Raw genomic sequence first — 144,179 nt, forward strand, 5'->3', positions numbered from 1 at the left:
TAATATGGCTAAATTTCAAGATAATTTCCCAAACTCATTCTACTCGCTAAGTTTGTCATAGTTGATCAAATTCTGATGTTGATATACCATATTTATATCTAAAAGAAATGACAAGGTATTATCAAACTGAGGTTGTTCTAACTATAATTTAATACTAAATATCTCAAACATCATCCAAGTGTCTTGTAAGACATTTTCTTAACTGTTAGCCTTGCATCCTGGTTCTAATATTGCATCATCTATTCACACAAAGGAAATGTCAATCACGTATATTTATCCACAAGATTTAGTTTCACTAATAGGAAAACACACACTAAAGATTTCAAAGAAGAATGTAACTCATTACAGGCAATAGCTGAGAAGTGCGCCATGGTTAGCATTCTACAAATATGTAATCTTGTTATATTGTGAAATGCTATAATACTATGCCCTTTTCTAAAATACAGTTTACTAGAGCATGACAGGAGGAAGACAGGAGGCCAAAAACTGGAACAGGCAATTATATAATGTAAGTTATTTTTCTCATTTTTAAAATAAAAATTTCTTTGACTTCTAATCCAATCTTTATCATAATATGTCATGCCTAACACCCCTATGGACATAGAAAATTTAATAGTCATGCTTTACTGCATCCATCTATTTAATTGTTTTTCCCTGAATGGTTTTAAAAATTTAATTTATATGATTCTTCTAACTTAAATGAAATGAATTGAAGTTTATTTCCTATATTTTTATTTTCTAACTTCTTAAACCTTTCTGTGTACAGTAGCTTTAGTAAATGTTATGTAGTTGAAATTATTTCCATGTTTACTATAACTATTATATGTCATTCTAATTTGTTTGGAATTTGCAGGCAGGATTTGTGGGAATTTTTGTCTGATTTTATGAAAATATGTTGTATATAGATATAGGATTTCCTTCTTCTACTTTAATATGAAATTTATTGTCAAATTGGTTTCCATACAACTCCCAGTGCTCATCCCAACAGGTGCTCTCCTCAATACCCATCACCCGCTTTCCCCTCTCTCCCACCCCCCCCATCAGCCCTCAGTTTATTCTCAGTTTTTTTTTTTTTTAACGTTTATTTATTTTTGAGATAGAGAGAGACAGAGCATGAACGGAGGAGGGTCAGAGAGAGAGGAAGACACAGAATCCGAAGCAGGCTCCAGGCTCTGAGCTGTCAGCACAGAGCCCGACGTGGGGCTCGAACTCACAGACTGCGAGATCATGACCTGAGCTGAAGTCGGACGCTTAACCGACTGAGCCACCCAGGCGCCCCATATTCTCAGTTTTTTAGAGTCTCTTATGGTTTGGCTCCCTCCTTCTCTAACTTTTTTTTCCCTTCCCTCCCCCATGGACTTCTGTTAAGTTTCTCACTCTTCATCAGGGAAATACAAATCAAAACCACACTGAGATATCACCTCACACCAGTCAGAGTGGCTAAAATGAACAAATCAGGAGACTATAGATGGTGGCAAGGATGTAGAGAAACAGGAACCCTCTTGCACTGTTGGTGGGAATGCAAACTGGTGCAACCGCTCTGGAAAACAGTGTGGAGGTTCCTCAAAAAATTAAAAATAGATCTACCCTATGACTCAGCAATAGCACTGCTAGGAATTTACCATTTTTCAAATTGAAATACTTGGGCACTGCAAACTCTAAAATGTCTTTGTAAAATTAGGCTTTTAAATATCCTATTATACTATATCAGTCATATCTGGAGATCAATTAATTCAGAAAGCAAGTTTTATTGAAACTATTTCGGTTTGGGGGCACCTGGGTGGCTAAGTGTCTGACTTGATTTCAGCTCACATCATGATCTCACAATTCCTGACATAGAGCCCTGCATCTGGCTGTGTGCTGACAGTGTGGAGCCTGCCTGGGATTCTCTCTCTCTGCTCTTGCCCCACTCATGCACGTGCTCTCTCTCTCAAATAAAAGAAACATTAAAAAAAAGAAACTAACTCTGATTTATTAAATTTTGTGAAGTTTTTTCCCAGTTTCAAATGTGATATTTTTCTTATTTACTTATTTTAATATGTGAATTATATTGTTTAATTTTCTCATACTTTAGATCAATTTCTATTTCATTCCAGAAAAAAAAAAACCTATACACTATTCTGTAAAAGGCAATAGTTGAATATATTATGATAGCATTGGTATCCATGTCGTTAACAGACTAAATTATTCCTAATTAATGAATTTTTTGGAAATAAAATTAGGTTCTAGCTATTTCTTAGATGTTGATCTACACATTCAATCATTGATCAGTATAATCAACCAATATTTATAGAACTATATATTATGTATTAATAAGTAAATATTGTAAAAAGAATTGAGGGTTGGAAAATACACACTGAAATTTATTCATTTGTTCTTTCATTAATAAAATACATATTAAACATCCATTATATACCCATCAACAAGCCATATAATAAGAATATCCAACTGAAAAGTCCTGGGCCTATTCTCAAGGACCTGGAAAAGGCCCCTGGAGAAATATCAAAAAGTCACAAGAAACAAAGATCAGAAAAGTAAAAAGTAAAAGCAAAAGCAAAAACAAAATAAAGTTGTTAGAAACACTTTAGTTAAGCTAAGTATTAAAAGACCATATAGATTCATCCTACATAATCCAAGAATACCTAAAAAAGGTAAGGGAAACCACAGCATTTTTCCCTCATTTTTATTATGCTCACAACTTTTTTCTTCAAGTGTGTGTAAAATTTTATTGTAAGGTTTCTTCCTATGAATATATAATACAGCACGCTAAGCAACAGTTCCCATCAGGCTGTTTTTTCTTTGTTTGTTTGACTGTTTCCTTGTTTTTGCAACTATTAACAGAAGTGTTATCTTCATTTCTTCTAGTTTGCTTACGTTTTTGAACACTTTCCCTGAACTCTGTTTATTATCATGGTGAAGGGCTGTTCTATTATTAATTTGGTTACACAAAACTACATTTCCCATAATCTCTTTCCTTGTATGATTCCAGGTCTGAGATGGATGAAAAGTAAAGTTTCAAGCAACTTGAAAAGCAGAAATAAAGCATCAGCTACCATGTTCTTTTTTTTTTTTTTAATTTTTTTTTTCAACGTTTATTCATTTTTGGGACAGAGAGAGACAGAGCATGAACGGGGGAGGGGCAGAGAGAGAGGGAGATGCAGAATCGGAAACAGGCTCCAGGCTCTGAGCCATCAGCCCAGAGCCTGATGCGGGGCTCGAACCCACGGACCGCGAGATCGTGACCTGGCTGAAGTCGGACGCCTAACCGACTGCGCCACCCAGGCACCCCCAGCTACCATGTTCTGAAGGTTGGTGCTGGTTAGGGGCAAGGAGACACAAAAGTAGCAGCAGACACTAGTATATCCTCGGTGTTTCCTGCTCTACACCCAGTTCTCCTCAAATGTGGTCTTCACTGACCAAGAGCAAACAGAGGCTCACTATTCCCAGAGCTTGGTTGTGAACTCAAGGAGCTGGTAGCCAGGAAGGCCAGCAACCTTCCCTAGACTGGCTGGAGTCTTTTCCAATTCTATTGTGCTTTGTGAAGAAACAAAGTAAACGCTGATAAAAGGACACGGAAAATAGCTAAATTCCTGCAGGGCCTTATTAAAACTGGGAAGAAAAATCCTTCATAAGATTATTAACCAAAATTTTAGGGTAAGTAGCTAAGACATGCAAACCAGAATGTAGGGGCTATTTGAATTAGAAACTGCCTGCATGATTAGACCAGATTTGAGTTTATTATGAGCCTGAAGCCAAGGAGTCGCAGTGCAATCCTACAAAAGGAGAGAATACACCAAAGGATTAGTTAGATTCAGCTCACTAAGATCGGCCTTTACTTTTCAAGGGAATAAACACCTTATTTTTAATGGAGCAAAGTTATTAATTAAAAACATAAGATTTAAGAATCTGAGAGTTCTGTCTTAATTATGGGTAAGTTATCAACTATAGCCCACAGCAACAACAGAAGAAAAATAGTGCACTCAGTCAGAGAGAATGCCTAGTGATGACTGGACATTTTTTTTAACATCAATTCTGTATCTCTTGACAGGCAAGGAGTGAGTTTAGAAAAAGTGACTAAAAACAATCCCTCGATTTTGTGCGTAAGTCTTCCTAATGCTTAAAAACCCAATGTTCTAAGTACAACAAGCAAAAGCACATAAAAGATGACAGCAACAAGGGAGGAGAACTTGGAGTAGAGAATTCTGTATTTTGCATGGTTTGCATTTAATTTACCATGTACATATATAATTTTAACATTGAAAGTAAAATAATGAAAAATCCCTGGAATTGATTTAATGTTTTCATTAACTGAAAACAAGTATTACATAACATTTAAAGAATAAAGTTAATTGGGGTGCCTGAGTGTGAGTTCAAGAGGTTAAGCATCCAACTCTAGGTTTTGGCTCAAGTCATGATCTCACAGTTTGTGAATTCAAGCCCCGCATCAGGCTGTGTGTGCTGGCAGCATGGAGCCTGCTTGTGATTCTCTGTCTCCTCTCTCTGCCTCCCACCCCCACCTCTCTCCCTGTCTCTCCTTCTCTCTCAAAATAAATAAATAAACTTAAAAAAATGGGGTGCCTGGGTGGCTCAGTCGGTTGAGCATCCGACTTCAACTCAGGTCATGATCTCACAGTTCATGCGTTCAAGCCGCACGTCGAGCTCTGTGCTGACAGCTCAGAGCCTGGAACCTGCTTTGGATTCTGTGTCTCCCTCTCTCTCTGCCCTTTCCCTGCTCATGCTCTGTCTCTCTCTGTCTCTCAAAAATGAATAAATGTTAAAAAAAAATTTTAAATACTTTTAAGAAAAGACTCAAGTTAATAAATCCTTCATAACTGTGAACTATGTTCTATGTACTACTTTACATCTCAGGAATTTTGTAAAATTAAAAAATCAAAATATTTATTTTCTTAAAAATGATCATTTTTATATCTGTATGTTGTGACCTTATTTTACCATATGAGATATCAGTTTTACTATTGTATATTCCATAGTTCATACTTTCTAAAATAAATATTCAAGATTTATAGAAGTAATTTATGTTATAAAGAACAGTCAAACATATAAGAGTTACTGGTTGCCATATCTACTTCATCAACCTTGGGACTATTGATAAAATCTCACTATGGAAAATTAAATATTGGCCATAATTTTTCAGTCTCCTATAGTAATGCTATGCATTTATACCCTTGGCATGGTTCCATGATGGGTGAAGTATTTCTACCTGTCTATAAACTCTGGGCATGGCCAGATGAATTTATATGGCCAATGGGCTAATAACAGACATACAATAGATGCCTCTATGATTGACCATGTCTTCTTGACCTCCTATCATTACAGTAGAAGACTCCCCAGCTTGCTTGTACATCCAGGGAAGATGAGAGATGTGGACACAATCTGTAGCTAAAGCCAACTCCGGGTAATTATAGCCTGGATCAGCCAGCTCACAGCCATTCCAAACATGTTTGAGAAAGTATGTCACTGAATGCTGGGCTGTTTAGTTAAAAAGCATCATTGTGGAAATGTTTGAATGATGAAAATTCCTGCACAGACACACACAGACACATGCACACACACACACACACACCCCATAAAATAGATGGCACTGGTTTTGAAAACAAGCATAAAGTGACCAGCAACTATTATAAAAGATTAGGGAATTGGTTTAAAAAAATTACTGTAGAAATGATCCATTAATTCATCAAAGTCTCAGAGTATAAAATCAATGCACAGAAATCAGTTGAATTTCTGCACACCAATAATGAAGCAACAGAAAGAGAAATCTAGGAATGATCCCATTTACAATTGCACCAAAAACCATAAAATATGTAGGAGTAAACTGAACCAAAGAGGTGAAAAATCTATACACTGAAAACTATAGAAAGCTTACAAAAGAAATTTGAAGAAGATACAAAAAAAAAAAAAAAAAAAAAAAAAGGAAAGATATTCCATGCTCCTGGATAGGAAGAACAAATATTGTTAAAATGTTAACACTACCCAAAGCAATCTACATATTCAATGCAACCCCTATCAAAATAACACCAGCATTCTTCACAGAGCTAGAACAAACAATGCTAAAATTTGTATGGAACCAGAAAATACGCTGAATAGCCAAAGCAATCTTGAAAATGAAAACCAAAGCTGGAGGCATCATTATCCTGGACTTCAAGCTGTATTACAAAGCTGTAATCATCAAGACAGTATGGTACTGGCATAAGAACAGACACTCAGATCAATGGAACAGAATGGAGAACCCAGAAATGGACCCACAAACATATAGCCAACTAATCTTTGACAAATCAGGAAAGACTATCCAATGGAATAAATACAGACTCTTCAGCAAAGTGTGCTAGGAAAACTAGACAGCGACATGCAGAAAAATGAGCCTGGACCAGTTTCTTACACCATACACAAAAATAAACTCAAAATGGATGAAAGACCTAAATGTAAGACAGGAAGCCATCAAAATCCTTGAGGAGAAAGCAGGCAAAACACTTTTTGACCTCAGCTGCAGCCAACTTCCTAGTCACACATCTCCAGATGCAAGGGAAACAAAAGCAAAAATGAACTATTGGGACCTCATCAAAATAAAAAGCTTCTGCTCTTTACAGTGAAGGAAACAGTCAGCAAAACTAAAAGGCAACTGACAGAAAGGGTTAGTATCCAAAATCTATACAGAACTTATTATCAAACTGAATACCCAAAAAAAGAAATAATCCAGTGAAGAAATGGGCAGGAGACACGGATAGACACTTCTCCAAAGAAGACATCCAGATGGCCAAACAACACATGAAAAAATGCTCAACATGACTCATCATTGGGGAAATACAAGTCAAAACTACAATGAGATGCCATCTCACACATGTCAGAATGGCTAACATTAACAACTCAGGCAAGAACAAATGTTGGCTAGGATGCGGAGACAGAGGATCTCTTTTGCACTGATGGTGGGAATGCAAAGGTACAGCCACTCTGCAAAACAGTATGGAGGGTCCTCAAAAAATTAAAAATAGAACTACCCTACAATCCAGCAATTACACTACTAGGTATTTATCCAAGGGATACAGGTATGCTGTTTAGAAGGGGCACATGTACCCCAATGCTTATAGCAGTGCTGTTGACAATAACCAAAGTATGGAAAGAGTACAAATGTCCACTGATAGATGAATGGATAAAGAAGATGTGGTATATATACACAATGGACTATTACTCGGCAATCAAAAAGAATGAAATCTTGCCATTTGCGACAATGTGGATGGAACCAGAGGGTATTATGCTAAGTGAAATCAGTCAGAGAAAGACAAATATCATATGACTTCACTCATAGGAGGACTTTAAGATACAAAACAGATGAACGTAAGGGAAAGGAACATAAATAATATAAAAACAGGGAGGGGGACAAAACAGAAGACACTCATAAATATGGAAAACAAACAGAGGGTTTATGGAGGGGCTGTGAGAGGGGGGATGGGCTAAATGGTTAAGGGGCATGAAGGAATCTACTCCTGAAATCACTGTTGCACCATACGCTAACTAAATTAAAAAATAAATTATTTTAAAAAATCCTGTAGAAGGATGGACAAACAGTGACACATATTGCATAGTGGCAAAATATCACCTGAGATGAATGGGAAGAAAGAAAGTTTATCCAATGAAGTAGAGTGGAGGGAGAATTCAAAACTAGTTGCATTTGAGAAGGTAGTATAAGAAAAAGATAAAATTAGAAAAAAACTGATTGGTGTGCAAAAAAATTCATCCAGTAACTTGTAGCACTGGGTAATGAAAGAGTTTCTCACCAAAGTAAAAGTGTATTCATTGTCCAAACAATCCAAAATCTTTATCAGCTTCAGGGTGTGGTGGTAGTGTGTGTGTGTGTGTGATCTGATAATGAAATGTGATACATCATCTGTGCTCATCCATTTCTGACCGACCTTAGAAAAGTTATTTTATCTATACCTGCTTTCTCATTTCTAAGCTGAGGATACACAGGGTTGTTTTGAATATATCAAATGAAACAATGTAAATTTTTTTAAAGCGCCCATCACATAATAAGCACTAGATAATTTTTTAATATAATAACTATTATTATTAGCCATAGGATATTAAAAATTTGAATATTGAGAGACAGATTCTTTTGTAATGTATTCACTATTTAGACTTCATCCACCTAGATTCTGATAATACATTAAAAAACTAATTACCCTGAGATATTTAGGTAGATACCTAAAACACTGGAAAAAGACATTAGCTATACAATCACATTTGTTCCAATAAACATCATCCATATTACAAGTGAAAACATCTGTATACTAAGTGCTTAATATAAACCCAACACATTGCTCAGCATTGTAAGCTCTATAAACAGCATTTGACTTAGGTGGTCCTTAGCCTTGGGAACATAGTTGTAAGTACAAAACAAAACTAAAAATGTTCTGAGTTCTTTTACTTTTTAAAGAATCATATTATTAAAAAAATCATATTGTATATGAATCGATAACAATTATTGATTCTTTGCCTTCTGGTCTTTTGAGTTTTTCACATCAACTTGCATCCTTGTAAACCCAAACACTTCTTTTTTCTCATTTGAATGTTGCAACAGAAAATTGTATTCCTTGTCTGTATGAATTTACTCCAAATTTATAATACCCAACCTTACCTATAGCTTACTCCTGCTAAGACTGTTCCAGATATAGTAACTTTTTCCAACTTAGTCATCCAACCACCTTCACTGCCAACAGATGGTATCAATTAATTTTCTATTAAATTCACTGTTTCCCATTGACTTACAAATTTACAAATCTAAGGAGCAGTTTTTAGCCATTATTTAACACAGTTAGTTGTCAGTCATTTTCTCCTTAAAACTCTCCTCCCTAACATCTTTTGAAGCTACGCTCTTTAATTTTGTCTCCAGGATCTCAATGTTCCTTCTGTGCATGCTGCCTTCCTTTTCTCCTCCGCTCTGGTTCTTCATTCTTTCAACTTTTACCCATTACATATTTTTCTGAGGTTTGTTTTGGATTCTTATACCTCGTTTACTCTCTACTGATTCCTAAAGAGTTTTAACTCAGTTCTGTACAGTGACAACTTCCATATCTGTATCTCCCACTCTGACCTCTTAGGCTACAAACTAGATTTCCTGTTGCTCAAAAAGTTTTATCTTAAAACTCGTTTTTGTCCCCAATTCTAATTGTTTCCCTTGAAACTTAGTCTTTTTGTCTATAGTATCACTGGTAACTTTTATTATTTTCCTTTGGATTTTCAAACCTAGAAGTGTGGATATTACCTATTTTCTGACCATCTATATCTAAAGAGTAGTAAGGGCTCACTGATAAAATAAACTTTAAGCAGAGATTTGACTGAAAATGAAAGGAAGCAATGCTGATATCTGGGGTGAAGTATTTTAGCCAGAGAGAGAGAGAGAGAAGAAGAACAAAGGATCTGAGGCATTGGTGAACTTGGTGTGCTTAAGGAATACCAAGGAAGTTAGTGTGTCCAGAGAAGTGGTGATAGATACATTCTCAGAAAAGAAAATCCACAGAAAACTTCCAATTTTTCACACCTGTCCATTTTCTGCCTGAGGCTGAGAAACAGAATGGCTGCAAATGGGCATGTATTTGCATAATCACTTCTCTTTCATTTGTGCCTTTCTTCCCAGGTAACTTAGAATGCCTTTGTTAAAAACAACAACAAAAATTTCAGTATAATGTCTCTATTACACCAACATTGTAAACAGTAGTATGTTAATAGTGAAGAGTTATTTTTTTCCAGTTTTCAGATGCAAACTAAGTGTAGAATTGGGAATATCTGAAGTTGAGTATGGCAGTGCTAAAGTGTGTGATATGATCTACACGGAACATTAATAGATGAGGTAAGATTATTCCTCATGAACTTGCATTTCTCCTTTTGAAACTGTATGAAGGAAACCTCATTTAAAATGGGGTCAGGAGACCAGAGGGCAAGTTCTCACTCCCTAGCAACTCATCACCAGTTGCAGAACCCAACTAGAAGAGATAATACTTGCACTCTGAACAGGAAGAAATCTACTTTGCTCCTTCAGCAGGAAGAATTTTTCCATGGCCAGTAACAAGTCAGCCAATAAGAAAACACCACAAAGAAGCCAGCAAACAACTCACCACTCTGAGTTCTCTCTTTCCTCCAATGGACTTCTGTTCAAAGTAGCCCCTTCCAACTTCTTTATATCTATAAATTAATATTCCTATTTGATATCTGAACTTTCCTATGCTTTGCTGTAGCTTGTATGGCCCAAATTGCAATTTCTCTGCTGTTCCTGAATAAACCTATTTTCTGGTAAAATAATTGGCTGTTTTATTCTTCAGGTTAAGTAACACTTGGTGTCAAAGAATTCGGATCCAGGGAAGACACTCAACAACTCTGAGGCTGGTGAACAAATAGGTACCAGTACCCACTGAACCTACTGAGTTCACTGTTTTCTTATTGATCCTGGAGTTTGAGGATAAATTTTATCCTGGATTTGAGCTCCACTACCTTTGCATTTTGAGTTTTGTCTTTATTTAGGATCCGTTTAAAGATTTTGTCCTTTCTGTTTTTGTGAAGGCTCAGTCCTTTCTGGTGAGTACTCATTTGTTTTTCGGAACCTCCAATTTTGAGTAATGGGAACCCAAGCTTCTAAATTCTCTGAGTAGAGCCCCATTTCAGGGACTCTGGCTGATTTTATGTTTGAAAACTCTGGTTCCTCCTCATGCACATTTTTAATTGAGTAAACCATCTTGGTTAAAGAAAATTTATAACTTCAAGAGCCATTATGGGAAACTTGCAACCTCCAAAACTTGTTTTCCTTCAGACTAGATTACAAAGCTCCATCTCCAAAATTAAAACAAACAAACAAATAAACCAGAATAGGTTTAATTGGCATGGAGAAGCATCCAAAAGGTTTCAAAATTCCAAAATAGTTTCACTGAAAGATTCCTTGCAAAAGGCTAATGAAAAATTAAAGGGATAAAAGGTACCTAACACTAAAGACTATAAGACTGATGGGTATGACTGCAGTAACTCCTACTCTTCCCCTCCATCTTCCTTTATTTGAGTACTCATTCTAGTAATCCTTTGTCTGAATTGCCTTTCCACTCAAAAGAGTCTATTAAACAGTTACCTTTTAAAGTAACTCAACCTGAAGCTTCAGGCAATCCTCAGGTACCTTTTCTCTTTGTCAAAGGCCAAACTAATGGTCACACTTAAAGAATCTCTTTAACCCAGGGAGGATCCTCAAAAGTTTTGGTAAACAGATTATCTCCTGAGCCCAGTCAAGAGAGGGACAATTTCATATTGTCCCTAACCAAATCCAGACCAATTGGCTATTGATCCTTTCTCTTTCAGGGATAGCTATTGCCTTCTTGTTTGTTGCATTTTACAAATTTTGCTTGCTTTCTGCCTGACTGGGACTTGCAGGTTATTGATTCTTGCGGCTATCTTAGGGAGTGACTCTAGGTCTTAGGAAGCTCATTTTTTGCACCCTCTTAAGGAAGTCTTTTGGATCCATGGTGTTGTTTAAGGCTGCCAAAAATATTAACAGTTTCTCTTGACTGAAACCTGACAAGATATGTATTTATTTATTTATTTATTTATTTAAACATTTATTCATTTTTGAGAGTGAGAGAGACAGAGCATGAGCAGAGGAGGGGCAGAGAGAGAGGAAGACACAGAATCCGAAGCAGGCTCCAGCCTCTGAGCTGTCAGCACAGGGCCTGATGCGGGGCTTGAACTCATGGACTGTGAGATCATGACCTGAGCTGAAGTCGGACACTTAAGTGACTGAACCATGCAGGCACCCCTGAGATATTTAAAATTATTTAGCAACATTATGACCAGAAATTTGGTCAGATTGTAATATGATATTCAGCACCTCATAGGAATGTTTTTAAGGCCTTCTCCTCTAAATGTACCCAGAGGGAAAGAAAAACATTCTAACATCAGTGGATGAGTGTGTCAGTCCTTTGATATTAGTTAGATGGCAACCCGTTTTTGAGCAATTAAAAATAGATGTCTTTGTTTTCCAAATGAAGTATTTTCAAGATCACTGGTGTGGCTCCTCAAACAATTCAAAGTCCACCAATCTTTCTTACCAATCCCAAACTTCCTCTATTCATCTCAAAATATTGTCCTTAGGGAACCCAAATCTTAAAGAAACTTGCATTTTTTTCCCCCTGTGCCTTTAAGATGTAAAAGGTATACCTGGGGTCCCCTCCAGAATGCTTATTCAGACCATCTCTTTGATATGCAAATTGCAGGGAGGTAATTCTTATCAGAAGCAGAAATAAAGAAGGATAGGTCACTTTAATAGATCCAACTTGTCCTATAACTAATGAGTTGTGTGTTAGTATACCTAATTCATTGCAGTAATTTAAAATGGAAGCTACAAATTCTCTACATCTGTATATATGTTCACTTGTGAGTGTGCATGTGTGTGCACACACCAGTGTGTATGTGTGTGTTTTGTAGATGTGTGACATTGTCCACTTCTGGATAGTAATGCCAAAATTAAATTGTAAAAGAGCTCTATTTAATTGGCTTGAAGAAAAAATGCTTATATAAATTAAATTCTGAGGCATATGATAGAAACTTAATCCATGTGAATTTCAGGTTTCCAAGATCTGGGAAAATATTTGATATTAAAACTGGTTTGTGTTTGTGGGTTTTAATTAAAACCGACATGTCTTTAGAGTTATTGGCATTAAATATAATACTGTGATTCTACCTAGGCTAATTAAAGGTCAAGTGAGTTCATGTCATATCTTATAGAATTTGTCAGCCAAAAGATAAGATAATGGTTAGCTGTTTGGTATGTCATGAAATTCACAGGACTAATCTAGACATAATTACTATGCACAAGAGAATTAAACAGACACAAGATAAAAGTTTATAAATAAACTTTTCAACAATAACTATGTCTATTTAAATCATTTCCCTAAATATTTTTGTTAACTTAAAACCATTTATTTACTAAGTAAGTTAGATGATGGATAGTCATTAAATATCCAGTTCATTTCCAAATAAGATATAACATTAATTACTGAACATGGGTTTATCTACTTTGAGCTGCTTATTACAGAGAAACTCAAAGATACTTAGATTTCTTAATACTACAATGAAAAATGAAAAAAAAAAAAAAACAAGTTATAAATTTGCCAATCTAAAGAATTTTGGTAAAACAGATAGTTGTTAATTATGAGTTTTCACTAGAAATTAAGGTATCTAGTATGTAAAAAATTCTAATAAATGGGATTGGGACGAGGAAGATGGCAGAGTAGAAGGATTCTAAGCTCATCTTGCCCATGGACAACCCAGATAACAACTTGCATCAGTGAAACTAAGAAAGCAACCCAAAGACTGACAGAACAGACTTTCCACAGTTAACTGTAGAGAGGGAGCCATACCAGAAAGGGTAGGAGAGGCACAAATGTGATCTGGAACCAAACCCCCAGAAAGATTAACCAGAAAAGGGAGGGAGCACAGAAGAGGGAGTGAAACAAACCCCACCGTAGGCACCTTAGGCATGGGGGACCTACACTGAGAAGACAAGTCCCAATGACATTTGGATTTGAAAACCATGGGGTGCCTGTGTGGCTCAGTCGGTTAAGCGTCTGACTTTGGCTCAGGTCATGATCTCGCAGTCCATGAGTTCGAGCCCTGTGTCGGGCTCTGTGCTGACAGCTCAGAGCCTGGAGCCTGTTTTGGTCTGTGTCTCCCTCTCTCTGTGCCCCTCCCCCGTTCATGCTCTGTCTCTCTGTGTCTCAAAAATAAATAAATGTTAAAAAAATTTGAAAATCAGTGGGATTTAACTTTACATATTTTTACAAACAGTGAAACTTACCTCTGGGTACTTTAAAAATCAGTGGGCTTAGCTCAGAGAGCTAGAGAGTTATAGTCCTTGCCCTGATTGAGCCAGCATAATAAACAACACCAGTGAGATACAGCATAGAACCAACAGTATGAAAAGCACCTGGGGTACAGGTGATGGAGGTTTATTTACTAATCTCAGAATGTGTGTTGAAGAGATAGGTATCTTTAGAAAACTTCTCCAAGAACGAAGAGCTGGGGAGCACTGTTTATCTAGTCCCCCCCTCCCTCCAATAACCTAACATTTTCAGGAAGGAGCACACCCTCCACCTATCTTGCTAACAGTGTGTACTCTATCCCAATGGTCTGAAAATCTGCCCCATCCAACCTCCCCCACTGAACAAACATCCCTCCAAAGCAGCTCTTACCTTGACACATCCTGCAAGCAGCTCTGGCAAGGACCAGCACCATTCTAAAGTGACCTATGCCCTGACAAGAGGGAAAGATAACCACCCACACCAGTATGACTGCAGCCCCGGCAGATAGATTTAAGGCAGGCATCTGGTCTAACTGCCAGCCTTGCCCACCAACAAAAGCCTCTCAGAAGACAGGCAAGGAGGGCACACTGCAGTTTAGAGTCTGCATACCAGCAGACAAGCTGAAGGCAGGTATCTGGTCTGACACTCATACCACCCAACTACAAGCCTACAATAGCCCCCATATTGGCTCCTTTACAACATAGGAACCAAACCCTGGACAGTGCATCTTCAGTAGCCAAAGGGGGCCAACACAGTCAACTGGATGGAAAGCAAATGAGGCTTGGCCACAGCAGTAAGGTGCAAGCAACAAATACAGGAGATACCCTTGAAGAACCTGATTCTGGTAAACAGGGGACATTGTGCTACAGGGCATCAGGGGATCTCTTCTTCATAAGGCCAACACTTTCAAGAGAATGAGAGGTTGAGAATTCTTTGGGCCAAAAGAAAAGACCATAATCCCATAATCAGGAGTAAGAAAATTATTAAAGGGAAAAAAATCACAGGTAGATGCAAACATAATAAAGAAATATTAATTACTTACAAAACCAGTATGAAGGTTAAAGCACAAAAGCAGTAAAATCAATTATACCTATAAAAATCACTCAAGAGATTAACAAAATAAAAGGATGTAAAGTATGACATCATATATATATAAAATGTGTGGTGGGAGGAGTAAAACTTTAGTGTTGTTAGAATGGGTTCAAACTTAAGCAACCACCGGCTTAAAATAGAATGCTATATGCATAAGATATTGTGTATGAACATAATGATAACCATGAATAAATAATCTGTAACAGATACACAAAAAAACAAAGAAAAAGGAATCCAAGCATATCCCTAAAGAAAGCCATCAAACCACAAAGGAAAAGAGTAAGAGAAGATAAAGGAACAGAGAAGAACTATGAAAACTGAAAAACAAATAACACAAGACAATAGCTACATACCTATCAATAATTATATTAAATGCAAATGGACTAAATGCTCTAATCAAAAGACATAAGGTGACTGAATGCATAAAAAAACAAGACCACTCTATATGCTACCTATAATAGATTCACTACAGACCTAAAGACACATGCAGATTTGAAGTGAAGGGACAGAAAAACAGTTATCATGCAAATGAAGGTGAAAGAAAGCAAGAGTAGCAATACTTACATCAGACAAAATACACTTTAAATCAAAGACTAAAAAGAGACAAAGAAGGAAACTATACAATAATAAAAGGACCAATCCAAAAAGAGGATATAACAATTGTAGATATTTAAGCACCAAACATACAGAACCTAATACATAAAGAAACTATTAACAAATATAAAGAAGAAACTGAGTGTAATATGATAATAATTGGGGACTTTAACATCTCACATCAATGAATAGATCATCTATATAGAAAATCAACAAGAAAACAGTGGCTTTGAATGACGTACTGGACCAAATGACCCTAAGAGAGATGTTCAGAATATTCCACCCTAAAACAGGAGAACACACATTCTTTTCAAGAGCACATGGAACATTCTCCAGAAAAGATCAATGTGAGGCCACAAAACAAGTCTCAAAAAGACTGAAATCCTATCATGCATCTTTTCTAATCAGAATGGTATGAAACTAGAAATCAATCACAAGAAAAAGTCTCAAAATAATACAAATACATAGAGGCTAAATAACATGCTACTAAAATGAATGGGCCGGGGCACCTGTATGGCTCAGTCAGTTGAGTGACCGGCTCCGGCTCAGGTCATGATCTCACAGTCTGTGAGTTTGAGCCCCACGTCGGGCTCTGTGCTGACAGCTCAGAGCCTGGAAACTGCTTCGGATTCTGTGTCTCCCTCTCTCTCTGCTCCTCCCCTGCTCACGCTGTGTCTCTCTCTCTCTATGTCAAAAATAAATAAACATTAAAAAATATTTTTTAATGAATGGGCCAACCTAAAAATAAAAAAGGAAATTAAAAAAAATATATATGCAGACAAATAAAAATGAAAACACAATGATCCAAATCTTTGGGATGCAGCAAAAGTTGTTCTTAGAAGGAGGTTTATAGCAATACAGGCCTACCTCAAGAGACAAGAAAAAAGAGAGGGAGAGGACTCAAATAAAAAAAATAGAAAATGAAGGAGGAGAAATAGTAACTCACAACACAGAAAAACAAGAGTATGAGAAAATATTTTGAAAAATTATATACTAACAAATTGGAACAACCCTAAGGAAATGGATAAATTCCTAGAAACACATAACCTTCCAAAACTGAACCAGGAAGAAATAGAAAATTTGAACAGACTAACTACTAGCAATGAAATTGAATCAGTAATAAAAAAAACTCCCAACAAACAAAAGTCCAGGATTAGATGGCTTCACAGGTGAATTCTACCAAATATTTAAAGAAGGGTTAATACCTATGATTCTCAAATTATTCCAAAAAATAGAAGAGAAAGGAAGCTTCCAAATTCATACTACAAAGCCATCATTACCCTGATACTAAAACCAGGTAAAGACATTACGAGAGAGAGAGCGAGAGCGAGAGAGAGAGAGAGAGAGAGAGAGAGGGAGAGAACAAACGAACTTGGGGCACCTGGGTGGTTCAGCTGGTTAAGCATCTGACTTCGACTCATGATCTCACAGTTTGTGAGTTTAAGCCCCATATCAGTCTCTCTGCTGTCAATACAGAGCCTGTTTGGGATCCTCTATCTCCCTCTCTTCTCTGCCCCTCCCTGCCTGTGCTCTCTCCCTCTCAAAAACAAATAAATATTAAAAAAGAGAGAGATAACTACAGACCAATATCTGTGATGAACATACACGCAAAAATCCTCAGGAAAATATTAGCAAAGTAAATCCAACAGTACATTAAAAAGTCATTTCCCACAATCAAGTGGGATTTATTCCAGGATTGCAAGGGTGGTTCAATCAATCAATGTGATACATCACATCAACATAAGGATAAAAACAACATGATCATTTCAATATATGCAGAAAAAGTATCTGATGAAGTACAGTGTACATACATGATGAAAACCTTCAAAAAAGTAGGTTTAAAGGGAACATACGTTAACATAATAAAAACCTTTCATGAAAAACATACAGCTGACTTCATACTCCATGGGGAAAAACAGAGAATTTCCTCTAAGACCAGGAGCAAGACAAACATGTTTTCTCTCACCACTTTTATATAACATAGCACTGGAAGTCCTATATGCAACAATGAGACAAGAACAAGAAATAAGGGGTATTTCTACTGATAAATGAAAAGTTAAATTGTCACAATTTGCAGATGGCATAATACTATACATGTAAAACCCTAAAATCTCCACCAAAAAACTACTAGAACTGATAAATGAATTTTAAAGTCAAAGGATACAAAATTAATATATAGATATCTGATGCATATCTGTACACTAATAATGAAATAGCAGAAAGAAAAATAAAGAAAACAATCCCATTTATAACTATATCAAAAATAATGACATACCTAGAAATAAACTTAACTAAAGATGTGCAAGACCTGTACTCTGGAAACTATAAAACACTGATGAAAGATTAAAGATTACACAAACAAATGGAAAGATAGTCCATTCCCACATATTGGAAAAACCAATATTGTTAAAATATCCTTCCACCCAAGCCAATCTACAAATTTAATGCAATCACTGTTAAAATGCCAACAACATATTTCCCAGAACTTGAACAAATTTTCCTAAGTTTGTAAGAAACCACAAAGATCCCAAATAACCAAAGTAATGTTGAAAAAGAACAAAGGTAGAGGTATCATAATCCCAAGTTTCAAGATATACTACAAAGATGTAGTAATCAAAACAGTATGGTACTGGCACACACAAATGGACACATAGACATAGAAACATAGAATAGAGAATCTAGAAATAAATCCATGCTTAAATCATCAATTAATCTATGACAAAGGAGGCAAGAATACACAATGAGGGAAAACAGCCTCTGCAACAGAGGATACTGGTAAAACAGAATAGCTACATACAAAAGAATGAAACTAGACTATCTTCTTATAGATACACAAAAATAAACTCAAAGTGGATTAAAAGCTTAAATGTAAAATGTGAAACCATAAAACTCCTAAAAGAACACATGGGCAGTAATTTCTTTGACATCAACTGTAGGAATATTTTTCTAAATACGTCTCCTCAGATGGTGGAGGGGGGAACAAAATTAAACTATTAGGACTATAGCAAAATACAAAGCTTTTGTACAGCAAACAAAACCATCAACAAAACAAAAAGGCTACCTACTGAATGGTGGAAGATATTTATAAATGATATATTGGATAAGGGGTTAAAATCCAAAATATATAAATAGCTCATACAGCTGAACACCAAAACAAATAGTCCTATTTAAAAAATGGGCAGAGGACATGAATAGCCATTTTTCCAAAGAAGATATACAGATGGACAACAGACATATGAAAAGATGCTCAACACCACTAATCATCAGAGAAATGCAAATTAAAACCATAATGAGATATCACTTTATACTTGTCAGAATGGCTAAGATGAAAAACTTAAGAAATAACAAGTATTGGTGAGGATATGGAGTAAAAGGAACCTTTATGCACTGTTGATGAAAATGCAAATTGGCATAGCCACTATGGAAAACAGTACGAAAGTTCTTCAAAAAATTATGACTCACTGATTCCACTACTGGGTATTTACCCATAGAAAATGAAAACACTAATCCAAAAAGATAAATGCACCTCTATGTTTATTGCAACATTATTTACAACACCTAAGATATGAAAGCAACCCAATGTCCATTGAAATAAGAATAGAGATGGGTTTTTTTTTGCGGAGGGAAAATGTCATTTTGTTCTAAAGTGAGACTGGTTGTTTAAAAAGAAAAAAATAGGACAAAATCTAAACGTAATAAAGAAGTTGTAACAAGTTTGTGCAAAGGCAACTTAGGAAAGGAATTTTATGCATATTAAAGGTAAATGAATGTGAAGTTTTCTTTTTAAATAAGCTTTAATATCAATGCTGTACTTATGTAAAACTAAATCTGAATTTTCTTTCATCTGCTGAAATGACAAGTTTTTATAGATGATTCATCTGATCAAAAGAAAACAAAAAAAACAAAAAAGAAAGGTTTTCTTTAGCTTTTATGTGATATTTTAATCAGAATAATTTCCTGTGTTTGCTGTCTTTATCAGGTGTTTGATTATTTATAAACCTAGTACTCTTCATATTAAAAGAGCTACATTTTGCTCAGAACCATGCAACCTTCTATATTTTCCTGTGAAGTCTTTAGTTGTCACTACAGTTAAATGAGTAACTACATATTGTTTCACAGTTAACCAGGCTCCTATTTGACCAAGGGTTTTAAAATCTTTTGATATTTATGACAAACTTCCCCAAATGAAATTCTAAATGAAGCCTTCTTTCACCTTGAACTAGCTTTGAGATTTCCAAAGAGTCCCTGGGACATCCCCAAAAATAGATATTCTCTTCTTACAAAAAGGGTGATGTTAAATTAATTGGGCTAATTTGATGTTAAATTACATGAGAAACACCATAAAATAAAAATACTAAGCCCTCCTTTTGTTGCATTTCTGTAGATATGTGGTATAAGGGCTCTAAAAATTCTTCTGTGAAATTCTCACAGATCTGATATGTCCCAGCATAATGTTGTCAGTCATAATTCTCATTATTATCTTAAAGTGTTGCATGTTACAGAAATAACCAAATTTCCTTGTCAATTTCATTATAATGAACTCTCATCAGATCTTTAACAATGAGCATCTTTAAGTCTTTTCATAGATCATTATTGTTTTATTCTGATGCTTTTACAACAGTGTTCTTGCAAAAATGATTCATTTTAAGGAAATTCATGGAAAAGACATTCAGCAAGCTCACGTTTCTGATAACTTTAATATCATAAAACTTAACTGTATAAGAATTTCCAGAACTAGTGGAAAAAGTGTATTCAAGCAAATAAAATATCACATGGGACTGAATGAACTAAGGAGGCTGATTATAATTTTTATGACTCTTAGTTTGAACACTGCAGGTTCCTTGATGCTTTGGTTTGAGGGGTTTTGTTTTTGTTTTTGTTTTTGTTTTCAGATTGAAGGAAACCCTTTCCTTAAGCTATCTAGGATTTACAGCAATTTGATAAAGTATATTCTTGTAAACAAAGATGAAAACATTTCCTCTTTCTCTCTGAACCCTCCAGAATACTTTTGAGTATTCTTTTCTTGGCAATACAGTTAGTTATTTGCATAAGTTCAATAATAGCTCGCCTTGTAGAAGGACAGAAGTGGAAACATTGGCTGCATTACCAAGGCTTTGACAGAAATGGTAATGCAGGTAAATCTGATGACCAATCTTTGGCTTGGTTTTCTGGCCTCAGAGGCTTCAAGCGTTCATCCTGAGACTCCTTATGAAAAGTTCCAGCAAAGTAGTCTTAGAAAGAGTTAACAGGGTCAGTAACTATGTTTGCTATACTTATGTGAATAATCAGGCCAAATTTAATGCAAACAAATTAGTTTTATTGTGACTATATTTGGTAAAAAATGAATATATGTGGAGAGAGAAAAACTATGTTTGCACTTTGGTTCATGCTAGATTTTAATCCTATGAATTTTCTTTGATGTTGTGTTACAATACCTGTAAACCAGACTGGATCTGTACTCCAGTTTCCTTAACTATCTATGATTTTCTAAACTAACATTTCCAATTTTCTCCCACCCTTTGGATTTGGAAGCACTAAGAACAAAGACTGCCCTTGAATCTCCCTGGAAGGTACTATACCAGGTCCTCCTCAATACCCAGACGGCAGCCAGACTTTAAGGACTTGAGCCTTGAGTACTTATCTCACAGCTGAAGGAAGCTGTGCCTGACATATGGTCCTGTGCAGATCTTGGTGACTTCCAAATCAAATTTATAAAGAAGAAAAGTAGCTAATTTTGAGGTAGACTGCCTCCTCCCAAAACAGTGGATCAAGACATCCTAATTTAGGGGCATGTGGGTGGCTTAGTCAGGTTAAGCATCCAACTTCAGCTCAGGTCACAATCTCAACAGCTCGTGAGTTAGAGCCACATGTTGGCCTTTGTGCTGACAGCTCAGAACTTGGATCCTACTTTGGATTCTGTGTCTTCATCCCTTTCTGCCCCTCCCCTGATTGCTCTCTCTCTCTCTTTCAAAAATAAACATGAAAAAAAAAAGTTTTAAGGCTTCCTACTTTAACTAAACATGAAACACTTTTCTTCTTTTTTTTTACTCTAGTATTGGCTTAGAACAATAATGCTATGATCTGAATCTCCCAGGCTATTGCTAACAGGGGTAACTTTTCTGACTGTTTTATCTACCACCAGAAACCCCAATCTCTTCATGATGTTACAGATACCTTAGTCTTACCCATAACCAATTTCTCTTATGATCTATTTCCCTGCACTCAAGCAAGAGAAATACAAACAGACTAATTCTTCATTCCAAGGCTTTTGGAAAAGGCCACTTTAAGATGAGATAGTACCTCACAGAATGTCATCCCAATTCCTCTGATCCCTGTTTTGAAAAGGCCAATCAAGAAATTCCAAATAATGGATCTATCAATAACCAGATCTTAGCTGGAGTCTCTGTGCTTCACCTGGTTTCATTTTTATCCACAGTGAATTGTATTTTCAAAAGGCATGTGAAAGTTTAGATAGCTGTTTAGATAGAAGGAATGAGTCTAACACAAATCGTGCATGTGTGAATCACACATATTTGTGAAAATCTCTATTGTTGGGTCAGACATGATGTTAAATATTGATTTTATTTCCATAGGATGAAGTAATGTCATGAGGATAATCAATCACACTTTCTAAATTTCTAAACAAATTGATATTTATCTCTTATATTCCTCCAGACACCTAGGGACTATAGTTACGGAACAATGGAGGTTTGGAGAGGGAGTCTCCCCAGTGAATGGGGTTAAATTCATTAAACAAGGAAGCCATTAGACCAGTAGCTCTAATGCTGTGATGGCTTTAAAAAATAAGTAAGTAAGTAAGTAAGTAAGTAAGCAAATAAATAAATAAAAATCTAAGCCTATAAATGCCTCCAGGTCATAAAATTTAAACCTAAAGACAACCAATTACAGTCAACTTGGCTTTAAGCTATAGTCAATCAATAATTTCCTTACTTTACTTCCATCTTCTCTCCATAGCAATCTCTCCCAGAGCAGCTGCCCATGGAGAGCTGTTAATCACTTCCAGTTTGGCACAGCCCTTTTCAAATAGATTTTGCTTTAAAAATGTATTTTAAAAATGTAACGTATCTTAGTTTATCTTTTTAAAAAGATATTTATTTATTTTGAGAGAGAGAGAGGGAGAGAGAGAGAGAGAGAGAGAATGCAAGTGGGAGGTGGGGGAAGGATCCCAAGCAGGCTCTGTGCTCACTATAGTGTAGACACCAGGAGCCATCTCACAAACCATGAGATCAAGAACTCAGCTGAAATCAAGAGTCAGACACTTAACTAACGGAGCCATCCAGGCATCTCATGCTTTAGTTTATTTTTAACAGTGGTAAATCTTTCATGTAAGCTTTCAAAGTGGGTATAAGCTAAGAGGGCTAAACTTTGATTCATCATATAATCACACTTAAGAATTATAGTTGCAAGAGAGTTAGAAATATAGAAAGAAAGAGAAGTATCGATGTAAAATAACAACAAAACAAAAAAGCAGAGAAAGACAAATACTGTATGATCTCTTATAAGCCAAAGTGTAAAAAAACAAAAATTTAAAAATTAAAAAAAAACAAAACCCACACAAGTTAATAGATAAAGAGGGCAGGTTGGTACTTCACAGAGTTGAGGGAGCAGGGTAAAGAGAAATGAATGAACTGATGTGTTTTTAAGTCTAAATAAACTGAATTATATCTATCTATATCTATATCTATATCTATACAAACACACATTATACATATACATACATACATATACATACACATTATACATACATTATACAGATACATAAATTATATATACATATACATACATATTTACACACACATATACATATATAGAACACATAAAATATATAATATATATTATATTTATAATATAGTATGTTATATAGTATATATTATATTTATAATATAGTATATCATATATATAAGTTAATTATAGTTGCATGAGAATAAGGTATATGGTAAAAGAGAAAGAATCTGAGGTAAAAGGAAATATCCCTTGATATTTCCAAGGATATTCCTTCTGCCATGTCCTAAGCCACATCAATTTGACAATACTTTCTCTAGATGATAATATAGCAGAAGCCTAAGCAAAGCCATCATTGAAAATTTCTTCATTTATATTGTTCAGCTGTCTTCATGCGCTGTTCCTTGATGGCTATGAATGGAAAACAATCCTTGCTATGTTAGATCACAACAAATTCCTAGTTGTTATAGGGAATGAGTTCAGCCTTTTAGCCCCCTACTATAACCTGAATAACTTCATCAGAAAATGTTCTCTGTTGACTACAGAGGCAGTAACAAATGTCATTTCATTATTTGATAGCAAAACCCATAGTTATTTGCCCATAGTGTTTTACATCCTCACAATAACACAATACTTTTCATACCATAAACAATCCACTGTTTAGTGTGTAATACACAAGAGGATAAGCTATAGCAATATGCATGTCCATGTATATACACATTTCATTTCTAGAGCTAGCGTGTCCCCAAGAGTTGCTCAAGGTAGAGATGAGGACAGACCCAAACTTTTAAACTTCCCATTTGTGTAATGCAATAAGATGATCTTAAAATTGCTAACACCCTGCCCAGGGATGTTCCATCACTGCTAACCTGCCTACAACTTAGTAAATTATGAATCTGAAGAGATTACAACTGTCATCTTCATCTCTTACACTGGCAAAAGATTCATATTTCAAATCCGGGCTATCTTTGCATATGATTTGGTGTTATATTGTCCTGCCACCAACTAATCATGATTTGGAAAGATGATGAGTTGTCCAAACGCAAACATGCATTTTCCTCTTATCACAGCAGCACAGTTCCCTGTAACAGAGTTAAAGGAGCATCAGCATTGCCATTATAAACTCGCGACTTCAAGAGGTTATGTGTGTTGTGAAAGTTCACGGTAAGAAGAAATTTGTCAATGCAGTGTGTTCTGGAATACTTAATAATAAAACTATACTAAAAATCTTAAACCTGAAATTGTGTCTTTTAAATATATTTTTGACTTAAAATTCAGTAAATGATTATTTCCATCTTACAAATGGTGTTGCTTTCCCTCATCACAAAACATTAAATCATGTATGAAAAGAGGCTTTGGGATAAACTAGCATTGGGCAACAAATGAAAGTTAAACATTCTACTTTCTTATTTTACATGGCCCAGATGTGAACAAAGCACTGTACCCTCCTGACGACAGTAGATATTCTGGGAGGAGTCCATGATCTATGGTGGCCAATCAGAATAAAGCCCATGAATTTGGGAATGAGTCCAGCAAGGTATCCATTTTTACTGCTAGACATGAACTTTAGACAAATTGATGCTGGGGCTTCTTTAGACACCTTTCCACCAAGAGAGTAGAGTATGGAACTGACAGATGTGACTATGTGCAGCTGTTGAGGTAGGCAGCACAGGTGGAATATATACCAGAGAAAATTCAGCTCTAATGACATTATCTGAGCCCCTAACACAGTTGTTTTCTGAATTCAGCCTTATCCATGGATGTTTTAGTTACATGATCTGATAAATTCTTTCTCTCTCTCTTTCTCTTCCATTTAGCCACCGCAGTTAGGCTTTTCCGTGACTTAAAGCTAAATGCCCCTAAATTGATACAGCCTCCTAATCCATCTATTCCATCTGGGCTCTAGGCTCTTTAATCAATCCAGTGCTTTCTTACCAGACTGATCTTCCTTGAAGCACATTTCATCATGTTATTGTTTAAAAACAAGTGGGGGGAAATGTGCCACTCCTAGCGATGCCCATCACATCAAGTCCAACACCAGAATCTGAAATCTGAAGGCTTCCTTTGTATATCACAAAATACACAAGTTCATCCACAATATATATATTCCAATGAAACTAGTTAAACCCTGCTTCTTCCACTCCTGTCGTGTTTTAACTCCATGTCTCTATTCATGATATTTCCCATTCCTGGGATGACTTTCTTTATCCTCCCAACATAGGGAAATCTTTCTTAAATTTCAAGGATCTTAGTATCTTCAAAACCTTTCTTAGATACTGTCTACTTTCAATTGTCTACCTATAGTCTGGCACTATCTTGGCACTATCTCCGTACCTTTCCAGATAATGGTTTTCCTGAATTCAGTGAAAGTTGTAATAATTAATTTAAATCCCTATACTCGGGAGGACTCACTGGCTATGGGTAATAGGATTGACCTTAAACAAGAGAGGAAAACATTGTATGAGGGTTTCAGGATGTTTCAAGGAAACCAGGGAAGGTGTGACAATCAAGATGAAGGCACTCCTCAAACCTTGTATTCTCTTTGTGCAACTACTTGATACTCTAATCTTTAGACTCTTTGTCCCTCCTTCTTCCCTCTCCTTCCTTTTTTTGTCCTCTGTTCTATTCCATTATACTCTCTCACTTCTCTCCCCTCTCTCTCACATCCATCTTTCTCTCTCCCCACTGACATTCTGACCTTTTTTGGTTGCCTGCTGGACTACAGTCCACCCATAAGAATAACTGACTACTAGTAAACCCCAAATGCCAAATTCCTGATATACAATTAATGTTGTTGTTTTTGAGTCAAACACCATTGGTTCAGTCAGACATAGACATAGGAGGAGATTTTGTAAAAACAGCTACAATCTTTCAAGTTACAGAAGTGACTTTGGAGGAAAAAAACCAGTGAAGTAGACACTCCCATATATGTCCACTATAATTTTACACAAAATTAGCGTATTATTTTAATGCATACTATTGATAGGAGTTTCACAAACGATATAGGGGGTGATTTAAACCCTAAAGAATTAGAGTCATAAAACTAGATAGAAAAGTCTAGACAAATGGATGGGAAATGGATGGTCAGAATGGCATACACAGTTAAAGACGGCACGCTTTCCATGTTTGTAAATTTAAAAATGTTCTGAGGCCTTTCAATAAAGATGGAGTAACAGAAACTGGACAGGGACTCTCCATCCTGAAACAAACAACAACGTTAGACAAAATGTATTTTAAGATTGTCTTGAAGATACTGGACAGCAGGAAACAGAGCACAGTAATCCTTGAGACCAAAGAGTAAAAGAACTTAGCCATACAATTGTACCAGCATGTACTACTTGAAGTTCTCAGGCCATGACATCGGGATGGGTAAAGAAGTTGAATCACTAGAGCTGTTCAATGATCTTCTGTTGTTTCTAATTCTGACTGTCTACATACAATACAAGACATGAAGTTGAGAGTTTGGGAAGACCAAGGTAGCTAGAGTTTACAAGGGAGAGTACAGGAATTACATAAGAGAGAACTCTGGAAATTTCACAGGTTAGGAAGAATACCTTTCCAGCCATAGTGGAAAACCTCATAATTAATGAGGCACTGAGCAGAGTATCAGAAGTCTTGCCTCAGTCCTGGATAATAAATTTAAAAGGATTTGAATAAGACAAAGTATGTTCATTGACTACTACAGAATTCAATTAGAAATTGACAATTAAAAACATATTTACACAATCCCCAAATATGTCAAAACTAAATAATACATTTCCATAAAAGAAGAAATCCATCAAAGAAGAACTCAGAAGAGAAACTGGAAAATAATTTGAATAAAAATAAAAGCACAGCATATTAAAATATATGGAATGCAGTTAAAAACAGTTCTTAGAGGGAAGATGATAAGACTACCCACCTGTGTTAGGAAAAAAAAGGTCTCAAATAACACTGATTTCAAACTTAAGAAACAAAACAAAACAAAACAAAACAAAACAAAAAAAAAAAGGAAGAAGAAAAATTACCTCCCCAAAAAGAAATTAATGAAGATTAAAGGAGAAAACAATAAAATAGAAATCAGAAAAGTATAAGGGTGCCTGCTGGGTGGCTCAGTGGGTTAGGTGTCCAACTCTTGGTTTCGGCTCATGTCATGATCTCATGGTTTGTGAGTTAGAGCCCTGCATCGGGCTCTGTGCTGACAGCATCGAGCCTGCTTGACATTCTCTCTCTCTCCCCCCCACCTCTCTCTCTCTCTCTGCCTCTTCCCTACTCACTCTCTTTCCCAAAAATAAATAAAGTGGAAAAAAAAAAGAAATCAGAATAGCATAGAGAAAAATCAATAAAACCAAAAGCCAGTTCTTTGAAAGATCAGTAAAATTAATAAATCTTTAGAGTAATCAAGAAAAAAAGGGAGATGATACTAATTAGTGGTATCAGCAATAAGAAGAATGGCATCACCACAGATTCTACAGTTTTAAAGGAATAAGGGAATATAATTAATTTCTCAATGCCAATAAATTCAACAATTTAGATAGGGGACCAGTTAACTTTCCCTGCTCCCCCAGGACCAAGGCTGACACAGCAGAATCACCACAGTCAGCCACAAGCCCATTCTAGGCACATCTTCTTGCCACTTGAGCAAAGGACACAAGGAAATACCATACCAGACATAAGGCAGAGTCAATAAGCAAGTGGAAATGAGCTAGGAGAAGTTAGTTTCTCTGTGACAATGAAGGTACTGAAACTTCAAACATGGGGTAGGGAGGATGAAGACTGGAGAAGGATCTCTTTCAGTTATATTAAACCATTAATAGCCAAGTGAGAAGTTTTGAAAGTTCAAAGCCTTGACATGGTATGAAAGGGTCAAACATTTATAAATTTTGAAGAAAATTAATAGCCATGCTGGGTTTTCTTAAGTAAATGGTAAGCTTCAGAGGGAGAAAATCAATAGTTATTTTTTTTTAAGTCTGCTTTGAAAATATCAGACCAGTATTTTTTTCTAATGATTGAACAATTTCATTGTAACATTATTAGTGTCTGGTACTGATGAGAAAAAAAGACACTGGAGAGCAGAATGTATCTGAAGTAGGAGAAACATTATAGCTACATAGTAGCAACAAAGTATCAGTAGTACCCAGGTAAGTTCATCATACACCTCTTCCTCATTGGGGAGTTTTGTTCACAGTGGATACTTGGCCATGGCTGGAGATGTTTGTGGTTGCCATGTACCAGGGATGTACGGGCATCTAGGGATGCTATTAAACGTCCTACAGTGTACAGGATACCACCACCACCAAAAGAATGATCTGGCCCAAATTGTCAATATTGCCAAAGTTGAGAATCCCTGTTTTTTGTTTGTTTGTTTGTTTTGTTGTTGTTGCTGGCTTTTTTGTTTGTTTGTTTTTTTAGTATGTATTTCCTCAACCTCCATATACCGGGTACCATTCCAGCTGGGGGAAGAAACAAAAAAAAAACAAATAAACAAATAAACTCATTGTTGGGAAAGGTCATTTAAAGACATCCCTGCCAGTTGACCCAAGAGCTGGCCCTGGGCACTCAGAGACATCTCACCCCCACCCAGTCCTTTGGATGTGGGTTCCATTTGCCTTTCCTACTCCCAGAGGCTTCACCAGGGATAAAGCCTTGAGATACTGATGTGGTGCTAAGAACACCTGCATGGTATACAAGAATGAACTCTGGTGAATATGTGCATGCATCCACTCACCTTGCCCAAGATAAGCAGCATTGTATGGAGCATTTGTGTTTATTTGGGAAATATAACCATCCTCAAGATAACCATTCCATCCATTGGAAACTTATGTAACATATTTTATCCTTAACTTAATATTACCCTCTGCCAACATTTTCTCATTATCTATGATGTATATTCATGCTATTGTGTACCATACAGCTTGCACACCTGGTCAGGGGGCCCTGAAGACGAACGGTGGGGATCTAGATTAGAGTGTCAAAACCGAAAGATCTAGTCAAACTATTGTTTTTCTGATGGTGACAGTGCAATTCCATGGAGCCAAGAGCTACTCACGTGACAGATGTGTACTTAGCACATATGCTCACTGCTTATGCATATTGTTTTCTACGTAGCCCTATAGATTTGTAGAGAATGAAAAATGAAAGGAAATATGGAGATAAGCTTTAAGAAAATGAAATTTTATATTTTGATTAATTATCATCAGAGTCAATAATAATGAGGGAAAATGGCTTATTTGACCTGAGCAGATGAATGAGATAGATTAGGAATGAGATCACTGGACTGCTGTTAAGAAAAGAGAAAATGCTTATCTGTCTTGAAATAAAGACTATACATTTGAATAGTACATAAGTATATATGTTAAAGTTATTAATAAAAGCACTGTTATAGAGACATAGCTCAGAAAAGAATGAGCAGAATGATTAAAAGTGCTAGAGGTAATAATATCTAGAGTTAAGCTTGTATTGCATTTCTGAGAAACGAAAAATGAAACTAACCATAATCTAAGTAAACATATATAAACATATTAATTAGGTTATATGATATAGAGACAAATGAAAAAAGAAAATGACTTAGGAAGAATACAGAAAGTTCCCTTTTTGCCAAAAACTTCAGTCTTTTCCATATTTACAAAATAAATATGGTTGTAAATGGCTGAGGGCAGATGAGTTACAAACATTAAACACGAACAAGTAAACAAACAACAATAAAATTAACCCATTAGAAAAAAGAAAAAGAGGATAAAGCCTAAGATTACTTGCAGTCCTTTTTCTGAGGAAATAACCTAGCAAGTTTTAGGGAAATATTTATTTAGGGAATGAACCAGGAGTGTAAGAAAAGCCCAGAAAGTAGAAGACGAGAAAGGTTGTCTGAAAACTAGCAGCAGTAAAGGGCTATGCAGAGTGTAGACATCTGTAAAACACACAATAAAGAAAACAGACAAAGTACAAGATAATGTAGTGAAATACTGAAGGTGGAAAAACAAAGAAAGAATCTCAGAGATTAAAAAAGGGAAGTTCATAAAATAAGCACATCACTGTAATAAATAGTAATAATTCATCTTTGAGGGATATTTGCCATATTCATGAAAAAGGAGGGAGGGAGGGAGGGAGGAAGGGAGGGAAGGAAGGAAGGAAGGAAGGAAGGAAGGAAGGAAGGAAGGAAGGAAGGAAGGAAGAGAGGGAAGAGAGGGAAGGGGGGAGAGGGAGTATGGAGAAGCAGATCAAAACACCAGTCCTGAAAAATGACCTCACTAGAGAATATGTCCCCATCTCCTCCCTCTGTGAAGAAGGCCTCTTGGCCAAAGCAAATCTTACAATTCAATAGTATGTTGGTAATTAGTTGAAATGTTTAATTTAACGGTTTAGTAAATTCAGCTAATAGTTTATCTCAAGTGTGTGATTAAGTTATTCTTGAGGAAATTCCTTTTTTTCTGTTGTTCCAAATCTCAATTAAGATTGCTAACATGGTATTCTTTGTTTCAAAAATATCCTAATGCAAAAGAGAAATAAGATGGGTCTACATCTTAATCCTCGTTTGAAAATGTCCCAAAGATGAATCAAAATCTAACTGCACAAAAATACAAAGCAGGTAAGAACACAGAGCAGCAAAAAATTGTTATAAAATCTTTGACTAAGAAAGGTCTAATATTACATAAATCCAGGAGCCCTAAAAAAGGATAAATTTGTATACTTAAAATATTTTAAAATTTCCATTCATAAGAAATGAAGTAATCTTAAAGTAAGTTACCTTAAAGTAAACAGATAAATGACAATTGGAGGGAAATATATATAATGAGTGTGATACACAGTAGCCTAATCTCTTAATATTTAAAGAGGTTTAAATAATCAGTTAAAAATTAGAAAAAAACAGGAAGATAAAAATAGACAATTTCATGGAAAAGTATATATAAACAGCTATTAAGTACCTGGATTAATATTTAGACTCCTTCATTGTGAAACACAAATACACTAAGATATTAAAATTCAAATTAAAAATACACTGATATTGAAATTAAAATTAAAAATACACTAACATAGCATTTTCGTTTAGCAAACTGGCAAATATCAAAAGATGGGTAACAATTTGTCAGTGAGATTAGAGAAAGAAACAAGTACTCTCATATATGTTAATGTTAATATAATTATTAAAATGTATTTATAGTCCATGTAAACTTTGGCACCACAATTCCAATAGGAAATTATTCTACAGATTATCATGAACTATGAAGAGTCTGAGGCTTTCTCCTACTTTTGAATTAACAATTAACCTGTCACAGTTTCACAGATGTTGGCAGAAGATTGGAGACTCCTGAGCCAGAAATGAACTTTATCACTTATGGGAAAGGAAGCATCCTGAGCTATATGTTCTTATTGGTTCCCTTTGCCCTTTCAAGTCCCACAAAGATAAAAGGGAAGGGGCAAGATGGATGTTGCCTGCATTAAGGGTTTGCATCACAGCTGAGGAACCATGAGCTTAGGAATCTTAATCTTTATGCTGACAAATAACTAAACATGCTCTCCTTCCACAAAGAGACACCATCTCTCTCTTCCATGGTTATTCGCCACACAAGCCTCTTTGATGAGACAGTCCCAAATAAAATAGCAGTTAGTGCCTTTGTTCACAAGATACACACAGAAGTAATCGACCCATGGAACATAGCTTCCTAACACAGATATTTCATGCAAAGTTTGGAGTTGGAGTATTTTCACTGTAGCTCTGTAAAATAGCAAACTGTTAGAAATATATAAAATACCCATTAACTACTAAACCTACTAGTAAGCTTACATATATGCTGATACATGAATGTATAATAAGGGCAGGAAAGTAGTATATCTATTTTTCAAGTTGTACTTCCTAGAACCTAAATTTACTCATATAATGAATGAAAAAAATTGGTAACAGCATTGCATCTAGGGGGAAAAAACTGCATAGTTGGGGGTATGTGGAAAAGAAAATTAATTTTTATGATATGTTTTTGTGCCTTTTGAATTTTGTCACATTTATCTATTCAGAAAATTTATTATTTTTGTAGAAATATATTCAAATTTACTAGTCCATTCTTGACCCTGAACTCATGCCCAGGTAGGGCTCCACTGTGCCATATTTTTATTCCTAACTGATAGAGAGTAAAATGAAAGAGGTTCCTAAACCACTCAGTATAAATTAGAGTCCCTACCAACATTATTTTCAATATCAGTACCCCAGTTTTATTCCTATAAAACATCATAAATGTAAATAATCTATCTGGGTGCTATATTTATTTTGCTCCATAATAAATAACACTGTAATCTCTACTCTGTAGCCTATGGTAAAAGCCCTTTATAAAAATTATCTAGCCCATAGTAAAAGTCCACTATAAAAATTAGAGGAACTTAATTAATTATGACAACACACTAAACATTAAAGTCTAACATACGACTACTATTTTCTTGGACAATTTTAAGAAGAGATTGATAAGATTAATGGAGGGGGTTAAAGAGCTTAATACTTTGGGGTGCCTGGGTGGCTCAGTTGGTTAAATGTCCAACTTCAGTTCAGGTCATCATCGCGCAGTTTGTGGGTTCGCGCCCTGTGTTGGGCTCTGTGCTGATAGCTCAGAACCTGGAGCCTGCTTCGGATTCTGTGTCTCCTCCTGTCTCTGTCTCTCAATAATAAATAAACATTATTTTTTTTTTAAATAACAGGAATTACCATTAAAATATTTTCAAAAAGTGTACTTTGGTACAAATTTCATTAGGAATTACCCCAATCCCAAGGAGTGATAACGATATCTTATATTAATGTACTGATGTGAATTAGAACAATAGATTCCCATTACTTAGATGCCTCTTGCTATGGAGCAGAAATCAGCTGACTATAGCCTAGAGGTCAAATATGGCCCATTATCTCTTCTGTAAATAAAGTTTTACTGGAACACAGCCACGCTCACTCATTTACATATTGTCTATGACTGCTGTCACACTACACTGCAAAAGCAGAGTTGAGTGATTGCAACAGAGATTACAAAGCCTAAAATATTTACTATCTGGCTGTTTACAGAAAAAAAAAAATGCTGACTGCTGTTCTAGAGGTCTTCGTGGAGCTCCAAATAATGGTGAGAGCGGATGCTGTCACCAATATTACAAAGAAATTGAATAACCATCAGCACTGGGACAAAAATTATTCAAAGTCTTTTGTCTGGATAGGAAAAGAATACAATCTTTATATGAAAATTCTTTTAAAAGATTCCTTGAAAAGAATAACTGCTTATTATCAGGAAAAGACAGGGCAAGAAGCATGGGCAATGAGAAACTTCCATTATCTTTCAGACAAGTCTCCTGAGGTAATGCCATTCTAATTGTTTATTCAAGAGGTCATTTTGTGTTCAGATACAAATCGGACTCTAAAAATGGAAGGTGAGTGCCATTTCCATGTTCTCAATTACTCTGTCAGAGCTTAACAGTCATACGCATTTCCCCTATTGAATTATTGGTGATAGACAAGTGGTGTAAACCAACAGGACAGCCTATATATTCCAAGTAGCATGGCTGTTCCTTCCACACTCCCCAGGCTCCCTTTTGTTTAAGGTGAACTTAGGCTCTAAAATAGATATATCTATTCAGTATCAACAAAGGTGCTACTTTGGTAATGTGTTACGAGTATGTACATGTCCACCAACTAAAATCAGAACTCAGATTTTCAGCCCATTATTTGGGTTATCCTGGAAGAACTGGTAAAGAAAACTCTTAATAACAAATTAAATATAAATATAAATATGAATATAAATATAAATATAAATAAATATATACATACACATGTATATAATATATATAATATATTATATATAATTTAATATATAATATATAATTTATATATATACATATATATATATATATATATATATATATATATATATATATAATATGACCCAGAGGAAAAAGAATTATTTTGAAATATATATTATTTAAGACATATATCTCCTCAGCCTGACTATAACTCACACATTTACTGTTTATGTTTTATAAAATAATAATGTTCCAGACAGTAGCTAAGAAATGATTATTTGCCCATGGGTCACACATCAGAGCTTATATGCACATTGATGGATAGGGGAGGAAGCTTCAATTTGCTTTTAAAAAATGAGATAAAAAGAGATCAAGGAAGGAAAAGAGCAGTCGCAGTTGATCAGTTTGATCACTTCTATAGATTGCTTGTCAGAGGGAGAAAAACATCACAGATATCACTTCAAGTTTTCAAAAGATTAGCACTGGACTAAGTTCTTCCCTAAACCCCTTCTTACCATAATGCCTCAATTATTTGACTTTTCTGTTAGCAAATGCCAATCACTCCCAGGTGTCCTTCATTATCAAGTCAAAGCATCTTCCTTCCCAAAACTCAGATTGCAGCATTTCCCAAGGCTTACTGATGGAACCAAACTTTCCAGATAAGATATTTTATACTTTGCAAATCCTTTTAAGAACAGCATGCTGTAAGTGTGTGAGGCTAATTCTTTCTCCATCACATGCAGATAGAGTTGGGTTGGTTTTTCTACAATAATCAGGAGAAATTTCTCTTACAGTAACCCTTTCTGATAATGATCCAACATCTGCATGTTTGCAAAGTAAAGGAAAAAAATAAGTGATCCTCAAAGCTGCAAGTCAAAACTATTGTATAGGTTAAAAAATGTAATGATTTTTTACCAATGATGGTATCTGAGGTGATCATGTTAAATTAATGTATCCATCAAATTAACTAAATTTGCTCTTTTCAGATGGACATCAACACCGATGATGTTTTTTTCATTCAGTGTATATGTTTAGTTCCCCATATACGCAACTCAAAATTCAAAAACCATAAAACAGACAGAAAGAGCTAGCGTTAGAGCATTTCTATTTAGAAATGACCAAATTCAAGGTAAATATTTGCACATCAATGCAAGCTAATCAGGCATCCTTATCAAGAGGTAAAGCTGGTGCTTTACTCAAAGTTTAACATGGAATAGTTAAAGGCAAGGACAACTTCCAGGTGCCCTTATCAACATATTAGCCCCAATTGCATTTTCCAAATATGTTATCAAAATGGTAATTCTGTGCTTTCCTTTCTGTAGCTAGACTAGTTTTCATAAAGGTAGAATTATTACTATAAATATATTGGGGGGAAACTATTTCAATTACCGGGAGAATATGTAACTCCAAGTCTATTTATTTCAATTTATTCAACTGTCTTGATATATTCGCGCACAGAACTTTATAAAGAATGAATAAATTCACCTTGAAATTGTACCAATTGACTTTGGCTGGGCTAGGCTGTGAGAGGAATCAGAGTCCTTTTTTGAAATAAGCCTTGACAATGCTGATCAAAACAAAGAGGCTATTCATTTATTAAACTGACAGCTCAACCCCGGCTTCAAGCTTGTGGGATGATGGGGCCTGGGGTGTTAGTCATGGCCTGAGGTGCTGGCCTCTACCACATACATTTTTGCTACTCACACACTCAGAGCCTATATCTGATGGTGTGACATTTCCTAGGGCATTGGCAGCTGTTCAGATGTCAAGCAGCTGGTGTGAGAACTGTCATCCACTCCAGGTTGTTATTCCATGAGTTACATGTTAGCCCAGAGAATTTTTTCATAAAACCACCTTGGTTTCCCTTTAGTTACTTATAATCTTTCAAAAATTTCAGCAAAGAGATGTGTCGGGGATAACAACTCTATTAAAGCAAAATTGGGCACCAGATAATAGTGGTTATTATTACAAACTTGTGAATATGTGTTGAGGAGTTTGTTACTAATATAGTCATTGTACCAAATTTTGTAAACTGATTATTTATTTTATGAGTGATACTGAATTCAACTTTCTATTTACTTATTCAACAGGTAAAGCACTGTAATGCTATTCTGAAAACTCTCAGAATGCTACATAAACTAAAATTATCTTGGGTATGGCAGTGGGAGTGTATTAGGTACACACGAACATCACCATCACGTGTGACCATCCAAAAGCTACACAATCACATGGAATAGAGCAAACCATGATCAACAGAGCACATTTAAATTTTCACTCATCCACAGTATTATCTTGGCTTCTGAAGCACACTCAGCAACATTCAGAATGTGAAAGCATTCTTTCTTAGAACACAAATTGCTACATGTTAAAACAAAGGGTTCCTTCTAAGAATATTCTGTTGCAAAATACAAAGTAAAGACAAGTTCTTGAACCAGTATGAGATGGTGTTAAAATCTGATCATCATTTGTAGAAAGAGGAATATGTCCTTAAAAAAAAAAAAAAAAAAAAAAAAAAAAGGCTCAAAGGAATATGGCTGAGTAGGAGAAAGCTTGTATGAAACCTTTGAGTGAAGAGAGCAAAGCATGATACTAGTCACAGCTAGAGGCTGGATATTCCCAAAGCCTCTAAGAAATTTTGGCTTTCCTCAAAAGACATGTTTACTCAGGTTTACTTAGGATGGAAAAACAAATCTATGAATTTTAAAGTCATTTCAGTAAAATGAGAGCAACATGGCCTGACAAAAATGATGCTGGCAATACTGCTAATTTTTCGTTCTTTAATTTCCTACTGATCACTTTGCACATGCTTTTTCTACACATAAGTATGAAGTGTTGAGTTTTAAGAGTTTATTTTTTATCATTTCTTTCTTGCTTCCTTTCCAAATTTTTGTAACATTGTTACAAATTTCTCTTAGAGCATCCTCTCCCACCCCCCACCACCACCATTAGCCCACATAAAGGAGGTAGAGCTGAATAATCCCCAATGTCAAGGTAGCAGGCATAGGACATGGGCCTAGACCAGGTCACTGCCTTATATACACTTTAAGTAGCAAATGACTCCAACTGGGCCAATAAAATTCGGTTCCCAAATTCCAATCTGAATTGATGAAGAAAAGTTTTGAAGCAGTAAGTTAGCTACCTTACTGCACCATTGACAGAGCTTCTCTGAAAACTGAATCATCACAGAAGAAAAAAAAGGAACATATCTATGCAAAGAGCCTAGTGACATCCATTGAGACCCTGAATTTATCCTTATCTGAAAACACAACCCACATAAATTTCAGTTACACAAGCAAATAAAATCCCTGTCATTAAGCCAATTTGCAATGATTTTGTTATTGTACCTGGACAAATGTTAATCTAACTATGCTCAAATTTTTATTAAGTCCTCTTTTGTAAATTCTTGTACAAACTTGTGTTTGGAAAGGAAATAATATAATTAAAATAGATTTCTGTGAATTTTTGACAGATAGCCTTCACCTACATTTTTGGCCTATGCTTTAATGGACTAACATACTTAACAAATGATCTGGAACAAACCGGCCATCCAAAGGAGAAAAAGAAAAGTAAAAAATCTATACATACATCTGATACCATTCACAAAACTTACCTCAAGATAAATTGAAATCTTAAAAGCAGGGAGGGACAAATGATAGGGTATTTTCAAAGGACTGAAACAGACTAAAATTGACTTATCGATAGAAAACAAAACAAAACAAAAAAAAAAAACAATGGAATGTTCATCTTCAAAATTCTAAAAAATAAAGATAAACAAAATCCTGCTTATCTAGAATGCTACACCCAGTAAAAGTATCTATGGAGAATGAAGGTGAAATAAAGATATTTCAGACAAAAAAAAAAAGTAAGTAAACAATAATGATAACATAAATAAATGAAAACCTGGCAGAATTTATCACCTTCAGCCTTGTACTAAGGACACTGTGAACAGAGTTGCTCGGGCAAAAGAACAATAATCACAGAAGGAAAATAAAACAAAGGAAAATAGGAAAAGTAATGATGAGTAAGTATACAAAGAAATTAATTCATAATGGATCACAGACCTAAATATAAAATAAAAAATATAAAACTTCTAGAAGATAATATAGGAGAAAATCTAGATGATCATGGGGATGGTAATAACTTTTTAGACACAACACGAAACATGTGATCCATGAAATAAATAATTGATAAGCTGGACTTCATTAAAATTAAAAGTTCTGGGGCGCCTGGGTGGTTCAGTCGGTTAAGCATCTGACTTTGGCTCAGGTCATGATCTCACGGTTGTGAGTTGGAGCCCCGCGTCGGGCTCTGTGCTGACAGCTCAGAGCCTGGAGCCTGCTTTGAATAATGTGTCTCCTTCTCTCTCTGTCCCTCTCCAACTTGTGCTCCATCTCTCTGTCTCTCAAAAAATAAATAAATGTAAAAAAGTTAAAAGTTCTGCTCTGCAAAAGATAATGTAAAGAGAATGAGAAGACAAGCCACAGACTAGGAGAAAATATTTACAAAAGATACATCTGATAAGGACTGTTATCCAAAATATACAAAGAACTCTTAAAATTCAACAATAAGAAAACAACCTGGTTAGAAAATGGGCCAAAGACCTGAAGAGACACCTCACTAAAGCCGTACAGATGCATAAAGTGTATGAAAAAGTATTTCACGTGATTTGTCACAAGGAAATCACAAATTAAAAAACAATTACATGCTACTAGGGGTCTATTAGAATAGCTAAAATCTGAAACACTGACAACACTGAATGCCAGTGAGAAAGTTGAGCAACAAGAGCTCTGATTTACTGCTGGTGAAGATGCAAAATGGTACAGCCACTTTGGAAGATAGTTTCCTAAAAGACTCAAGAAGGTGGTTTCTTAAAAGACTAAACATATTCTTACCCTATGATCCAGCATTCATACTCCTTGATATTTGCCCAAAGGAGGTGAAAACTTATGCTGAAGATTTATTCCCTGCACATGGGTGTTTATGGTAGCTTTATTCATAATTGCCAAAACTTTGAAGCAACCAAAATGTCCCTTATCTGGTGAATGGATCAACTATGATACATCCAAATAATGAAATATTATTCAGCGCTAAAAAAAAAAAAAAGCTATCAAACCACAAAACAAACAAAAACCAAACAAAACCAAATGAAGGAATTTTAAATGGATATTAATAACTGAAAAAAGTCAATCTGAAAAGGCTATATAATAGATAATTCCAAATATATGACATTCTGGAAAAGGCAAAACTATAAAGGCAGTCAAAACATCACTGGTTGCCGGGAGGGAGGGATGAATAGGCAGAGCACAAAGGATTACCAGCTCAACAAAAATACTCTGTATGATACCATAATGACGGATACATGTCAATATACATTTGTCCAAACCCGTAGAATAAACAATATCAAGAATGAACCATAACGTAAACTATGAATTTGGGATAATTACGATATGTCAGTGTAGGTTCATCCATTGTAACAAATGTACAAACAAATCCTGGTGGAGGATGCTGATAATAGAGAATACGCATGTGTGATGACGTGGGGTACGTGAGAAATCTCTGTACATTCCTCTCAATTTTGCTGTGAACCTAAACCTGCTCAGAAAAGAGTATCTTAATAAAAAAATTAAGTATGTATTTATATACATACATATATATGTGTGCGTGCGCGTGCATATAATCTTCTTTATCCATTCGTCAGTCAATGGACACTTGGGCTCTTCCCATAATTTGGCTATTGTTGATAGTACTTCTATAAACATTGGGGTGCATGCGCCTCTTCCAGTCTGCATTTTTTGAATCCTTTGGATAAATACTTAGTAGTGCATTTGTTGGGTCATAGGGTAGTTCTATTTTTAATTGTTTGAGGAAACTCCATACTGTTTTGCAGAGTGGCTTCTCCAGCTTGCATTCCCACCAGCAGCACAAAAGAGTTCCCCTTTCTCCATATCCTCACCAATATCTGTTGTTTCCTGAGTTGGTAATGTTAGCCATTCTGACTGGTGTGAGGTGGTATCTCATTGTGGTTTTGATTTGCATTTCCCTGATGATGAGGGATGTTGAGCATCATTTCATGTGTCTGTTAGCTATCTGGATTCTTTTTTGGAAAAGTGTCTATTCATGTCTACTGCCCATTTCTTCACTGGCTTATTTGTTTTTTGGCTGCTGAGGTTGATAAATTCTTTATAGATTTTAGATATTAATCCTTTATCTGATAGGTCATTGTAAATATCTTCCCCCATTCCATTGGTTGTCTTTTAGTTTTTTTGATTGTTTCCTTCACTGTGTGGAAGCTTTACATCTTGATGAGGTCCCAATAGTTCATTTTTGCTTTTATTTCTCTTGCCCCCAGATATGTCCAGTAAGAAGTTGCTGCAGCCAAGGTTAAAGAGGTTGTTGACTGTTTTCTCCTCTAGGATTTTGATGGCTTCCTGTCTTACATATAGATCTTTTATCTCTTTTGAGTTTATTTGTGTTTGTGGTGTAAAAAAATGGTCAAGTTCCATTCTTCTGTATTTCACTGTCCAGATTTCCCAATGCCATTTGCCACAGAGACTGTCTTTTTTCTATTAGATATTCTTTCCTGATTTGTCAAAGATTAGTTGGCCATGCGTTTGTGGGTCCATTTATGGGTTCTCTATTCTGTTCCATTGATTTGAGTGTCTGTTTTTGTGTGAATACCATACTGTCCTGATGATTACAGCTTTGTAATACAGCTTGAAGTCTGGGATTGTGATGCCTCCAGCTTTGGTTTTCATTTTCAAGATTGCTTTGGCTATTCAGGGTCTTTTCTGGTTCCATACAAATTTTAGGATTGTTTGATGTAACTCTGTGAAGAATGCTGCTATTATTTTGATAGGGATTGCATTGAATATGTAAATTGCTTTGGGTAGTTGGTCATATATTTGTGGGTCAGTTTCTGGGTTCTCTATTCTGTTCCATTGACCTACATGTCTGTTTTTGTGTCAATACCATACTGTCTTGATGATTGCAGCTTTGTAATACAACTTAAGGTCCAGAATTTGGTGATGCCTCCAGCTTTGGTTTTCTTTTTCAACATTACTTTGGCTATTCAGGGTCTTTTGTGATTCCACACAAATTTTAGGATTGTTTGGTCCAGCTCTGAGAAGAATGCTGGTGCTATTTTGATTGGGATTGCATTGAATGTGTGATTGCTTTGGGTTGTATCGACATTTTAACAATATTTGTTTTCCATTTCTTTGTGTCTTCTTCAATTTCTTTCATAAGCTTTCTGTAGTTTTCAGTGGATAGATCTTTTAAGTCTTTGGTTAAATTTATTCCTAAGTTTTATGGTTTTTGGAGCAATCACAGATGGGATCGATTCCTTGATTTTTCTTTCTGCTGTTTCATAATTGGTGTATAGAAATGCCACAGATTTCTGTGCATTGATTTTATATCCTGAGACTTTGTTGAATTCATGTATCAGTTCTAGCAGTTTTTTTGGTGAAATATTTTGGGTTTTCCAGGTAGAGTATCATGTGGTTTATGATGAGTGAAAGTTTGACTTCTTCATTGCCAATTTGAATGCCTTTTATTTCTTTTTGTCATCTGATTGCTAATGCTAGGACTTCCAACACTATGTTGAACATAGTGAGATTGGATATCCGTGTTGTGTTCCTGACCTTAGGGGAAAGCTCTCAGTTTTTCCCCATAGAGGATGATATCAGCTATGGGTCTTTAGTATATAGTCTTTATGATCTTAAGGTATGTTCCTTCTATCCCTACTTTCTTGAGAGATTTTATCAAGAAAGGATGCTGTATTTTGTCAAATGCCTTTTCTGCATCTATTGAGAGGATCATGTGGTTCCTATCCCTTTATTTATTTAGTTAGTCAATTAGTTATGTGATGTATCATGTTGATTGATTCGTGGATATTGAGCCAGGCTTGCAGCCCAGCAATAAACCTCACTTCCATCATGGTGAATATTTCTTTTAAAGTATTGTTGGATCTGTTTTGCTAGTATCTTGTTGAGAATTTTTGCATCCATGTTCATCAGAGAAATTGAACGGAAACATCAGGGAAATTTTAGTTCTCCTTTCTAGTGGAGTATTTGTCTGGTTTTTGAATTAACGTAATGCTGGCAGGCATATATGCATTCTTATGTATGTTTGTATATATAAGAATGCATATATTTATTCCTTAATTTCATAGGTTTTCCCTAATATCCTGATTCTTTTAATCCGACTGGTTCCCTGAATGTTATCACTGCTTACTTAAATATGTCAACTGTTGCTTAATTTTTTTTGTTTGTTTATACTCTTGGATTCTTGGTCACTTTGAATATTTAATACTGATCACTAAAAATAATCTTCTGAATGTTTTCAACTTTCATTATTCTCATTCTCAGATTTTTCTCCTACTGTGTATTAGGACTTCAGAATGAATATATGTATGTGTGTATGTACAAAGAGATATTTGTATGTGTCTATAGATAGATGTTTGTTATCTATCTAACCATCCATCTACCTACCCATCCATTCATGGAGAGGGAGGGAGAGACAAAGATAGGAGGTGCTGTAGCTAATTTTCATCTTTAAATTCAGGCTTTGGAGTTCCTCCATCCTTTTTAAAATACACTCTGGATACTTCTGCATGTTTCCTTGGAGACTTTTCTGGGAAAACAAAACCTTTCAACATTTGCATCTACTTTAAGTCAAAAGATTTAGTTTTTTGCTTTGTTTTAGAAAGAAAGGAATGATGCTAGGTTGAGGAAGACTGGGAAGAGGGAGCAAGACAAGAGTCCATTAGTTTATTTGTCCCCTCATTCACTGTGATGCTCAAGGTTATAACGTGATGCCTGCTATGCAGAAATAAATCACCATATTAGAAACAATGGTTTTGAAACCATGGGGTATGCACATCAGGAAATATTAAATTAACAACTGTGTTCATTTTGCCTAAAATATAATATTACCATGAGTCAGAACATTACAATGTATTGAAATGCTCCCATTTTATCTAAAACTTAAATTCTTATTTGATTCAGTTAAAAGCAATAATCTTTCCCCAATATATTCCCATTTTAGATTCATTTATCTCATTTCATACAGTCTTTTTCACATTATGCAAGTTCAGAGTTTGTGAGGAATTTTTCTAGTTCATTTTCTGATTTAAGACTAAACAAAGAGAGTGGTCACTTCTCATAATTTTTATTCCTAGATCCAGAAAATTATAGATGTTGCATGAATGTTTTTTTAATAACTGGATCATGTAGAATCAAGCAAAAGTTTGGTATTTTCTCTATCCCTTTCAAGAAATTTTCTTATTTTCAAAGTTTACATCAGGATCCATGTAAATATCTTGCCTCATATCAGAATGAAAATAACTAGGAAAAAATAATTTTATGTGCATTTAAAAAGTACTCAGTATTAGAGGAGGCAACAGTTCTGGACAGAATGTAATTTCTAAATAATATTTTGTGTACTTTAACAGAGATTCTTAATTATTAAATACAAAATTTAAAGCACATTCCAAGGAAGGAAAGGCTGTAGTAATTCTCTTTATTACTTACTACTATCAGTTGACTTGTTTTGATTCTGATAATTGAAAATACTATGTTTCCTGTTTACCACTTCTAATCACTTCCCTACTTTCCCTTCTGTTTATGTTGGGATTTGGAGATTTTGTTTTGTTTTTTGTTATTTTGCTTTCTTTTTTTTTTTTTTTTAAGAAAGAAAATATTTAAGGATTTGAAATTAGTTTGTAGAGTTAATGGCCTACGGTTCTATTTTCATCTTCTCTTACTCTCAAGAGAGAATAAAAATCTCCACAGTCTTCAAATATGGAGCTTTTGCTTTCATATTGGTGATTTTTACTCCCCCCTAGTCAGCAAAATTGCTGATCAAGTGTCAGGTTCCATTTGAAAGGCTTAACAGCACATCTTGTCAGTTTTTACAGCTCTGAAAATGTCCCCAATTTACTTTAATTGTCTTCTCTCAGGTGGCAGCAATCAAATGACAGTGATAAGGGAAGTGTTTCCTATTACAGCAACGAGTTTAGATTCTCTAGCCCTCTCAGCCATACCATATACAAGTGATAATGAACAACCTGACAATTAAATAGACACCATTTTTGAGTTGCTATATAAACAGTGGGACATAGTCTTATTACTTAATTACTAGAATACCAACTGATACAAAAAAGCCAGCATTTTCTTCTAATGTGTGGACTCCAGAAGAATCTCCTTGGAATTGATTCCTGTATCTATTTACTTAGATTAAAGCCTGCCACTGTGAAATAAAAACAAAACAAAACAAAACAAAACAAAACAAAACAAAACAAAAAAACAAAACACACTTCCTTCACTTAACTTGCCAACATGTCCCTTTCCCCCTCCTAAAACCTCAGACATTAATTAATTATCCATTTCTTTACTTGTAATTAAAGACGGGATTAAAAAAAAAACTTAGTTTCATAGTCGGTGGTCCTTATGTAAAAAGGAGGAAAATATGTTCTTGCTTTAATAATATTTTCTTCACTGACACTAAATTAATACTACCTTTGACCTCAAGGTAACCAACCACTAGCAGATTGCCAGTGAAGAATTTTTTTTTAACAATTTAACAATTTCATAGAGGTAATTAATTATGTCAGTGTTCAAGTTAACTTTTGTAAGAGCGATTATTCTTTAGTTTAAACTCCTTATTGCTATCTGGTGTACGGCAAAATGATGCAGAACTAGTAAATAATGTCTAACACGTATGGCCCCTCTCAGATTTCTTCAGATTCATTATTGACTTTACCCTTTATTAGAACTATAAATCACAGAATAGGTCAATTAATGCAACTAATATTGTCAGTTAGGTTTTATATTTTAAAGCATCACACAATACACTGAACTGAAAAGAGAGTAGTTCTCTACTGCTGTATTTTGACCTTAGGACAACTAATTTACTTGTGAGAAAATAGTTAAATCTTCTTCCTTCTTTTTTTTTTTTTATTTTTATTTTTCACTAATTTATTTATTTATTTAATTTTTTTTAAAATTTTTTTAATGTTTATTTATTTTTGAGACAGAGAGAGACAAAGCATGAATGGGGGAGGGGTAGAGAGAGAGGGAGACACAGAATCAGAAGCAGGCTCCAGGCTCTGAACCATCAGACCAGAGTCTGATGCGGGGCTCGAACTCACGAACCATGAGATTGTGACCTGAGCTGAAGTCAGACGCTCAACCGACTGAGCCACCCAAGCGCCCCTTATTTAATTTTTTAGTCTCTCAAATTTGTCAGGCTCCATGTTCAAAGCCTATGTACATAAAATGGACAATTAGAGAATTCCAAGAATTTTCATATAACTCATGTTTTCACTTTTTTTTTCTTTTTAATTCAAGGTTAGAAAAGATGGAGTAGGTAATATCCAAAAGACAATGAGAATATGCAAAGATAAATAAACGAATAGTCACAATAAACAGTCTTGAGAAAGACTGGAAGTAAAAATGTTTCATACAGATTTGCTTGTTAGACTACAGAAAGAAACAAAGGAAGACATAAAAAGAACAATTATTGAGTACTTCAGTGTTAATCACTATGCTAAAAATTTGAGGTTTTTGAGTTTTGTTTTGTTTTTTTAAAGTGTTGCCCTATGACAAACATTATTTTATTTCCAATTTATGGAGGAAAAAATAGTTTAGCAAAGTGAAATATCAAATTAAGCAATTTATGAGTGGTAGCCTGAGATTTATACTGTGTCTAATGGGCTTCATAATTCAAGCTACTCTATGCCACCATATTTGCATACACAATATATATTGGATAAAAGGGTTTGGTTTCCCCACCTTTAGTTAAAGGTGCAATGAAGAAGTTATTCATCTTCAAAGAAATGCAACAATATTTGTTAGCAACAGGTAACAGAATACAATTACTCTTACTTTTAAAACAACTATTTTCTAACTTCAAAACCACAGGTTATAATTTAAACTTGTATATATAATTGGGGTACCTGGGTGGCTCAGTTGGTTAAGTGGTTGACTTCGGCTCAGGTCATGGTCTCACAGTTCATGAGTTTGAGACCTGCATTGGGCTTTGTGCTGACAGTTCAGAGCCCGGATCCTGCTTTGGATTCTGTGCCTCCCTCTGTCTCTGCCCCTCCCCTGCTCGCACTCTGTCTCTCTGTCTCTCTCTGTCTCTCTCAAAAATAAATAAATATTTTTTTTTTAAAAGTTTAACCTTGGGGCTCCTGGGTGGCGCAGTCGGTTAAGCGTCCGACTTCAGCCAGGTCACGATCTTGCGGTCCGTGAGTTCGAGCCCCGCGTCAGGCTCTGGGCTGATGGCTCAGAGCCTGGAGCCTGTTTCCGATTCTGTGTCTCCCTCTCTCTCTGCCCCTCCCCCGTTCATGCTCTGTCTCTCTCTGTCCCAAAAATAAATAAACGTTGAAAAAAAAAAAAAGTTTAACCTTAAACACTTAATAAAGATGCATACTTTAGAGATCACACAATGCTGCTTAATAATTTGAAAGCCAAAATTAGGTGAACCTTGCCTTCTCTTTCTTGGGTATGGCATCCATTTATTTTATTCCATAGACATCTATTTTTGAAAGTTCTAATCCATCTATTTTCATTGTGATTTTTCAATGTTTTAAAATTCCTGTTCTTTATTTTTCTTATTTATTTATTTATTTATTTATTTATTTATTTATTTATTTATTTATTTTTATTTATCTTTTTATGAGAGAGAGAGAGAGAGAGAGAGAGCGCACAAGCAGGATAGAGAGACAGAGGGAGAGAGACTCTTAAGCAGGCTCCACATTCAGCCTGAAGTTCAACTTGGTGCTCCATGCTCCATCCCATGACCCTGGGATCATGAATTGTGCTGAAATAAAGAGTCGGATGCTCAACTAAGCCACCCAAGCATCCTTAAAATTCTTTAAATTATATAGCCTAACATAAAATACAATATAATTACTGGAGCAATGCATTTCTCATTATTTGTGAGAAATTAATAAATAAATAAAATAAATTAAATTAAAATTAAATATTCCTAAATTTTGGAAATTATTACATAGGAGGTATATATATAATTTCCATAACTGAAATTTTAGTTAAAGAAAGGTAACAAGTGCCCAACAATCTGACAATATAATGTGCAATTCTTGTTTTGTTCTGTCTTCTTTAGTCACCTACAGAATTTCAATAGATAATAAGAAAAGAATATGCAGTGGGGTATGTGGGTGGCTCAGTCAGCTAAGTGTCTGACTCTTGGTTTCAGCTCAGGTCATGATCTTGCAGTTCATGAGTTTGAGCCCTGCATCAGGCTCTGCATTGACAGGGCAGAGCCTGCTTGGGATCCTCTCTCCCTTTCTCTCTGCCTCTATCCAACTCTCATGCTTTCTCTCTCTCAAAATAAATAAATAAACTTAAAAAAAGAAAATAATATACAATTTCATGCCCAGGACTTTGTTTCAACCATTCAATATTTTATATAAACAAAACAAATTTTCAAAAGTGATTGCTTACTAGGAAGTAATAGTTATAGACTTTATTATTATAAAGACTTGAATGTACTGTATAGATTTCCTCAACAATAATTATGAGTACTGAAAATCTGATAAAAAATGGTTAGCTATAAGTGAGCCACCATGTTCTTTCAACAGGTACAAAATTTCATCAGAAATTTAGTTTTATCAGGAAGTAGCTAGATTTGATAATAGCTGCTTTTATTCCCTATCACTCACTATTTTTCTTTGAAAATAATATATAACATTTTGTTTGGAATGGCACATAAGTAATTTTATTCATCTTTGTAATAAATTTCCTTACATGTCAATCCTTGGTTGGTCTTGAAGAGCTTAGGATATTTCATGAAAGTTAGGAAATAGCGATAATAATAAACTATTTGAACTATGAAAGAATCACTTGCAAATTCAATATATCCTACAAGATATAAAATAAACAATTGCACTGAATTCTCTACTGAAATGACCACTTGTTTTCATGGAGGGAAATGGCATGGATCCAGCTTAAGTGAGTAACTAGGCAAGTGGATTCATGCAAATATATTTTAAAAGAAAATTATCTCCTTTTGAAGAATAAGAACATATATGATCAATTGCACCTCACATCCTCAGGTTCCCTACATGAGGCTATTGAAGTTACTTTATAATCTGAATGGACCCATCACATTAGTTAAACAACTTGCCTATAAAACTACCCCTCTTTTTGCAACTTTGTGTTTTAATACATTTATTTAATAAGGAAACGATCTTGACAGTAAGAATACAATCTTATGGTGTAATTTGGTTCTTTAGATTTTAAAAGCTGAGCACTACACGGTTTAGATCTATTGCATAATGAAAGTTTTGGCTCGTTTGAAGGAGAAATAGGTACCCTGTGCCAGGAATGTCTGTATTTGTGTTGTACAAGTAAGTATGTTCGCATGTGTAATTTCCACACATCCATATCCTTGCTGATGATAGCAAGGATCTAATAGATCTATTTGACCTAGAAGACTCATGCCATTAATATACATGTATGTAAAACCTTTATATTGGTGGTGAAAATTATTTTTCCCTAAGCATATTTGTTCATTGACACTTTAAAATTTGGGGCTCATCACTGTAATATTTGTGATATCAAGTTGCATGAACAGTTTATGATTTTAGAGTATTTTTTCTTTCAGAGAGGGGTATATAAAAAACCTTTAAAGAAAGTGCCAAATGGTAAATATAAAATAAAATTGAACAGTGAGGAAAAGTGTTTATCAAATGGCATAATTATTTACTAATTATTCACTTTACACTTGCAAAATATGGTAGTGTTCGTGTTTGTAATAGCTTTCATTTTTCATATGAAAGCATATCCATAAATATTTGTCTAAGTAAAGACCTGCTCTGTATACAAATGATTGTTGAAACTGAGTGCTTGGAAAGTAGATCTTCAATGTTTTCACTGAGAAATAATGAAAACATATTTGATAAATAATTCATTTAACACCTGCTGTGCATAATAATCACTCATGATGTTGGGAGTTCTTTCTGAAATAGTTCTCCAAATAAGTTGTCCTTTGCACAGAGTTGTTCCAGTGAGGAGACTTAAAAGTTTGTGATATTTCAGGAAGCATGTTGGTTTAGGAATTAATACAAAGAAATTGTTCCCTGAAGCTTTCTGTAAATGATTTTATCTCAAATGTGCAAATGGCTTGGTCAAGGTTTAAATAAGAATTTTCTGAAAGGGAAAGCATTATGCACGTCCTAAATCAAGCTACACTTTTTAATTTTTTCAAATATCTATCAATGTAGCATATTAAACTTGTAAAATGTTTTAAAACAGGTATGAAAGAAAATATTATTATTATATGTTCATGCTTCCCAATGTGTCTTCCTGAAAGCATCAAAGAGGAACTTCTTACTAATGCAAATTTTCAGTCCCTGACCAGACTGACTATTTTATCAGAAACTCAGGAGGTGGGGCCCAGCCATCCAAGTTTTAATGAACCCTGAAGGGGGTTCTCATGCTTGTTCAAGTTTAAGAACCCTTACGTATGTAATAAGGGTGCCATCTGAAGCTAAAGGTTTCCATACTACTATTATGTCAGAAATGCTTAACATGTCTGCAGAATAAGAATTTATGAAACCAATAAAATATACCAACATTTGTATTAAGTGTGAAAAAAATATTTTTGCACTTTTTACTTTCAATGTATAATTAAATAATTTTCATAGAAGCAGACTCAGTCTTTTCATCAATTTCAGAATTTTTTGTATTTCATATTTAATATTTCATAGCTTAAGAATATATACTTTGAGAAAGTTTCAAGATGGTACAAATACAAACCAGTTTCACAGTGTAAAAAGAACATCTTTTATTTCTTTTGTGTATTCAAGGCACAGAGTATGTACTATAAATTCTTTCTAATAATCATAATCATAATAATGATATTGGTAATAGGATCTCAGCCTTTACTGTCCCAGATGGTTTTAATAACAGGGGCGCCTGGGTGGCGCAGTCGGTTAAGCGTCCGACTTCAGCCAGGTCACGATCTCGCGGTCCGGGAGTTCGAGCCCCGCGTCAGGCTCTGGGCTGATGGCTCAGAGCCTGGAGCCTGTTTCCGATTCTGTGTCTCCCTCTCTCTCTGCCCCTCCCCCGTTCATGCTCTGTCTCTCTCTGTCCCCAAAAAATAAATAAACGTTGAAAAAAAAATTAATAACAGAACAATGACTCATACATGGAAAGCAAGGAGTTTTTCAACAAATTCAAATAAATCTGATTTTTCAAAAAGATATCCCTTTTTCGTTTTTCTGATCCCTGATGCTGGACAGTTGGTCATGAATTTAGAATCTTTAAATTCCTCAAAACATTTACTTAGTTGAAATTATTTCATTCCACCTGAAAATGCTTTTCCATACCCTAATCTCACTAATAACAGAAATTTCTTCTCTTAGATGTACTCAACAAATGTTGTGATGAGTAAATAATAAATTAATTAATAAATAAAATAAAATAAAATAAAATAAAAATAAAAATAAGGTTACCTTAACCATTACCATGTTCTGGAATGTGTTTTAATTTTTTTTATATTTATTTATTTTTAGGAGGGAGACAGAGCATGAGCAGGGGAGGGACAGAGAGAGACAGAGACACAGAATCTGAAGCAGGCTCCAGGCACTGAGCTCTCAGCACAGAGCCCAATTTGGGACTCGAACTCACGAACTGTGACATCATGACCTGGGCTGAAGTTGGAGCCTTAACTGACTGAGCCACCCAGGTGCCCCTGAAATGTGTATTTAGAATAGAGATAGTGTTAATATAAATCTAGAGCTTATGACAGTTCTCTGGGACATAAATATTGATTCCGTAATGGAAATCATGGAATGACTGAGATTTAGCAACAATAGAGATAAGTAGGCAGAAAGCCTAAGACAAAATTTAGGTGTTAATAAATCAATAAAATGTAAAAAATAAAATAAAATCAGAAAAGTACTTGACTATAATAATATAAATTATACTAAAAGTGATTGAGTTTATTGCATAAGCTGTGGCTTCATTACTATAAGAATAGCATGAAAAAACAAATAAAGAAAACAGAAAGGAGAGTCTCCAAAATTAAAAACACTAAATAGGAATTTGAGAAAAGGAGAAGAAAATGTTAAGCAGAAACTAACAATTGTTATCTTTAAGCAGGAGATCATTTGGGGATTTCATAAACAAACAATAAAATACAGAAAATCATTTTCATAGCAGCAGGGGAACCTCACTAAAGAGTAGGGCCTGAGTGTAGCATGATGTAATATTTAAAGGCTGATACTGTAGTGCCGACCTTCTTGAATATATGTTACCATTAAACCCAATATGCTTTCTAATATGTTTACTGGACTTAACAGCCAAATATTTCAAATATGTTTGTTGTATAAAATGCAAATATAATCCTCCCTCATAAATGAGATTTGAACCAGATATTGTACTAAAACCACAAGTTTAAGATTTTTAACTATAGGCAACAGATGATTTTTTTTTTTAATTTTTTTTTTCAATGTTTATTTATTTTTGGGACAGAGAGAGACAGAGCATGAACGAGGGAGGGGCAGAGAGAGAGGGAGACACAGAATCGGAAACAGGCTCCAGGCTCTGAGCCATCAGCCCAGAGCCTGACGCGGGGCTCGAACTCACGGACCGCGAGATCGTGACCTGGCTGAAGTCGGATGCTTAACCGACTGCGCCACCCAGGCGCCCCTAGGCAACAGATGATTTTAAATCTACGTATTTCTTTTGTCAATAGCACCTTTATTGTAAGCGTTTCTAAAAAGCTGTGAAACTTTCTCAGTTAATTGAGAAAGTATTTTAATCACCACCACCCCATCCATGGCACACTCTTAGTTATCAAACACGTATTGGTCATGGAAGTTATTTAAACCCGCTTCTGAAAGTTCTGTTTGCAGATGCCTTACAGTTGGCCACTTGGAGAGAGATCAGGTAAGGAGATATTTGTATGCAACTGTGCAAGAACAACTCTTGACAGAATGTAAAGTGGAAACCTGCCTTCACAAATCTAGTTTCCCTCTTGTTGTTGTTGTTTGTTTGTTTGTTTTAGTTAGCTCTGTCTGGAGCAAGAGTGCTAAGAGAGCTGCCGCTGTGAATGTTTGTTTCCACAAAACTGCCCACCTGATTGACACATCCTGATTCCAGTAATTTGCCTCCAAGCACTATGTTGCCACTCAAGGAGGTAACGTGGACAGAGCTCTGGTTTCTTAGTACAGTTTTTCCAGCTACTCCCCACCCCAAGAACCTATTATAAGTTTCTCAAAGAAACTTGCATGTTTCAATTCAGTGCTGAAATGGAATTGTTTTCAATCCTTTTTATTACAAAATATCTCACATACAAAAGTAAACAAAAGTATACAGCAGAGTAATCACCAATACCTGTTAATAGTCACCAATTAGATTAAGAAACAGACCATTGCTAGCAACCTAGAAATCCAACCCTTATATACCCTTTCAATAACTACCTACTCCCCACTTCTAAAAGGTAACTGAATTTAATGGTAATCACTTTATATTTCCTTTATATTTTATACCAATCAATCATAAAACCCTAACCAGTTTGATTTATTTTTGAAAGAAACATGAATAAACGTTATCATACAGCACATATACTTTTATTTCAGGAGTCATTCATCAAATGAATATTATATTTTTAAGATTCAGCCATGTTTTTCAGTGTAGTTGTGGGTCTTTTGTTTCCATTGATGTATATTATTCCATTATTTGTATGATAATTCTATTTACCCAAATATCCTAAACAATGCTGTTATGAATGTTTTCATACATGTCCCTCGCATGTTCTTTGTGCTATCTAGGATTACAATTGCTCCTACAGGGAGTATGTATAAATTACATTTAGGAGTAAGGGTCAAATTTCCAAAATGATTCTTACTACCTTCTGCAATATAAGAGAGTTTCCAGGGTTGTACACCTTAGCCAACATGGAGTTGCATTCTTTTTAATTTTAACCATCCGAATGGGTACATACTGGTGTCCCATTATGCTTTAATCTGCATTTCCTTGAATACCAATAAGGTCAAGAATGTTCTTTAGACTTTTATATGACACTTGGGTATCTTATTCAAGCCTCTTGCCCATTTTTCTGATGTATTCTTTTGCGTTTCTTTCATTAGTTAGTCAGAGTTCTTTAAACATTCTGGATACCAGTCCTTTATCCACTTACATATTGTAAATAAATTCTTGCACTCTGTGAATTGCCTTTTTATTATTTTAATGGCATTTTTTTGAAAATTAGTTCTTGAATTTAATGTTGTCCAATTACCAATATTTCCCTTTATGGTTAATGCTTTGTGTGTTCTATTTAAGAAATATTGTTCCACTCTACTGTAAAGATATTCCTTTATATTAGCTTCTAAAATTTTCGTCTTTATTTCTCACATAAATTTATAATTTCCTGAAACGTATTTTCAATATATGATATGAGGTAGCAGTCAGGTTGCACTATTTTCCATTTGTATAATCAACAGTTCCACCATCATTCACTAAAGGCACAATCATTTCCTATTGTTCTACATTACCATTCATGTTTGAATTAAGGGTCTATATATGTATGCATCTACTGATATGTATTTTTTTAAAGTTTGTCAACATTTATTATTGAGAGACAGAGACAAAGCATGAACATGGAAGGGGCAGAGAGAGGAGGTGACACAGAATCCAAAGCAGGCTCCAGGCTCTGAGCTGTCAGCACAGAGCCTGACATGGGGCTCAAACCCATGAACCACGATACCACGACCTGAGCTAAAGTCAGACGCTTAACCAACTGAGCCACCCAGGTGCCCCTGATATGATGTATTTTATGTTCTACTGATCATCTCTTCTTGCACAAATAAGATGTCCACTTTACTGCAATGTGATATTAGTCCCAATGTCTGATACGGCAAGTCCTCCCCCTTTGCTCTTCTTCAAGGCAGATATGATGGCTATAAGCATTTTGCATTTTTGTATCAGTTTTAGTGTAGGCCCATCATGTTCCATAAAAACTCCTGTTGGGATTTTCATTCCGTGTGCAATGGATCCAAAGGTAAGCTTAGGGAAAGTCAGAATCATTAAAAAAGTGAATCTTTTACTTCAAAAATATGATACACACATCAATTTACTTACATTTAAAAAAAATTTCTCCCTGTAATACTTGGTAGTTTCTTCCTATTGCACTTTGGCTGCTAGTTTTATTATTTGATATTCTTATGCTATTTTAAGACATTGTTTTAGAATTTTGCTTTTTATTTGTAACTATAAAAAATGTAGTGGAGTTTTATACTTGGATTTGCATCCACAAGCCTTGCTAAAATATGTTACTGATTTTAATACTTTATTTATATTCTTTTGTTTCTATCTACATATTGTATGTGAATGTGAGTTCTTCCTTGGTTTACTGAAAAGTTAAGGTCTCCGATAAAATGTTGAAGACTAGTGACAGCAGCTATCTATGTCTCCATTTTAAAACACTCTCTCTCTCAAAATAAATTAGAATAAAATAAAATAAAATAAAATAGTTCATTATTTCCTGTTAGAAGTTTTTTTTTTAAGTTAAAACTTTATTTTTTAAAGCAGTTTAAGGTTCATAGTAAAACTGAGAAGTTCCAGAGATTTCTCATATATTCTCTCCATACATGCAGAGTCTCCTCCATTAGCAACATCTTCTATCAGAGTAATATATTTGTTACAACACATCATAATCATCCAAAGTCTATAGTTTACATGAGGGCTCAATCTTGGTGTTTTTTATTCTATGGGTTTAGACAAATATACAACTGTATCTATCATTATGGTATCATACAGAGTACTTCCACTGACCCAAAAATTCTCTGTCTTCTACCTATTCATCTCTAAATCCCAGAAGACATAATTGAAATCATTTAATGAAGCTAATATTCATCTAGATATTCCCGCATATTTACCCCTTCCTGATATTATTTATCTTCTTGTAGTTTCTTGCTTTCCTCAAGGTTATTTTATATTAAAGAACCCCTTTAGTGTTTCATATTTTGACTCCTCAAGCCTTCTGGAGGAAGATACAGAGAATGGCTGTGGAGTCAAAATATGTAATCTACATTAAAAAATGGGCCAATGAGGGGCGCCTGGGTGGCGCAGTCGGTTAAGCGTCCGACTTCAGCCAGGTCACGATCTCGCGGTCCGGGAGTTCGAGCCCCGCGTCGGGCTCTGGGCTGATGGCTCAGAGCCTGGAGCCTGTTTCCGATTCTGTGTCTCCCTCTCTCTCTGCCCCTCCCCCGTTCATGCTCTGTCTCTCTCTGTCCCAAAAATAAATAAACGTTGAAAAAAAAAAATTAAAAAATAAAAAAATGGGCCAATGAATGAAAAAAATATTTTAAGAGTATTCAAAGTTAATACAGTATTTCCATTTTCTGCTATGTATTTTCTAAATTTTTTTTCAACGTTTATTTATTTTTGGGACAGAGAGAGACAGAGCATGAACGGGGGAGGGGCAGAGAGAGAGGGAGACACAGAATCAGAAACAGGCTCCAGGCTCTGAGCCATCAGCCCAGAGCCCGACGCGGGGCTCGAACTCACAGACCGTGAGATCGTGACCTGGCTGAAGTCGGACGCTTAACCGACTGCACCATCCAGGCGCCCCTGCTATGTATTTTCTAATACTACCACACAAATTTCCAATGCTCAGTGGACTGTGACCGGGTATCCTACAAATTTAGATAAATTTTGACTCTATTTGGTGTAAAGGTCAGATCCCACAGGTTAAGAGGTCAGTCCTATATATAAGACTGCCCCCACTTCAGATACCCATCACAAGTGCAGGATGTTACTTATGCTTCTGACTTATTGGCTATAAACCATAGGTTCCTCAGACCTCTTTGGGGGTTTGGTTAATTTTCTAGAATGGTCCACAGAACTCAGCAAACAGTTTGCTTACTAGATTAGTGGATTCTACAAATAATATTAAAGGATATGAGTGAACAGCCAGATGAAGAGATACATATGGCAAGATCTAGAAGGGTCTCAAATACAGGAGCTTCTGTCTCTGGGGAGTGTGGGGTGTGAGACCCTTCTAGTGCATGGTTTCATTCTGGTTCACTAACCGGGAAGCTCATTGAACCAAATCCTTCATTGTTTTATGGAGTTATTTTATGGAGGTTTCTGAGCACAAGTAATTAAATCATTAGCTACTGGTGATTAAACATCTCAAGCCCCACTTTCCTTCCCAGAAGCCTGGGTTGGGCTGAAGTTCCAAAGTTCTTATCATTGATTCCTCTGGAAACTAGCCTCCATCCTTAGGGGCTTTTCAAATGTCACCTCATATATACAATCTCAGATGTGGTTGAAAGGGGCTTGTCATAAATAACAATGTGCTCCTTTTACCTTTATTGCTCTTACTAGTCAGGAAATTCCAAGAGGTTTAGGAGCTCTGTGACAGAAATGGGACAAAGACCAAACACATAACTCTTTTTATAAATCACTATTACACACTCAAAAATAAAAATTTGTGAAAAGAAGATGGCATTTAAAATAATTTAAAAGAAAAATTACTGTTTTCTCAATCTCATAGGCAACTCAGTCATTCTAAATATGATTTAATTGTATTAATGTATGCATATGTATACTGTGGTCTATCCAAAAACAATTTACAGTACCCATTGATTTCTAAGCATAAGCATATTTCAGTGACAGCACAGGCCTGGGAGGATATTTGAATGTTACAAAATGTATCAGTGTAACCAGATTAAAGGCAACTTTTAAGGACCAACTTTTAATATAGAAAAGTCATACTATACTGTTTTTCTAAAATTATTACTTTTAAAATTATTTTATTTTTTTACATGCCATACTCTGCCGTTTTTGTTCACTGAAGCCACTAGTGGCCCAATGAGAGACCAGAGACAAACTCAGAATTACTTGAAGTTCCTAATGAAAATGAAAACTCCATATCAAGTCTACCCTTTACCCATAAATAGAATGAAATCCAGAATCCCCTTTGTAACATGCTTTTCAGATGACTGTTAATACACTAGAGTTTTCAAATTGCTACAGTAAGACCCTGGGACTGTCTCTCACCCATATAACCCATTAGCTAATTCTGTATGAAGAATGCTGGTTACCACTATTTGAAACTCATGCTAACAAAAGCAAAATATCAGAAAATACTTTGCTTTAGATATTAGCCTCATTCTTGGGGTTGTGACCAGTTGAGCATGAAGAACACAAAAATATACCCTTTTGTTTATTTGTAGAATTGACTGAGTTTTTGCTCTCTGTAGTTGACATAGCAGAATTCCTATACAGAAAGATAGAGAGGTAGATGATACCTTCACACTGCTCAACTATTTAAATGTAAGGACTGTCTTTCCTCTTCTAGAAAATTACATCACTTCATCATTGGACATTTATTATGAGACAAAATTTTAGACTACTTTATATTACTTCATTTTAATAATGCTTTGAATAATACCAGATAATGTATTCACCTTTTGGAATAAATTCCACTTTGTTTACAAAACTAAAATTTACACTTTCAAAGCAATTATTTCAAGTGGCTCCACCTTTATTTTAATAAATGTTTATTTATTTTGTAGAGAGAGAGAGAGACAAAGAGAGAGAGAGACAGAATATGCAGGGGAGGAGCAGAGAGATGGGAAGAGATTGAATCCCAAGCACAGGATCACACCCATGAACTGTGAGATCATGACCTGAGCCGAAACCAAGAGTCAGGACACTTTACCAACTGAGCCACCCAGGGGCCCCAAAGTGGATCAACCTTTAATCTGGCTTCCTGTGCAGTTTATTTTTCTCCCATAATTCAACATATTTTATCTTCCAAGGCAACACAGAAAGGGGGTGCCCCTATCATTCACAGGCAAAGGTGCATGAAGCCCAAAAAATAACGGTAGAGATTACAAATTTAAAAGATAATTCAAAATAGAAAGTATTAACACATGGAACATTTTGATAACATTTTAGATAAGATTTTAAGTCTAACAATGATTCAGTGGCTAAAACACCTTGGCAAACTAATTTTCATATAGTACAGTGCTTAAGCGCTTAGATATGGAAGTCACACAAACATGAAAGAAATTCTGGCCTTGCAAAGTGAGAGGGGCAAATAGCTTCCTTTCCAAGGAAACCTTAAATGTTTCATTTAAAAGCTTGGCATAAAATAGTACCTACTTAGAAGTAGATACTGAGGCCCAGCAGAACATTCATTCCATAAAGGCAAGAACTTTTCTTATTCACTATTATATTGCAGACACCTAAAACATTATCTAGCAAATGGTAGGCATTTGACAAATAATTAATGAATTAAATATGTCAAAATGCAAGATGTTGGGGCGCCTGGGTGGCGCAGTCGGTTAAGCGTCCGACTTCAGCCAGGTCACGATCTCGCGGTCCGTGAGTTCGAGCCCCGCGTCGGGCTCTGGGCTGATGGCTCAGAGCCTGGAGCCTGTTTCCGATTCTGTGTCTCCCTCTCTCTCTGCCCCTCCCCCGTTCATGCTCTGTCTCTCTCTGTCCCAAAAATAAATAAACGTCGAAAAAAAAATGCAAGATGTTTAGCACAGTGTTTAGCATTGCAAGACAATAGCTATTATTGTTGTTGTAATGGGTTTCAAGATATTTACAATCATATATTGCCCATTTTATAAAACCATCTATGTCTTTTTTCTCCATACATTTCTAACATGTTCCAAATAGTTAACAAAACCTAAGTATAAATATTTAGGTTGCTGTAGAGAAATGATACAAGAATCAATATTTTCCAACTCATATTTGACCAGAGGCAATTATAATTTACTTCACAAGAGCCCACTATAATATGAGGTTGAGAACTTTATTAAGCTATTTGAAGATTTTGAAGTTATAAAGAAACACTTAAGGATAAGCTTTGTATTCATAATATTGCAATGGGAACAAACATAAGAGGGTTAAAAAAGCAAAGCTTAATTTTCATATGTATAGTTGCACTGAACTTGTTTCATAACTGAATGCACAAATTTTTTTAATGAAAAACTATAATGACACCATCAGTCAAGTTGGCTTGAAAGTTTTTTTCTTTTAATTAATTAATTAATTAATTTTAGGCTTATTTATTTATTTTGAGAGAGTGAGAGAGAAAATGAGCATGAGCAGAGGAGGGGCAGAGAAAGAGGGAGAGAGAATCCCAAGCTGGCTCCACGATATCAGCACGGAGCTCCACACATGGGGTTCAACTCCACAACCCCGAAGTTCAAGACCTGAGTTGAAATCAAGAGTCGCGACACTTAACTGACAGCCATCCAGGTGCCCCATCTCATGTAAGCCTTCTAAACACAGTTCTCAATTCATATACATCTGCCTTTATTCCTGAGTCTCCTAAAGTTTTAAGGTTTTCATATGTTGAGCACATTGATGTTCCTTGGGTTGTTTTTTTGTTTGTGTGTGTATGTGTGTGTTTGTTTGTTTTTTTTTAAGTTGATTTATTTAATTGGAGAGAAAGTCCCCATGCCCAGTGCAGAGCCTGGTGCAAAGCTCTATTTCACCCCTGTGAAATCATGGCCTGATCTGAAATCAAGAGTAGGCTGCTTAACTGAGTGACACAGTTGCCCCGACAGAGATCTTTTTATGCTATGGATAGAATATATGTTTTCTCCACTGATTAATATTATAATAATACGACAGAGACTACTTGCAATTCTCCCTCTCCATCTCTCTCTCTGACCTTCCCCCACTCACATGCACACTCTTTCTCTCAAAAATAAACTTAATTTTTTTAAAGAAGGCTTACATGAGAATCATACATTTTGAATTAAAATCTTGAGATTATCTCTAACTGTGTGATTTTGCAAAATTTAAAGTCTACAAGTCACAGCTTCTTTTTCTGTTAAATGGATATTCAAAGGAATGAATAAAATGAAATAAAACAAGCAAGGTGTTTAGAATATTTCCTAGCATAAACAAGAACTTGATAAAAGCCATTTTTTTACTTTTTTATAAATTGAAGGCAAATTATAACTATATGAAGGTATTCATGATATAGAAATTGAAATTACAGCTGAAACTTGAACAACACAGGGGTTAGGGTATCAACACCTAGCAAAGTCAAAAATTCACATATAATTTTGACTCCCCCAAAACTTAACTACTAATAGCCTACTGTTGACTAGAAACTTTAGTGATAATACAGTCAACACATATTTTATATGTTATATATAGTATACTATGTTCTCACAATAAAGTAAGCCGGAGAAAGAAATGTTATCAACAAAACCATAAGGAAGAAAAGATAACTTTATCATACTGCAATGTATTCATAAAAGAAAATCTGCATGTCAGCAGACCTGTGTGGTTCAAATCCAGGCTGATCAAGAGTCAACTGTAATGGTAAGATTATCACAGAAAAGATTTTAGTCCACAAATTGCTCTTTTTTTTTTAAATTCTTTTAGTGTTTATTTATTTTTGAGAGAGAGACAGAGTGCAAGCGGGAGGAGCAGAAAGATAGAGAAACACAGAATCCGACGCAGGCTCCAGGCTCTGAGCCGTCAGCACATAGCCCAATGCGAGGCTCGAACTCACAAACCGTGAAATCATGATTTGAGTTGAAGTCAGACACTTAACCAACTAAGCCACCTAGGCACCCCCAAAATGCTCTTATATAGTCTGTTACAGAATATAAGAATATTCCAATAATATATAAATTCATTAATTCCCATAAGAATTGCTGAGGACATGTAAAAAGAAAGGCAAAAAAAAAAAAAAAAAAAAAAAGAAACAACTAACTATATACTTCTCTTGAGAACACAGTAATGTTCATAAGCTTTTTGCCCTATTGATAATGCATATTATATTATAATAAATAACAAAAATGTATTTTCCAGAAAGACATTTAAATATGAGATATTAATTGATATTATTTTATGTGTTGGTTTAGTTATTTTGCAATCACCTATGGTTACATGGAACTAAACAGACTTTAAGATTGAGATAAAATAGTTCAATTTATGGGCTGGTTTATTTTCTGTCTCAAATACTAGTTTAAAAGCCATTCACATATTCAACTTATTTCTTCTAAAAAATATTCAAGCCATTTTTAATTAAACTGTACTGCTTTTCATATGATAGAGCAATTCCCTTCTGTCCTGTGTGAACGGTCACTGGCTGTATAATAACAGCATTAGAAATAAATGTGAACAGCTTTATTTCTTGGCCTATAATCATTATTAAAGTATTTACTGCTAAGTATAAAGATTAGGCTTCTAATAACATCATTCATCAGCCTAAACTACTCTATGACACTCTTCAACTTGTCATTATCACCTACCTAAAGAGCTCACATTTCTATATAAATAACATTTACTCAAGGCTAAAGTTGAAATACTTATCACAGATATTATTTGGGAGAACCTTACATCTAATTTTATTTTTTTCTATTTAATCTTTATTCCAATGATCTTAAGATAGATAAAATATATTTTTGTTTCCAGTAGAGTAGTCTGAATAAGGAAGACTCTAAGATTATTTTGTGCCTTTGGATAGAAAAAAAAAGTACCATGAGGAACTTGACTAAGTGAGAAAAATCCATTGAAATCATCATAGTCCTTCTCCGGTACATTACCCAACTGTCGCACAATTTTAACTCTACCATTATAAAATATGCCAAAGTAGGCCAGATCTTATCAAAACTCCCTGACATGCCTCCAACCCTCTCACCCATATAGTAGTTCTCTACTTCCAAACAGGAATACATTTCCAAGATCCCTGTGAATTTCATACAAGTCGTTGGTTGCAAATGACTCTATATTTCGTAAAGAACAGATATGGTATTCCTTTGTGTCACTCAATTTATCTGCCTTATCTCTTCTCAGAATGTAATTTTGTTATAATAGACTTTTATTTATTTAATTTGTATTTATTCATCAAAAACATTCCATGTGTTTATCATATTGGAGCAGGAGTGCAGTGTGGAAACACCCAAGTTTCAATACCACACAGAATCAAGTTCAACCACACGTTCTGCTACTTGTGAACTGTTAAGCATTTAACGTCACTTCTCTAAATCTCAGTTTTCTCTTCCATAAATTATTACAAATCCAAGGCAAATTTTAACCATGTTATATATGTGTGATGCAAGACTCTTAAAGGATTATTAACAGAGGCAAATGAAACCATTTTTACAAAGTGCTAGGAAAGTATCTGGCCAAAAAATGAGCTTTTAATAAATGTCATTGCCACTATTACTGCTACTGTTGCTGCTGCTACTGCTATTTCCACTACCTTAAATCTGCCAATGAATCAAAGGCCAATTCTTGTGTATGCAATATTAACTATGAATTAACTTCATATGCTGTGCTCCCCCACAGAGTAATCAAATTATTCTCCTTTGCAACTCTCATAGTACCATTCTCATTTTTGTATCCTGCTCTTTCCTCATTTTGTATATTGTTTCTTAACCCGCAATGTTTTTCTATCTCTTATTGTTAACAAATTTAAGGAAAAGAAACGGGATGGACAGAAGGTTCCTTGGAGGACAGTGTTTTGGGGGACAATAGGGTTTCAGAAGGGATAGAGCAGACCATAACTTAGAGAAGACAACCGATTGGAGTCAAAAGAAGCTACTGCAGAAACCATTGTACAAAATGAAGGTGTTTGAAGGCTTACACTAAGTTCAAGGCAATTAAAGTGGAAAGATAAAGAATCCAAGAGTCATTGCTAGTAAAGAGTGAATAAAGTTAGGGAATAATTATATAGATTTAGTTCACATTTTAAAGAAATATAACCATGAGGTGCATAAGAATAAGCAAAGACACTGATCAACTGAGAAACTTGCCTGTCTTCAACATGTGCAGGTTTTAAAGCCATGGGGAATGTGTGTGTGTGTGTGTGTGTGTGTGTGTGTGTGTGTGTGTGTGTGTGTGGTGATGGTAGAAAGGGACATGCCGAATTTACAAATTTGCACAATGAATTAAAGATGCTTTGGAACAGCTAGGAGAACAGAACCTATGAGCTGGTGAATATTATATAACACACACATATAATTTCCAACAACATTTTTTTAGATACTTATGTGTAAGGCACGGGTATCCTTCTATTTTTCAACTAGAGGCAACTAGGGAAAATTAGCTAATGAAAAAGTAATATGAACTTAGGTGAATAAAATAGTATCAGTGGGTATTATTACACATTGAATTTTATAGCAAAGAGTAGGAACTGTGTGTGTGTGTGTGTGTGTGTGTGTATGTAGCAAATGTGGTGTACATCACTATATGTAAATAGATATTCAACACAGGTTTACAATACATTACCAGTGATTACCAAATTTAATCAGAAACTCAGACTTGGCAACTTCACATACTACTGCACTGCATGTAAGACAATTAAAACAATGGTATTATCATAATTATTAGTAGTAACAGTAATAGTAGCAACAACACTGTAAAGTTTTCTTTGTTTTTTTTTTTTTTCAGGGATAAAATATAAGTAGTAGGGGTGACTTGGTGGCTCAGTCAGTTGAGCATCTGACTCTTGGTTTCTGCTCAGGTCATGATCTCGTGATCATGGAGATTGCTTGGGATTCTCTCTGTCCCTCTCTCTCTCTGCACCCCCATCCTCTGCCTCTCAAAATAAATAAATAAACATTAAAAAAATAAGAAGTAAACATGCACTCTTATTAACATGAACTATTATTAATTGCCAGAAGTTTTCTATGCACCATAAATTTATTACATAATTTAATCTTTAAAATAACCCTATGTATTTCATAATGTTATTATTCTTCCTATATTAGAAAAGATTATATCCCATGATCTCTCATGAACAAAATTTCTGAGGTAAATGTCTTGCTTCTCTTATCTTTCTCAACAATAATTAATAACGGCTATCTAGAAGAAAGAAATTATTAAATGTTTTCTGGTGTGACTATTTCAAACACATATAGTTCTTTATAATACATTTTGACAAATTATTAAATCTGTATGAGTAAAGATGGTGTCATATCACTTTATTTGCATTCAATAGGTAATATAATCCCTGACACACATAGGTGTTTAAAGTGGTTTTTACTTTGGCTTTCTAATGTCTCCCTACCTACCTCTTCCCATTTTCTATAATCACACCTCTCTTTTATAAATTTCTTTTTTTTTTTTTAATTTTTTTTTTCAACGTTTATTCATTTTTGGGACAGAGAGAGACAGAGCATGAACGGGGGAGGGGCAGAGAGAGAGGGAGACACAGAATCAGAAACAGGCTCCAGGCTCTGAGCCATCAGCCCAGAGCCCGACGCAGGGCTCGAACTCACGGACCGCGAGATCGTGACCTGGCTGAAGTCGGACGCCTAACCGACTGCGCCACCCAGGCACCCCACTCTTTTATAAATTTCTAATCATGCATAGGCTTGATGGGAGCTAGTTTAATACCTACCAATGGAAAAACCAATAAAAGTAGATTCAGATTCTCCTCCCCAGCATATTAAGGCAACAGATGTATGCCTCATATTCAGTCATATATACCCTCTCTTGAAAAATCTTGAGAGAGTGACCATCTTCAGACTGAAAATTTGAAAGCACTGACATAAGAGCATGAAAACATGAGGTCACCTTCACTGTAGTAACAGACCAAAGTTGGGGAGTCCTAGACTTTCTGGGGAATGAGTTCTGCTGCACTCCTTTCTGCATTTGCTATTAGTTTCTCAGGTAGTCTCCAAAGATAAGTAAATCAAACTCAGAACTGTTATGAAACATGATTTTATTCCATTAGAAAGGAGACAAGGATTAATTGGTAATTCCATTGTAGATTCATGGCTTCAAATGATTATATAATGTATTAATTTTCCATTTATTTTAAAAAATAAGAAATGTTTTAATGGCATATGAACAATCTTCCTCCTAACATTATTTAGAGTAGAATTACTCTATTTATTTCCAGGTGCTGAAGTTTGCTGTTTGATTGCCACATTTTTTATGGATTATGGGAACAAGGCAGCAAAAATCAAGAAAGGTTATCTAACACACTGATACTTCTTTTATTTTTTTAAATTTATTTATTTATTTTGAGAGAGAGAGAATACACATGAGTTGGGGAGAGGCAGAGAGAGGGAGAAAGAGAATCCCAAGCAGGCTCCATGCTGTCAGCACAAAGCCCGATGGGGGGCTCGATCCCATGAACAACATCATGACCTGAGCTGAAGTCAAGAACGAATGCTCAACTGACTAACCCACCCAGGCACCCCGACAGTGATACTTCTTTCATACTAGCATGCCTAATGTCACCACTCTTCAGTATGCACCTAGCTTAAAAATATTAGAATACAAATAAGCTTTAACCTAAGAAGAATACACACCATCAAACTTCTCAAATACTGTATTTGAAAACCTATGATGTTAGTATATTAAGTTATTTCTTAACTACTCTATAACTCTTCCACACATTCATTTTACTAATTTTGATTACAGTTTAGTTAAGCATTAATCCACTTTTCCTATTCTGTTCCAAATTTTTGCATCTGAATTCAGATTAGATAAGTGTTAAAGCCACAAGAGAATCAATATCTAATATATTTCTGAATGTAGTCCTCAGCATTTTTATCTTGAATTAAAACAACTTGAAGTGTTCACAGTATCACCTTTAATCAAGTGTAACCATAAACTACAAAGAATTTAAAATGAAATGAGTATAAGACATTTCACACTCCAAGCAGTCAGATGATAATAACTTTCCACCTGTTAACATATTAATAACAGTGTTAAAGAGCACAATGTGCCCGAGGTATTACAAGTCTGTGAAATTTTACATGTGTCAAAGAAACAGTTTGCTTGTTAGCAACTAGTTAGAGTATCAAAGCAGAGTGAAATCCATAGGGAAACCAGTTGTGTAATAAGGAAAAGGGGAAAATTTCATTTCTTGAATTATTCAAAATATCCCATATTTTGTATAATATAGCAAGGGTTGCACTCTGAAGGATATTAGATGACCTACAGTAATAGATCATTTCTAAACTGAATGTCTGTGATCAATATGTCATAATTTTAATGTTACACTCAGGAAGAAGAGACAAACGGACTGCTAATACCACAAGCTGAAGGGGTAATATGGCTAGGCAGAACATATGGAGAGATTACCTCATCATAGTAATAAGTTGGTTAAATTAGAGTTCAAAGATTATTTTACTTTCTTTCTAGAAGTTTTTCCTTTGTTTGAAAACACAAAGTATTGTAGCACTAAGCTTAAAATGTGAATATGAAAAAAAACTAACCAGGCCAAGGTTGCCTAGGTGGCTCAGTCAGTTGAGTGTCCGACTTCAGCTCAGGCTATGATCTCGTGGTTCATGGGTTCAAGCCCCGCATTGGGTTCTGTGCTGACAGGTCATGACCTAAAGCCTGTTTCAGATTCTGTGTCTCCCTTTCTCTGCCCCTGTCTCACTTGTGCTCTGCCTCTCTCTGTGTCAAAAAAATCGTTTAAAAAATAATAAAAAAAAAAATAAGCAGGCCAAACAGGACATAATATACTTTGCCTACAAATTTTTAAAACACTATTCAACCTTAAAAAAAGGCCAAAGATAAAATAAACATGCAACATTTTCATTAAGCTCTTTTATTGCTGAAAACTCAAAAAAATGTTCATAAAAAGTACATCGATGTAAAATGTTCATAACAAGTATTTCTTTTGGTTTATCTTCTTTCTATATTTAATGACTAAGGCACTCAAACAGAAAATCATGATACCTGTATTTAGTATAATTGTCAAATATTTGCATATCTCTTATAATCTCCGTTGGCTTGACTATATCACAAATGTTTCCTTTCCATGAACCATCCCCCAAAACAAAACAAAAAACAAAAAAAAAAAAACAAAAACAGAAACAAACAAAAAAAAAAACACTCCTAAAAAATCCTCAATTAAGAATTGCTTATCTATTAGCTGATTATCCATTGTTTAATCATTTGGGCTATTACTGATTTCTGATTAATATAAAGGATTGCACTTCACAATGAGAAATGGAATTAACTATGCATAATAGTAACATTTTTTACATTTATCTTCCAGAATAATATTAAAATTGTATAAAACCATGATGTAAGTAAAATAAGGCAAATTAGCACAGTAAACAGTAAAGAAATTGATGTTAAAAATAATCACAGTCTCCCTAAGAACAGAAAGGTGCCCTTAACTAACCTTCTACTGTGAATAAAGACTAAACTCAAAGTCTTCTGAACCAGTATTAGTCAATCCCACCGGCACACAGGGAGAACCCACGTACCAACCAAATAATCAAGGAAACTCACAAGCAGTCATTATGCTAAGTACATGAAGGGAAGGTCTATATAAGGGCATTTTGTTCATGTATTTAATATACCAGCTTCCACAATTTACATTGCGAAGAACTAATAGAAGCATGCTGATTGCATACCCACTATAGAACAATGAAAATTTGTACTTTGTTTCCTACAAGCAAAAACAGGAAAGTATATTCTTTAAACAACTATAAATAGTTCATATAAAGCCACATGTAGAAAATGGAGACTGATATATATACAAACAGCTTATTTACCCTAGTTAATAGGGGCCACACAATACCTACACAAATCTAAGGATAATAAAAGTTCAACGTTCACAATGAGGGCTGTGCCTAAATTATTTACCTAAATTATTTGCCTTTTCAAATGGTGTTCTGCTGGATATAGTTGGGCAGCACACTGTTGGAAAGAAAAAACTGTCCCACATGCAAACATGTATGTGAACTCATGCTCGCACTCTTAAAAAAAAATATATATATATATATGTATATATATATATATATATATATATATATATATGCATGCAATGATGTAATTTCATCTCATTAAAGGCTCAAGTTATTTAATGCAAGTGGGCATGTGTCATTCTTTTTGGAGCACTCCATGTTTTTTAAAACAAGTCTGAGGATTTCTAATAAATTATGGAGTTGAAGATGCATCAGCTAAGGGTGAGGAAAATTTGTAATTTGCCAAAGCTAAGAGAAGGAACAATTACTCATACTTTGAATAAAACACTGGGCTCAGTACAGAGTCCAATGCAGGGCTGGGGCTTGAACTCATGAACCGCAAGATCATGACCTGAGCCAAAGTCGGATGCTTAATTGACTAAGCCAGTCAGGCGCCCCAGAAAGATTTTTTTTTTAATTTAAAGAACGGGTTATTTCTTCTAAAACAAGTTAAATATAAAACCATTAGGGTATACTACAGTTTCCCTTATAAACTACTATATCTCATAAAAACACTAGTAAATGTACATGAACGCCATTGCCTTATTTTCTGCTTCATTTTATCAAGCTAAAACTATTGCCAAAAGACTGTATAAGACATAGATTAAACATATCATTCAAACCATTTGGAACTTAAAAAAAAATTCGAATCAATTTCTCTCCTGAGATTTTTTTACCCAGATAAACAGCCTCTGGCAAAAATAATTTTAAACAATCGCTACAGCAATTTTGCAGCTATTGCAAACATGTTCTGCCTAAACCAGAGTAATAACATGTAACTGGTATCTGTGATTCATTCTCCATACAAAACTGAAATGCACTTGAAAAATCACTCACATCATACTGTTTCCTTCTCATTACACAGAGACTACAACTCACACACACTGCCACGTGATAAAAGGACTTTTTGCAAACTGGCCCTTGTGTACTTACTAAATTTATATCTATCATTCACTGCCTTCCTTTTTCGGATTCAACAACACCGGCTTTATAATTTGTCCTCAAAATCGCCAGACTTGATCTTACCTTAGCGATTTTGCCCTCACAGGTAACTCTGCCTGGTAGGATCTTCCTCTAGACCTTGATATAACCAACATCATCTAGTATAGGATGAGGCTGATTTAATGGCCACATCTCTAAGAGGATTGTATTAAGTACAATAACTAAATAAGCATACCTACAGTCTTTGTCACTTCAATATGCGTTTTTAAAATAATGGAGGTTTTCACTATCTGAAGTGATCTTATCTTTTTTCTCTCTCCATCAAAATATAAACTCTGAGAAGCAATTTGATTTCTTCATAACTTTATATCCAGTGCTTAGAAAAGCATCTGACTCATAAAACATATTAAATAATTATTTGGGGAGTGAATGACAATCACCTGCCTGGATTAATATATCATGAAAATATACATTTGGATTAATTTTAAAATTCCCAGAATGTATACAGTTAGCAATCTTAGAGTAAATGCGTTTTACTGATATACCTCTAGGATACATACTTTAACAACAACAACAAAAAAGGGTAACTTTATTCTTCATTTAAATAACATGTGCTTCTTTCTCATAGAAGTTCATATAATTTGATGGCCATAATAAAAAAACAATTTTTCTTACTCAGTTTTATTTGCAAGTGTTGTTTTTTGTTAATGAAATATAAAGTAATTCATGAAGTATCCAACTCCTAAGAACAATAATTTAGAAATCAGAATTTGTGATATAGAACAGACCTGGTGGGTATCTATTAATTACATGTAAATAAAACAGTAGACTTCCTTGATTGGCAGGAAAAAAATTAAGTTGTGTCCATGGTGGCCTGGCAAATACTCCTTGCATAGCATGACCAACGATATATTTTGTATATTAAATATTTTGTTCTTAATTTAGAATTCCAAAATGATCTCTGCATATCAAATTCTAATTATATAATAGTCCTTGCTCAATCTGGAATGTAGCTATTTTATACAAGTGCCAGCCACTGGAACATTTTTTGTGGTATGAGAGCCTAATTTTCAAGACAAGGCAGTGTGGATAGTGACAGGAATAAACAAAAAGCCATTAACATGATTCTTAAACATGTTCAAATATGAGGTATTATGAATAAAGCTTTTATTTTAATTTTCAGAAGAGTATAAACAAATTATTATAGAAATCTCTTTTCTTTGAAGTTCTTCCCATGATTGCTACTATGTGTGATTCAAAATAATTATTACTAAATGACTTCTAAAAGGAGGAGATAATATTTTGTGGGGGTCTTTACACATTTTAAAAAACCACATATTTGTTGGTGACTGAAATGTTATACATTTCAATAAATTTGTTCACTGCTCCTCAAATACCTAAAGACTGCACTACATCATGAATGATTCTTTTATAAAAGTTTAGCCACCTATGAGTGGTAATCATAGTTTGATGCTGTCATCTATTATATTTTTGATAATTTTTTATATTAACTTTTAATAGATCAAGTTAACTAGGTTTGACATCTCCTGCCACATATTTTTTTTTTTTTTTTAATTTTTTTTTCAACGTTTATTTATTTTTGGGACAGAGAGAGACAGAACATGAATGGGGGAGGGGCAGAGAGAGAGGGAGACACAGAATCGGAAACAGGCTCCAGGCTCTGAGCCATCAGCCCAGAGCCCGACGCGGGGCTCGAACTCACGGACCGCGAGATCGTGACCTGGCTGAAGTCGGACGCTTAACCGACTGCGCCACCCAGGTGCCCCACCTGCCACATATTTAAAAAAAGATGCTTTCACCTAAGAAGTGGATATTGACCCTTTTTTAAATGTAGACATAGGACTTGTATGTAGCTACTGTATAGTCATCCATACACATAAACACATGCACATCTCTCAAATTCAAGCAAAAGTAAAATTGCACATGTTATTTTCCAGCAACAGTGTAATTTGATTCATGTCCCACTTACTAATCTATTTTTTATGGTGGTTTGTAAATTATTGTAAATTGTCAAGTGCATTATCAATAAGTGTCACTGCAGCCACTCTTTTCTAAGTTCTTTTAAAAATTTAATAAAAATATCCTGTTAGATTATTGGGTACAGTTATCTATTTGAAAACCAAATGTAAGTGAGTAATAAATAGTCTCTTTCGAAGACAATGCAGGTCCTTCAAACTAATTATAGAAATCACAAATATATACAATTAAGTCTAAATCATGCTTGAGGGTTTTTTTTTCCTTTTTCTCTCCAAATGACACAAATCTAACTCAAGCTCTGTTTCTATAAGCTTTAACGGGGTTCATTCAAAAACTCTTTTAACTAGAAGTCAGTAAATTTCAAAACAAAATGACAAGCTTTAATCATTCTTTATTCTTTTTGTACTTTTGTATTTGCTGCTTACAGCAGAAGAGCAGCGTTGTTGTTGTTGTTGTTGTTGTTAATTAAGAGAAAACAAAACTTTTGGTAAAATACCTTATACACTGCTAATTTATCAAGCACTTTTTGATTATGAAATGGGGCTTTTTCATTTCTGTCCACATCCATATTACTATCTCTCCAAACTGCCCTGAGTTCCAGAGTTCAAGCTACTTTTCAAAACTGTTTTTTGTTGTGGTTGTTGTTGTTATTTTTAGGGGCACCTTGGTGGCTCAGTCAGTTAAGCATCTGACTTCAACACGGGTCCATGCATTTGATCTCCCCATTAGGCTGTAAGCTTATACATCAGAGCCTGGAGCCTGTTCAGATGCTTCTCTCTATCTCTCTCTCTCTCTCTCTCTACCCCTTCCCTGCTTGTGCTCTCTGTCTCAAAAAATGAATCAACATTTAAAAAAATGTTTCATCTTGTTTTTTTAAGTTTTTTTTTTAATTTTATAAAATAACATACATAAAAGAAAGTTCATAAAATATCAATAATTAGCTTTGACACATTATATAGCAATTAGCCACATAATTATCACAGCACAGATGTCTTCAGTAAAGAAGAATCTTGCTTTTCCAACTCTACCTCTTCCAGATCACACCACATTTATATTCTCCCTTTACTTTTATTTCTTACCTACCCTTTTATAGTTTTACTAAGTGGCTGTGCATACTTAAAACATTAATGTTTATCTTTCTTTTGAGTTGTATAAAAAGTGTTTTAAGATTTATTGTTATAGCACATGGAGCTGTAGTTCACCAATTTTCACTAAAATAGGGTATTTTATATATATATATATATATATATATATATATATATATATATATATATGCATATATATGTAAATAATATTTTAGTTGGGTTTGCTAAAATCTTTTATTAATTTTAACAATAAGCTTGTACATTTTCTAATTTCCAAGTAGATAATAGTATCATCCACTTAAATGAATGTTGGTATATTATTTTAAATCCCTTTAAATTTTAAATCTTTCTCTTAACTGATTGCATTAAGACTTCAGAACAAAATTAAACAGTACTGGTGATACTGGGAACCCATCTCTTGATCCTGTTCTTGATGAGAAAAAAAATTTCATTTTTTTAGAGATTAAATATTAACTATGATGTCTTTTGTAAAGCTTTTGTAAATATCTTTTTAAAATTTTTTAAGTTAAGGAAGTTCCCTTCTTTTCCTACTTTCTCTGCTGAGTTTTTTTTTTTTTTCCATTTATTACAGATTTTGAATTTAATCAACTTTTTCTTTATCCATTGAGATAATGTGAGTTTTCTTCTTTATTCTATAATGTGTTAAATTGTATTTACTGATTTTTCTAATGTTAAATCAACCATGGATTTCTGAAATAAGCTTCAAATGAGTATTTTTTGTGTTTGCTTTTTGCAGATATGGCTTTCTCAATTTTGCTTAATAGTTTTGAATTTATGACTATGACTAAGATTATGTAAAAATAGTCCTTTCCTATCCTTTCTTTGCTGGATTTTAGCGTCAAGTTTTGCCAGGATAAAAACCAAAATGCAGAATAAGTATGTACTTTTTTGTTTGCATTTTTGGAAGTTTCTGAATATGGGTATTTTTTTATATATCATGCACATTTGTTAGACACTGCTAGAGAAGTCAAATGGGCTTAAAAATTTTGGAAAGTCTTAATTACAGATTCAGCATCTTTAAAAAGTGTATTAGGTATTCTATTTCTTTTTGTGACAATTCTGGTGTGCATTCCTACAAATTTCCTATTTTATTCAAATTTTCATTTTTGGCATAAATTTTGTTTATAACTTACTTCTTTTTTTTAATGTTTACTCTAGAAGATCTAGAGTATTTTTTATGCTTTTCAATCCAGATATAGTTATTTTTGTCTTTTATTAATTTTGTTCATTCACACCAATGATTTATCATAAATCTATTCAAAATAATAGGGCATTTTTTCATTTCCACTGCATATGTGTGTGATATAAATAAATATACATGCTTGTATAAATTTCTACTAATTACTATAGCTTTATTAGTTCTAATTTCTAATCTTAATTTTATTATCTCTATCCTTTTATTTTCCTTTGGCTTTATATTGCTTGGGTTCTAACCTCTGAAAATAGATACATGCATTAAGCAAAAGCTTCTTTTTTTTTTTAAATATGAAATTTATTGTCAAATTGGTTTCCATACAACACCCAGTGCTCATCCCAACAGGTGCCCTCCTCAATACTCATCACCCACACTCCCCTCCCTCCCACCCCCCATCAACCCTCAGTTTGTTCTCAGTTTTTAGGAGTCTCTTATGGTTTGGCTCTCTCCCTCTCTAATCTTTTTTTTTTCCTTCCCCTCCCCCATGGTCTTCTGTAAAGTTTCTCAGGATCCACATAAGAGTGAAAACATATGGTATCTGTCTTTCTCTGTATGACTTATTTCACTTAGCATGACACTCTCCAGTTCCATCCACTTTGCTATAAAAGGCCGTATTTCATTCTTTCTCATTGCCAAGTAGTATTCCATTATGTATATAAACCACAATTTCTTTATCCATTCATCAGTTGATGAACATTTAGGCTCTTCCCATGATTTGACTATTGTTGAAAGTGCTGCTATAGACATTGGAGTACAAACGCCCCTATGCATCAGCACTCCTGTATCCCTTGGGTAAATTCCTAGCAGTGGTATTGCTGGGTCATAGGGGAGATGTATTTTTAATTTTTTGAGGAACCTCCACACTGTTTTCCAGGTGGCTGCACCAGTTTGCATTCCCACCAACAGTGCAAGAGGGTTCCTATTTCTCTACATCCTCGCCACCATCTATAGTCTCCAGATTTGTTCATTGTAGCCACTCTGATTGGTAGGAGGTGGTATCTGGGTGGGTTTTGACTTGTACTTCCCTGATGAGGAGCAACATTGATCATCTTTTCATATGCCTGTTGGCCATGTGGCTTTCTTCTTTAGAGAAGTGTCTATTCATGTCTTCTGCCCATTTCTTCACTGGATTATTTGTTTTTAAGGTGTGGAGTTTGGTGAGTTCTTTATACATTTTGGATACTAGCCCTTTGTCCAATATGTCATTTGCAAATATCTTTTACCATTCCGTTGGTGGCCTTTTAGTTTTGTTGATTGTTTCCTTTGGAGTGAAGAAGCTTTTTATCTTCATGAGGTCCCAATAGCTCATTTTTGCTTTTAATTCCCTGCCTCTGGAGATGTGTCAAGTAAGAAATGGCTGCGACTGAGGTAAGAGAGGTTTTTTCCTGCTTTTTCCTCTAGGGTTTTGGTGGTTTCTTGCCCCACATTCAGGTCCTTTAACCATTTTGAGTTTATTTTTGTGAATGGTGTAAGGAAGTGGTCTAGTTTTAATCTTCTGCATGTTGCTGTCCAGTTCTCCCAGCACCATTTGTTAAAGAGTTTGTCTTTTTTCCATTGGATATTTTTTCCTGCTATGTCAAAGATAGTTTGCTATAGTTTTGTGGGTCCAATTATGGAGTCTCTATTCTATTCCATTGGTCTATGTGCCTGTTTTTGCACCAATACCATATTATCTTGATGATTACAACTTTGTAGTAGAGGCTAAAGTCTGGGATTGTGATGCCTCCCACTTTGGTCTTCTTCTTCACTATTACTTTGGCTATTCAAGGTCTTCTGTGGTTTCATACAAATTTTAGGATTGCTTGTTCTAGGTTTGAGAAAAATGCTGGTGCAATTTGATTAGGATTGCACTGAATGTGTAGATAGCTTTGGGTAGTATTGATATTTTAACAATATTTATTCTTCCAATCCATGAGCATGGAATATTTTTCCATTTCTTTATATCTTCTTCAATTTCCTTCATAAGCTTTCTATACTTTTCAGCATACAGATCTTTTACATCTTTGGTTAGGTTTATTCCTAGGTAATTTATGATTCTTGGTGCAATTGTGAATGGGATCAGTTTCTATATTTGTCTTTCTGTTGACTCATTATTAGTGTATAAGAATGCAAATTATTTGTGTACATTGATTTTGTATCCTGCGACTTTGCTGAATTCATGTATCAGTTCTAGCAGACTTTTGGTGGAGTCTACCGGGTTTTCCATGTATAATATCATGTCATCTGCAAAAAGGGAAAGCTTGACTTCATCTTTGCCAATTTTGATGCCTTTGATTTCCTTTTGTTTCTGATTACTGATGCTAGCACTTCCAACACTATGTTAAACAACAGCAGTGAGAGTGGACGTCCCTGTCGTGTTCCTGATCTCAGGGGGAAAGCTCTCAGTTTTTCCCCCATTGAGGATTATATTAGCTGTGGGCTTTTCATAAATGGCTTTTATGATGTTTAAATATGTTGCTTCTATACCAACTTTCTCGAGCGTTTTTATTAAGAAAGAATGCTAAGTTTTGTCAAACGCTTTTTCTGCATCGATTTACAGCATCATATAGTTCTTATCTTTTCTTTTATTAATGTGATATATCACCTTGAATGATTTACAAATGTTGAACCAGCCCTGCAGGTCAGGAATGAATCCCACTTGATCATGGTGAATAATTCTTTTTATATGCTGTTGAATTCGATTTGTTAGTATCTTATTGAGAATTTTTGCATCCATATTGATCAGGGATGTTGGCCTGTAGTTATCTTTTTTTACTGGGTCTTGTCTGGTTTAGGAATCAAAGTAATACTGGCTTCATAGAATGAGTCTGGAAGTTTTCCTTCCCTTTCCATTTTTTGGAATAGCTTGAGAGGGATAGGTATTATCTCTGCTTTAAATGTCTGGTAGAATTCCCCTGGGAAGCCTCTGGTCCTGGACTCTTATTTGTTGTGAGATTTTTGATAACTGATTTAATTTCTTCGCTGGTTATGGGTCTGTTCAAGTTTTCTATTTCTTCCTGTTTGAGTTTTGGAAGTATGTGGCTGCTTAGGAATTTGTCCATTTCTTCCAGGTGGTCCAGTTTGTTGGCATATAATTTTTCATAGTATTCCCTGATAATTGCTTGTATTTCTGAGGGATTGGTTGTAATCATTCCATTTTAATTCATGTATTTTATCTATTTGGGTCATTTCCCTTTTCTTTTTGAGAAGCCTGGCTAGAGGTTTATCAATTTTGTTTATTTCATCAAAAAACCAACTCTTGGTTTCATTGATGTGGTCTACTGGTTTTTTTTTTTTTGATTCTATATTATTTATTTATGCTTTGATCTTTATTATTTCTCTTTTTCTGCGGGGTTTCGGGTGTCTTTGCTGTTCTGCTTCGATTTCCTTTAGGTGTGCTGTTAGATTCTGTATTTGGGATTTTCCTTGTTTCTTAGGCCTGGATTGAAATGTATTTTCCTCTCAGGACTGTCCTTGCTGCATGCCAAAGCATTTGGATTGTTGTATTTTCATTTTCATTTGTTTCCATGTATTTTTTAATTTCTTCTCTAATTGCTTGGTTGACCCATTCATTCTTTAACGTTTATTTATTTTTGAGACAGAGAGAGACAGAGCATGAACGGGGGAGGGGCAGAGAGAGAGGGAGACACAGAATCGGAAGCAGGCTCCAGGCTCTGAGCCATCGGCCCAGAGCCCGATGCGGGGCTCGAACTCACGGACCGTTGATCGTGACCTGAGCTGAAGTCGGACACCCAACCGACTGAGCCACCCAGGTGCCCCCCATTCATTCTTTAGTAGGCTGTTCTTTAACCTCCATGCCTTTGGAGGTTTTCCAGACTTTTTCCTGTGGTTGATTTCAAGCTTCATAGCATTGTGGTCTGAAAGTATGCATGGTATGATATTAATTCGTGTATACTTATGAAGGGCTGTTTTGTGACCCAGTATGTGATCTATCTTGGAGAATGTTCCATGTGCACTTGAGAAGAACGTATATTCTGTTGCTTTGGGATGCAGAATTCTAAATATATCAAGTCCATTTGATCCAATGTATCATTCAGGGCCCTTGTTTCTTTATTGATCCTGTGTCTAGATGATCTATCCATTATTATAGTAGGGTATTAAAGTTCCCTGCAATTACTATATTCTTATCAATAAGGTTGCATATATTTGTGATTGTTTTATACATTTGGGGGGTCCCATATTCGGCCCATAGATATTTATAATTGTTAGCTCTTCCTGATGGATAGACCCTGTAATTATTATATAATGCCCTTCTTCATCTCTTGTTACAACCTTTAATTCAAAGTCTAGTTTGTCTGATATAAGTATGGCTACTCCAGCTTTCTTTTGACTTCCAGTAACATGATAGATATTTCTCCATCCCCTTACTTTCAATCTGAAGGTGGCCTCAGGTCTAAAATGAGTCTCATTTAGAGTCCCTAAAATGAGTCCCAGCAAAGAGATGGGTCTTGTTTTTTTTTTTTTTTTTAATCCATTTTGATACCCTGTGTCTTTTGGTTGGAGCATTTAGTCCATTTACATTCAGTGTTACTATTGAAAGATACGAGTTTAGAGTCATTGTGATGTCTGTAGGTTTAATGCTTGTAGTGATGTCTCCAGTACTTTGTGGTCTTTGCAACATTTCACTCACAGAATCCCCCTTAGGATCTCTTGTAGGGCTGGCTTAGTGGTGATGAATTCCTTCAGTTTTTGTTTGTTTGGGAAGACCTTTATCTCTCCTTCTATTCTGAATGACAGACTTCCTGGATAAAGGATTCTCGGCTGCGTATTTTTTCCGTTCATCACATTGAAGATTTCCTGCCGTTCCTTCCTGGCCTGTCAAGTTTCAGTAGATAGGTCTGCCACTACTCTTATGTGTCTACCTTTATAAGTTAGAGCCTGTTTATCCTTAGCTGCTTTCAGAATTTTCTCTTTATCCTTGTATTTGCCAGTTTCACTATGATATGTCGTGCAGAATATCAATTCACGTTACGTCTGAAGGGAGTTCTCTGTGCCTCTTGGATTTCAATGCCTCTTTCCTTCCCCAAATCAGGGAAGTTCTCAACTATGATTTGTTAAAGTACACCTTCAGCCCCTTTCTCTCTCTCTTCCTCTTCTGGAATTTGTATTATACGGATAATGTTCTGTTTGATTGCATCACTTAGTTCTTTAATTCCCCCCTCATACTCCTGGATTTTTTTTACCTCTTTTTTTCTCAGCTTCCTCTGTTTCCATAATTTTATCTTCTAATTTACCTATTCTCCCCTGTGCCTCTTCAATCTGTGCTATGGCTGCCTCATTTTATTTTGCACCTCATTTATAGCATTTTTAGCTCCTCATGACTATTTCTTAGTCCCCTGATCTCTGTAGCAATAGATTCTCTACTGTCCTCTATGCTTTTTTCAAGCCCAGCGATTAATTTTATGACTATTATTCCAAAATCTTGTTTCGTTTTATTGCTTAAATAGTTTTTGATCAATTCGTAGCTGTCGCTACTTCCCAGAGTTCCTTTTGAAGATAATCCTTCTGTTTTGTCATTTTGAGTAGTCCCTGTGGTGGCTCCAAACTGCAGGGCACTTCCTCTGTGCTGTTGGGAGTAACTTGTGTTGGTGGGTGGGGCCGCAGTGAGACCTAATGTCTGTCCCCAGCCCACCTCTGGGGCTACTCAGATGGTGTGTTTCTTATCTTCCCCTCTCCCAGGGGCAAGACTCACTGTGGGGTGGTGTGGCCCCTGTCTGGGCTACTTGCACACTGCCAGGCTTGTGGTGCTGCTTTGATGGGATCTGGCGTATTAGGCGGGGTGGATCTGCAAGGTGTACAGGGGCAGGAGGGAAGGCTTTGCTTGCTTTGCTCTAGGTGGTCCCCTGAGGGAGGGGCCCTGCAGCACCGAGAGGGAGGCAGACCCACTGGAGGATTTGATCCACAGAAGCACAGTGTTGGGTGTTTGCGCAGTGCAAGCAAGTTCAGTGAGGGGAACTGTTTCCCTTTGGGATTTTGGCTGGGGGATGGGAGAGGGAGATGGCGCTGGCTAGAGCCCTTGTTTCCCGCAGAGCTGAGCTCTGTCTTCAGGGCTCAACAACTCTCCCTCCCGGTGTCCTCTCGCCCTCCCTGATCCAAGGGCAGAGCTGTTGACTTTTAACATTCCAGCTGTTAAGTCCCACTGGCTGACAGAACTCATGCAATCCAGCACCTCCACTTTTGCAAGCCAGACTTCAGGGACTCTGCCTTGCCTGATGGGCTGCCCCTCCACTGCCCCGGCTCCCTCCCACCAGTGTTGTAGCACTCACTGCCTCTCTGCCCTTCCTACCCTCTTCTGTGGGCCTCTTGTCTATGCTTGGCTCCGGAGAGTCTGTTCTGCTAGTCATCTGGTGGTTTTCTGGGTTATTTAGGCAGATGTGGGTGGAATGTAAGCGATCAGCAAGACAAGGTGAGCCCAGCATCCTCCTACACTGCCATCTTCCCCTCTGTGTCCTCCAAAGCTTCTTTTTTTAATGTTTATTTTGAGAGAGAGAGAGAGACAGAGAGAAGCATGCACGTGAGCAGGGGAGAGGCAGAGAGAGAGGTAGAAGAGAGAATCCCAAGTAGACTTCTCATTGTCAGTACAGAACCTGACACAGGGCTTAATCCCACAAACTGTGAGATCATGATGTGAGCTGAAATAAAAAGTTGCATCTTAACTCACTGACCCACCCAGGTGTCCCTTAAAATATATATATATATATGTATAAGGTTATTAATGTTTCCCAAGCAGAACTTTAACTGCATACCACGAATTCTGATAGATACTGTTTCATTATCATTCAGCTTAAAAATATTTTCTAATTTCCAACTTTGTGCTATTCTTTTTTCCATAGGTGTTTAGTAATGTGCATATATAATTCCAACTATGTGGGAATTTTTTCAATTTCATTTTTTTAAAGTAGGCTTCACTCCCAGAATGGAGTCCCACACAGGGCTTGAACTCACAGCCCTGAGACTGAGACTTGAGCAGAGATCAATAGTCAGAAGCTTAATCAATTTTGTTTTTGATTTCTAGTATAATCGGACTGTGGTCAAAGAACCCACACCATATGATTTCAGTCCCTTGAAGTCTTTTGGGACTTATATCTAGTTCATAACGTGGTCAGTGTTTGCAAATATCTTATGTGTGCTTAAAATGATACATCCTGCAGTAGGTGGGTAGAATATACTAACAAGTTCATCAGCTCAATCTTGGTGATTTACTATTCAAATGTTTTATATACTTAAGTTTTGTCTCTTTTCTATTATTAAAAAAACATGCTAACATCTACTATTATCATGCGTTTTCTACTTTTTTTTATAAAATTTTTTTAATGTTTATTTTTGAGAGAGAGAGAAAGAGAATGCAAGTGAGAGAGGGGTGGAGAGAGAGGGAGGCACAAAATTTGAAGCAGGCTCCAGGCTCTGAGCTGTCAGCACAGATCCTGATAGAGGGCTTGAACTCACGAACAGTGATATCATGACCTGAGCTGAAGTCAGCCACTCAAACAACTGGGCCACCTAGGCACCCCTGGTTTTTTCTATATCCTCCATCAGTTTCATCAATTTTCACTTCCTATGCTTTCAGGGGAGTTATAGCTGCATACGAATTTAGAACTGCTGTTGTCTTCCTCATGAATTATATTTTTATACATTAGATATATAGAGATAATCCTTTATCTCTATAATGATTATTGCCTTAAAGCCTACATTTCCTGATATTAATATAAACCAACAACAGCTTTCTTTGTTTAGTGTTTGCAATTATATGTCATTTCTAAATTATTTTCATACTTCTTGTATTCTTTGTTATAGATCAGTTTCCTATGAGCAAGTTAAAAGCAAAAAAATAGATTTTGTTACTACTCTAGTTTAATTATCTTTGTTTTAAATTGAAACATTTATTCCATTTAAATTTAATATAATTACTGTTATTTTAGTTTATGTTTAAAGTTAGCATTTTGTTTTTCCAGCTTTGAGATACAATTTACATATAATCTTGTATAAGTTTAAGATGCACAATGTGATGATTTCACATTGTGTGTGATATTGCAAAATGATTATCACTTTAACACCTCCTTCACATCACATAATTACCATTTATTTTTGTGCTGAGAACATTTATCATCTACTTTCTTAGCAACTTTTAAGCATATAATACAGTATTGTTAACTATAATCACCATGCTGTAGATCGTCAGATTTTACTCATCTTACAACCAGACATTTGTACTCTTTAACCATCATCTCACATTTCCCCAATTCCACACCTCTAATAACCACTATTCCAATCTGTTTCTATGAGTTTGGCTTTTTTAGATTCCACACATAAGTGGTATCATTTAGTATTTGTCTTTCTGTCTTATTTTATATACATTTTATATGCTTTCTATTTGTCCTACCCATTCTGTTGGAGGGGGAGGAGGAAGGGAGGAGGAGGAGAAGGGGGAGGAGGAAAAGAAAGGGAAAGGAAGGAGGAGGACCAGGAGGGACAGGAGGAGGAGGAGAAAGAGGAGGAAGTAGTAATAGTACTAATAAAAGAAGAAGAAAATGTGTTACTCGATATTACTCTCTCATAGTTTGGAACTTACAGACTCTTATTCTTTTCTTTAGTGGTAATCAACAGAATAACAATTACTCTGTTCTCTTTCATGTTGTCTTGACTCTTCCTGTTCCTTATCTGTCATGGTGTGCTGGATATTATATTTTAAAAGTCATTTGTGGAGATATTTTAAGGTCAAAATGATGCTACCTTTATTCAAAAACAATTCTTTTGCTTGGTTTTGTTTGCCTGCTTGTTTTTCCCAACTATCAAAAATCCAGAAATCTCTTAATCCTTGTTAAGAGTGTGGGCTTTTCCCAAGTACTAAAATGTCATGAAACTATAAAGCAGTGCTTTCAAAGATCAGGCAGTTTTGAAAATACTCTTACTTTTAGGGTACAGCCCTTTGCAATTACAGTGGTAATTGACTCATCTCTCACTTGGGTCCACCTAGCCCTTTGGGTTTTCCAAAAGCACAGCTCAGCTTCTCAGCTACTTGATAGAGACTGGCAACGCCTCCAGGAAATTTACAAGGTCTTGGCTCAGTAATACATTCCTACACATAGTAATACATACACATGCTTGTGTGTGACTGGCAGTTTTAACAAGATTTTTAAAAACTTCTGTCATTTTAGTGTCTTCAAAGAAAGGGTTGGTATCAACTAACTAATCCACCTTTCCTAGAAGACAAAGTCCTTGAGATTCAGCTGGTCTTATGGATAAGATACATAGTTTGAAAACATGAATAAGAATGTCTTTTCCTTTCTGTCTAATGTTTTTATAGCCTAACTTAGTAATAATTTGTATTATCAGAGTCTTGCAATTATTATACTGTATATATTGTGATTTTTCTTAATAAAGTCAAAACCTTCAGTATATGTAACTAAACTTGTGTTATATATACATATACCCTCATTCTCTTAGTCACTGAGTTGGCAGAATTAGTAGTTGGATAAGTTGAGATCAGGTACCTTTCTGCACTGAGCAATAGTTCTTTAATACAGGTACTCACAGGTTCTTAGAGCAGTTATGTTATCTATTCAAAGAATCAATAGATAACCAAAACATATTTATGGAAAGCTATAAATTTAAGTATCTGCCACATATAGCAATTTTCTCTCCAGTACCTTAGTAGCAGAAAATATGATATAAACTATTTGTCTTTAATTAATTAAATGTAATTTGAAAGGAAACAAAATTTAACACACTATTTTCCAAGTGATTCCTTAGGTGCAAGTACCACCTGTTTAAAGACTCATTCATATCAGAACACTTACAATTGTAATTTCTTATGTTTATAATATGTATCTCTTATACTCAAAGCATTTCTAAGTAATTTTAAAATTAAAATTTTAGACACTAAAAACAATTTGATTTTTTTATGATTAACGGTAAATATTTAACTTGGGCTCTAAACATCCTCTATTTTATTATTATTTTGAAAAAATTAAAACCACAAAGTTGTACGGAGAATAATTACTAAATATTGCCATTAGGCGGGACATGCTCTTCCTTCTCAGTTTACCCTATTATTTTGTTACTCAGCTTCCTTTATTATCTTCTCCTGAAGAGGCTTTAGAAGTTTTCTTGGTTTTTGTTTGTTTTTACATTTTATATGCAAAAAAGAAACTATAATTCAATTTTTATCTCCTATAGTCATTTGGCTAATCCTAATAATCTATGCTGCTATTTGCTACCTTAGAATTTTTTAAGGTTATTTATTTATATTGAGATAGAGACAGTGGATGAGGGGAAGAGAGAGAGAGAGAGAGAGACTCTCAAGCAAGAGCTTGAACCCACAAACCCTGAGATCATGACATAAGCCAAAATCAAGAGGTGGACGCTTAACCAAATGAGCCAGACAAGTGTCCTCTACCTTAGAATTTTGATATCAATCTTCTATAGTCCTCTAGCTTAGGGTTAGTAAGTTCAGTGTGATTCTTATCCTTGAGACTGTGAATGTGACTGATTATTTCCTTCTGGAAGTTCTGTGACCTTCTCTCCAACTCTGGTATCCTAAAATTTCATAATGATGTGCCTAGTTTGGATTATTTTTCACTTAATTTTTGAGACCTTGGTGGATATTTTCTATCTGAAAAAGTCAAATCCTTCAGTTGTAGAAAATTTTATTGTGCATCTCTTTCACATTTTTCTCCAAAATTTCAGTAGCCTGCCTGCCTGCCTTCCTTCCTTCCTTCCTTCCTTCCTTCCTTCCTTCCTTCCTTCCTCTCTCCCTCCATATATAACTCTATGAAGATATTATCCTTTTTCCAGCTTTATCCCTTTGACTCTCCAGATTTGCCTTTGTTTCTTTTCATTTCCATCAGACTCCTGACTATTGTCAAGTATTTGATCTCCTAGATACACTTTCAGTAGTTTTTACATAAAGTAAAGCTGATTTCTTAGTCTTGCAACCAAGGCAAGAGATCTAAATGACACACCAAACAGTTTTACAAGAAACAGATATAATAAGATTATGTATGTTTATATAAACATACTTAGAATATAATCATTACACTTGAACTGATTCTTGTATTATCTTTCCATATTTTAGTGGCATAATAATATATGTATATATAAACAGTTATAATATATAATTAATATGTATATAATTCTATCAATAAAAAATACAATGCAAGAACCATTCTAAATATGATTTAAACTTAAAAAATATGTCATAGCATATTGATTTTGATGCTGATTGCAATAGGTACAAAAATAAAATGCTTTAGAATTGAAAATTTTCAATCTTAGAGAAAAATGAATATAAATGTTTCATATCCATGAAAATAAAGTAACTGGGCTGGAAACTTTAGAAGATTTGTTTGGAAGGAACTTTTATTTCTAAAATGCTTTCTAATGTACTTAATGATAAACAATTAGTGTTAAAGCAAATTATTTAACATGATTATATACTGGGTTATAATGGAAATTTATTATGAGGGACACGGTATGCTTCTTTTACAAGTATGGATATAAGAAAAAGTGTATTTCAAATTCATTCCAGAGGCTATTTTAAACTTTTCATTTATTTTTTTTAATTTTTTTTTAATATTTATTTATTTTTGAGACAGAGAGAGACAGAGCATGAACGGGGGAGGGGCAGAGAGAGAGGGAGACACAGAATCAAAAGCAGGCTCCAGGCTCTGAGCCATCAGCCCAGAGCCCGACGCGGGGCTTGAACCCATGGACCGCGAGATCGTGACCTGAGCTGAAGTCGGACGCTTAACCAACTGAGCCACCCAGGCGCCCCTAAACTTTTCATTTAAAATATAACTTTATATTCTATGTCATGGTAAAAGCACAATTATGTTTAATTTTACTGAAGATGCTTTATTGTTTAAAGATGCTGTTATACAATAATGTTCTATTATGCCATCAATAAAAACATTACATTATATTGGTATAAATGTCATCAATTATGCATTGTAAAATGCAAACATATGTTCTCATTCTTACTAATTCAAGTTACTCTGCAAAACTGAAGTGAGAGAAGGTGTCTATTCTATTGAAAATATGAAAAAGTTAATATAAAACATTTAATTTATTCAATGATTAATATATACTTTTTTTGAATAGATCAAAAACAATGTAGCAAGGGACAGTATGAAAAGAGATCATTAGTTTTAAATGCCTTTTTTTTTCTACCTAAGGCAAACAAGAATGATTTCTCTGATTGAGTTTTACCTGCCTCAAACTAATTAAGAGTATTCCTGATTTATTTTTAATTTTTGTTTCATTTGTTGCTTAATTATAGTGGAAATTATTAATATTTTCTTTAAGAGAGCATTACTGGATATCAGCAGGAATGATAATAGAGTAAGGAATTCAAAAAACCTCACCTCCATATATACAATGAGAAAAGAGGAAAAACTGTCAAAATCAACTTTTCAGAACTCTTGAAAGTAACCAAAGAAGTTCAAAACCAGGCAATGTTTAATAAAAAAAAAAAAAAAACAAAAAAAAACAAAAAACTGAATCTTGGCCTAAAGAGTGAGCATTGTGGCACTTTAAATTGCCCTCTCCCTCCACCCCCCACCATGTCTTCTATTGTAGACTTAAAATATAATATTGTAGGAGTCACTGGAGAAGGGTGAACATGTTTGGAGAGCTCCAATGCCCCATTCTCAATTAACTGTCATTATATGACCTGTACGGAAATTCCCTGGAAAGCTTCATTTGCAATAATTTACTTGATCCAGCTGAGAGATTACCCAAAGTAAACAGACTTTTCCCAAAGGGTATTTGTCAAATACAACAGTAGCAACTGTTTAACACTGCAGATGCCTTAGATGAACTCAGCAACACCTTCAAGTATAATAACGTTTGCATTACAAAGATACCAGAGCACAAGAGAGAAGGTGGGCACAAAATTTATTTAAAGAAATAATGTGAAAATTTCCCCAATCTGTGGTAGGAAACAGAAAGCCAGGTGCAGGAGGCACAGAGAACCCCCAACAAAATTAACCCAAGGAGGTCCACACTAAGACACACAGTAATTAAAATTGTAAAAAGAAGTGACAAAGAGAGAATCTTAAAAGTTTCAGGAGAAAAGAAAACAGTTACATGCAAAGGAAACCCCATAGGCTATCAGCCGATTTTTCAGCAGAAACTTTGCAGGCCAGGAGGGAGTGGCATGACATATTCTAAGTACTGAAAGAAAAACAAAACAGACAAACCAGCAAAACTTACAAGGCTAGCATTCAGAAAAGGAGAGATTAAGAGATGAAGAGTTTCCTAAACAAACACAAATTAAAGGAATTCATGGCCACTAAACCAGCCTTGTAGGAAATGTTAAAGGGGACTCTTTGAGTGGAAAAGGAAGGTCTTCCTTTCAGTAGGATTAAGAAAAGGAGGAAAGGAGCACTTGGGTGGCTCATCAATTAACTGTCTGACTCTTGATCTTAGCTCAGATTATGATTTCATGGTCATGAGACTGAGCCTTGCATTAGGCACTTGCTGGGCATGGTACCTGCCCAAGATTATCTCTCTCTCTCTTCCTCAGCCCCTATTTCTCTCTCTCAAAAATAAATAAATTAATTTAAAAATGTAGGAAGAGATCATCAACTTAATATAAACTATTATATGCATACAAGGTCATATGCAAACCTAATGGTAACCACCAATAAAAAAAACAGTAATGCATATGCAAAAAATAAAGTGTATCACTAAAGAAAGCCAACAAACCATGAGAACAGAGTAAGAGAAGAAACAGATAAGAATTACAAAAATAATTATAAAATAAGTAGCAAAATGACAATACACACATACTTATCAATAATTACTTTGAATGTAAATGGATCACTCTACTCAAAAGATATAGGGTGATAAAATGGATTAAATAAGCAAGACCCATCTATATGCTGCCAACAAGAGACTCAGACCAAAAGACACATACAGACTGAAAGTGAAAGGATAGAAAATTATTTATCATGCAAATGAAAGTGAAAAAAAAGCTGGAGTAACAACACTTATACCACTCAAAGTAAACTTTAAAACAAAGACTGTAACAAAAGACAAAAAAAGGCACTACAAAATCATAAAGGGAACAATTCAACAAGAAGATATAACAATTGTAACATTTGTAACAATTGTAACAATTGTAACATGGAGGCACCCAAATACATAAAGCAGCTAATAACAAACATAAAGGAAGTAATCAATAGTAATACATATATACAAACAGAAAATAAATAAGGAAAGAGTGGTTTTCAATGGCACATTGACTACATAGATCCAATAGATATATACAGAATATTTCATTTTTTTTTTGAAAATGTATTCTGCTTTTTCAGAATATTTCATTCTAAAAAAGCAGAATACATTTTCAAGTACACATGGAAAATTCTCCAGAAAAGATCATATTAGGTCACAAAACAAACCCCAATAAATTCAAAAAGACTGAAATCCTATCACTGATATTTTCCAACTACAATAGTATGAAACTAGAAATCAACCATGAGAAAAAATCTGAGGGGCGCCTGCGTGGCTCAGTCAGTTAAGCATCCAACTTTGGTTCAGGTCATGGTCTCGCAGTTAGTGATTTTGAGCCCCATGTTGGGTTCTGTGCTGACAGCTCAGAGCCTGAAGCCTGCTTCAGATTCTGTCTCCCTCTCTCTTGCCCCTCCCCTGTTCACACTATCTCTCTCTCTCAAAAGTGAATAAACATTAGAAAATTTTTTTAAAAAAATAAGAAAAGATCTGAAAAGAACACAAATGAAGGCTAAATAACATGCTATTAACCAAAAAATTAAAAAGGAAATAAAAACATATATGCAGACAAATGAAAATGAAAACCCAACAGTCCAAAATCTATGCAATACAGCAAGAGCTGTTCTAGTAGGGAAGGTTGTAGCAATACCTACCTCAAGAAGCAAGAAAAATCACATAAACAACCTAAACTTACACCTAAAAAAGCTAGAAAAAGAACAAAGCTCAAAGCCAGTAAAGTTAGGAAATAATAAAGATTAGAGCAGAGATAAATAAAATAGAGACTATAATAAACAACAAAACAGATCAATGAAACCAGGAGCAGGTTCTTTGAAAGAATCAACAAATTGATAAAACTTCAGCCAGACTCTTCCAAAAAAAAAAAAAAAGACTCAAATAAAATCAAAAATTAAGAAAGAGAAATAACAAGTAACAACTCAAAAGATTAGGAGAATATTATGAAAAATTATATGTCAGCAAACTGACCAACCCTAAAGAAATGGATAAATTCCTAAAAATATATAACCTCCCAAAACTCAATCATGAAGACACAGAAAATCTGAAAAGACTGATTACTAACAATGAAATTGAATCAATAATCAAAAAACTCCCAACAACAAAAGGACAGGACTAGATGGCTTCATAGGTGACTTCTACCAAACATTTAAAAAACAGTTAATACCTATTCCTCTCAAATTATTCCAAAAAATAGAAGAGGAAGGAAAGTTTCCAAATTCATTCTATGAAGCCAGCATTCCCCTGATACCAAAACAAGATAAAGACACTACAAAAAAAGAGAACTATAGGCCAATATCTCTGGTGAACACAGAATGCAAAAATCCTCAATAAAATATTGCTGAGTCAAAAAACACATTAAAAAGATCATGCAACACAATCAAGTGGGATTTATTCCCAGGATGCAAGCGTTGTTCAGTATTTGCTAATCAATCAGTGTGATACATCACAACAAAAAATACAGAAAAAAAAATTTGACAATGTAAAACATCCATTCATGATAAAAACCTACAACAAAGTAGTTTTAGAGGGAGTATACCTCAACATAATGAAAACCTCATACACAAAACCCACAGCTAACGTCATACTAAATGGTGAAAAATTGAAAGCTTTTCCCCTAAGGTCAGTAACAAAACAAGGAGATCCACTCTCACCATTTTTATTCAGCATGGTACTGGAAGTCCTAGCTACAGTAATCAGACAACAGAAAGAAATAAAAGGCATCCAAACTGACAAGGAAGAAGTAAAACTTTCACTATTTGCAAATGACATAATATATAGAAAACACTAAAGACCACCAAAAAACTACTAGAACTGATGCATGAATTTGGTAAGGTTGCAGGATACAAAATCAATGTTTTAAAATCTGTATCATTTCTATATACTAATAATGAAGTAGCAGAAGGAGAAATGAAGAAAATTAGAAATAAGAAATTAAGAAAACAATCCCATTTTCAATTGAAGCAAATAAGGAACAAACTTAGGAATAAACTTAACCAAGGAGGTGAAAAACTTGTACTTTCGTCTATAACATAGAGGCAAGAAATTGAAGAGACACCAAGAATGGAAAGACATTCCATGCTCACGGACTGAAATAACAATTATTGTTAAGATGTCCATACGATTCAAATAAATCTATAAATTTAATGCAATCCCTATTAAAATACCAACAGTGTTTTTCACAGAACTAGAACAAATAATCCTAAAATTTGTATGAAGCCACAAAAGATACTGAATAACCAAAACAATCTTGAAAAAGAACAGAACGGGAGGTATCAAAATCCTAGATTTCAAGATACACTGAAAAGCTGTGTAATAATTAAAACAGTATGATATTGGCACAAAACCAGACACATAGATCAAAAGAACAGAAAAAAGCCCAGAAATAACCCCACAATTATATGATCAATTAGTCTAAGACAAAGGAGGCACGAATGTGTAATGGGAAAAAGTCTCTACAACAAATGTTGCTGGTAAAACTGAATAGTTACATGCAAAAGTATGAAACTGGACCACATTCTTACACCATACACATAAATAAACTCGGAATGGATCAAAAACCTACACGTGAGGGCCACTTGGGTGGCTCAGTGGCGTCTGACTCTTGGTTTTGCCTCAGGTCATGATCTTATGGTTCGTGGGGTCAAACCCCACATCAGGCTCTCTGCTGACAGTGTGCAGCCTGCTTGGGATTCTCTCTTTCTCTTTTCTCTTTTCTCTTTCTCTTTCTCTTTCTCTTTCTCTTTCTCTCTCTCTCTCTCCCCCCCCCACCCATGCCCCCCCCCTCAAAATAAATATACTTAAAAACAAAACAAACATATGAGACCTGAAACTGTAAAAATCCTAGAAGGGAACACAGGCAATAATTTCTCTGACATCTACAATAGCAACATCTTTCTATATATGTCTCCTGAGTCAAGAGAAACAAATGCAAAAATAAACTATTGAGAATACATCAAAATAAAAAGCTTTTCCACAGCAAAGGAAACAATGAACAAAATTAAAAGATAACCTACTGAATGGGAGAATATATTTGCAAATCACATATCTGATAAAAAGTTAGTATTCAAAATATATACGGAAGTTCTATAACTCAACACCAAAAAAAAAAAAAAAACCCACAAATAACCCAACTAAAAAATGTGCGGAAGATATGAACAGACATTTCTTCAAAGAATACATACACATGACCTACAGACATATGAAAAGTTGCTCAACAACACTCATCATCAGGGAAATGCAAATCAAAACCACAATGAGATATTACCTCACACCTGTCACAATGGCTAAAATCAAAAACACAAGAAACAACAAGTATTAGATGATGATGTGGACTGTCGGTGGAAATACAAAAACCGGTGCAACCACTGTGGAAAAAAGTGTAGAGGTTCCTCAAAAAATAAAAAATAGAACTACCATATCATCCAGTAATTCCACTAATGGGTATTTATTCAGAGAATATGAAAACACTAATTCAAAAAGATATATTCACCCCTACATTTATTGCAGCATTATTTACAATAGCCATGATTTGGAAGCAACCCAAGTATTTATTGGTAGATGAATGGATAAAGAAGCGACATACACACACATATACACATATATATACACATATATGTTGAATCACATATATGTTGTTGAATCACTATATTGTACACCTGAAACTAATATAACACTGCATGTTAACAATATGGAATTAAATAAAAGATATACAACTATCCAACAAGCACCTGAAAAGATACTTAACATTATTATTCCTTGGGGAAATTTTGTGGAGTTATAAGAGTGTTTTACAAATTTTGGATAGATTTCAATTAAACCTAAAAAACAGGTGAAATCACAAATATCAAGTACTGTTAACAACATACCACATAAAGGCATCTGTTCTTAAAGTTAATTGTGCATATAAACTATATAGGGGGGTTGTGAAAAATATACATCCTTAAATTTTAGAGATAAACATTAGAGTGTATGAAAGGAAGGGTAACAACAGAACAAAGAGGAACAATATTTTTTATTTCTAATAAATCATTTTTCCTAATTAAGTATATATTGCAATAAAGATAATTTTGTCCAATATTGTTAATAACAATGTATCAGAATGTCTTAAAACATCTGCCTATGTCCCCATACTCCTTAAATGAATTAAACTGATGCCTATAAGTATCACACATTTATTAAATGATTCAAATATTTTTTGAGCACCTATTAAATCTAAGACTCTCTTTTTGATTCTATAAGTAAACGGGACACTTACAGAAAACTAAGTTTTAATTATTTTTAATTATCTAAGAGCTCACAAATTAAAGTAAAATATTTTTATTAACATTTGGTCTTATATTGGCAAAATATAAAAAATTCAATTAAATAAGTTTATAGAAGATTCCTATGTTCTAAACACTGTTCTTTCTTTCTTTCTTTCTTTCTTTCTTTCTTTCTTTCTTTCTTTCTTTCTTTCTTTCTTTTTATGAGAGAGAGAGAGAGAGAATGTGAGCAGGAGAGAGGGGTAGAGGGAGAAAAGGAGAATCTCCCTCTCAAGCAGGCTCCATGCTTAGCACAGAACCTGATGCAGGACTCAATCTCACCACCCCGAGATCATGACCTGGGCCAAAATCAAGAGTTGGAGGCTCAACTGACTGAGCTACCCAGGTGCCCTGTGTTTACTTTTCTAATGAAAAATGGCCACATGAATTGAATTTCATCTAGTTATTAAAAAAGCAGTCAATTCATCATACCAGTATCTTTTTTTTTTTTTAATATGGACACAAACTTCTTTTAAACACTCACACACAATCTCAAATGTTATATTAGATGTTAACTGAAAAGACAGTGTATCATAAAAAAAATAGTAGTAAAGAGTGATTTTTATCTCCCCTTCTATATATTTTTCAAATTTAATTTTCACAAGCATAATTGATTGACTGATTTAAAAATGTGATTAAACAAAAGTATATAGCTTGCTTTATTTTAGTAACAAAGAATCATAGTTTATGGGGTGATGAGCATCATAATTATAGTTGTGGTCTATTTTTTTCTTGATGAGCTCTATAGGATAAAATGGCTGGGAAAAACAAACAAAAAAACTGAAGAAAGCAATCTAAGCTAATTGTACTGATCCAAGGACTAACAATGAGAATAGAATTAGCTGGATACATATGTGCCATAGCTGGATTTTAATTCATCTTTATTGCTAAATATATGTGTGAGATGAGGGGAAATTATATTTTATACAACCATATTTTCATTATCAATCATCAGGAAGATTTTGCTAATGATAATTAAAAAACAAAAGAGGAAGAGAAATTAGAAATCTTGGTTTTTAAGATTGTGTATGTATGTGCAATATATGGGAGGAAGGAGAGAAAGAGGCAGATCATTTTTGATATGCTTCTAAGATTTTAAGAGAAATATAAAAGAAAGAATTGAACTTTGGAATGATGATACCCATGTATCATTTGTTAACCTGAGTTCTCTGTGGTAAATTTAGAAGATAAACTATAAAGAATTCACATATAAACAGGTATACAGTCTGTGACAACTCTTGATTTTATGGTATACTTCCATTTATGTTTCTTTTACACATTGAATTATAATAGAAAATGAAAAAAGTACACACTAATTTACCCACATATTCTCATATGCCCACATAGCTGTGTGTAGAAGGGACAGTTTGTAATAAAATTGACATCTCTAAAGTCATGAAGAGTTTTTTTCTTCTAACTGTATTTATATGCATAGAGTTGATATTTCAGATATTTTTGTGGTAAGATAGTCTTTTGGGACTTCAACTACTGGGGATAAAAGGAGTGTGATGTTGATAGAAATCAAAATGCTGTTTGAAGAGGCATGCAAAACTGGATCTCTCTTATTACCTTCATAAAAACTGTGGAAAATAGCAATCTTATGTCAATTATATTAAATACACTTATTTTTATATTTTCAGCACAGGGCTTTGAAATTTTAACAAGATTTAAATGTAAATGATAAGTTATCATGATATGATTTTAATAGCACCAACACATCAGAAAAAGATAATTACCATCTTACACTTTCAACCATCCTTGGAAAATTTAAAATATGCAGTTGGGCTTAGGCATTTGGTAGTTGTCTAATATAGAACATATTTAAATATAAATGCTTTCTAAATACAAATCATTGACAGTTTAATATGCAATGATTCACAAATAAGTATTCTGGCCTCCAAAACTCTGCTATACATGTGTGTATCAACATCTATCTTTGGTCATAAAAATCTAGGAATTGATTTAGATATATTTAGCAAATGGTAACAATGCATTAAGCTAATCTTAATAGTAAGTATGCAGATCACACAATATTCAAGGGTTAAAAATAACATATATATGTAATTTTAGCACAAATGTGCTATCCTCTTAGCAATGTATCTACACAAATCTTCAGACCCATGAAACGCTCCACAGTAATGACATACACTTGTACAAGTCCTGTTCGTCTTAATACTAGCTAATGAAGAAATAGTCAATATTTGTCAACCAGAGTGAGCAAAATATTAGGGGAACATTAAGATATAATTGTAAAACATTTCCTTAGGATCTAGGCATACACTTCTGTCCTTTGCCTTCATAAAAGACTACATTCAATCAACAAATGTTTACTGAGTTTTCACTCTAAGTAAATATCTATCAATGCACTGGAATATTAGAAGGGGACAAGAAGGTTAATGCTCTGCACAAACTTTGTTCTAATACATGGAGACATACAATAAATAAGGACAACAGACAAGACACTTTCATCTAAGCGTAAGTACTATGAAGAAAAATACTGTGATTTGTTTGTGTGTGTGTATGTGTGCACATGCTCACACAGTATAAGTGACAGAGGGGATGATTTGACCTTTCATCTAGTGATAAGACGCAGTGGAGGGAACAACGCCCACAGAGGGAATAATGTATAAATGCCTTAAGATTGTGTGTATGTGCACAGAAGTGCATGCCTGCACGTGCAGCATGTGGGACTGAGGAGAAGATTAGAGCTTTTTTCTAATAACAAGAAGCAGACAGCCATGTAAACATGGGGTTTGGGGACCAATGTCCATGGAGGGAATAGTATATGTAGTGCCTTGCGACTGGAAAGAGATTGGCATGGTTGAAGGAGAGAAAGAAGGGCAGTATTCATAGAACACAGTGAGAAAGGGGGAAAAGGGAAAGAGTATAGATAGACATGTCTCAATTTCTGTTTATAGTATAAAATTACTAATCCTTTTGAATTCTCAGGTAAATTCTAAGTTAATGTACTATGGTTATCACAATATATATAGTTAATAATCTCAGGAAAAATTTTAAGAATTTTTGTGTGAATAGCCAAACTTCTAAATCTTTCCATAGCTATTCAATCTTTGAAATACAAACACGATTTTATGAAAGTAAGGTAATAACGTACCCATATTGGAATTCTGTCCAAATGTGTAGTGACTCAAAACACATTTTTAGTACTGGTGTGTTTATTTTTGTAAGTTAATCTTTTACTCCATTGTAGTCAGTAATTGATTAGATTGTATTAACTCGGTCACAAGATTTATCCTAAGAAACTGCCCTAATGGTACTTCTCATTAGGCAGAGTTCCCTTATGTTTGTTATTTAAGGTTTTTAGTTAAATTACTTATCCTAGATTTTTTACTAAGAACGTCTGATTAAAAGTTGGAAGATATACTTTCTCCTCTTCTAGCTCACCTTTTTCTCTCTCATCAGATGATAGAGCATGTTCCAACCCCAGGAGAGAAATATGGAAAATCCCAGGTTGGAATTTCATTCTAACATTAAAAAAAAAAAAAAAAAAAGGCTTTAGAGTTCACTGATGAAGTTCATAGTAGACTTGAGCTTCAAAGAAAAATCAATCTTCCTTTTCCCATATATTTTACCTCCCCTTTCCCCTAACATACTCTGCAAAATACCTATAAGATTATATTTGGGTCAATGTTACTCACACTTTTGAGATCACTAAAGGTTGTGTCTTCTATTGGTGTTGCACAAATGGAAGGTAATAAGCCCTAGAACTTTACTCCATGCAACTAAATCATTGCCTACACATGTCCACTCAGTGTTCCCCTCTGTGACATTTTCACCTTGAATGTACTTATGATATGGTGAGATTTTCATTATATAATAAAGCAACACATTTGATATGAATCATGATACATTTCATGCAATTCATAGCAGGTACCAGGTATCAGGGATGAAAGGGGAGAGAGAGAGCAAGCTTAAGAGAAATAAATTTTATATACATACATATATTGATGCTCATTTCAAGTCTATACCTCCAACCTATCAGAACTTTTCTGGGCTATATAACAAAAGTTATGTAATAATTTATATGATGTTTAAGTGAAGCTACATACACACATATTTACAAATAAAAATAAAAATACTAAAAATATGTAACCATTACAGAACATTTCATTAATAACTTTAATGGTATCAATTTTGAAAATTAATATTTAGGTATTTTAAAAGGAAAGGCTTCTGATAAAGTATAATAGGAAGAATGAAACGTTTTAAATGAAGGAAGTGAAAACATGGAGTGTTTTTAATTAAGTAATTACATTAGTGATAGAAGACAAACTATTTGACTGAAGTAGCAGTGTTAAGCAACTTAATAGCAGGTGTTCCTGCCAAATCTGAAATATTTTTCTCAGTCTACTTTCTTTTAAATAGTCGTCTTAAAGTCCTTCTTTCTTTGCTTCAGCGTTGTGCACTTCCCAGGCCACTTTCTTTTCTAGACATACATCTCATCTCCCGAGATCCCTATCCTCCCCATCTCCACCCCACCTCTTTATTTTACTGAATTTTCTTTAATCCATTGGATTCCAACAGTCTTCCACAATCACTCTCTGGCCATCTTCCCTTTTCACATCAAATCTTCTTTGCTGATACCACCTACTGATCACCTCCTCAATCAGAGTCTTCAACTCTCTCATTTTGGAAGTTTCGATGCAGAAAAAAAGTCTTGTCATCTACAGTAACTAACAGATCATCTATGTTTCAATTAATTTATTGAAATGTTTTCAGAGTTCATAATCCATATCAGATCAATTAAGTATTGGTACCTATTCCCAACTTCTCTTTAGATTTTCTTAATCTCCTCAAGAATGAGACATTGTTTCTTACTCTCTTCCTCATTACGATTAGTACTTACCATTTGTTAACTCTGCCTTGAAATGTCATCCAGTTCTAATATAATCATAATACAGGCATTTATCATCTCATTCCATATCATTATAATGGCCTATGAAGTAGATTTTCTGATTCACTTTATCTTTTCTATTCTAGCTTATGAGTTGCTAATCTATAAATATGTGTTTTTCTCTCATCATGAATTGATAGTGCTTCAAAGTATTTTCCAGTGTCAGGTCATAGGAACTTGACGGTCAGAGCCTATTCCAGGCATTATGATTAAGTATCAGGAGCAGGGTAAAATAGTTATCATGAGTCTGAGATCACTGTGTTAACCTCAAATGGACAGTCAAAACGGGAATCCAATTTTGAATATGTGGGCCAGTTTAGCATTCAAATAATTAAGAGTATTATAGGGCACAGACTAACAGTTGATTTTAGGGGCAATAATACATCCTTTTTACTGCTCCTTCCCTCTCACATGCATAAGTGTGTGTGGGCAGTTTTTCACTGTAACTCTTCTCCCTACTGCTGATCCAACTGAAACTTCCAAAGATAGTTCCCATGTGTAAGTCTTTATTAAGCACAAATATTTGATTATTTACGAAACAGGACCAAACTGCTCTTTTCATTCACAATAGTTTTGATAAATGAACTGGAAACAGAGACATAAAGACAGAGAGGTGAAATTATTTACCAAATATCTCAAAGTAGGTCAGTACAAACTAGATGTAAATCTCAGAGGAAAAAAAAAAGGTATGGGGCAATGCATTTAACTTTTAAAAGATTAAGAGAGCTCAGTATTAAAAGTCTCTCTCAGGGTAGAATTCCCAAACTTCACAAGATTTCAGACAAATTTATAGTGATGGTTAACAAACTGTGTTCCAGGTAGCATTCCAGAGGTGCCAAGTAGGGCAAGGGTTCAGGTCATAGGGGAAAGGATGTGAAAGAACTCCAAACTCCCTAACCTATCCTCAAAATTTCTACACTTTTTATTTGTGCTACATGCTTAATTGAAGGAAAACACATTCCATTTCTTTAAAAAGAAAAACTTAATAATTATTTCAATGCCTGGGAACATGGAAAAGTGGTTTCTGAATACTACTGGAAATTATATGAGAAGTCTCTAAGTCTCTCTAAAATTTAGTTTAAATTCTAGCTCTGTGGGTTTTATGTTATTGCATTCTCATAATGCCAATAAATTTACCCATTTTTTAAAAAAATGTAATCAAATGTCAGGCAGTATTTGAAGAAAGCACTTCATTTTTACCATAAAATTCCCAAACGGAATACCTGGCTCTGATTCTTACCATTAACAATCAGTGAATATTGGCAAATGACCTTATATGAAGGGTACAATATGACTTCTTTGTAAGACAAGAAAGCCTTTGAAAAGATTCTAATTATTTAATGACAAAATCAAAATATAGCTTATGTGAAGTTTGACTTAAATGCACCCCCAAGCCAATTTCAGGAAAAAGGGAATATCAAGCAAAGGTTATCTCCATTGATCTCAGTATAGGCTTTTATACTTCTCTCCTTTCCATGATGGGGACTTTGGTGAAGCAAGGTCTTTGTGGTTCTTGTTTTTCATACTTGCCAACTACCACACCGAACCATCAAAATCTCTATTGTTTTGTACTGAAATCAATGTCAACAATAAAAGTATTATTGGGGCGCCTGTGTGGCTCAGTCCGTTGAGTGACCGACTTCAGCTCAGGTCACAATCTCACAGTTTGTGAGTTCGAGCCCCGCGTCGGGCACTGTGCTGACAGCTAGGAGCCTGGAGCCTGCTTCGGATTCTGTGTCTCCCTCTCTCTGCCCCTCCCCCGCTCACGCTCTGTCTCTCTCTGTCTCAGAAATCAATAAACATTAAAAAAAAAAAGTATTATTAAATAACTACATAGTGAAGGGAAGTACTGACCAGGGACATCTGCATTTTTAATAACAAAATTTATGCTACAGAAACAAAAGGTCCTGGGGTTTTTAAAGTTAAATGAGAAGGGTACCTGGGTGGCTGGTCGGGTAACTGTCCAGCTCTTGATTTCAGCTCAGGTCATGATCTCACAGTTCCTGAGTTCCAGCCACGATTTGGTCTCTGCACTAACAGTGCGGAAACTGCATGGGATTCTTTCTCCCTCTCTCTCTGCCCCTTATTCACATGATCTCTCTCTCTCTAAGTAAATAAATACATTTTAAAATAAATAAATATATAAAGTTAAATTAGACTTCTATAAAGCTGGGTACAAGACCATACAGAACGGTAAGGAGTGAGGAAAATAAAGTCTCTGCCACTTTTAACACACTAAGTCAAACAAATCACATGTCAAGTTCAAATACACAGCTTGACTATACCCAACAAGAAGTAAATGATTCTCACTGGTCCCCAATGTATCATGTTTCTTTCAATAGAAAACACTTAGCTTATACTAGAAACTGTTCTAGGATATCCCTTAAAATAGCCCAAAGAAGCCGTAATAATAATAATAATAATAATAATAATAATAATAATAATACCAAAAACAATAGCAACAATAGATATTGATGAGAATTTTTCTAAGAGTCTATCATGTGCCAGAATCTGTGTCAGATGATTTTTGTGCAATATCTCACTAAGTGCTTGCCAATAAACAGCCAATGACACAACACATTTCTATTAGTTCCCTTTTTAGGGACAAGGAAATGAGGCCCAGGGAAATCAGGTCTCAAGTTAGTGTATGATAGAGGTAGCATTTAAACCTAGATCTCTTTGACCTCAAATTATTCAGAAACTTGCTCTTCAGTTCTATCTCCCCTGATAGTTTCTTTGACCACTTTGAATTGTATACCTTCTCTGAATTCCTGCATGTGTTCTGTCTCCAACAGTTAGTTACTAATCTGAATTTTAATCTCTCTCACACCTGTATCTGGTCTTCCCATATAGATTTTTTTTTTTTTTTTTTTTTGCTTCAGAAGGATAACATGCATATACGGACAGCAATGTGAAAACTTAACAGTGTTTTCCAAATATCATCTATTTTCTCTATTAAGAATAATTTCTAGCTTTTAATTTTAACACGTTAATCATAAGGATTTATGTTCATTTCTGTTTTGTGATTAAATTTAATTCAATGATTAAAGTGTTTGTACATAAAACAGGATTTTTACACAATAATTTCCTATTTCGGAGTTCTGCATTTCATTCATCTGTTGTGCAGATGATGCCTTAAGTAAGACATCAATCTATTGAGTACTTTCATTATATTTTTTATAGTCTTTCCTTTTACTCTAGTTTATTCTTCATGAATATCAATCATTTATAAATTGGAATTTTACTCTTTTAATCTACTGACCTCTTTCTCACTATTTGTATCCTTTTTTCTCTCTTCAGTTTGAGAGAAGGTTCTCAGGTTTATCTTCCACAGTCTTTTTGATCAGACTTTCTGTAGTACAGTATGCCTCCTGTCCCCCCACGTTTTAGTATTTGAGCGGAACAATTCATTTCCTAACATTCATTTTTGAAATATCCAAATTGTAAGCCATCTGTTTTTTTTTTTTTTTTTGCCAACTCTTTCTTTTGCTTTTGTAGTTACAGTTATTTAAAAAAAAATTTGTCTCTTGAATGTTACTAGTGTTCATTTTTTGTTTTTGAAAAAATTCATAGCCTTGAAGTTGTCATTATTTTCCTTTTTTTTTTAAATATTTATTAATCACGAACATGAGGCCTAGTTTTTCTGCTGAAAGAGGAGAAATGCTTCACTGCTACAGAGGGACTCCTCCAAAAATGTGTTCAGCTGCAGAGGTGTTTCATTATTCACAACATCGGTCTTAGGACCCAAGAGCCAGTGGAGACTCTGTAAGGTTCTCACATAGGGGCAGACCTACAGAGCAAAGTGTGGTCTCTGGATTTGACAAAACTGCTAGATTATTCTTCCTAGTTTTCTGGTTAACCTGACATCAGTTCTACATAAATGGTTTCACTGTGTGGGACTCCCATTCTGGTGACACTACTCAGTGTCTCACAGACAACCCTCACTATATCAAGGAGATGTTCCCAACCACTTCATGTTTCCAGTAGCCATGTATGCTTTTGGGGCACTCATCCCAAACACTGTTCTAAAGTGCTTAAAGAACTTCTAAGGGGAAAATACACATCTATCCCAGTTTTTCCTAGGTTTTAGATTTTACACCACCAAGTTACTGAATACTTATAGGGTTCTGTCAAGCTTCTAATGAAAGCTTGTCACAATCCTTTTTTGCGAATTATTTTGCCTTAGTCTGTCCCTATTGGTATTATGCATGACAAACATTTATATTTAGTGTATGACATGCATCCCTCACAAAATTCTACAGCTAACATAGATTTTCTTCTTTATGTTCCTTTGATTGTTTTAGAAGGCTTTAGTAGAATGACTTAGGTTTTTATTTTACTCATAAATCACATGCTCATGTATTGAGGGGTACAGTAAAAGATCTCATAATCTGGATAAATTAAAGTTGGCATATTTCATTTAAAAAGTCTAATACAGGGGCGCCTGGGTGGCGCAGTCGGTTAAGCGTCTGACTTCAGCCAGGTCACGATCTCGCGGTCCGTGAGTTCGAGCCCCGCGTCGGGCTCTGGGCTGATGGCTCAGAGCCTGGAGCCTGTTTCCGATTCTGTGTCTCCCTCTCTCTCTGCCCCTCCCCCGTTCATGCTCTGTCTCTCTCTGTCCCAAAAATAAATAAAAAAACGTTGAAAAAAATTAAAAAAAATAAATAAAAAGTCTAATACAAAGGGAAAAGATAATCCAATAGGCATACAGAGCATAAAAAGGGGGCTATTTAGAAAGAAGTGACATTTGGAGATTCTAGCAGGTAGGAAAACAAGTAATTAGAATCGGAAAGTCTACAAGCAGGTAGCAGGGTTTTTGCCAGAAACAAATGTATGGGGTCAGGTTTCTAGACTGTGGAGTTGGGAAGGCTGAAGACTGGTAAGATCTACACAAAAGTGGCTTGAAATTGGAATCTAGTTACCACGACTACAGGACACAGGTCACAACAAGTCGATTTTCCAGAAAAGAACTAAGAATGACTTATTATAGAATTCTGATCTAAAGTACCTTAATTCTTTACAAGTAGGGTCATGATGACACTGACAGTTTAGGTAGAGAAGATAGTTTGGGGAGAGGATTGATACAGAGACAGACATTGATATTTTGCTATAATGTTAACTTCTGTGATACTGGAGTCCATGTGATAAGAATCACAAACAACTCACAGGTTATAGTGAATAGTATGAATAGTATGTTTATAAAGAAATTGAACTTTTCTGGGCTTATCCAATACCTCATCTGTTATTTTTCAAACACTATTTCTTCTTATATATGATTTGTATTCTTTTAAAAAATGCAGTTCTTCATTTCCCAAATCTCTGCCATTTGCTTTTAGCATCTATACAATACAAATTGAAATTGTCCTTAAATTATATTAAGAAAATGTTCTGTATCACATAAGTGAAATTGCGTTCGCTATTCAACATGAACCTAAGAGTTTTTTTTTTCATGTATCAATATACAAATTTTAATGATAGGTCTACAAATTATTTTATTTTATTTGTATTTTTATTCATTTAGTAAGTACTTGTTTACTGTGTGATTGCCCATTTCCATGTTATATACTGAAAGGGATGTGTTTTCTAGCCCCAAAAAGCAACATTATAGCATATACAGTATTTGAATTCACAACTATATATGAATAACTAATATTACATAAATCGACCTGAGAAGATTGGCAATTTAACTATATAAATTTGTTTACATGCAAATAAGTATAAATAAAAAATAAAATATAACCTATTAATAACATTTTTCATGGAAAGTTTATTTAGCTAAAAGTTCGTGTGGAAACAAAAACAACAGCATTGATTACCATAAAGGGAAAATTCTTTAATTGGAAAAGAGAGAAATATATGTTCAATGCAATATATTCACCAGTAGTAATAAAAGCTTACTGACATTTTTACAGAAATTTCAAAGAATGGACGGAAAGAATGGTTATGTTTATTTAACATTAATTCATTCATTCTATTCCCTAAAGACAAGAATCATAAACCCATCAAATATACTTATTCTATCATGATATTTTGTCTCAGAATAATACAGATTTTAATTTATAATTAGATACACAGAAGGCATTAAAGTACATATTTTATAGATCATACATGGTAGCAATATGGACTAGACTTTAAATTGTTAAGAATTACTTATCAAAATAAAGTAAATGAAATAATTTTGAAGTAATTCTTTTCAATTACATTTATTTTACATTTTATTATTTTCAGAAAAAAAACATTACTGGATCTCTGGCACCCTGTTTTACAGAGTTGAATATATATGCATTGCAACAAAAGAGAATAATATTCCTAAAACTTAAATTTATTTCATCCATTCTTTTGATTAAGAATATTCAATGGCCCTTTCATTGCCTATTAAGCAAAGTAGAACCTGGTGCTGGTGGGCATTTAATCCTGATTATATAGACCTTAGAGGTCATATTGTCTAAGAGCCTACTTAATGTATATATCACCTCTGCATTTCAATAACACGAAGAGTGAAATCAGGGGAGGTAATTTGCATATGGATGGTTATCATGGCTCTAATCACACTGTGACAGGGACCCTTCCAAGGCTCTGTTTACATACAACCAGCTCTTGGTACTTGAATGATGCCACTACACTATAACAGAAAGAATTAGAAGATTATGGAATGAGAGAAAACTCTACTGAAATCTTAGGTCTTAAACAGTTACATACTGACAAGAGACTGGATATATGTATGCATGCTCAACTCTTTTTTTATGCTTTCTGTGCACACAGCCTGATTGAATTTTTCAGCTTCTCTAGAAGTTACATGTGGCCATGAGACTAATTTCAAATCAACCTAGGTGAGAATGATGTGCTCTGCTTTCAGGACTTAAAAACACCCAAACATAATTTTCCATGTTTTTCGCCTTTCATTCATTGACAGAAGGCAAAGAACCTTCAGGCTGTAGAGAGAAAAGCTACACTATGATAAGTCTGAATCTCTAGATTACAACGTAGGAAACTTCCTGACAGTAAAAACATCATTTTTGAATTTTACTTACTTATAAATATGCTTGTGATTATGTATTTAATTATAAATAAATTATAATAACTGTTGTGTTTGCCATGGAAGCTAGTGACCTTTTCATTAATGCAGTTGTGACATGTCAACATGATACCACCTATAAATGGTTATTATAACATTAAATAGTCTATGTATTGCTGAGAGTAAGCATAATAATGCTCTATTTCAAGCTTTATGTATCTCTTTACAGTTTGTTCCCAGAACTTCCTTCCTCCTGGACCAGGTTCAAGACTATGGGATGATATGAAGCAAGTTTACTAACCTTCCCATATTAAGACATTTCAAATCTTTTAAAAATTATCATGTTATTTTCTTCTTCTTTTCACAATGAATACTTTTAATTTCTCAACATTTTTTTGTATATTATTATGATTAGCCTGGAAGTCTACCTTGAATATTCATCTATAAAACAAGGATTAGTTGGGCATCAACTATGTGCTGTGTGCAATATTCTGTGAGCAAAAGGGATACAGAGATAAACAAAACAGTGTAAATCAAAGTCTACTATAAAAGGCAGTATAAATAGATATGATACTTACGTAACATGAGCTATAGTAAACATACATTTCAGTTTGTTATTATATCATAAATAATATAATTGTCCAGATATAGTCTGAAGATTGTAGGGTATGATCTAGCTATCATATCCTTTAGGGCATTATGTTTACAGTATTCACTCAGTCATCCAATAAATAAATACTCAATAACATCTTCCAAGTGAAAGGCACTGGTATTATTTACAATAAATATATACTGTTAATGCCTTCATGGGGCTCATTGATTAATGTACTGAACAAATAAAACAACCTAAGGAATGTCAATAGACTTTTGACAAATATTTTAATCCCTTGTTCTTTTCTCCCCCTTTACTATATCTCTTCTGGCCATAAAAAAATTCTCTAATACCTTCACAGTTTTATGTACCAAGAGCTCACAGAATCTATGAGATTTAGGTAGTCCAGTATTATTTTAATCTTATTAGCATTGCAATTCTCACCTACTAAGTAGAAGTTGTCTTATCAAGTGTTTGGACAGTAGGACACTGAGAATAAAAAGGAAAGACTTAGCTATAATCGATTGTTAATAAATAGTTGACATGATATGGTGGCAGCAAGACAAAAGGAGTAAAAAATTATTCTGATTTTGAAGCATGAAAAATGTTATTATCATTAATACAAAGAGTAAAGTAGGTAAATAAATTTGCATATATGTGGCAATGATGACTTCAATATTTAGAAATTAAGGCTTCAGGGTCTGATTTGGACAACCAGAAGGGAACATTTAGAAGGCAGTTCCAAAAAATGGTTCTGAGACAAGGAAAATCTGATAACTGAAGTACTGAAGTGATATATCAAGAAATACTATAGAAAGCAGAGATTAATATAGACAAATCATTTCATCCAAATAAGTGATTAAATTTGGGAGAGTATTCAATCTTTTTAATTTTCTAACTTTGGGGGATATACATAGGGGTCCTGGATATAGAAGTATTTCTTTATCCAACCAGATGATGCATACTGCAAAATTTAACTATATTGTTGTTAAATATTTAAGAATAAATTAAGTATATCAGTCAGTGGTCAATCAGGAAAAAGAAGAAATTCTAGGTATTTCACAAAAATCATTTAATATAGGGTATTAAGTCCTACAAGACCATTCAATGCATTGTAGGAATGAAGCTCAGGGAGGGTCTTTACCAGCTCTGTAGTAACTGACACCTAAGGTCATAGTTGTTTATAGTAACAGGGCAAGAGGTCCACTGGGGAAAGCCACAGACTGAAGCAAATCTCTGTCTGCTGAAACCCACACATATGCCTTTTACTATCAATTCTTCCAAGCCTTGTGTAAGTAATTCTCACTGGCAGAACCTATGCTGACAAAGGACTTGGGATCATTTTGGCTTTTAACCCCGAGGTTACAGCAGAGAGGGCAGGAATGAAACTAAATGCCAATAGGAAATCTGGTACAGTAACATTAGAATTTGTTGGTTATTGAAGGCTATGCTTCAAAGAAAATGTGGTTCAATATGATTGATTCTCCAAAGTTCAAGGTGAGGAACTCAATTTTACCTATTTACCCTTGTACTGATCAGGCTTGTGAAAGCCAACAGAAGAATCTTTAAAAGTTTAATTTTATAATGAGTTATTTAGTGAAATGATTAGGAAGGGAAATGTAATAAGAACAGGAATTTTTAGTGGTTATTAGTTTAATATATTACCTCCACTAGACTAGATGTTCCTTGTGGGAAGGGAGCTTCTCACTTAAAAAAAATTTTTTGGGGGCGCCTGGGTGGCGCAGTCGGTTAACCGTCCAACTTCAGCCAGGTCACGATCTCGCGGTCTGGGAGTTCGAGCCCCGCGTCAGGCTCTGGGCTGATGGCTCAGAGCCTGGAGCCTGTTTCCGATTCTGTGACTCCCTCTCTCTCTGCCCCTCCCCCGTTCATGCTCTGTCTCTCTCTGTCCCAAAAATAAAATAAAACGTTGAAAAAAAAAATTAAAAAAAATTTTTTTTAATGTTTATTCATTTTTTTGAAAGAAACAGAGCACAAGCAGGGGAGGGGCAGAGAGAGGAGGACACAAAGAATCTAAAGCAGGCGCCAGCTGTCAGCACAGAGCCTGATATGGAGCTCAAATTCACGAACCGTGAGATCATGACGTGAGCCAAAGTCAATGCTTAACCAACTGAGCCACCCAGGTGCCTCATGGAGCCTCTCACTTTTGATCATAAGTTGACACAATCGAAAGGGAGAATAAAAAGATGACTATTAATTTATTCATGTTTTTTATCTTTGTGAAAGTCCTTTTCTTTCTCTGCAAATATTTCTTAATAGAAGTATTTAATAAATAGAAATATTTTAATAAAATGTAAATGTATTTATAAATAAAAGTATTTCTTAATAAAAATAGGTTATTAATCATTGCATATACCAATAGTGAAATGGAAACTCAAGGTCAATCTAATGATCCTAGAGGGGAAAATGTCTAAAGGGATTACTGAATCATCAAAGAAAAATGGATTTTTTTTATAGCTTTTAGGTATAGTATATCATGCTTTATCATAAATTATTTGAAAAACTAGGAACATTATATTCATTTACCAAACAACTTGTATCAAAAGCTCAATTAAATTTATAGATTTAATTGGAAACACTCAATTAAAATTCAATTTAAATTTCAGGAGCAGTGTCCATTAATAGGGGATCTATTAAATAAATTACATGCTGTAATATTTAGCCATTAAAATAAATAATGTTAATAGCAATAAGAAACATTTACTGAGTGTTTACTTTGTGGAAAACAGTTTGCTAAGTGCCTTACTTTCATTAAATCAATGAGTAATTTATTATGAATATTATTATTAAGTGTTAGCATATAAATTTTATTATAATAAAATCTATTAAAATAAAGATATTTTTGTAAAGAAAGAAACACCAAATAAGCTTCTTATGGAAAATCACATAACAGTAAGTAGGTAGTTTACAGCCATCTGATATGAATCATGGGATATTCTCATTTCATACAAACATTTAATTGTATGCAGAATATATGCACTAAGACCATTTTGTTAACTATTTTCACTGAATACATAAGTTATCAACTACATATCCCCTTAATTATAACAGGAAAAAAATTTTACTTACAATAACTTTACAGTAAACATTGAATATAATATTAAGTATAAATATAATGTATAAATATATGTTTTATTTCATAAAAACTGAAAATGAAAATGAGTGATTCATGTCTGTTATATTCCTCAGTTTTTCCAATTTACAAATGCTTAGAAAATCCTATCATAGGATCCACTAGATCTAATATTGATTCCTATTATAAATAGAAATCATTTCAAAATACATTTATGATCACAAAATGAAAATTTTAGAACTTTATCCTACATAGATTTCTATAAAGAATGGTTGGAATGACATCAGCTTCATTAGAAGACAACTTATGTTTAAAGCCATCATATCTTTCTATACTATTCTTCTTTTGCATCCTTAATTACTTGTATGATATATTCCTTTTGCTACGTAACTAGCCGTCCCAAAGGACTTATTCTAATGGTACTCACCTGCATCCTTGAATATATATAACATCTTACACTGACTGTAAATAGCCAAACCACCTACTTTGTAAGTTCAGAGACAACAAATCAATGCATGATAAATAACACCATTCCACTTTTGGCTAAAAAACAGGAGGTTAAAATGTTTCCCATTATTGCTACCAAGAAAAAAAGAAAATTTTCTGCCTTTGAAAATAGATGTTGACTTCTCTTGACAGAATGTAAGTTTATCTACAGAAAAGATCCATGAATTCTTAATACATTTTTTCATAATAATATAGTCAGTCCTTTAAAAAGTAAATGTAGGGGCGCCTGGGTGGCGCAGTCGGTTAAGCGTCCGACTTCAGCCAGGTCACGATCTCGAGGTCCGTGAGTTCGAGCCCCGCGTCAGGCTCTGGGCTGATGGCTCAGAGCCTGGAGCCTGTTTCCGATTCTGTGTCTCCCTCTCTCTCTGCCCCTCCCCCATTCAAGCTCTGTCTCTCTCTGTCCCAAAAATAAATAAACGTTGAAAAAAAAAATTTAAAAAGTAAATGTAAGAAAAAACTGTATATATTCTCTATAACAAGTATTTAAACCATTTCACATACCGACAGAGTTAAGTAGTGTATACTTCTATACACTACTGTATAGATATAGGTATATTCGTAGCTTGAGGTTCTTATAAGGCAGACAGGTACACATATGAATACATATATCACAAGGTATTGTGCATTTACAATAGTTTAGGAACAAACATAGAAAAAAATAGCAATTAATTATGATGTGTCCCATGGTGGTAGTAGATGGTGGGCAAGGGTGCTGAGAAAAAAGTATAAATGAAGAGAGAAAAGTTATGGATGAAATGGCATTTAAACTTGGTCTTGATAAGTGAGTAGAATCACAGTAGAAAGATGGATTATAAAAGCAGTCCATGCAGACTAAATATTATGGGTAAGTTCTGAGTATTCTCATGTATATAATTTAATTAGAGACCATAAATTGAAGCACATAAAAATGTCAGGATAGGTACTCAAATATGGGTCTAGCTATAGACAACTGAGTGCCAGAATAAAGCGTTCACAAATGATTTGGTAAATAAGAGAGAGAAATTGAAGGATTCTGAGGAGGAAACCTGACTTGCAAGAGAAGAAGGGAAGTCTACTGGAATTTGTAGGAATGATGTTGAAAAACAATTTTGATAGTGTAGGTAAGAAAATGTAACCTTGACCTGAGGGAACTAGTTATAAAAGACACCTGATAGCTATCGGTATAACTCTAGTACTTTCCTGTAGCAAATTTCCCCAGAAACATATTAAAAAACCAACATGCTAAGGAAAATCAGTATGTTGTAGGGAAGGCCAGCAAAAGAAACTATGTGCATATGTATGTATAATATTTCCTTTTGTTTTGGATGCTCCTTTTTTTTTTTTTAACAGTATGGTAATTATTAACTTCTGTGCACCATAAAAAGATAAGAAGACAAAAGTAGTCTGGGCTTAACAAATTAACATACACGCAAAAAATCATCAAGGACATCTGTGTGTTATACCTCCCTCAGTAATATGTCAAAAAGACCACCTACTCTCTCAAGAATGATGCCTGCAAAAAGCAGAGAGGAAAAAGTTCTCGTCAAGAACGCTTTTTGTTTTTCCTACAGCAACATTAATTACATTGTCGGCTAGAGCTGAAAGAATGAGATAAGCAGAGGCAATCTGATTCTCATCTTGTTTAAACTTGTCAGTTCTAAAATGAAGTCAAGAGTTAGTCAGGGAAAATGGAGAAGGTCTCCTTCCTCATTTAAAGATAAATGGGAAGTCCAACTCCTGAATTTTTTTAAAAGGAGGGTTACTCTCTAGAAGACAATTGTCTCTTTAAAAGTATTTCTAATTCAGCCTCTCACATGACAGCCTCCCAGAGTCTGAGAGTGATATGTTTCATCAGGAGACACTCCCATCTTCAGTGCAGCTCTGTATCACCTGTTCTGCCTTTGACCTTCTGCTAAAAGAAAATGGATCTCTACAGTGCTTAGAAGCTGCCAAGACTTAAATTTTTAAGCTGAACTTTTGCTTCAACTCAGTGTTCTTACTTCCTAGTTCTACTGTTTCATGTGGCGTGCTAGGCAACCCTAAAGAGAAGCTACTTTCAATAAGCACTTATTTGTTAGAATTCTGACTCCCAATATGACCCTGGAGATTATATACATGTATCTCCAGAGGAGAGAAAGAAGGAGAGGGAAAACTGAGAAAAGAACAAAAATAGATGAAGTATGAATACATAGATCACCTAGTGAAGGGAGGGTTAGAGAGTATGACACAGAGATGTGAAACAAAGCATCTGAGAGGATGTGATGCCTGGGATTTGTCCCAAGTATCAAAACACTATGAATGTGCCATATATCGAAGGGAATTTCAATACAGATCTTATCCAGTCAACATTTTTTTTCCCCTTCTGAGTTGTGAATCCCCTTCCTCTTCTAGTTGCGTATCCCTAAATTTTTCCTCAAATAAAGCCTTTTATTTTTTCAAGTGTTAAATGAGTGGAATGAAAAGAAAGAGACCATTTTATTTCTCATTTCTTGGACACATTTTTTTTATCCCTTAGAAAGTAAATACATTCAAATAATTACTTATTAAAATTATCTGGGACAATGCTTTAAAAAGCCCAATCCATGAATGGTTTTATTGTTGAGATTAATATATTTCACCAAATTCCACCCACTATTCCATATCCAGACTGCTCTGATTGCTCACATGAATTTTTTTTTTTAATTTTTTTTTTCAACGTTTATTTATTTTTGGGACAGAGAGAGACAGAGCATGAACGGGGGAGGGGCAGAGAGAGAGGGAGACACAGAATCGGAAACAGGCTCCAGGCTCTGAGCCATCAGCCCAGAGCCTGACGCGGGGCTCGAACTCACGGACCGCGAGATCGTGACCTGGCTGAAGTCGGACGCTTAACCGACTGCGCCACCCAGGCGCCCCATGAATTTTTTAATTAGATATATTTTTAAAGTGTATTCTTTGAAGAATTTTTTTTTTAAATAGAAGCTTAGGTACATGAGTGAGTACTGACTTTATGGGGGAAAAATATCACTTGAATCAAGACATGAGGTCTATTCTATGCACCAATGCGGTGCCTACAATTTTGATGTGACATTCCAATGAAATCCTGAAAGTTCAGGTTTAGGGTACATGGGCTGGGAGAAGACAATTTCTCCATTATCTTCTTCATAATCTGAATCTTAAAGGTCGGTTAATGATGGCAAACTAATGGAGAAAAACTAAAAGCAACAAAAACAAAACCAACAAATAAGTTTTATTGTCAATTGAAAAAATAAATAACCAGCCCTGATAAGTAACAAAGAATCCTGATTTTAAAAAAGAAAGTGCATTTGCCAATTTTTTCTAATCTCTTTAAAGTTTTTCAATAGTTCTAAATTAAATCTCTTTCATCCTTATCTCTTTTTCCATCAGAAAATCCGAAGGGTATTTGGATTCAGACATCCATTGCACCAAAGATCTTTCATTACACAGCACAAACAAGCACTTTTATTGAACAAGAACCCAATTACTTAACCTAGCTTCAGGTTTCATTCTACCCTGCCGCATCTACCTTGACAGAAGCCTACTAATCTCTTCTGATGGACGTTGCTACATATCAGTTCTGATACAGAGAGATGATTCCTAACCTTTTTGTAGAGAACCACTGATTAAATAAGCTCAGATGCCCATCTCAGCTTCCTTGGACCCATGAATAACAATGAGAAAGAGTGCAGACAGATATGGACCCTTTCCTCCCCTGTATAAGGAACCAGCATTCAAAGAGTTGAAAAAAAGGAGTATCTGCTCAGAGAAAATGACTAACATTTACCAAAGTCCTGTACTGGCAGTGTCTGAGGTTCTCTCCAGTTTGTTTCTGTTCTTTAAATTACTATCATGCTCCCTCCATTTTGCTAGTAGTGCAGAAAATAAATTCCGTAAAGTTCTTGTACCTTTGTTGCTGCCATTCTTGTTTTCAAACTTATTGATAAACAATGTTAATGACTTGACCTTTATGTCAGAAATTCTCAACAGTAAATGCACATTAGAAGAACCTAGGAACCTACAGCCTGAGTCCCATCCCTACAGATTTCGATTTAATTCATCAGGACTGGAACCTGAGCATTATTATTGTTTTTAAATTTCTCCAGATGATTATAATTACAGCCAAAGTTGAGAAGCATTATTTGGTGTAAATAGCAACTAAATTTTGTTATTATATTAGAATTATGAGCAGCTGTTAGGAACCATTTTAGTTTAGCTTCATTTCCAAAGCAGGAATATTTTAAAGATAAGCCTCTGGGGGCACCTGGGTGGGCCATTGGTTGAGCATCCAAATTCCTCTCAAGTCCTGACCTCCTGGTTCATGAATTTGAGCCCCATGTTGGGCTCTTTGTTGAGAGCTCGGAACCTAAAGTCTGCTTCATATTCTGTGTCTCCCGCTCTCTCTGCCCCCCCCCCCCCCGCTCACACTCTGTCAATCTCTCTTTCTCAAAAATAAATAAACATTAAAAAATTTTTAAAAAGGAAAACCTCTAAAAGTTTACACTCATGAAGACATTGTTACCTCACAGGAAAGTCTATTTCTTTGGTTTCCTTTTTAACATTAAATCTTTAGAGAAAGTTCCCAGTATATTTCAAAGTATCCATGTACAAGACTGCTCATGACAACACTGTTTTTCTTAATAAGTTCAATAATATCCGACAATAAAGAAGTGGAGTTACACACACAAACACAGAGAAAGAGAAAGAGAGAGAGTGAGAGAGAAGGAGAAAGGAAGACACCAACTAACTCACATAAATGGGAATAGGGAGAATGCCTTCAGTGTAAAATATTTTACGGATGTACTTATATGCATATATGTACATGCGTAATACCTTTTTGAAGAACACTTGTAAAGGGTAGTTTCTAGAAATATAAGGTTAGGCTTTTATTTCTAGTATATACCTTTTTAATTATTTCTATATTCTAATCATTTGTATGAACTGGTTTCATATATTTCAACTTGGAGAGACTATTTGGATAATGGGATAACAAATCATTTCTGCTTCTTTTTTAGAAGTTTTTAGTATTTTCCCAATACTGATGTGAAATTAGCTACCCACACTCTTCCTTGTGCTACCATTTGGAGGTGATGAAGTTACCAGTCTTCTACATGATGGCCCATTAGCTATTTTAAAGAAAACAGTAATGTTTTCCTTCTGTGGAAGCTCATTTCAGGTTTTCTTCATATTCTTTTGAAGACTGTACTGTGTGTTTAGTATTAATGTGCTGGTATTAAAGGATATGAAAATAATTTCACCAATTTTTGCCATGAAGAAGCTTACATTCAATCAAGGAGATAAAAATAAAAACATAAATAAAAAAATAAAAAGTAGTAATTTCATTGCAAGTTTATTTGTAAACAGAGGAAACAAATGCCCACAGGGGAGTCTATTCTCTCCAGATGGGGAGCAACCAATACAGGGAGTGTAAAATTGGCAAATGGGCATGGAACGTTTTTCTCAAAATTTACTTTTCAAGTTAACAGAATTTTGATGTGTTATTTTATTTCAATTTTACAACAGTACCAGATATTATTATCCCCAATTTATAACCGCATAAGTAGAAGCTCATGATATAATGGCTTTAAGATCATTTCTTCTCTGAGCATGTTCTGATTCATCAATGTTTCTCTACAATAGCCAAGAATTAAATATACTTTCTAAATATGGTCTGATCAGTGCACAGGCAAGTGACACTACTGAGTCCGCTGATTTTAGCACTAATACCTCTGATAATTTGTTCCAGAGTGAAGAGAGTGGAAGGGAAAACAAACAAACAAAAAAAGTTGATAGGAGTTGGGTATATGGAGAAAGAAACAGCTAAGCCTGCCTGGAAGACTCAATGATGGCTTCCGAGAGCAGGCAGTGTTGGCTTGAACTGAGAGTTGACAAACAAGGTTGAGTTTCTCAGGGGATAAATAGTGGGGTCTTCATTCCAAGCACAGGGAGTGATACAACCAGAATACTACCTGTTTAGACATTATGGATGCTTTCACATTGTGTACAGTAACAAGAACAGGAACAAAGGGGCAAATGGGAATGAGGTTTGAAAGGTAGATAGAGGACTGACCATTATTATCTTGGGAATTTGGATATGATTGTACAGGCAATTAATATAACAAAATAACAACTCACTTTATGTCCTGGAGAAATACCTGTGTATTTTCCAGACATTAAAAAGGAATGAAAACATGTATAATAGAGATACTCTCAGCTAAAATAAAAAGTCACATAAATATCAGTAGTCTTTAAGTTGAAATGAAAATTTAATACTTTTGTAATTTTTACTCCCCATCAGGAACACAGTTACACACTTTTGTGAGAAACAATGGTCGTTTTCATTAAGCTATGCATGATATAGAAGAGTCAACAGGTGCCTAATATGACTGCTTGTGGTTAGGATCACTTTCAAATTTATTTTGGCATAGTATTTCCATCAGAAAATTCTAAGTCAATTTTTTTTAATTTGTACTTCTATTACAGGTCATTTATTGCAGGCTGTTTACTATGATTTTTTGCTTACAATTTCTTGTCAAATGAAAAGCCCTAACTTAGCTTCTCCCGAACAATTTCAAGCTTTAGCTTCTATGGTACAGCTGTCTACTGCATATCCTAAAATTGGGATCCCTACTGGGAACAACAGGAGACCATGGTAAGGAAAGAAAATACCCAGCAATATGTATGAAAAGAGATTTTTTCTGTCTCTTACTTTTAATGTTCTTTAAGATAGCATGCTGGTTTCCTCTGATGCAAGAACATTCCTCAAAAGACACTAAATTTAGAGTCTTTAAACAATATTCTGCTCTATGAAATTCTTATAAAACATTCATTGTTGAGATATGGGTTAATAAGTAGTTTCAGACAATAGCAGAACAAAACTACTTATTTTATATTTGGAATATAAGACTAAACTGTATTTGTGTGATACAATGTTAGGGACTATACTGGTTATTTTTACTTGATAGAAGTATGATTTATAGTGTCTGTATGTAGATTAATTGTGATTGTTTCATGTTTTATTGTCAAATTTCCTTGGCTAATAAAGCCACAGATAATGAAGCTGGCACAAGAGATCACTTTCTAGAGTTTTCAAGGTCAATATGTCAATTAAGATCCGTGGGCTACTCATTAGTACCGGAAAAAAATGAACATGCTGAGCAATAGGAGATTACAAGTCTGGGATATCAAACATCTGTATTGACTTATGACAGCCTCAAGTTCTCTCTTTTGTGAAGTGATTTAGAGGGGCAAATTACTTTTTCACTAATTTGACAAAGATGACACTTTTTAAAACTTCCTAATATAGGTTCAAAGATGCTGCATCACATACATCCATAAACCATGATACATATATTGCATCAAATTCTCCAAGTACATACTGTCCATTTCATCTAGCAGAAGCATTAATTTATTTCATTCATTCATTTGACAAAGACTTATAATTCACTGAGTATGTACTGTGAACAAAGTTCTGGGTTAGCCAGAGGAGAAGGGGAAAAAAGAGGTAACCATGGTTTTCTGTCTCAAATACCCTATAGAGATAGATACTAAGCAATTAAATACATGATCAGTTGATTATAGCTGGTATAAGTGTCACAAAGGAAAGGTGCATTATGTGAGAACATACAATTATCATCATATAGTACCTTCAATGAGAAAAGCAAGTATGAATATATTCATATAATATAGATATTAATTTACTAAATATAATTGAATATGTATTTATTGAGAACCCACTATATTCCATTCATTCTGTGGGGGTTAAGGATCATACAATGTAATTGGGGAAACAGACATATGCAAAGCCAAATGCTAAAAGCTACAGAAGCACAGATAAAAGGTGGTCCCTGAGATTAAAAAAATTAAAAAAAAAGAAGAATACTTGGAAAAGAGAACTGGTTCATTCATTTAATAAAGTATTTATTAAACATTTATCATTTTTCCAACATGGTGCTTGGTGTTAGGGACTTATGTCAATAAAATATAACCCTTGTCTGTAAATGACTCACTTTCTACAGCAGTGGTCTAAACCAGGATGGTTTTCTCCTCAGGGGACATATGGCAAAGTCTGGAGACATTTTTTTTTTTTTTTTTTTTTTTTTGGTCATAACTGGGGAGGGGACACTACTGTCATCTAGTGGATAGAGACCAGAGATACTGTGAAACAGCCTACAATACAAAGAACAGCACCCCCAATGATGAATAATTATATATCCCAAAATGTCAATAGTACCAAGGTTGATAAACCCTTGAGAGCCACAGAGAAATAAGTAACCAATTACAATGCAGTATTATTAGTGATGAAATTGGGCTATGTTTTAATTTTTTTTTTTTAACGTTTATTTATTTTTGGGACAGAGAGAGACAGAGCATGAATGGGGGAGGGGCAGAGAGAAAGGGAGACACAGAATTGGAAACAGGCTCCAGGCTCTGAGCCATCAGCCCAGAGCCCGTTGCGGGGCTCGAACTCACGGAACCCGAGATCGTGACCTGGCTGAAGTCGGACGCTTAACCGACTGCGCCACCCAGGCGCCCCGTAATTGGGCTATGTTTTAAAAGACTAAGGAAAGAAAAGGAATAAATGTGATGCATTAAGGATAGTAGGCAAGGAAAATCATTTAACATAGTACACTATTATTGCAAATTATGGTGAGATTCTGGAAATGCCTGTCAAAATGAAGATAGCAAGGTTAATAAAGAATGGATGTGAGAGGGTTTTTGAGAGGTAAAATAAACATTAATTTATTAAGCAATTATATGATGAAAGTTTGTGAGGAGAAATGGTTGAAGCAGATGGAAGAGTCAATGATTTCCTTACAATTTGTTTCATTTGGGTGGTAGGTTAGATGGTGTTAACATTAATATATATCAGGACAAAGGGGAAAGACAGTTTTGAAAGAGATTAATAATGATAATAAAAATAATACTTACATGTTACATGTCAAACAGTATGTTAGTCACAGCAAACTATCAAATTTGTCATAACCCTTGTTAGGGAGGTAGAGCTATTTAAAGTAAGTACTGTTATCTCTAATTTTTAAGAAAGGGCAAGAGAGATTAAATAAATCACTCAAGGTCACATTGCTTATTCGTGGCAACATCCAAACTCCAATTGATATTTATCTTCTGAAGCCAGTGTTGTCAACCTCTATGCTCTACTGGATAAGTAAGGAGAGACTGTAGACCATCCAGGTGGAGTTTTCACAGTTTGGATTTAGATTGCCTGAGTTCTCCAAAAAGCAAAACCTGGCATAAAAGTTTGTATACTACCAGTTTATTAGGGAATACAATTCCAGGGAAGCAGAAGTGAGTAGAAATTTGAGTGAGACATAGATACAGGGAGGGCAAACATTCAATTTTAAGTCAAGCACACTTGATTGTTTGACTGCTGGAATGTCTTCTAAGAGATCATCCTAACTGTTACATTTCAGGATAGTCCATGGATTAAGACAAAAGGGAGAATATTCACCACCTCTCAACAACATTAGTTCAAAATTTGCTCTAAAAACTTTTAACTCTTCTGCGTTTCCTACATTGCTCATCTAGAGATACCAAGTGGGTGTCAGTGGCAACAGAGATGTCTTGAGGCAGGAGGCAAGAAAGACTCAGCATGAATGGAAGATAAAACACGATGAGTTGTGCCAGTGAGAATCAATCACAAGGAAAGCTAATGCAAAATAAGAGGCCAAGCCCTGAAACAAATACAAAGGCGAAGCTATGCAATGGTGTGTACGAAATAGCTGACATATCTGTTCTAAATATTACCAGCTTTGTTGTGCTCAAGTTATTTTCCCTTCTGGGGTCTTAATTTTCTCATCTTCAAAACGGAGAAAATCATAGTACCTATCCAGTAGTATTGAGAGGATTGAAGGATTTAATATATATTAATAATTTAAAACAGAATGAACATATGCACCAAATGCACTTATCATTTATTATTGACATCACCATCATCATTGTTGAGAAGGAGAAAATCAACTCCTTAATAGCCACAAACGGGCTGAGTCTAACAGCAAGGCCTGGGTGTTGTTAGAGCTGGCCTGGCACCCACAGTTAAGGGTATAATGTCCTCTTGTTGAATATAAATTATCTCGGACAAAACACGAAGATCCAACAATGTCACTTTGTGACCATGATGAAGTGAGACAAAAAAATAAAAACTTAATTTATCAAATAGAGACTACAATAGTCAATACTCCAAAGAGTATTTGAGAAAAATGGGTAAAATAGAAGACAGATTACATTGGGCAAATTGATGAGCAGGAGATGGGGAAATCAATCATTTTTAAAGTATGAATGTGAATAGGACAGAGATGGGAATTTAACTTGAGGAAAATATAGGGTTGCAGGAGAAATTACTTATGACAGGGAGAAGTAAACATTTAGTTTGCTTTAAGAAAGGCTCTGTGGGAAGGAAGTGTTTGCAGATCCAAGAAAGAGAGGGGAAATCTGATGAATTAAGTTCTTAAAGTACATAGAAAGGAGAGATAGCAAGAAAATCGTTGGAGAACTAACCCTAAAAAGGAAAAGGTATTTCATTCTCTGAAATTGGAGGAGAAAGCGAGATAAAACCTAGTATCACTGAATATGAAGAATCTGTGATAGAGGGTCAAGAGGGGCAGGTAAGAAATTTCATCACTGTTGACTTGTTTTCTCACTGAGGAAATAATCCAAGACATCTGTTGAAATAGTAGCTTGGTAACACTGGGGCAGCCACAACAAAAAAGGAACCTGGGGCCAACAGGAAAGAAAAAGGTATCAGACATTAATAATTATGCAGCTAACACTTCCTTTTGTGGGTGGCAGTGAGAGCGGAAAGTATGCCCAAAGGCCTCAGGCACACTGGGAGAGTACAAGGTGATAGAGCACTGCATGCCTACCCCAAATGCCATACTCCGCACCTCTATCATGTGCAAATCATTGTACCTAATCATGTTGTCACTAAGTCCCACTTCTGGTACTTTGTGTCTCAGCTGAAGAAGATGAATATATCTTCAAGGGTAACTGTCTCCTACAGACAAGTGTTTAAGAAATACCCCACGTGGATCAAAAACTTCGGCACCTGTCTGTGCCATGATTCCCCCATGGCACTCACAACATGTACCAAGAGTACTTGACCTGACCACTGCAGGTGCTGTTACCCAGTGCTACTGAGACATGGACACCTGGCATCGCACCTGGGCCCACCCGATCCAGATCATAAAGGTGGAAGAGACTGCAGCCAGCAAGTGCCCACCAGCAGCCAACTAACTCCACGACTCTAGGATCAAGTTCCCACTGACCCAATGGGTCTTACATGGCCAACAGAAGCCATGTTTTACCATCAAGAGGCCCAAAATCTTCTTTTAGATACAGAGCTTCCCTGTCCCTAGGTCTGCCTAAAGAAATGCCTTGGGAAAACCAAAAACCCAAAAAGCCAAAAAAACAAACAAACACAAAACAAAACAAAACAAAACAAAACAAAACAAAACAAAGAGAGTGAGAGAGCGAGAGAGAGAGAGAATGCAGTTAAGGCAGAAGATTCTACACTCATAACCCTAAAGGACCTGATCAGTATAGCTGTCATGTTTCTGTAGAAGTCTTAAGCATCTGAGATGACAAGGAGACAAATAAAATTCTTGGACCGATCTCTGTTATCAATGACAAGTTTTCTGTGGTGAAAAGTTAAGAGGAACAAAAGAATAAAAAGTCTTAAGCGAGCGCAATTGAAATGAGCGATCAATGTGTCCAGGCCACATAAACAGGAAAACAAAGCCTGCTACAGAATGACCCATTAAAGGAGCTCAATTTCTAGGTCACTGGAGGTAGGGAATGGAGGAGGCAGGTGGAGATGTAAGGGTGGGGTGGGGGACGGCAGCTAGGCTCAGTAGCAGTGCCACTGAAGGAATTTGAAGGTTCGAAAGATAGAGGGTTTCAGATAAAGAGTTTTAAGATTTTGGAAACCAAACAATTATAAAAGATAGTAAGAAGCATACAATGATCTAGAAATTTGTCCTTGAAGTTGGGCAGTGGTATGGAAGGAAGAAACTAGAGAAAAGTTCCAAGACCCTAGTGGCCAGGAAAGGTGTTACATGTTAACAGGAGATAAACTTTAAAAAGATTACTAAATATTAGTTATCCTATTTTCTCAGGCCAAATAAGATTCCTAGTATACTATAAAAAGAAGGAATAAAAAGAAAGCCCATTTATTGTTCATATTATGGTTCAGAAAACTTACATTATTATATAACAATTTCATTAAACTCCAGTAAGATTTATTTTTACAGAATGCTCATATGCTACAGATAGACATTACCTTCTGAAGAAGATGTCAAATAGACTTGTTTATGCCCACAGAAGCCACATATGTAGAAAAAGCCACACACATCTACTACAGTTTCTGGAAAAGAGCTGAACAAATTGGTGGTAACTACGGATGGAATTTAAAACAGATTCAAAAGATATAAGAAGCTACATTGTTAAAAGAATGGTATATAATTCTTGTGCTTTTTTATGTATGAGATTCTTCTTTAAAAATTTTTTTGATGTTTATTTATTTTTGAGAGAGAGAGACACAGTGCAAACAGGGGAAGTGCACAGAGAGAGAGACACAGAATCTAAAGTAGGCTCCAGGCTCTGAGCTGTCAGCACACAGCCCTACACAGGGCTTGAACTCATGGACCGCGAGATCATGACCTGAGCTGAAGTCTAATGCTTAACCAACTGAGCCACCCAGGTGCCCCTCTATGTATAAGATTCTTAACTTAAAAGTAACTGGATAAATCTCGTGACCCTAGTAAATATTTGGTTACAGTCAAGCTTTATTTAGCCCTGAAAAGAAATTCAGTGTTCTCTATTGGTAAAATTTTAAAGAATCACTCATTAGACCTAATTGTTCTTCCACAACGTCTGGCTGTTAGAGGTAATTTAGTAGGACAGAAAATACTCATAGATTACTTGCTACAAATAAGATTGTACTCTTTGTCTATATTATGAAATATTAAATCATATTTCCAAAGAGAGAAGTTACCTGATTATCTCCTTGAGAAAATACATGTATATTAATTCTTAACATCTTAACTCTACATTTGGTAAGACCTTATTTTAAGGTTTGACTTTTTCCTGCTGCTGATCATAGACATAAGGAGAATAATCAGAACCACTAACATAAGATGGCAAAGAAATGCCATAAGAAATACTTACATAAGATATACCAGGAAAACAAACAAACAAACAAAGAAACAAAAAACTTGTTTTTTCTGGGCAGTCTTATTGTGAGATGTAGAATTTTCTTTTACAAAAATTAGGTGATTTTGAGTGGCGTTTAAAACTAAAAGATAGGAAAAATCAACATTTTTAAAATTTTATTTTTCTTCTGGAATCCTCAGGCAATATTACAACTGACTCATTTAACTCGTCTGAATTAGTTTTTAATAAGCTCTCAAAGGTGGACCAATTTTCCCTAGTTTCTCCTGGGAACTGGAGATAATTAAATGAAGGTGCGATCCAAACTCCTAAGGATATTTTTTGGTTAATTTTTGAGACTTTTTTCTTCTAACTAATTTCCCTTAGATCTACATACCATTCTGACCCCAAATCTACCACGGGTGATTAAGAGTTCTGCTTGCTTCTTTCACTATCAATATGAATAACTCTAACTTCAAACTTAGAATTTACCTGCAAAGCTGAAAAACTTGTCAGTTATTATCTATCATTACACTCTGTCTTATTCACACACAAAAAAATCATTTATTGATTTCATATGTACCTAATGATGGGTTTTACATTCTTAGCTATTAACCTACCACTCCTTTTGGTTTTGGTGTATTATTAGAATTCAAACCCAAGTCGCTTACTCTTGTCTCTCAACTTCCACGTATCTATTGGGATAATCAGAAATTATGAATAGGTCATGTTTGAGAACCTAGAATTCTGCATGTAATTTAACAGCCACTAGTCATGTATAGTTATTGAGCTCTTGAAATGTGTCAGTACTCTGAACTGAGATGTGCTGTAAGCTTAAAACATAAAGCAGGTATTTAGGTCCTAGTACAAAAAAGGTAAAATATCTCATTAATTTTTATATTGGTTAGATGTTGAAATAGTAATAGTTTTATATATTTGCTAAAATAAAACATTGAAATATTTTTATAGTGTATATAGTATAGTAGTCTGGCTATAAAAAATTTTTAAATTACATATGTGATTCACATTTCCATTTCCCATTACAATTTTATTGGACAGTACTGCCCTAGCACAAAGTTTGAAATAAGTATTCTCAGTAAATGTTGTATCCTACAGAAGAAAGCAGGTATGGAAAATGTTATAGGACACCCTACTATCTGCCCCACCATTTCTCATGAGTTTTGCTCATCCTTTCTCTTTGAAAATAACCAAGATTTTTTTTTCTTTTTTAATGTTTATTTATTTTGAGAGAGGGGAAGAGGGAGGGATAGAGAGAATCCTAAGCAGGCTCCAGGCTGTCAGAGCTGAGCACAATATGGGGCTCAGTCTCACAACTGTGAGATCATGACCTGAGCCCAAATCAAGAGTTAGATGCTTAACCTACTGAGCCACCCAGGTGCCCCCAAAATAACTAAGATTTTAAAACAGCTGTTTAAAGATATCCCAAAAATAAGCGAGATTTTAAAACAGCTGTTTAAACATATGGATTGACAAGAACCAAGTTTTAAAGTGTTTTAGAGTGTAACCCAATAATTGTTGTCTTTCTACTGCTTACAATGTGATGTGTTATTCTGTAGTCATAACATTCAAAATAGCTGAGGAGGTATGAAGTTGAATAGAACCTCTGCATCTTCTATCTCTAGCATTCTTTAGACATTAAAACAGTTATGCATAGGCAGACAAAATTAAAAAAAAAACAAGGCTCTCACATATTTACTCCTCTGGCCACAAATGTACAATGATTCCCCAGGCAGCATTTTGCAAGCACCCCACTGGTAAATGCAGTAAATGATTCAGCACTCCTCTGGTCATGAATAATTCATAGGGGAAGAACCAAATACCCAATTTGTTGGGTTAAGTGATGCCTACAGTGGGTTTTAAAACTTATCTACAGACTTATTCCCATTGCTCTATTTTTTTAACCATATCTTTGTGGGAGGACAATTACTATGATGGACATAAAATGTGAAACTAGTTAATGATACTGCAAAATGCTCCATAAAGTTTAAGTACAACATGGAATAATTTCTCCATTTCTCTAAGTATGATGACCAACCTTAGGATTCACGGAAACATCAAATGTCTGTTTTAAATAGGGATTTTTAAAAGCATGGTAATGTTAGCTTTGTAACTATGGATGGCATATTATCATTAAAAAATTTCTCATATCTTCCACTCATTTTCATATTCTTTTAATCATCAATTGTATTCTTTTCAATAATTAAAGAACCCATGTTCATTGTAACAAGTTACAAACAATAAAGTAGAAATATTTTATGTCTTTTGATTTTACAACTCAGGTTTAAAAAAGACTCTTAAATGTCTAAAACTTTCTAGTTGTCTAGGCTTTGATCTATCACATATGTCAATGAGGAATTACCACCTCCAAAGCGACATGAGACATGTCTTACTCCTAGAGACATGAAGGTTTAAAACATCTTTTTTTTTTAATGTTTATGTGAGATTAATTTACCTGTAATTTATACCTACCGATACTAATTTACACTGGAACTACGAAAAACAAGTATAATCTCTCTTCTGTGTACACTGTAATACTTTTATAACATTTTTTTAGCTATTTATATTATCTTTGTAGGAGATCTCACTCACAAATCTTTATATATTATACTTACACAGTCCAGACTATTTCTGTCTGTGCTCTAGTTCCATTCAACCTTTAATTTGATATCCAACACTTAGCTGTCTTACAAGTATCTCAGACCCCAAGCACTGAAAATTAAATCTATGATCTCTATGCCCAAATTTGATGAGGGATTATACTCAGAATAGAATCACCCTTAATATCAGTTTCTTCTTCACTTCCTCTATCCCATCAATCACTATGTGTTATCAACTTCATCTCCTAAATATTTCTAAAAACCAATGATTTCTCCCCCTCAACCTCTCCAACTCTCTGGATTAATTTCTATCGTCTATCACCCAGATAGACATAATGACTTTCTAAATGGTCTCCCTGCATCCATTTTTGATACCCTTTGTTCATCTCTGAGCAATCAAAGTGTTTACTTAAATATGTAAATAAGATGAAGTAATTCCCTGCTCATATTTTCGCGTTGTCTTTTCCAATTATTTAGAAAAAGCTCCAAAGACTTAATAGTGGCTGAGCATTTGCTACAAATTCTGGGTTCTGCTTACCATATTCTTGCTTAATTAATTACTCCTCTTAGTTCAGGTATCAGGAAAAACACTTTTGTCCAAGAAAGCCTTTCCTAACCTCGCTGACCACTGTCTGTTCCCTCATTACAATTTGCTCATCATAGCATGTATTTCAACTTCATGGCATTTAATATTATGATTTCATATTAATTCTGAAAGAAGGAATAAAACAGTGCATTAAAATTAACCTTTAGAATACTTAAATAAAATGTTTATGTCTAGAACTAAACTGTAGCCACTGGTATATATTCATATTTAACATGATCCAGGCAAACAAGAACAAGAATTTAAAGATGAATTACACATCCAAACACACAAAAACACACAGACACATTAAACCACTTTAGCTCCAGTCAGCATAGAAAACCTACACACTTAGCCTAAAAAATACTATAATCTGTATGAAGAAAGGGGATACCTATTTTCAAGACTAACATTATATTATAGTCATGAATGAAAGAACATTATCCTGAAAATAGACATATAATATATTAATACAATCTTTTCTATATCAGAAACTCTATTAGGTAACATATATCCTTCTGCTTGTAGTGTGGCTACACTACAGATACTGTGATGGGATTGCCTTAAGGGATGTCACAATTTCCCTATAAAGTCATTTTCATGAATAGATGTTTCAGGTAAACAGAAATTAAAAAACAAAAAGGAAAGAAAAAAATCACTTTCTCAGTGGGCACTTTCTCAGATGGTCACAATACATTCACTTTACAGAATAATGTGGGAAACCATCAAAATGACCATCTGTTAGAATGGTCTTACAGGGGTATATTCTCTTGTAGCCGAATTTTGGAGCTGACCCAAAAGAACCTGAGAATGGGAGTGGCAGATGGCTCCTGGAGCCTACATTTTAAGTAGCTTTGTTCTAAACTGTGGGTTCATAAGAAATTATGAGAAAGAAAAAAAGAACTGAAACTGGCACTTGCTATATTTACTGATACAAGGATTTAAGTTACTTTTCAAAAGCCCTGATATAGGTTTACATACATTATAAATTTTAAAATAAAGTGCACATTCTTGCCTAAATCTGTCCAATGCACTGAATTTTTCTTGAGGAACAAGAGAAAATGCCATAGAACACTGTCACCAGGAGTAATATAGAGCTCTCACTTGTTGAAATGAACTGTGAATGGTGGGAAACAGGTTTGATTATTGTACTAATCCACTTATTTTGATAACAATTCCTCATTGATATTTTACAAGTTTACTTATTACAAATCCAATGCCTCAGAATCTTTTCTTTCCCTTGTATATTATAAACTAGTTGAACAAAACCTGTAAATATCTGTTATGGACTGAATTGTGTCTCCCCCAAGTTCCTATATTGAAGCTCCAGCCCCCGATGTGACTGTATTTGGAGCTGGGGTCTTCACGGAGATAAATACGGCTAGATGAGGTCATAAGGGTGGGCCCTAATCCAGTAAGTCTAGTATCCTTTTAAGAAGAGAACGCTCTGTCTCTCCTTGTCAACAAGAGCAGAGAAGAGGCCATGTGAAGACATAGTGAGAAGGTGGCTCTTGGAAAGTCAGAAGAGGTCGCAGCTCAAGAAACCAAATTTGCCATCACCTTGATATTGGATTTGTAGCCTCCAAAACTGTAAGACAATGGATTTCTGTTGTTTAAACCAGTCAGTCTATGGTATTTTGTTATAATAGTCGAAGATGACTCATACATTATAGTATCTTTAGAGGATCTCAAGTTCTTTGGTTTCTTTGGTTTGTTTGTTTTGGGAACAGACCTGTGATAATTAGACACATCCATACCTTTGAGCATACCTATGAATATAATTACATAAACTTTTTTGATGTGTCAAAATTACTTTCACCCAAAAAAATTTTTTGTGCCACCTCAATTTCATGTTGAACTAACGTCTAATACATTATCAAAATATAATATCAAATCTGAAGTTCTAGAAAATGTATAGAAACAGAAGCTTACCTTACACTACCTCCTCAATAACTAATAATGACTTGTCCCTACCAATAACACTATAATCATGTTATATAGCTTGGACAAGGTCATGTTTTATAAATGCTGTCTTTAACAAAAAGAGTAAAGTGGCTACTAGCTCACAAATTGGGTATGAATGCTAGTTAATCATTTTTTTATTTAAAGAATGCTTATAGTCTTCATAAAGCCTCAAAGTCCTAGTAGATCACAGAATTGAATATGGATACTGAAAAAAAATACTAAAAAGCAATTAAAAATAAGGCAAATTATATAAATATGCAATTAAGAAACAAAATTCAGAAGGAATAATACATTTGTTTTAAAAGTTCTTTTTTCATGGTGCCTGGGTAGCTCAGTCGGTTAAGCATCCAACTCTTGACTTCAAGCTCAGGTCATGATTTCATGGTTCATGGGTTCAAGCCCCACATCCAGCTCTGCTCTGACAGCTTGGAGCCTGCTTGGGATTCTCTCTCTCTGTGCCCCTCCCCCACTTGCTATTTCTTTCTCAAAATAAATAAAAAATAAACTTTAAAAAAATAAGTAAATAAATAAAAGTTCTTTTCTCATTTACTAGAAGTAAAATGCAAATTAAAATGACATGATTTTTGTCTATCTAGTTAGCATTTTTTAAAATTTGACCTTTATTTTTCTACAGCAATTTTAGATTCATAGCAAAATACAGGGCTTATCTTAATTATATACTCTATGGGTTTGAACAAATATATAATGACATATATCCATCAGTGCAGTATCATAAAGAGTATTTTCGTTGCCCTAAAAATCCTCTATGATCTTCCTATTCATCCTTCCCTGCCCAAAACCCTTGGCAACCACAGATGATTTTATTGCCAACATAATTTTGATTTTTCCACAATGTCATATAGTTGGAATCACCCAGTACATAGCCTTTTCAGATGGCTTCTTCCACTTAGTAATATGCATGTATGCTTCCTCCATGTCTTTTCATGGCATGATAGTTTTTTTTTTTTCAGTGCTGAATAATATAATAGGTTGCTTGCACGTTTTGCTGAATTAAAGTAAATGTGCTACAAACATCCATGTACAGGTTTTTCTGTGGGCATAAATCTTTAACATAAACTTTCAACTCCTTTGGATAAATACCAACTAGCATATTGCTGGAAACTGATTATTTTTTTAAATTATTTTAAATGTTTATTTTATGAGAGAGACAGAGTATGATCAGGGAAAGGGCAGCAGAACCTGAAACAGGCTCCAAGCTCTCAGCTGTCAGCACAGAGCCCAGTTTAAGGCTTGAACCCATGATCCATAAGATCATGACCTAAGCTGAAGTCGGACCCTTGACTGATTGAGCCACCCAGGTGCCCCACTACGGATTAGCTTTGAAAGAAAACACCAAACTGGGTTCCACAGTGGCTGCATCATTTTACATTCCCACTAGCAATAAATCAGAGTTCCCATTGTTCCACATCCTTGCTAGCATTTGGTGTCTTGGATTTGGCCATTCTAATAGGTATGTAGTGGTACATTGTTTTCATTTGTAATTCCCTGATGACATATAATGTGAAGCATCTTTTTATATACTTATTTGCCATCTTCCTATCTTCTTTGGTGAAGTGTCTGTTGAGGTCTTTGGTCCATATTTTAATTAAGTTATTTGTTTTCTTATTGTTGAGATTTAAGTGTTCTTTGCATATTTTAGAAAACAGTCATTTATGAGAATGTATTTTTTAATTATTTTCTCCCAATGTTTTACTTATCTTCTCATTCTCTTGACATTATCTTTCACACAGCAAAAGGCTTTAATTTCAATTTTTATCCAGTTTGTCATTTATTTCTTTCATGGATTATGTCTTTAGCGTTGTGTCTAAAAAATCATTACCAGATAGCATCTTTTAAATATATGTATATATATTATAAATGATCTGATTTGCAAAGACTACTGTATATAGATACTTACAATTTTGTTTTAAAATGGAAAAAAAAACATACTTGAATTATGTGGAAATTTTAAATAAATTACAGCATATTCAAAGACTGAAATATCAAGTATGCATCAAAATTATCTTGAGAATATTCTAATATAGGAAATTATCTATAAAATTTTAAAATAAAAGTCAAAAACACTGATATATACTCAATTAAAAAAAACAATGATATTTATATAAAGGCTATAGTAAATTAAAATATACAAAACGTTTTCTCTGAATAGTAGGATTATGGATGCTTTCAATATAATTTTAACAATTTAATTTTCAAGTTTTCCAATTTTTTTAAATTATAAAAATGCAAAAAAAAAATCACCCTTTAAAAAACAGATTTAGGACAAATCTAGTCAGATCAAATAATGAGACAGTTTATATACAGAAGTCTCTGAACAATGCTGATGATATTACTGATATGTAATCTTTAAATATTCTCCCAACTTTATCAAGTCTATTTTCAGGGAGAAGGAAAATTGACAATTCTAATTATATTAAAGGTTTCATCACTGCAGATCCTCAAATTCTCTGAAACTTCTATGCCTAACCCACTTTTTTGTTTCAAAATACTTAAACATATAAATTTTGTTTGTTTCAAATACATTAATATATAAATACCAGAAGCACAGAACATACGAAATATTTTTTCAATATGTACCAAAATGGGGCAAATTTGATTTAAGCTTCTAAGTTCCCAGGTAAAAGACCTATTCACTTGCTTCCCAGTTCTTGAGAGTATGTGCAGGGTGTGTGACATTTTCTAATTTTCTCAGCTTTAAAATCCTGTCCTCACCACTAAATGAGTAGATCTTCAAGAGGTAGTTCTTATGGGGTAGTAACTACTCTCAGCAAGCCCAATCTTAAATCACATCACCACAAAATTACTTTGATTAAAAAGAAAAATAAAAACACAAACACTACAGACACATATCCATATATATACAACTGCAGTTCTCTAGAAATCACCTACTTAAACTTTCCTTAAAGTTCAAATAATATATTCCTAAATTTAAAGTTGATCATATGATACAATAATCTTTTGTTTCATTCATCTCATTATTTACAATTCAATCTTTTCCAGCAAACAGGTAAATAAATTTTAAAAATGAACTGACAATTCTAATTATATATTCACAGTTGCCTAATATGCTAAATAAAAAAAGATTCCAAGGAAAAGCAAATAGAGGCCCATTCAACCTCCTTTTAACAACAGTAAACTCCAGTACTTTCTCACAGTTGAGCCTCCAAGCATTTATTTCCCTTCCTTTTAATTTTAACCACACAGCCAATGTTGCCTTATCTTCCTTTACATTTGTTGTGAAATCTTCTGCCACTTTCTTTTCCCTTTCGTGTTAAAGTTGTCAGAGTCTATATTTTCCCTTCAGTATTTCACTCAGCCTTAATGAAAATTAACCTCACAGTCAAAATAAAATGGAGCTTAATGGAAGAAAAGAAGAAGGTAATAAGTTTATAAGAAAACTGATGCCATACCTAGGAAAATCAGTGTCAAAAGCTGTGATCATGTTACCACTTAATGATACAACATCATTAACGCAGCTGATGTAAAGTGATCCTGAGTATAAGTAATTGTGTCTGAGAGAACACAGGTGTGAGTGCACATACCACCCACTGGATTCCACTCAGGATCTGTGAAGGTCATATGTTGTCATCACATTCAGGACCTGATACCAAAATAGCAGCACCTTTGATGATAAAAGATAAGGCTGGAGCATGAACAGAAAACCAATTGCCTTCTTTATAATGCAGAAAGCTCACACTGCAAGGCATTTCCATTCAAATAGAAATACACTTCACACATTCCACAGATCAAAAGATATTTGAATCTCTCATATCTGGCATATGAGGATATTTCACTTCATGTTCCAGACAATTCTTCCTCTCTCTCTTCCTCTCCCTTCACTCCCCTTCCCTGTTCTCTCCTCCTTGACCCCAGACCATGTTTCCTTACTAAATCACACCACGAGCAATAGTTTCAACTTTACCTTAATCAAATACACATAAACCAATCAAATTGATTAAATGATTAAGCAGCAACCCAAGATTTACAATAGGCTCTATAGAAAATTAAGGCTACAACATCTACAGTAAAGCTTAACTTTCAAAGTGGTAAACTTTCTGTCTATTCACTTTTGGTTCCCTTGATTTCGATTATTTTTTGTAAATCTGAAGTTCAGGAAACCAAAGAAAATCCACAAGAGATTTTTAGGGTACAATAACAATCTGGTGTCTAAGTTTTAACTCTTCCTAAAAAATAAAAAAAATAAAAAAAAACCACCTGAAACTACATATAAAATGTATGTATTCTGGAATAAATTGGTTTGTAAATTATTTAGTATGATTAATTATGATTTAGTAAGAGTAACTTTTATTAGTTTGCCTACATTGATGATCTTTTTCTTTTTTAAAAGCAGTATCTTCGGGGCACATGGTGGCTCAGTTGGTTCAATGTCAAACTCTTAGGTTCAAGTCTGGGTCAAACTCCCTGCTGGGCATGAAGACTGCTTGGGATTCTCTATCTCTCTCCCTCTGCCCCTCTCCTCTACTCATGCTCTAAATTTATAAAAAATTAAAAAATAAAAAACAAATAAAAAATCAACGTGCTCTCTTCACTGACAGTAATTCCGTTTGTGGCCACAACATTCAAGATTCTGAATGCTTCTTCAGTCTCCATTTTCTTATTTATTGATTTTTTTTGGTAGACACATTTTTTTTTTCTGTGAGGGAAAGAATGCATGCAGAAGCAGAAGGAAGGGGCAGATGGAGAGAGAGAGAGAATCTTAAGCAGGCTTTACACTCAGCAGGGATACTGATGCGGGGTTCCAGGTGTGGGATTATCACCTGAGCCAGTATCAAGAGTTGGATGTTCAGTCGACTGAGCCATCCAGGTGTCCCTCCATTTTCTTATTTATTAAAGAGTCATGTCCATCCATTCTTAAAGGCAAAACTATTTGAGGCTTCTTTATAAAAGTACCCAGGTATTCTAGATCTATCATGTAGTGGTTAATACGAGTTTTTGGCTATTGACTCCCTTTTGGGGAAATATTCATCTCCTACTCTCAATTCATGTGGTTCCCATGAAACTGATTCCACTCATAGGTACAGGCCTGACATAGGACTCAAACCTGGCCAACAAAAGCCTCACATTTGTCTACCTCGGTGATTGGCTCAAGGGTACGTACTGACCTCATGAGAACCAACTAAAGCAGGTTTTACTAAGATTTCCCACAGAGAATCTGCTTTCTTTGCAGGAGTTTGCCTAGTGGTACCCAACTTACAAACACAAAAAGTCTACCTGAGAATGGAGCTAATATGAAAGAGAACCAAGGTCTGGAGAGAGCAAATGGATTGAGGGGCATTGTTTGATCCTTTCAATTAAGCAGCTAATGAGTTTATATATATTGTTGGAAGTCTCAGTTTCCAGGGATAATGATTCTGCCTTTTGTTTAAAGCAATTTGAGTTAAACTTTATGTACCTTGCAACCAAAATAGTCTTAACGAACACACAGCAGTGATCACTGTCACTTCAGATATTCTGTAGAAATTAAAACTGTACAAACTGTCAATGTAATAATATACAGGTTTAAATTACTAAGCATATATTAAGGAATGCTTGTTTTTAATCTCTCTGATAGGATTTAATTTCTACAAAGAATATTTTATCTTATAATTAGCCATGTTCTCCCATATGAAAAGGAAAACTGAGAGGCACCTGGGTGGCTCAGTTGGTTAAGTGTCAGACTCTTGGTTTAGACTCCGATCATGATCTTGCAGGTTCATAGGTTTGAGCCCTACATCAGGTAAGCGCTGACAGTGCAGCCCCTGCTTAGGATTAGTTCTCCTTCTCTCCCTCTCCCAAAATAAATAAACTTTAAAAAAAAAAAAAGGAAGACTGAGATACATAAATTTTTCAAGAGCTTATTTGATCACACTTCTAATGGCAAGGCAAACCAAGAATAGTTGGAAGCATTCCACCCACAGAAGCTAGGGGCAAGGTTTTTATAGAGGAGAAAATGAAGCAAAGCAATTATTTGACTGGTTATAGCTTAAGCAGTTGTCTGATTTTGGAAAGCCGAGGTGGCTGTTTGTGACTGGCTGTCCTTAGGGTTCATTTTCTTGGATTCAAATGCACTGACTCTGGCTTAGTGTTTGTTTTGCTTAATGAGGCGTTAGAGCCACCCCTGTGTAGTGGCCTCCTTCTTTAAATATTTTAACACCAGCATATATTCTCCATAGGTTTAAGTTCAAATATAATGAGCAGGGACAGGAACAAGCCTTGCTGAAGCAAAGTTGTTAGGGATACTTCTTTTTCTTTTAAGTTTATTTATTTGTTGAAAGAAATAGAGAGAGAAAGAGCTTGAGTAGGGGAGAGGCAGAGGGAGAGGGAATAGAGAGACCCAAGCAGGCTCCGTGCTGATAGCAGCAAATGCTGATAGCAGCACGGAGCCTGACTTGGGGCTTGATCCCACGAACCATGAGATCATGGCCTGAGCCAAAATCAAGAGTTAGATGCTTAAATGACTGAGCCACCCAGGTATACCATTAGGGATAAATCTAACCTGACCTTCTCACTTTAATAGTAACAGAGACAAGGATGGTTCACACTGTCCAAATATCTTTCTTATTTAATTATTAGATGGATTATTTAGGAATGAATTTTATCATAATTTTTAATCGATTAGCTAATTGCTAATCGATTAGCAATAACAGAACTCCATAACGTTTTATTTAATTTATGGTGTTACTTAAAGCATAGTTATATTTTTTTTCATGATAAAAAGATTTCTTTTTTTTTTTCTTTTTTCTTTGAGAAAGATAGAACACAAGTTGGGGAGAGGGGCAGAAAGAGAGAGAGAGAGAGAATCTCAGGCAGCCTCCACATTCATCATGCAGTCTGATGAGGGGCTCAATCCCACAAACCTGGGATCATGAACTGAGCCAAAATCAAGAGTCAGACGATCAATCAGCTGAGCCACCCAGGAGCCCCAAGGTAGGTTTCTGATATAATTTCTCAGTACCTTAAGCATTGGAAATCTTCAAACTGGTCTTTCTAAGGATTGTTTTCAGACTATCAGGCCAAATTTTCTCTATCACCTACTTTATGCTATATTGTTGCTCTGGGTATTACAATCATAATTTATGCCAGTCTGTGTTGAGATGTCACTTTCACGTATTTGGTCTTAATTATTAATTGCATAAATGTCTGTTTGCATCTATTTGTCAAAGTTGATTTTTAGGTAGAGTATTACTGGTTTTTACATTTTTCTAATGCTTTCAAACAAATTTCTGTCTCAGTTATCATCTCTGAGGATTTTTTCTTCTTAATTAGATTGCTGTGAATGTGCTAAAAGGTACTATCTCTCCACCTCAAGCCCCCATCTTCTCAGTTCTCTGGTTACGTGGCAACATGTTCTCTAACTCTTGCTTCAGTTGCTTCAGTTTTATGACATTATCTAAGTCACACCTCTTAACTGAAAGAACCTTTTCATCAGAAAATGCAGATCCAACTAACAGTCAAAACACCTAGATATTGAGTTACTTTCTATGAATTACATTAAGCATTTTCTTCACCTCAAAGTCACAAGTATTTTGTTTTTATTTAAATACCATAAGATACGTGTTCACCAGAGCCTTGCACTTAAGATACACTCAATGATTATGTTGACTGATAAGAAAACCCACTGACTGACAGAGATAATGGGCACCACACATTTTCGTTTCCCAGTCTTTTAAATTGTGGCATTCAACATAAGTCTGTTAGCTGAAGTAAGAATTTCTAGGCTGATGATCAGTAATTCAATAAAGTACTAACTTCAATTGAATACATGTGTCAACACCTAATTAAGAAGGTCATCAAGTCAACGAGAATGATGCTACCATCTTCATTGTGTTATTAACAACCTCTCAAAGAGCAGCTCTTCAGTCTTCGGGGTTTGCACTGAATTCATGCTTTGAACACAATTCTTAATCCAAGATTAATTCATTTAAACTTTACCTTTTTGTAAAACCTATCTACTGCAAGCAGGCTTTAGTGGGACTATTGGAACTCAGCGACTCTATAATGCCAAAGTGTAAAACTAAAGGATTTTAATACAGAACATTTACATTTTATCAGAACATGTGAAAAGTCATCTTCTTCATTTGTATTTTGGTCTACCAAATTATTTAATGAAACTATTTTCTCCTGAAAATCAATTTGCCACAAAGCTTTATTGTATATCTTGTTATATATAATACATTAGGTAATAAGAATTTCAAGTTATAATGGTTACTTCTTTTGAGAAATGTCCATTATTATTTATAAATATTTTTAAATCTCTAACAACATACGATGAGATATAATAATAACTGTATGTGGTCAACTCCCCTAATGGTACAATGGGAAGAATGTAGATACTGATGAAAGCTCAGAAAATGTTTCAAAAAGAAGAATTCGCAATTTTAAGATGGATAAACAGCACTTTTATAAAAGGGTGAAATTAAAGGAAATAAAAAGTGATCACAAGGATGAAGGATCAGCACTACATCATTACAGAGAAGTCAGGAAACTAACCTTAGTATATCAATGAGGTGGATGACATAAAAAATTAAAATCCAGGAATGTCTGGGCAGCTCAGTCTGTTAAGTGTCTGACTTCAGCTCAGGTCATAATCTCGGGGTTCATGGGTTCATGACCCACATTAGGCTTTGTACTGACAGATCAGAGCCTGGAGCCTGCTTTCGATTCTGTGTCTTCTTCTTTCACTGCCCCTCCCCCACTCACACTCTGTCCCTCTCTCTCTCAAAAAAATAAACATTAAAAAAAATTAAAATCCAGACAGATATTTTAAAAACATTATTTTGCAGATAGTAGATTCACAAAAATACAAGTATTATCAATTGATAATTATGGGAATTTCTTTAGAAACTCTGAACTGTTTCTTTAGAAACAACTCAGTTGTTACTATCATCACTCCTCTGATCTGTAAACGAAAATAACAATACAGTATTCAGTAGCAATAATTTAGAGAGAAAATAATCAAATAAACTTTGAACTTTAGGTAAGAACCATAGTTAAATAAGAAGAGAACCCAAAGCAGTTAAACAAAATAAATTAAAAAAAATTAAAAAGAGATGAAGAGATAGGAGAAAAACTAGGATGCAAGAGTTTTATGAAAACAAAGGGAAGAAAGTATGTTTCCTCCCCTGTTTTTTTCTTGCATGAGAATGCACACTTAAGGCTTTATCACAACTGTTATTTTTATTTCACAGTTCTTAATAGACAAGCTAACCTATAATTACCAAAGAATGACTAGGAGTAATTCTTCAGATAACAGGACACTGAAAACACATTTACACTTAACAGGAGGTGATTAGTTGGTAGAATGTGTTAGAAAAGCTGCAAATCTCATGCAACAAATATCAATCCTCTCATTCAGGGGTTGTTTTTCATCACTGACTAAAAAATATAGTCAATTCATTAAACTTTCTTTCAAGTTCTAAAATTGTCCCAGGTGAATTATCAGGGTTTTTCCCCCATCATGTCACTATGGTGGGCTGATAAAGACCCAAAAACAACATTCGGTCAAATATTTACTGTCAAACAGCAATCTCTTAACATTAAAAAAAATGGGTTTTGGATTCAAAACTACATTAAAGAAACATTGTTTTTTTGTTTTTAGTTTATTATGTGCCAAAAACTGAGGTAGGCACAAACACCCCGCCAAAACAAAACAAAAACCCACAAAAATAAAAAACAAAAAACAAATGTATTACCATTTAGTGATAAAATTAAACAAACAACAACAACAAAAGAACACACAAATACCAACAACACAATACGATGTGGTAAAACATTCTGAAAAGATAGAAGGGAAAGTGACTATTTTGTAAGGTGAGAAAAAGACAAATAGTTAACTAACTTGGATCTTAAAAGAGAAGTTGTTTTCCTTTTGTTGTTGTTATTAATTTTTGTCTTTTTTTTCTGAAAATAAGTAGAGGAAAGCAAAGGGGAACAAGTGTTAAGGTATGAACCCATTTCATGTTTTAGTAGCATCAAGCTTTCTATGAGATTGGAATTGAGACACACACACACACACACACACACACACACACACACACACAAAAGGAGGTAGTAATTGATTGGTAAGGCTGTTCTACTTCAAATCGTCACTGTATTAGCCAGGGTTCTCTAGAAAAAGAGAAATAATAGGATATAGACAGATAGATTAGAAAGATAAGGAAGGAAGGAAGGAAGGAAGGAAGGAAGGAAGGAAGGAAGGAAGGAAGGGAGGGAGGGAGGGAGGAAGGGAAGAAGGGAGGAAGGAAAGGAGGGAGGAAGGGAGATTTACTATAGGAATTGACTCATGAAGTTGCAGGGATCTAAAAGTCCCATAATCTTCCCTCTACAAATTGGTATAATTCAATCCATGTTCAAAGGCCCTTGTACCAGGGGCTCTGACATTTGAACACAGGAAAAAGATGAATATCCCAGCTGAAGACAGAGAGTGAATTTGCCCTTCCTTTGCCTTTTTGTTCTATTCAGGCCCTCAACAGATTGGATGAGGTCTACTCACATTGGTGAGGGCAGACTTCTTTATTCAGCCTACTGAATGAAATGATAATCTCTTCCAGAAATACTCTCACTGACCACCCAGAAATAATGTTTTCCCAGCTATTAGCATTCTATAGCTCAGTTAACACATAAAATCAACCAATACAGTCGCCACTAGCTCCCAGACTTTTCACAAGTCTGCAGCTATCCCATCATTTATGTTCCAGTTCAGATGTTGTAATTCCATTGAGATCTTCCCCAACGCCCTAATCTAAATCAAAATTGCACCTCCTCTCCACTCCTTTTACATCATCTTGTTTTACTTGCTCTCTCTTTTATTTTTACCCTATTTTTCTTTCACCATAAAACTTATGACTTCCTGATTTTTTTGTTACTTACATATTTATTTATTCTATGTATCTTTCCACTAAAAATATAAATTCCATAAAAGTAGGGTCCATGTATTTGTACTCACTGGAACATTCTGAGGGAGTAAGTTAGAGATGTATCTCATATGTGCATGAAAGCAACAGATGAGCACACAATATTTCAAAGATCATTTAGGAGAGTGATTATTTTAAAAATAAGAAAGCATATAATCCTAAATTAGTATCAAACGCTTAAAGAATGAAAGAAATAATGATTATCCAAAGATCACAGTCTCATTCAGGAGGGGTTAATTTTCTATTATGTATATGCATATAATATTTATTCAAAAAATAAGACTAATGCATTTATTTTCAGAATTAAAAAAGATAAAGTTTGAGAAAAATGAAAGTTATTATAGGGAAAGCAAAGAAAGATTTGATGCTGAAAGTTTAAATTCCAAATCTTCTTTTCAAGTTTCAAAAAAATTAGTTACCTATTAATTTCTTAATGGATCAAAGAATTTTTCTCCTACCACCCCAATACCCATTAATAAAAATCATGTAATTATCTATATTAGACTACCAGAAAAACAGCTGTTTCTTTAGTATCTGCCTTACAATTCTGTAATTATCTTTCAAGACTCTTTTTTTTAACCTTTTTTTCATTCATTTTTGAGAGGGGGGGAGGGGCAGAGAGAGAGGGAGACACAGCATATAAAGCAGGCTCCAGGCTCTGAGCTGTCAGCACAGAGCCCGATGTCGGGCTCAAACCCACTAACCATGAGATCATGATCTGGGCTGAATTTGGGCACTAAACCGACAGAGCCACCTAGGCGCCCAAGACTCATTCTGAAGAGAGATTGGTCCCCCAGTATTTGAAGGTTTCAAAACATGTGTGCAAGTTCTCTGATACTTCTATCAGGAGGTAAAGTCTACGCTCCCACCTTCCCTTGAATCTGGGTGGGTTTGTAATTTGCTTGCAACTAATACAAGGGGCAGCAGCGACACTGTAAGATTTCTGTAGCTAAGTCACAGACCAATGCAGTTTCTGTCTTATCCACCCTACTACTCACTTGCACAACTCTGAAGTGACAGGTAAGGATCTAACCAATCAGAAGAAGCTATGCTATGAGGAAGCCTAAGACACATGAAAACACCACAGGTAGATACACCATTTGAGAATCCAGGTTAAGGTCCAAGCTGATATTTAAAATGAACTGCCAGATTTGTGAATGAAAACAACTCCAGGTGAAACTGTACATTCACTAAGTCTCTCCAACTCAGGCCCCAGTCATCACTAAACAGTGAAAATCTATGTCTACTATGGCTTCCTTAAAATTTTTTAAATTGTTTTTTAATGTTTATTTATTTTTGAAAAAGAGCATAAGCAGGAGAGGGGCAGAGAGAGAGTGAGACACAGAATCTGAAGCAGGGTCCAGGCTTGGAGCTGTCAGCACAGAGCCCAAGGTGGGGCTCAAACCCATGAACCACGATATCATGACTTGAGCTGAAGTCAGATGCTTAACCAACTGAGCCATCCAGGTGCTCCAGACTTCCTTAAAATTTTAACTCACAGAATCAGTGAGGCTAACAAAACTGTTGCTTTAAGTCGCTAAGTATTAGAGTAACTCTTAGGCAATAACAGTAATCACTATGCAAAGACCAGAAGTTTCAGCAGCATGAACAAGAGATTCCCCTATGTATGGAATAAAAAACAGGTAATCCTTCAGGAAAAATCTCCATCACAAGAGCTTATTCTCAAATAACCAGTTAGTCGCTGTTAAAGAGGATTCTACTTGTCCTGGAAGAACCCTAACACTTGGAAATTCTAAAAAATATTTACCATACTGGGTAGTATCGTGCTCTGTCAAGTCAAGAACTCTACAGAAACTTTATGTGCTTAAGGACTTTAAAACTGGGTCTGTCTTTTCTATTTACCTTAAACTGGTCATTGTAAACAGGTATACTATTTTATTCTGAGTATTTTTGCCTTTAAAATAGGCCTTACAAGCATGGGGAATGGCTGTGTAAAACAGGCAAGCAAGCAAACAAGTCACAAGAGAAGATAACCTCTTTCTCATCAGAACTATTTCAATCTAGAGAGCATGCTTTTCTGACGGTTTGTACGACTGCTTGAATTACTTAGGCCAAGTCTGTGTACAAAGGTATTTGGATGAGATGAAAAATATCAATGAAATTTCCAATTAGAATCGCTTCATTTATGAAAGGTAACACTTATTTTTACCCAAAGGTGGTCCCTAAAAAAGATAGCTAAGTTTTAGTGCAGACTGTACATAGTCATGAAGAATGAAAAATTATCCATTTAACTTAGACAATGTAGCTAGGTATTCTACATGACAATCTATGTCTCCCAACAAATTAGAATGTTCTTTTTCCTAAAAGCATATACAAATCACTAAATTTCAAAGATTATTTTCTGTTAGCACATTATTCCCAAACATTAATAGACATTGATTATAATATAACCTCAGTATTATTTTGTCTTAAATAAATTCTACTTGGATTTTGTCATGTAAATTGGAAAATATGCCATCTTTAATGAACATTTAATTCACTTAAATGACTGGATTGTAAATTCTCTGCAATATGCTTAAAGTACACTAACAATTCTACGGAACAGTGTTGACCAATAGAAATAAAATGTGACCACAATTTAAAAAGTAGCCACATTTTAAAAAGTAAAAATAAACAAGTAAAATTAATTAATTCTATACATGTATATATTTATTTATATATTTATATTTTAAATATAAATAATTATATATTTAATTTTTAATTATATATGTAATTAACCCTAATATGTCCAAATATTATCATTTCAACCTGTAATGTATATACATACATATATACGTATTTTGCTGTACTAAGTCTTTGAAATAGATTATTTTACAGCACATCTCAGTGTGAGATACAAGCCTTGTTTCAAATGTTCAATAGTCACATGTGACTAGTGTCAACTAGTTGGAGAGCTATAGAATATTACCCACAGTGGAGTTAATCCCAGGTTCTGTGCATGTTTATCTGTTTCATTTTTCGCCTTTATGGCAAGGCTCTAATTATTTCAAGAACCTCAAATAAAAGTAAATATATTTGATTGTATCCTTTTATGGAAGTTATTTATTATTTAAAATAAATCTTTATTTCTTCCCATTAGTTTCAATGCCAAATACTGATACGCTACCCTAATTCAATATGCAGATGTAATCAGTTTTCCAAAACTGGTGAGAAAAAGATTGAATGTAATAAATAATTCTTTTGGCTGAATTATCAGCTGTGCAGAGAAACCTTCTCTAACCACCTTCTTTGGTGTTCCCACCCTCCATCCCACCAGACACCCCATCATGTAATCCTGCTTAATTTTTTTCATGTTTCATATAACTATTGACAATTTACGAACATTATTTAAATCAGTTTACCCATTCATTGTTTATCACTGCTACTATAATATAGGTTCTTTGAGAGCAAGCACATTTTTTTCCGTGAAGCACTAATGATGCTCATTGCTTAGAAGAGTGCATAGCACAATGGAGGTGTTCAATAAATACTTGTTCACTGCATTTTAAAAACATAGATAAGTCAGCTAAAATGCTATTTAGAGAGCTTCACCTAAAAGTCACTGGCTTCTTAAGATCTTTCTAGGAGGTATTAAAATCTTCTAGAAAGTAGTGCAATTTTTATAGTGTAATTCATATGGTGGAAGGTCTCCTTTAAAAACAAGAAGTTCAGAAATGGAAAACATCTCATTTCTGATTAGGATAAGAGAAAAGCTTATCCTTCCTCCCCAAAATATCATCTACAGTCTACTTAATACAATGCTATTAATCCAATATACAAACATGTTTCTTTCTCGTTATTAAAAAAGCCTCTCAAATTTAATTAAAGTCAATAAAGAAATTAAAAGCTTAATGAGAGCAAGAATCCTCTGAGTGTGTTCATGCTGTTATCAGCCTGTGATGCTGTAAAAGATAGGATTATGATTTCATTACCAGACAACCAAAAGAAGAGGAAGGATAACAAGGAGAGCTGTGAAAGACCTCCTGGTGAGAGAAATCTTGGAGTGAAAAATTGTTGCGCTTAATCAAGTCAAGGGAGAAATTAAATACAAAAGGGATAGCTTCTAAACATAACCACCTATTGCTTAATGCAAAATAATTTGGGAAAATAAGGAAAAATAATTTGAGATTGATCTAAACAAGATTCCTATTCAATGTAAAATTTTGTGGGAAACTCTGAGATAATGCCCACCATCTCTTCCCACCTAATCTGAAGAAATTGCAATTGGCCTGGATCAGAATATAAGTAATTTTTTTATTATTTACTTTAAAAATAAGTATTATTTGAACTAGAAATTTACTGCAAAATTCTAACATTTCGCACCCAGATTAACAGAGAACCAACCCTTCATCAGATGTCAAAAGCTTCCACAACTAAGGTCAAAAGAGAGGTGTAGTATGGGTACAATACTGGACTTTTCCTGCTTCCCACTGCCTTAACAAGTAGTACAGAGGGTACCCCAGACACCCAAAGGTTCTCATCACTTCTCCCTTCTATAAAACCACTACCCCCACACCCTCTGTTCTGGCTTATTTCAGATCATCATAAAAACCTCCTGACATTGTTCTCAATTCCCACACTTTCACCCCTTTAGACTCTGCACAGCTCCTGTTTATTCCCCCTCTCTCAGCTTTCCACAGTTCCTAAAACTTGCCCACTGTGCTCTGTGCAATTCACAATTTATCATCTTCAAAGTCCCCAGTATCTTGAAACTTGACTCTGAATGTTCCCTTCCTCATCTTGCTCAAAGGAGCCCTGGATCTTCTCTGAGAAAAGTGTTTTCCCAATGGATCATTTTATGTTTTTCCCCGTCTTTCCTCGCACGCTTGAGACTATACTGGGACAAGTGTCCTCTTTATGGCTCATCTCCAGTTCTAGATTATTCCCTCTTCTTTCTCTCTGAATTACTCTAGCTTTGAATCATGTCATCAGATATTACCGCATACCACTCGAGAGTCAGCTCCTATCCCTCGTGTTATTCCTCTTCATTTATTGAAGATTTTAGTTTCTATTTCAATCACTCTCTCAAAGATCTCACAAATCTTAGATATATCAATTTATAGGAGGTGATTCTTCCAACATTCTAATTTCATGTAAATGACAATAAAATTTCCAAATTCACAAGTTCAAATTTACTTTCTGGTCATGTACATACATATTTAGGGAGAGAGAGGGAGTGGAAGGGAGAGGAGGGGAGAAGAGAGAATGGAACAAAGAAGAGAGGAGACTGGTTTCTTTTAAAATTTTTGAATGTGAATCTTATATGATTCCTTAATAATTCCTTAAAACTCAGCAAATGTCTTTTTTTTTTTTAGTCTCCCAGTCTTGACCTTCAACTCTACAAGTTTTCTATGATAGAGCAGTATTTTACTATTTGTAGTCATATACATACATGCACATATAAATACATATACACACATAATCTCTGTACATATATACACATTTGATTATACTTTTGGATTACTCAGAACAATCTCCTTCCCACATGGTTATCTTGCAAAATATTGGTTTTTTTCCTCAGAGTTTAAGGTCAGGTGAGTGGAGGTAAGATACCAGGTCAGCATGTACACCTCATCAGAGGAATGCGGATTATTAGATTAGTAACAAATGCTATAAAACATACCCTGACACTTTGGTGTGCCATAGCCCAGCAAATTAGAAGGGTGTCCTTAGTTCTTAAGGAAAATACTATAGTTCCAATCCTTTACAAGTTGATCTATGAATGTAAACCTGGCACTCATTTCAATACATATAGGTGGTAAATAAACCAAAGGTTTATTTCCAATCCACAAAAATTTCAAAAGGAAGAGAACATGATGAGGAAACCATATGTTTCTTAGATACACTAAGCAAGATTACTAATTTCAGAGATGTACCAGCATTAACCATAACAACAACAACAATAGTAAGGATGCTTACATACATCAATAAAAAGCAATTATTTAATTTCCTTTTAACTTACTCTGTATCTCCGTCTTGCCTTGATTTAGCTAATTCTTGGTTTTCATCTACTCAGGGATATCACTGTTGACATCAGTTTTGCTGCCATCGACCTTCCCTATGGCAACCATCATTTTGTTCTATCTATTTAAGAATCTTTGTTACTTGTTGTTTTGTTCATTTATCCATTTGTTCAGTTTGTTATTCATTTGTTTTGTTTTTTAGATTACCCATATCAGTGAAATCATATGGTATTTGTCTTTCTCTGACTTATTTTACTTGGTATAATACCCTCTAGGTCTACCAACATTTCTACTCTTTACAAGACAAATATTCAATCAAGTGGTTAATAAGCACCTAAATAATTAAAACTAGATTATATTCCATTTCGAAAATTTTATTCATTTTGCTAGACATGTGTCAAATATGCATGACTAAGTTGAAACTAGGAAATCAGTTATCCAGGATCACATTCAGATATCCCAGGATCAGTGATCTGTGAGGCTTTCTGAAATGGAATTTGTGTTTAAACATTGTTTCTGGACTTTGGGTAAGTTTCCTGTTCATTTTCTCCTTTACATAATTTTCAAATTTTGAGTTTCAGGCTATCTACTCCATAGGAGTTTGATATCTGACATTGCTAAATGAGATTTCAAGTTCCAGTACCTTCTTAATAATAACAACCTAGAGCAAATAATTTTCCTGCTCTCAGACTTCCTTGACTATAAAATGGAGCTAATACCTACCTCTTAGGTTTACTATGAGGATAAATGGAAACGTTTCTTTGAAGCAATCTAGCCTAGTGACTAATACATAATAGGTGATCATTATATTGGTCAATAAGCCATCCATTCAACAAAATTCTAGTATAGGTCAGATGTTTGCCAATAAGTAAGCATTCTAGCACCCCTAGAAGTACCTTCTAGTGATAAAGACAGTCAACAAAGGTATAAACAAATAACAATCTGGTGGTGATAGGTACTATAATAAAATAAACCAGGTTATGTTTCAAATAAATAAATAAATAAATAAGATTAATGGGAAAAAAGAATGTAAAGAGGAGCAATCTATTTTTTCTCAGCCCTTTGTATGTTGGACATTGTATCTGAAAACACAGATAATGTCATACAATAAACATGTTATGATAGTTTTTATAAAATTTTGGTTGATTGTATGTTCTTACCATAAGAAGTTCTTCTTAAGATCCCAAAAGATGATTTCCTTGATGAAAAAAAAAAAAAAAAAAACATGAACATTAGAAATAATGAGTATCACATCATATGTGATTTAGGTTTATTTAAGTTTTATTTTCATATTCAGATTTATCTTTTTTCTTGAACTTAACCATATTTATTAAAGTAAGACTCCCATCACTATATGAAT

At 34.8% G+C, this 144,179-nt stretch overlaps 1 pseudogene; it reads left to right on the top strand.

The window, feature by feature from the left end:
* Nucleotides 1–14,335: 14,335 nt before the first annotated feature.
* On the top strand, nucleotides 14,336–118,941 carry LOC123581917 (annotated as a pseudogene).
* The last annotated feature ends 25,238 nt before the right edge of the window (nucleotides 118,942–144,179 follow it).

This window comes from Leopardus geoffroyi, chromosome A1 (genome assembly GCF_018350155.1).
Source record: "Leopardus geoffroyi isolate Oge1 chromosome A1, O.geoffroyi_Oge1_pat1.0, whole genome shotgun sequence".
NCBI classification, from domain to species: Eukaryota; Metazoa; Chordata; class Mammalia; order Carnivora; family Felidae; genus Leopardus; species Leopardus geoffroyi.